General features: G+C 38.2%; 1 protein-coding gene across 1 annotated transcript; it reads right to left on the reverse strand.

Annotated features, from left to right (window-relative positions):
* Positions 1–32,409: 32,409 nt before the first annotated feature.
* On the reverse strand, positions 32,410–113,515 carry SCIN (scinderin). The gene is made up of 16 exons (XM_068549968.1): positions 113,317–113,515; positions 106,599–106,753; positions 101,745–101,906; positions 86,498–86,647; positions 67,647–67,739; positions 65,312–65,444; positions 64,821–64,909; positions 63,781–63,996; positions 61,485–61,606; positions 55,665–55,755; positions 50,508–50,678; positions 46,729–46,906; positions 46,305–46,426; positions 43,344–43,421; positions 41,589–41,649; positions 32,410–32,649 (listed from the first exon to the last, which is right to left on the reverse strand). The coding sequence occupies exons 1-16, from the start codon at positions 113,513–113,515 to the stop codon at positions 32,522–32,524; spliced, it is 2,148 nt and encodes a 715-aa protein (XP_068406069.1). The 3' UTR covers positions 32,410–32,521.
* Between the last annotated feature and the right edge of the window lie 16,126 nt (positions 113,516–129,641).

A 129,641-nucleotide genomic window follows, 5' to 3' on the forward strand; every position in this document is an offset into this window, starting at 1 on the left:
ACCATCATGTTACTGGCATTATTCTTCCCTGCACCACTTGCTTATTTTTCTCAGATATATCATTCTTAAGATGTTAGTATATATAAAACAGATCAATGAGATTTAAAAGTGCTAAGTATTTTGAAGAAATGAATGCCTAGCATAAAGATCAGGATTAAAGAATATATCAGGTAATCAATCAAAGGAGAGATTTTAATATTTCTCTCACCTTGACAATGAAAGCTCTCTAGTTGGAACATAATAGTTTTATTACCACTTTATGAAGTCTTACTCATGTTTTAAGCTATCAACATCAACTTTCAAATGTTATTACACATCCTCTCCCAATTTCCAGTGTCTTAGCACTTAGCAGATAGTAAGTAAATATTTGTTGGATAAAATATGTGCCAGGAAAGTGGCTGAATATGTCATTATTCCGCATATTAGGGGAAAAACGGTGGAGATTGGTAAAACATAGCTTTGAAATTCTTGTCTAGGAATTTCCATATTGTATTTTTCAGAAGACTAAGACTCCATGCAGGTTTCTCAGGTCTAATTTTTCATGGTGCAAAATTCTGTAGTTCTTTGCTAAGCATTCTCTTATGACATGTACTGATAAGTTAACACAAAAATCCTCACTCTTAGATAAACAGGGGCTCAAAAATCTAGATTATTTAAGAATTAATGCTTTCTGAAAATTAAAGAAAATTTGAAATATAAGCTAAAAATTAAGATTCAGGAAGAGTTAATGTTTGCTAACCTCATTCCAAGTGGGACAGCCATCAGAGAATATGCTTTGGGAAAACAAGCCATATCTCCGAATGAAATATACAATTTCACTTCCAAGTTTCACTAATATGAATAATGTAAAACACTAAGCGATGACATCATCTGTGGTGAAGCATTTATATTTTCAGTGAGCTAGCATAAGATGAAAACATTTAAATAAAGAGTAACTTCAAGGTATAAGTGAAGTTAAAAGTCTACTTGTAAATAAACCATTACTTAAGCATTCTCTATATCTTCATCCAAATTCATCACCTGCTGTGATAGAAGGGAGGTCTCTATTGGCCAAATATTTGCTCCTAAACTTAGAACCAATATTTTTCTTTTTTTCTCCCTCTTATTTTATTTTTTCCCCAGATTTACTGGGAGATAATTGACATATAACATCGTATAAGTTTAAAGTGTGCAGCATGTTGATTTGATATATTTACATATGGCAAAATGACAGCACTATAGCCCTAGCTAACACTCCCACCCCATCACATTATTACCATTTCTTTTTTGTAGTGAGAACATTTAAGATCTACTCTGTCCACAACTCTCAAGTGTATAATGCAGTATAATTACTATAATCACCATGCTCTATGTCAGACCCCCAGGACTTGATAATCTTATGACTGGAAGTTTGTATACTTTGACTACTATCTCCCCATTTCCCCCACCCAGACCCTGGTAACCATCACTCTACTCTGTTTCTCTGAGTTCTACTCTTTTTTTTTTTTTTTTTTTAGCTTGCACATATAAGAGCAATCAAACAGTATTTGCCCTTCTTTTTCTGACTTATTTCACTTCACATAATGCTCTCAAAATAGAACCAATATTTCTTAAGAAATCATTTTTTGCGTTCTCTGGGGAATAACCTCCATTTCATAACTTCAGTGGATTTCCCCAAAGAATGATGAGGAAAGCAGCTTTTCTGATTCACACAAGGCTAATACATTCTGTTTAATATCTGTATTTGATTTATCAGAAATTGTTTGGATGAGTGTCCAAAAAAATTGGGGGAAAGTAAATTCCTACATAATAGATAGTTGCCAAAGAGAAGTTTACATGATTTAAAAAAAAGAAAGCAAGAGGGAAGGAAGGAAAGAAGGGAGGGAGGAAGGGAGAAAGAGGGGGAGGGGAGGGGGAGAGGGAGAGAAAGAGAGAAAGAGGGAGGAAGGGAGGGAGGGAGGCGGGGAGGGAGGGAGGAAGGGAGGAAGGAAGTTGCTGCCCAACTGCCACCAGTTTTCCATCAGGGGATGAAGAGCTTTAGTGTTTGTTTCCCCATCGTCACACCATCATACTGCTTCTACAAAAGGGAGCAGAGGCTAGCAGGACATTGCTCCACATACGTTAACAGGAGACCAAGCTACTGGTAAAGGCTCACTTTTTTCCTCTCACTATCCAAAATGCTTTACTTCTTCCAGTCCAAACACATTACTCTTCTTGTAAACGATTCTCCCTCAAAATAATGTGCTCACTGATAACACACAAGAGCCTCCATTCTTCACCGTAAACGTTCTTGCATCACAACACATCACCCAGGTAGAGCAAAGTGTAACTGCCCCTCCATCCAGGCTGACTCCTGGTTAACCACACCCCTGGCCTCCCAGAAGCACCAAGCCATACATTTAGGGAGACACAACCACCAACGCTCTGAGGGATGCTGAGCCATTTTCATGCCTCACCCTGTCACAGTCTCCTTTCTTAGAAGGTTTCAAGGACATTTCTTCACGTTGAACTGTCACAAGGTCACAATCTTCCGAACTCCCGAGAGATCAACACATAAATGCTGCATTGCTCACGTGCTCAAGATTTCTGAAGGTGCCCAAGCAATTCCCCTCCTCTCCTGACAAAGACAGGGAAGCGGGGTGCTACCATCTTAGTCCTGGCAGATTGAAACTGTCTTGATATAGGAAGACCCTTCCAGTTTTCAACCCCCGCTCTGAACCATATTCTGTATTTCAACTATGGAAAAGCTGTTCTAAGTTGTAGCGCAGGTCTGGGTAGCAGGGGTTTTCATTACCAAGTGGAGGAACTTATACACTCAGGAGCATTGGCTCCTGAGTGTATAAGTGGGGCACAGAGGTTAGCATTATAGGCTGTGGAGCCAAGCTACCTACGTCCACATCACAGCTCAGCTAATTTTACCAGCTTGCACTCTTGACTATATCAGAGAACATAACAAGGGAAGATATATATATATATATCTCTCTCTCTTTAGGCTTTAACTCTGTGCATAATTATACAAAGAAATTTGAGTTGTAGTGTGAATTTATACCTGGGAATGTGAACTTATTTAGAAAAAGGATGTTTGCAGATGTAATTAAGGACCTTGAGATTAGATCATCCCGGATTAACTGAGTGGACCCTAAATCCAATGACAAGTCTCCTTACAAGGAGACCCAGTGAAAGAGGCCCTGTGAAAGGAGGAGTCAGAGATTGCAGTTATGCTGCCAAAAGCCAAGGAACGCCTGGAGCCACCAGAATCTGACAGAGGCAGGGAGAGACTCCCTAGAGCCTTCCTAGTGAGCACTGACCTGAGAACACCTTGATTTTGAATTTCTGATCTCCAGAGCTGCAAGAGAATAAATTTCTGTTGCTTTAAGCCACCGAGTTCGTGGTAATTTATCACAGCGACATAAGATCTGCCACTCTTCCACCCCTTCTTCCCTTCTAGGGAAGAAAGCACCTTTGGTCAGCTCAGCCAGCTACCCTCTGTTTATTTTGGGGCTGGATCATGTTGAGAGGCAGAAAGGAGAGTAACACGAAGAGCAGGAAGCTGAGGACAGTGAGTGTGGGAAGCGAAGGAGAAAAAGTAGGAAAAATGAGCAGCTTCTGTGAAGAGTAGAAGATTCGGGGTAAGACTTGCTCTGTGTTCTAAAATATTAATCCTCCTTCTGTTGCCTTCTCAAGAGAACCTCATAAACACTGGAACGACTTCAGAGGCTCTCTGGAGCTGATGTTTGTTTTTTTACGATGTATTATCACGCTGGGATCAGAGGGCTGCTAAATTTAAATTAAGTGACATTTTTATAATCCGAAAATAAAGGTAATTTCTCTGACAAAACAGGATGTGTGCATATGAACACCAGGCTACTCTTGATATCTCGTATTCAGGGAGGGTTACAGATGTTCAAGAAAAGAAAAGATTTCTTCTGCCCCAACCAGGGGCACCCCGAATCCATCCAGACTTGCACCATCAGGGCTTTTGATTCCAGTTGGACAACCACTGTCCTCTCCTAGTCTTCAGAATTTCTAACCTTGCACAATTTGCCTGGGAAACTGAGCCAAGAAGTATTACTTTCTCACCTGGAAGTGAAAGTTGCTTGTCAAATCTGCCTTCTGGGCTGTGTGGCACTAATCCGGTTATAATCCACAGCCTGGAGCAACTGCAGATAAGCCTGGAACTCTCGCTCCTCTTGCCCCAAAGCCTGCATATTTTAGCACAAGTGTAGCATATGTTTTGGGTACCACCCAAAACAACAATAGAAGCAGCAGCAACAGTAACAGCAATATTGTGAAACCTTCTGGAACCTCAGCAGCCAGTTTACCAGTGAGTCGTAGATGCGGCCCAAACAGGACAATACGTGCGCTCTGAAAATTTTGCTTCTGTTGAGTCCCGTGTGATACTGAATGAGTGAGCATCCTCAGCATGATGGTGTTCATGAGCACCAGCTAGGCACGAGCAGCAGTCTATGTGTATGAAAATCCCAAGGCTGCTGGCGGAATGCTCTGTGCAAACTGGGGACTACATATTTTGCATGGAACAGCCTCTGGCCAAGATCTGCCACTGTGCCATTTCAGCCAGCGGCTGTGGCTCTAGCAACATATTAAATCTGGCTTAGAAGAGGGACAGTGATTTGTAATACGTTTGCTTGTGATATCTGTCTCCAGGTTAAATAGTAGTATAATGCCTTATTTAATCCACTTTCTTCCCCTGGATGACCATGGAGACACTTTTTCTGGATTTTACCTCCTTCTTAATGCATGGTGGTGTTATGTATCCACACCAAAATGGCACACAATCTCTAGCACACCTCTGGTCTTACCGCCACTCCAGACGTCACCAGTTCAGGGAATCTCCTGACCCTGTGGACAGGTTCAGCTCCCCGATTTATGGCTTCTAATTTTTAAAGGTGGTGTTAAAATACAGCTAAGTCTGTATTTACCTTTCTATTGTGCTTACTGTCAATAGAGAAGTGGATTAATCCATAGACAAAGGGGTGATCAAATCTGCTCTCAAAAAGCATATGCAGTGGTGTCATTGCCTATGTTCACACAACGGAATTAAAAAATTCAACAGCTCCACCCAGAACACCTCAGAGAAAGAGATCATACAAGGGAGTCTCAGCATCATGATCTTTTTTTTTTTTTTTTTGATGTGGACCATTTTTAAAGTCTTTATTGAATTTGTTACAACATTGCTTCTGTTTTTTTATGTTTTGGATTTTGGGCCGCGAGGAGTGTGCCATCTTAGCTCCCCAACCACGGATCGAACCCGCACCCCCTGCATTGGAAGGCGAAGTCTCAACCACTGGACCGCCAGGCAAGTCCCCTCAGCATCACCTTTTATCACAATCACTCTTTCCAATCCCGTGGCTCCTCTAAAATGATGGAGACAATCAATCTTACTTCAGCTGCCTCCCTTCCTTGTTTTATCTTACCCTCTAAGCTCTATCCACCATGAGCTCCATCATGCCTAACAAGAACCTAAAATGTGGAGCAAGACTTTCTAAAAGGTACCGTGTTACTGACGACTCCATAAGCAGCTGCTATTTCCAGTTCACTGGAAAGGCAATATGTCAGGAGACATTTTTACCTCCATAGCACCTTTGGTGGGTCAATGCTCCAGTAAAAACTTGTCCACTTTCATCTCTTCATCTGACCTTTCTAAGGAGTTAAGGCCATTCCCTGTCGTTCTTAGTCCATTCCAGCCAGGGCTCATCAGTCCCGTGGGGAAAAAAAGATCTGACAAAATATATTCCAGCTATAGATCTAGCACAAGCTAATGCCAATATCAGATAATTAGAAAAACTGAAATTAGTTCATTCTTGTTTACTTGTTTACCGAGGAGTTGGCATTAGCCAGAATGATTGGGATAACATCAACATTAATCTTAACTCATGAATTATTAAAACCTTAGACTGAGTCATAGTAAATTTTCAGGAATAATAATTTAATTTGGTACTGTTTGCAGTCAGTGCAGAAAAGATAGAAAAGCATTTTATGATCAAGCATTGGTAATGAAGGTGTCATTTTTATTATAATAACATTAAAAATAATCCCTCTAAATAAGATGAACTTTGTCATATTAACTAAATTAAAAAGCCCGTTTTTCACAGGCAACAGAAAACATTATGGCTACTGAATTCTTATTCTTGCACTAGGAGAAAAATATATTAGAAATCATCATTCTGAATAGCTGGAGACCTGATGAAATACATGCAAGTATCATAGCCAATTATATAGTGAGAATGACATCTTAAGAGGAGACTTATGTTGTCAAAGAACAGTCAGCTGCTTTTCATATCAGTATGAAAAAGAGAAACACAACAACGGACACAGGGGACAACAATAATACCTCTGATTTGTCTTCTACTGATTGCAGTATACAAGAAAATTGCCGATCAGTATCTTCATTTCTTTGCCAATGCAAGAGAGAAATTTATCACTTAGAAATTCAATTACATCCTTTGGTGCACTTCTGTATGCATTTCTGTTGGGTATATTCCATGGAGTGGGATTTCTGGGTCATTGCATATGTGTATGTTCATTTTAATAGAAAGTGAAAGCTTTTCAAAACCCACACATCAATTCACACTTTCTCCAGCCTTGGATGAGAGTTCCAGTTATACCACATCCTCGCCAGTATTTTTACTTGGTATTGCTATGTGACACATTTGATTTTAGCCACTCCCTAATGAATACTTGGTTTAAATCACTTTTCATAGGTCTAATGGCTTTTTTATATCATTCTTTATGAAGTGCATTTATAAGCCTCGGGTTGTTTGTCTTAACCAGGGGCGACAGCAAACTGGAATGAATGGTCATTCTGCATATTTTTGACATATGCAGTCTTTAAAATTCAAACCCAGTTCAAATGCATAATAAATACTTACCATGTTTTTTTTTAATTCTCAAAAATAAGTCTCAGCTTATTATTTTAGTAGAAAGGCTGGTTTCTTTATACAACGATATATGTTTACAGCGTGTAGCTTTGGAAAATGACCGATATGAAAACTGCTGTATGACTGAGTGATAAGCCCAGGGGACAGATGCTTAATGTGTAAAGCTACAGTGGGTTCCTAACCATTACTAGAGTCGAAGCATTACTACAGATACAACGTGGAGGCAATTCTCTTTACCAGGACTGTTAGAAACAGGCGGTGTGAAAATTTATCTGAAGCTACTTGAGATAGGAGATGAGATACCAAGAATTATGCTTGTATAAATATTGATGATCTCAGTAAATGACTCTCTAAGGTCAAGGGTAACTGCACACCTCTGATTGATGGAGTAGAGTATGTACTTTGGGGATCAGAGCGGAAAAAAATGGGAGTGATCTCTGCTAACAGTAGATCTGGATCCCTGTTGGATCCAGGAAAAGGATATTTCTTTCCTTGCCTCTGATTATATATTAGATTAATATGCCAAAATATCAATTTGCAGGGACGTCAACCTATTAGCTTACTTGAGAACACACACATCTCTCTCTCTTCCACAGGCACCCAGTCAAATGTCTTCGATCTTAGATTCGTGCATATAGTCGATAAATATAAAATGTTTCAGGTGTATTTTTTTACAAAAATATTACTGCACAATAGATCAAAAGTTTTGAGCAATTTGCATAGTCATTAACAGTGTATTTATGAACCTGTGTCCCTATACTCTGATGACCACTAATATTTGGATGTTTTAACATTTGCCAGTTTGGTAGATAGACAAAAATATGTTTCTGATGTTTTATTTTGAATTTCTTCAATTATAAGTGTCATAGAACATCTTTTCCATATTTACTGGTCATTTTCATTCCTTTCTGTGGACTGTCTCTTCATGTCTTTTGACCATTTCTCTATTGGGCTGTTGACTATTGATTTGTAAGGGTTCCTTTTCAATGACGGAAATTAGTATTTGTGTAGCGATAATGTTAGCTATATGTATTATACATTATTTTCTAAGTTTTCCAGTGTTTGGTACTATTACGGCATATTTTCATCTAGTAAAATGTACCATATTTTTCTTTTATGCCTTCTGAGTGCATATGTGTTTGCTGTGATGCATTCAGAAATTGTCTAGCTGTGTTTTCTTCTCTCTCCTTCTTTTGGGCTGGTTAAAACTCTCTGTGACAGGACTGAATAATCATTTTAGGCTCTCAAAACATTCTACTTTATTATCTCGCCACGTATCCCATTTTTGAGATTGCCATTCAATGAATATTAACTGAGACCCAACTATTTGGGTAGACCTATGCTGAAATTGGGTATGAGAAAAGCCACTAGCTAAACTACAGAAACGTGGTCAAATACAAATTACACTGAACCAGTAACCTTGCTCTTTACTAATTTCATGAAAAAGTCCTCTTTAGACATTTCCTTCTCACTAGCCTTAAACAAGTATAGAATTAAGCTTGCCTCATATGGTACTTATGAATATATATTTTGATTATTTTGCACTCCACTATTATTCCTGGAAATAAATGCCTTCCTATATCATTCTTGTTGAATGCAGGGGAAGTGCTATCTTTATTAGTGTACATGGTAAGCTGCTGTAGCAAGATTACTTTTCAGGCAAACATCTCATTGGGTAAATGTCAGCACTGAGTCACATGGCCACAGTCTGCTCCAAGTGAGGCTGAGAAATTTCATTCTACTTAGACAGCCACATACTTGCTAAAATTTTGGTGGGTTCTATGATTAGAAGGAATTAAGAGATATTGGATACTAGGAGACACTTAGCAGCTTTTACCATAACCCATTTGTATGGTAACTCAACTATCTCTTGTTTCTTTCACCCTACATGAAGGACGCACCTCTTTTCCAAAGGTGAACAATGTAGAGTCCAACCCAGTTTAGCTCAAAATCTAGAATCTCTATGTGATGCAAAGTTCTTTCCATGAGTCCTGAGGAGGTTTCATCTGGTTCTGTGACTGACAAACTGGCAGATAATTTCCCTGCCACTCCCCCCAGCTCCCACGTCCCCACACACAAACACCCAAATACACTGATATACAGCAGTGGAACAGAACCAGAATAACCACAGTAAAAATTCCCACTTGGAGGAGAAGAATGGAAATTACACAGAGATGCTTGTCTCTAGCAAGGCTGAAATCTTGCTGGGCAGAAATCAATAAGACTCCCCTCACTAGCACTGGAGTAAGTTCCTTGATGAAATCCTGGCTCTGCCCTCTGGGAAACTCCCTTGTCCATTGTCCTTTTGGTCTCCTGGCTTTGTCCTTTGGGAAATTCTTCTCTGTCCATCATCCCCTAGGACACATCTATGGCGCACATTGGAAAGCATACCCTCTTGTCACTTTAGATGTGATGATGGACAAGAAGTTCTAGGGTTTAAACTGAATGCAGCACGAGTTTCTCAACTCTCTGCAGATGCAGGGTTAGAATCTCAGCAGGTGCCTTACCGTGAAACAATCCCAAACTTTTGTAGACTAGACTTGCAAGTTCTTTGGCAATATTATTTGCTCAAAAACATAGTTGATTCTTTGTCTATCTGGTTCCAGGTAGTTGTTTGTGAAAGAAATTATGGCCAAGGGCTTTATCTGGATATAACCCTGAAGATTCTATCATCTCTCTCTCCCTTGAATTAACAGCAGTTACACTGAGTATGAAAACAACACCCTTAATCTGATTTCGGATTGGCTCACACTGGCTCACCCTTAATCTGATTTTGGATTGGGTTCGGGTTGAGAACCCTTAAGGGAAGGCTCTTGAGCAAGGTCCTGGGTGACAACTTTATCTACTGTTATTTTGTTTACAGAAACAGTTGGCTTTTCCAAGTTACTAATCCGTCAGTCAATTTAGATTAAAGGCCACCTGCTGAGAATAGAGCAGAGTTATACTCCCCTTTCAGCTCTGCTTTACACTGATTAATTCTTGCCTGAGTCGTCTCTCTCTTTTATTGCATTGCTAAAAGCTGCAAGGAACAGCCAACGCACATTAATATTCTGAAATTTCCTGACCCCTTTTCCAGGAGATACAGGCTTGGTAGGCACATGATCTGCCTTCTTAGTTACCATGGGTAACAGTTTTATTTAATGTTTACCATAAAAAGGATTACTGGCTTCCCAGCCTGCAATATCTATTTACTCACACTCAGCAAGTCTATCATTAAGGCAGGGCCACATATGTTAGAACAGTTTTACAGTGTAAAACTCCACTTCTCATACGAATGTTTGTATTAATTAGGGTAGAGGGTGAACTGCTCTAAAAAGAGACTCCAATGGCTCTAATAAGAAGAAAATTCTTTCTTTTTATCTATTCATCTTAAACAAGCAGATCCAGTCATAATAGGCAACTCTGCCAGCTGCTACATGTGGCTTCCATCTCTGAGTCCAAGGTGGCTATTCAAGCTCTTGCTGTTTCGCAGCCAGTGGAAAAGGGAATAGAAATGTGGAGGACAAAGAGCTTCCTTTTCAAGGAAGTGACTAGACACCTGCCTTTATAATTCAAAGAACTTTTGCTCACGTCATTGGCCTGAATTTAGTCAGATGACCTTGCTGCTGGGAACACGAAGAATGTGACCTGCAAGTTATGCAGGTGGGTTTCTGTTATTAATACTAACATGAAAAAGGGAAGAATGGATAATACAGAATGATCAGCAGATACAGATAACACATGAACATATTTTGCTATTCCCTTGCTTGTTTTTTTTCTTAGGAGTGCCCTTAACAGCTTTATTTGTAACAGACAATGCAATCATATGTCATCAACAGGTAAATGGATAAACAAATTACAATATATCCATGCAGTGAAATACTACTCAGCAGGACTGGGATTAGAACGAAGCAAGTGAGGTGCCTAGGGTGCAAAATACAAGGAGGTGCCCACTCCCAGGGTCTTGGAAGTCCCAGTGCTGCCTTTGCAGGATCCTGAGGGTGAGCACCTGCTTGCACTTTGCACCCCAGGCACCTCCCTTACCTCACCCTAGTCCCACCTCTGCTACTCAGTAATAAAAAAGAATGCTCTATTGATACATGCTACAACACAGATAAATTTCAAAATAATTGTGCTGAGGGAAAGAAGAGTACGAACCAGGCAAAAAGAGTATATACCGTATGCTTCCATTTATATTGTATATTATACAATTCTAGAAAATGAAAACAAGTCAATCTACAGTGACAGAACCTTGCTTGTTTTTTTGACATCAGTTTGGGGAAATAGCATGCATATTTAGAAACACTATTTGTAGTTCTGAAGTTACATACAAAATTACATATTTTTAATCTAGATTTCATGTCTTTTGAATTCAGGCTGTTTATCAACACCAAGTCACTAATCAATAAAAATATTTTTTATCTGTGATACTTTCTGCTTTTTTATTGTTCTTTGTCCTTTAAATTACACTCAGTTTTTTTCAAAGCTCTCTAAGCTTCTACCCTCTACTTTCTGAAATGTTCGATAAAATCAAAACTTCTTACTGATGTGTTTGATGGTACGAGACTACATATGCTAAATGCAAAAGGTGAGTGAATATATAAAACAGTTGATGATATTCTTATAAGAAGTGGGTTTTTTCCTTCCAAAAAAAAATTCCTTCCAAATTCCAAAAAAAGAGGAATTCTCTCTGCTTTCTCCATAGGTATTGCTCATCTTATTTTTTACTTCTCGCCTCTGCATATATAACCCATCTCATTGAGCACAAAGTACTGCAAACTAGTAATAGTTTTTGGCATTCAGTTTTGTTCCCCATCACCCCGCCCTCACCACCATTATTGTTTTATTCATTCTACTCAATCCTTGAGCTTTTCCCAATATCCCCTCCTTTCCCATCAAGGTTTCCATAAGTAGTTGGACAATTAGGTTTATAATTCCCTTCCTCAGCATAGCCACTTTCTGACATATCTGCTAATTTTGGTTGTGTTCAGATAGTCTTTCTTCACAATATTCTGCATGTCCTGAGACTGTGCCATGCTCTCCTCTCTCCTCCTTCTCTTCTCATTTGGCTTAACCTGGGGTAGCAGCTAAACAACCTCCCCCGACTTCCGGCAGCTATGCTGGGTTTTTTTTCCCAGCACCCACGCTAACCACTGAAGACCATCCAATATGTGGATTGTAAGGAGAGTAGGCAGGCAGAGGCATGCTTAACCTTTATAGAAACTGAGGTTAAAAAACAATTAAGTGATTTGCCTAATGTACTTGGCTCAACTAGTAATGGTGGAGCCAGGATTCTTCCCAAGAAACCTGACATCCTCTTAATTAGAGGATTAATTAAAAGACCTAACAGGACACCATACAGTGTTCTTTAGCATTGCACTGTTAATATAACCAACCACACTGCTTTCAGACAAAGCAAAGGAAGTCCAACAGCATCAGTTGGACTGTCAGTTATATTTAACTATTAGATGTCGTCCTGGGGATCTGGTTCTGTCAAGGCTGAATAGTTTACTTTCTGGGAGAAAAACCATGCGCAGAAAATTGAATGAAACTATACTCTTTTCTTTTCGGTCTCACTTAATAATTACCTTAAAAGCCAACAAGTACAAAATACATTTTAAAAACCTATAAAGCTGGATATTTTAGGATCTTAGAATATTTTAACAAACTACAGTGTACCTGTAATCCTTATTGGGAAACAGAACATAATTTCCATACTTTTCATTAATTCCTTTTTCATTAAAAATTGGGGAATCATTATCCTGTGGCTATTTTTCCCTACAAGTTCTTCTGAGTTTGTGTTAGTTTTGGTGCTGGAATACGGAATGATTTGCTCCAATGTATCATTTATGAAATTCCATGAGAATATATTGTGTTTGGCAGTGACCTCTTCTCTTAAGGAGTATCATCATGGGAACATAAAGAAGGGGGTTATGTGGATCCTACAGCAAATATAGGCATTATATAAATTTCCTGCTTTGAGTAACTGATGACCTCTTGGGGCTTGAAACATTACAGAAAGAAAGAATAAAATGTAGACTCAAATGAGCAGCTGATTCAACTACTGTTTAAAAAAAAAAAAAAGAACAAAGATGTTATCTCTGGTGTCCTCAATAAAAGTGCATGTAAAATAATACTTGACCTTATAAAAATATGACCTGTTTTGAAACACTTTTATATTCAGAAGTTATAATCTCAAATAAAGATTCTTCTCATTCAAACCTCGGCTGAATATTATGCACCATTAGAATGCTGTTGGCTAACCTCACTGATGACCCACTGAGAATACTGTCATTCTAGCAGTGTTCCTCCTGGCTCTTCAAATACATAAAATTCACAGATATCCCATGACTAAGAATAGAAAAACACTACTCTCAAACACCAAAGCTTGGGGATTGGTTCAAGATGGCGGAGTAGAAGGACGTGTGCTCACTCCCTCTTGCGAGAGCACCAGAATCACAACTGAACAATCATCAACAGGAAGACACTGGAACTCGCCAAAAAGGATACCCCACATCCAAAGACAAAGGAGAAGCCACAATGAGACAGTAGGAGGGGCGCAATCACAATAAAATCAAATCCCATAACTGTTGGGTGGGTGGCTCACAAACTGGAGAACAATTACACCACACAAGTCCAGCCACTGGAGTGAAGGTTCTGAGGCCCACGTCAGGCTTCCCAACCTGGGAGTCTGGCAACAGAAGGAGGAATCCCCAGATAATCAGACTTTGAAGGATAGTGGGATTTGACTGCACGACTTTGACAGGTATGGGGGAAACAGAGACTCCACTCTTGGAGGGCACACACAAAGGAGTGTGCGCATCAGGACCCAGGGGAAAGGAGCAGTGACCCCACAGGAGACTGAACCAGACCTTCCTGCTGGTGTTGGAGGGTCTCCTGTAGAGGTGGGGGGCAGCTGTGGCTCAGTGCAGGGACAAGGACACTGGCAGAAGAAGTTCTGGGAAGTACTCCTTGGTGTGAGCCCTCCTGGAGTCCACCATCAGCCCCACCAAAGGGTCTGTAAGCTCCAGTGCTGGGTAGCCTCAGGCCAAACAACCAACAGGGAGGGAACTCAGCCCCACCCATCAGCAGACAAGCGGATTAAACTTTTACTAAGCTCTGTAATTAGCAGAGCAACGCCCAGCTCTACCACCACCAGTACCTCCCATCAGGAAACTTGCACAAGCCTTTTAGATACCCTCATCCACCAGAGGGCAGACAGCAGAAGCAAGAAGAACTACAATCCTGCAGCCTGTGGAACAAAAACTGCATTCAAAGAAAGAGAGACAAAATGAAAAGGCAGAGGACTATGTACCAGATGAAGGAACAAGATAAAACCCCAGAAAAACAACTAAATGAAGTGGAGATAGGCAACCTTCCAGAAAAAGAATTCAGAATAATGATAGTGAAGATGATCCAGGACCTCGGAAAAACAATGGAGGCAAAGATCGAGAAGATGCAAGAAATGTTTAACAAGGACCTAGAAGAGTTAAAGAACAAACACCTAGAAGAACTAAAGAATAAACAAACAGATGAACAATACAATAACTGAAGTGACAAATACACTAGAAGGAATCAATAGCAGAATAACTGAGGCAGAAGAATGGATAAGTGACCTGGAAGACAGAATGGTGGAATTTACTGCCACAGAACAGAATAAAGAAAAAAGAATGAAAAGAAATGAAGACAGCATAAGAGACCTCTGGGGCAATATTAAATGCAACAACATTCAAATTATAAGGGTCCCAGAAGGAGAAGAGAGAGAGAAAGGACCCGAGAAAAGATCTGAAGAGATTATAGTCGAAACTTCCCTAACATGGGAAAGGAAATAGCCACCCAAGTCCAGGAAGTGCAGAGAGTCCTAGGCAGGATAAACCCAAGGAGAAACATGCTGAGACACATAGTAATCAAACTGACAAAACTGAAAGACAAAGCAAAATTATTAAAAGCAACAAGGGAAAAATGACAAATGACATACAAGGGAACCCCCATAATGTTAACAGCTGATTTCTCAGCAGAAGCTCTACAAGCCAGAAGGGAGTGACATGATATATTTAAAGTGAAGAAAGGGAAGAACCTACAACCAAGATTACTCTACCCAGCAAGGATCTCATTCAGATTACACTGAGAAATCAAAAGCTTTACAGACAAGCAAAAGCTAAGAATTCAGCACCACCAAACCAGCTCTACAACAAATGCTAAAGGAACTTCTCTAAGTGGGAAACACAAGAGAAGAAAAGGACCTACAAAAACAAACCCAAACCAATTAAGAAAACGGTAATAGGAACATACATATGGATAGCTACCTTAAACGTGAATGGATTAAATGCTCCAACCAAAAGACACAGGCTCGCTGAATGGAGACAAAAACAAGACCCATCTATATGCTGTCTACAAGAGACCCACTTCAGACCTAGGGACACATACAGACTGAAAGTGGGGGATGGAAAAAGATACTCCATGCAAATGGAAATCTAAAGAAAACTGGAGTAGCAATACTCATATCAGATAAAATAAACTTTAAAATAAAGACTGTTACAAGAACCAAGGAAGGACACTACATAATGATCAAGGGATCAATCCAAGAGGAAGATATAAAAATTATAAATATATATGCACCCAACATAGGAGCACCTCAATACATAAGGCAACTTCTAACAGCTATAAAAGAGGAAAATGACAGTAACACAATAATAGTGGGGGACATTAACACCTCACTTACACCAATGGACAGATCATCCAGACAGAAAATTAATGAGGAAACACAAGCTTTAAATGACACAGCAGACCAGATAGATTTAATTGATATTTATAGGACACTCCATCTGAAAACAGCAGATTACACTTTCTTCTCAAGTGCAAACAGAACATTCTCCAGGATAGATCACATCTTCGGTCACAAATCAAGCCTCAGTAAATTTTAAAAAATTGAAATCATATCAAGCATCTTTTCTGACCACAACACTACGAGATTAGAAACCAATTACAGGGAAAAAATGCAAAAAACACAAACATATGGAGGCTAAACATTACGTTACTAATTCACCAAGAGATCACTGAAGAAATCAAAGAGGAAATCAAAAAATACCTAGAGACAAATGACAACAAAAACACGATGATCCAAAACCCATGGGATGCCACCAAAGCAGTTCTAAGAGGGAAGTTTATAGCAATACAATCGTACCTCAACAAACAAGAAAAATCTCAAACAATCTAACCTTACACCTAAAGAAACCAGAGACAGAAGAACAAACAAAACCCTAAGTTGGTAGAAGGAAAGAAATCATAAATATCAGAGCAGAAATAAACGAAATAGAAACAAAGTAAAGGAGAGCAAAGATTGATAAAACTAAAAGCTGGTTCTTTGAGAAGATAAACAAAATTGATAAACCTTTAGCCAGACTCATCATGACAAAGAGGGAGAGGACTCAAATCAATAAAAAGGAGAAGTTACAACAGACCCCACAAAAATACAAAGCATCATAAGAGACTACTACAAGCAGCTTTATGCCAAAAAAATGGACAATCTAGAAGAAAGGAACAAATTCTTAGAAAGGTATAACCTTCCAAGACTGAACCAGGAAGAAAGACAAAATATGAACAGACCAATCACAAGTAATGAAATTGAAACTGTGATTAAAAAATGTTCCAGCAGGGCTTCCCTGGTGGCGCAGTGGTTGGGAGTCCACCTGCCAGTGCAGGGGACACGGGTTCGAGCCCTGGTCCGGGAAGATCCCACATGCCGCGCAGCAGCTGGGCCCATGAGCCACGATTGCTGAGCCTGCGCGTCTGGAGCCTGTGCTCCGCAACGGGAGAGGCTGCGATGGTGAGAGGCCCGCGCACTGCGATGAAGAGTGGCCCCCGCTTGCCGCAACTGGAGAGAGCCCTCGCACAGAAACGAAGACCCAACACAGCCATAAATAAATAAATAAATAAATAAAATTTAAAAGAATAAGGCTTTAAAAAAAAAAATGTTCCAACAAACAAAAGTCCTGGACCAGATGGCTTCACAGGTGAATTCTATCAAACATTTAGAGAAGAGCTAACACCCATCCTTCTCAAACTCTTCCAAAAAATTGCAGAGGAAGGAACACTCCCAAACTCATTCTATGAGGCCACCATCACTCTGATACCAAAAGCAGACAAACATACTACAAAAAAGGAAAATTACAGACCAATATCACTGATGAATATAGATGCAAAAATCCTCAACAAAATACTAGCAAACAGAATACAACAACACATTAAAAGAATCATACACCATGATCAAGTGGGATTTATCCCAGGGATGCAAGGATTCTTCAATATATGCAAATCAGTCAATGTGACACACCATATTAACAAACTGAAGAATAAAAACCATATGATCTAAAGGAACTTCTCTAGGCAGGAAACACAAGACAAGGAAAAGACCTACAATGACAAACCCAAAACAATTAATAAAATGGTAATAGGAACATACATATCGATAATTACCTTAAATGTAAATGGATTAAATGCTCCAGCCAAAAGACATAGACTGGCTGAATGGATACAAATACAAGACCCGTATATATGCTGTCTACAAGAGACCCAGCTCAGAGCTAGGGACACATACAGACTGAAAGTGAGGGCATGGAAAAAGATATTCCCTGCAAATGGAAATAAAAACAAAGCTGGAGTAGCAATTCTCATATCAGACAAAATAGACTTTAAAACAAAGACTATTACAAGAGACAAAGAAGGACACTACATAATGATCAAGGGATAAATCCAAGAAAAAGATATAACAATTGTAAATATTTATGCACCCAACATAGGGGCACCTCAATATATAAGGCAAATACTAACAGCCATAAAAGGGGAAATCCACAGTAACACAATCATAGTAGGGGACTTTAACACCCCACTTTCACCAATGGACAGATCATCCAAAATGAAAATAAATAAGGAAACACAAGCTCTAAATGATACATTAAACAAGATGGACACAATTGATATTTATAGGACATTCCATCCAAAAACAGCAGAATACACTTTCTTCCCAAGTGCTCATGGAACATTCTCCAGGATAGATCATATCTTGGGTCACAAGTCAAGCCTTGGTAAATTTAAGAAAATTTAAATCATATCAAGTATCTTTTCTGACCACAATGCTATGAGACTAGATATCAATTACAGGAAAATAATCTGTAAAAAATACAAACACACGGAGGTTAAACAATACACTACTTAATAACCAAGAGATCACTGAAGAAATCAAAGAGGAAATCAAAAAATACCTAGAAACAAATGACAATAAAAACACGACGACCCAAAACCTATGGGATGCAGCAAAAGGAGTTCTAAGAGGGAAGTTCATAGCAATACAATCCTACCTTAAGAAACAAGAAACATCTCAAATAAAAAACCTAACCTTACACCTAAAGCAATTAGAGAAAGAAGAACAAAAAACTCCCAAAGTTAGCAGAAGGAAATAAATCATACAGATGAGATCAGAAATAAATCAAAAAGAAATGAAGGAAACGATAGCAAAGATCAATAAGACTAAAAGCTGGTTCTTTGAAAAGATAAACAAAATTGATAAACCATTAGCCAGAAACATCAAGAAATAAAGGGAGAAGACTCAAATTAATAGAATTAGAAATGAAAAAGGGGAAGTAACAACTGACACTGAAGAAATACAAAGGATCATGAGAGATTACTGCAAGCAACTATATGCCAATAAAATGGACAACCTGGAAGAAATGAACAAATTCTTAGAAATGCACAACCTTCTGAGACTGAACCAGGATGAAATAGAAAATACGAACAGACCAATCACAAGCACTAAAATTGAAACTGTGATTAAAAATCTTCCAACAAACAGAAGCCCAGGACCAGATGGCTTCATAGGCGAATTCTATCAAACATTTAGAGAAGAGCTAACACCTATCCTTCTCAAACGCTTCCAAACTATAGCAGAGGGAGGAACACTCCCAAATTCTTTCTACAAGGCCACCAGCACGCTGATATCAAAAACAGAAAAATATACTACAAAAAAAGAAAATTACAGACCAATATCACTGATGAATATAGATGCAAATATCCTCAAACAGAATCCAACAGCACATTAAAAGGATCATACACCATGATCAAGTGGGGTTTATCCCAGGAATGCAAGGATTCTTCAATATATGCCAATCAATCAATGTGATACACCATATTAACAAATTGAAGGAGAAAAACCATATGATCATCTCAATAGATGCAGAGAAAGCTTTTGACAAAATTCAACACCCATTTATGATAAAAAACCCTCCAGAAAGTAGGCATAGAGGGACCTTTCCTAAACATAATAAAGGCCATATATGACAAACCCACAGTCAACATTGTCCTCAATGGTGAAAAACTGAAACGATTTCCACTAAGATCAGGAACAAGACAAGGTTGCCTACTCTCACCACTATTATTCAACATAGTTTTGAAAGTTTTACCCACTGCAATTCGAGAAGAAAAAGAAATAAAAGGAATCCAAATCAGAAAAGAAGAAGTAAAGCTATCACTGTTTGCAGATGACATCATACTATACATAGAGACTCCTAAAGATGCTACCAGAAAACTACTAGAGCTAATCAATGAATTTGGTTAAGTTGCAGGATACAAAATTAATGCACAGAAATCTCTTGCATTCCTATACACTAATGATGAAAATTCTGAAAGTGAAATTAAGAAAACACTCCCATTTACCACTGCAACAAAAAGAATAAAATACCTAGGAATAAACCTACCTAAGGAGACAAAAGACCTGTATGCAGGAAATTATAAGACACTGATGAAAGAAATCAAAGATGACACAAACAGATGGAGACATATACCATGTTCTTGGATTGGTAGAATCAATATCGTGAAAATGACTATACTACCCAAAGCAATCTACAGATTCAATGCAGTCCCTACAAATTACCAATGGCATTTTCTACAGAACTAGAACAAAACATTCTTAAAATTTGTATGGAAACACAGAAGACCCCGAATAGCCAAAGCAATCTTGAGAAAGAAAAACGGAGCTGGAGGAATCAGGCTCCCTGACTTCAGACTATACTGCAAAGCTACAGTAATCAAGACAGTATGATACTGGCACAAAAACAGAAATATAGATCAATGGAACAGAATAGAAAGCCCAGAGATAAACCCACGCACATATGGTCACCTTATCTTTGATAAAGGAGGCAAGAATATACAATGGAGAAAAGACAGCCTCTTCAATAAGTGGTGCTGGGAAAACTGGACAGCTACATATAAAATAATGAAATTAGAACACTCCCTAACACCATACACAAAAATAAACTCAAAATGGATTAAAGACCTAAATGTAAGGGCAGACACTTATCAAACTCTTAGAGGAAAACTTAGGCAGAACACTCTATGACATAAATCACAGGAAGATCCTTTTTGACCCACCTCCTAGAGAAATGGAAATAAAAACAAAAATAAACAAATGGGATCTAATGAAACTTAAAAGCTTTTGCACAGCAAAGCAAACCACAAACAAGACGAAAAGACAACCCTCAGAATGGGAGAAAACATTTGCAAATGAAGCAACTGACAAAGGATTAATCTCCAAAATTTACAAGCAGCTCATGCAGCTCAATATCAAAAAAACAAACAACCCAATCCAAAAATGGGCAGAAGACCTAAACAGACATTTCTCCAAAGAAGATATACAGATTGCCAACAAACACATGAAAGAATGCTCAACATCATTAATCATTAGAGAAATGCAAATCAAAACTACAATGCGATATCATCTCACACCTGTCAGAATGGCCATCATCAAAAGATCTACAAACAATAAATGCTGGAGAGGGTGTGGAGAAAAGGGAATCCTCCTGCACTGTTGGTGGGAATGTAAATTGATGTAGCCACTATGGAGAACAGTATGCAGGGTCCTTAAAAAACTAAAAATAGAACTACCATATGACCCAGCAGTCCCACTACTGGGAATATACCCTGAGAAAACTGTAATTCAAAAAGTCATGTACCACAATATTCACTGCAGCATGATTTACAATATCCTGGTCACGGAAGCAACCTAAATGTCCTTCAACAGAGGAATGGATAAAGAAGAAGTGGTACATATATACAATGGAATATTACTCAGCCATAAAAAGGAACAAAATTGGGTCATTTGTAGAGACGTGGATGGACCTAGAGACTGTCATACAGAGTGAAGTAAGTCAGAAAGAGAAAAACAAATACCATATATTAACACATATATATGGAATCTAGAAAAATGGTACAGATGAACCGGTTTTCAAGGCAGAAATAGAGACACAGATGCAGAGAACAAACGTATGGACACCAAGGGGGGAAAGTGGGAGGGGGGGTGGGATGAACTGGGAGATTGCGATTGACATATATACACTAATATGTATAAAATGGATAACTAATAAGAACCTGCTGTACAAAAAAATAAAATAAAATTCAACCATTACCAAAAAAATAAAAAACAAAAGCTCAAAAATTATCTTAGTAAGTTAGATGTTTAATTGTTCTAACTCTTTTGTTTTTGTTTAAACGCAAATGAAATATCATACCCACTCTCTTGTCTCCAAAGTGTCTCACAAAAGGATATGTAGTAGTGTTACTGTAATTGTGAAAACAGCAAATGCCTTATGTGAACATAGTATGGGAAATTTCTCTCTGCCTCTGTTTATAAGATGGTCAGGTTGGAACTACAACAGCCCCTTGCAAGGAATAGGAAAGAGATGAAATGCTGACTAGATTTTCCCCCAGCTACAATGATATTTATTTTCTATTTTAGAAATTGGAGTCTAATTGGTGGAGTGGATAGAAGAGAGTGGGAAAATCTACCAGCTTCCCAGGTTATCAACTTTTATCCACTATGCAAACCGACTACAATACTGGTTTCATTGTATACCTTTCTACCCAGTGTGGTAGGTGAAATAACAACCCCCCAAAGACGACCACATCCGGCCCTGAACCTGTAAATGTATTACCTTACAAGGCAAAGGGACTTTACAAATGTGATTAAATGAAGGATCTTGAGAAGGGGAGGTTATCCAAGATTATTCAGGCGAGTCCAAGATAATCACAAGGGTCCTTATAAGGGAAGGAGGGAGGCAAGAAAGTCAGAGTTGCAGAAGGAGATGTGACTGATGGTCACATAGCAGAGGTCATATAGAGAAAGAGAGAGAGAGCTTTGAAGATGCTACACTGCTAGTTTTAAAGACAGAAGAAGTAGCCACAAGCCAAGGAATGCAGGAGGGAGGCCACTAGAACCTGAGCTCCAGAACCAGAAGACAATATATTTGTGCTGTTTTATACCACTGAATTTGGGATAATTTGTTATAGCAGCAATAGGAAATAAATATACTATGATTCAACAATACCAATTTTAAATATAGAATATCAAAATTGTACTGTTTTAAAAAAATTGTTTTAATATCAACTTATACCTGTATCCGTATACTTTATTTTGGGTTTTTTTTGTTTTTTTTTTTTAAAGAGGGGGCGCCTCAGGGAGCAGTTTTGTTTTGTTTTTTTAAGAATTTTAAGTCATTACAACAGTCGCCTCTTTTTTTTTAAAATTTATTTATTTATTTATTTATTTTTGGCTGTGTTGGGTGTTCGTTTCTGTGCGGGGGCTTTCTCCAGTTGCGGCAAGCGGGGGCCACTCTTCATTGCGGTGCGCGGGCCTCTCGCTGTCGCGGCCTCTCTTGTTGCGGAGCGCAGGCTCCAGACGCGCAGGCTCAGCAGTTGTGGCTCACGGGTCTAGTTGCTCCGCGGCATGTGGGATCTTCCCAGACCAGGGCTCGAATCTGTGTCCCCTGCACTGGCAGGTGGACTCCCAACCACTGCGCCACCAGGGAAGCCCCTTTATTTTGTTTTGTTTTGTTTGTTTATTTATTTATTTATTGGCTGTGCCAGCGTGGCTTGTGAGATCTTAGTTCCCTAACCAGGGATCGAACCCTGGCCCTCAGCAGTAAAAGCACAGAGTCCTAACCACTGGAACGCCAGGGATTCCCTATCCATATATTTTATATTTTTAAAGTAATTAGGTCTTAGGTATAGGGTCTCTATGTCATGATGACAAGTAGTTAATTAATTAAGAGCTCTTATTTGGTCCTTCATGTGAAACATCATGTAAAAAAAGGAAGCAGCTGTCCTACTGCATGGTGTTACCTCATTTTAGCTTGTTTCCTTAAAATTTCTCTGAAGAAACAATAGCTTTCCATTTTGAAATGTAATGATTCTAGGTTAGGGATTCTCAGCCTTGGCACTATTGACATTTTGGACTAGATAGGCTTTTGTTGTGAGGGGCCCTCCTGTGCACTGTACAATGTTCAGCAGCAACCCTGGCTTCTACCCACTAGATGCCAGTAGCACTAGATGTCCCCCAGTTTTGACAACCATAAATGTCATCAGACATTGCCAAATATCCCCAGGGGAGCAAAATGGAACCTGGTTGAAAAAATCACCGCTTTAAGAGTGAAGTAAGGGCTTTCCTGGTGGCGCAATGGTTAAGAATCCGCCTGCCGATGCAGGGGACACGGGTTCGAGCCCTGGTCCGGGAAGATCCCACATGCTGCAGAGCAACTAAGCGCATATGCCACAACTACTGAGCTTGCGAGCCACAACTACTGAGCCTGTGCTCTGGAGCCCACGAGCCACAACTACTGAGCCCGTGCACCACAACTACTGAGGCCCGCGTGCCTAGAGCCCGTGCTCCACAACGAGAGGCCACCGCAATGAGAAGCCCACGCACTGCAACAAAGAGTGGCCCCCACTCGCTACAACTGGAGAAGGCCCACGCACAGCAACAAAGACCCAACACAGCCAAAAATAAATAAATAAAAAATTAAAAATAAATATATATTTTAAAAAAAGAGTGAAGTAAGTCAGAAAGAAAAATAAATATTGTATGTTAACACATATATGTGGAATCTAGAAAAATGGTACAGATGAACCAGTTTGCAAGGCAGAAATGGAGACACAGATGTATAGAACAAACGTATGGACACCAAGGGGGGAAAGGGGGGGGTGGGATGAATTGGGAGATTGGGATTGATATATATACACTAATATGTATAAAAGAGATAACTAATGAGAATCTACTGTATAGCACAGGGAACTCCACTTCACTGTACAGTAGAAACTAACACAACATTGTAAAACAACTATACCCCAATTTAAAAAAAAAAAAGAAAAGAAAAATCACTGCTTTAGTTCATGTACAATCTGGGGAGAAATACCCCATAAGCATCCACTAGAATATTCACAAGAATATTTGGTTATATTATTAGGAAATCATCAGAAAGAACAGGTTGTTGTTTCCTTAAAATACCTTCAGTCTGTAACTAACAACTTCAAGAAAGCATTCTCTCATGGACTCCCTTCGTTTCCTTCTTGCCTCACTGGGATCTTCTCATCCTCTTTGCTGGCTCTCCCTCACCTCCCACACCTCTACATGGTGGAACATCCCAGAACTCACTTATCCTCTTAGACATCTTCTTTATCGACACTCACACCCTAGGTCATCACATCTACTCTTAAGTCTTTAAATGTATCTATACACTGACTCATAGCAAATATATGTCCTTGGCCATGAATTCTCTATTGAACTAGAATAGCTGCTCAACAACTTCGATTAAAACTGTCCAATAGGATAAGCATCTCAAAAATGAACATGTTCAACTCCTGTTTCCCCACTCAAACCTTCTCCTTCCACAGTTTCCCAGCTCAGTAAATGGCAACTCCTCTGATACTTGATTTCTCTCATTTTCTCACACCCTCTATCAAATCAACTATCCTCCCATTGGCTCCATATTCAGAACATTTTGGAATCCAATCCCTCTTTGCCACCAGCACCATCAGCTCTGTCCTGGATTAGAATCATCGCCTCCTAACTGGCCTCTCTTTTCAGGCTTGTCATCCTGAAGTCTCTTCTCAACTCAGCAGCCAGAGTGATCCTTACAAAATGTCAGACAAATCATGCCATTCCAGTAAATCCCATCCAGAGGGAAAATGAAAATGCCACAAGTTCTATATGATCTATGCTTCTACTACCTTTCTGATCTCATCTCCCAAACTTCTCCACCTCTCTCGATCACTCCAACCACATTGGCTTCCTCACAATTCCTTGAGCAAACCAAGCAGCTTCTTATGCCTCTGCACAGAAAGGCTCTGCTGGTCTCCACCCAGAGATGTGCCCAAGGCTCTGTGTTAGTCACTAGTCATGCTTCTCCACAGAACAAAACCAAAAGGATAGATAGATAGACAGACAGACATACAGATCTTGGTATCTATCTATATCTATCTACACAAAATAAGATTTATTATAAGAAGTTGACTCACGTGATTATGAAGGCTGAGAAGTCCCACAACATGCCACCTGCAAGCTGGAGACCCAGGAAAGCCAGTGGTATAAATTCCAGTCTGAGTCCAAAGGCCTGAGAACAGGAGACCTCATGGTGTAAGTCAGCCCAAGGGCAGGAGAAGACTGATATCTCAGCTCAAGCAGTCAGGCAGAGAGAGCCAATTCAACCTTCCCCCATCTTTTTGTTCCACTCAGGCCCGTAGCAGATTGAATGATGCCCACTCATATTGGGGAGGGCCATCTGCTTTACCCAGTCTACCAATTCAAGTACTAATCTCTCCAGGAAACACCTTCACAGACACATCCAGAAGTGATGTTTAACCAGGTATCTGGGCATCCCTTGGCCCAGTCAAGGTGACACATACCATTAACCGTCACAGACTCATTCCCTCACTTCCTTCAGGTCTCTGTCCAAATACCACCTCAGACAGGGCTTCCCTGTTCACTCTATCTAAACTAGAATCCCTCATCTCACAATCCCTGGCCTTATTTTTCTCTTCCTGTCCTATTTTCCTTCATAACACTTATTGCTATATGGTAGAATATGTATTTTAGTGTTCGCATCTTCTCTTCTCCACCCACTAGGCTGTAGCTCCACTGAGGGAGGGCATCCTTAACTATCTGCTTTCTGTTGTATCGCCAGCACTAGGCTATATACCAGGATATATAGAAGGAGATAGATAGATACATATAAGTATGTATCTATCTCAGAAAGATATATACTGTATATATACATATCAGGATATACATGACAGGATAGCCTAGCAGGTAGCAAATACATTATAAAAGCAATATATGATTGCACTTTACTGAACCCCCAAATTGGAAGAGTATAAAATACTTCCACAGCCACATTTGACCTGCCTAGAAGCACTATTCATGTCCAATCTAAAATAAAAGTAAACATGACTGTATTTTTCAGTGTTTTCAGGACCATGTTTATTAACATGGACAAGGAGTGCCCTCTACTGTGCTGTTTGGATGTATACATCTCTGAAGGTACATATATTTTTTAATTTCTTAATTTTTGCTTTAATCAGGCAGAACACTGTTTTAATGTACTTGAAGAGGTTTACAAATAGATAATTTTCACCCTTAATGCTATTCCTATTTTTAGAGTAAACAGAAAGTAAACTTTATGCTGCTGGGGTGTAGATTTTTCTTTAAAAGAGTATTCACTACCTCAACTTTGATTTGAGGCAAGAGTAGAACATGAACAGGGTTTTTAAGTCAAAGGGAGGTTTTGCTGGTTATCAAATACTGTGAAGGATAAATAGTTACAGTTTTGGCTGTTCCTACAACTGAAAATAATCGAAGAAGTCTCCCTGGATGGTGAGGCCAGGCCTAGAGTCAGAGCGAGCTGTATTTCATTTGCAGAAGACTCTAGTAGGTATTTATCCTGGCTGCATATTATATTCACCTGAGAGCAGTTAAAGACTATTAACACCCAGATGACTTTCACCAAGAGTACTCACATCTCCCTTTCCAATCTATGAACCTTTTAGTTCTTTCTCTTGCCTCCTTGAAGTGGTTCTCCATTGGGGGCAATTTTGCTTCCCTCTCCCCCCAAGGACATTTGTAATGTCTGGAGACAGTTTTGATCGGTACACTGGAGGTAGGGGTGGGAGAGATGGGGGTTACGGTTTTCTGTTAAGCAGAGGCCAGAGATGATCCTAGTCATCCTCTAATGCCCGGACAGCCCGAAGAGCAAAGAATTGTCAAAATATCAGTAGTACCAAGACTGAGAAACCCTGCCTTCTCCGCCTGGCTAGGACCTCCAGTAAAACACAGAAGAGATGAAAACAAACTTCTGTATCATGTTCCAGATCCTAGTGGGAAAAATTTGGTCTTCAGCTCTTAAATATGTCAGCTGTACATTTTTTCATAGATACCCATTTTAAGATTGAGGAACTTCCATTTTATACATTTGCTGAGAGTTTTCATTATCAGTGGTTCCTGAATTTTATCAAATGCTGTTCTGTACCTATTCAGACGTTCATATGGTTTTTCCCTTTTAGTCTGTTAATATGGAGAATTCTTAATTTTTAAATGTTAACATGGATTCCTGGAATAAAACCCATTGAATTTGGATTCAATTTGATAAACTTTAAAGATTTTTACCTCTATGTATTGAGGAATACGGGTATACAGTATTCCTTTCTTATAATCACTTTGTGTAGTTCTGGTATCAGGGTAATACTGGCCTCATCTTCTATTATTGGGAACAGTTTGTATAGCATTGGTTTAATTGCTTTTTCAAATGTTGACAGAAGTCACCAGTGAAGCCTAATTAGGCCTAGGCTTTTCTCTGCCCGAGGGGTTTACCTATGAATTCAATTTGTTTAATGTGTATGTGTTGCTACTTAAGTTCTGTTTCTTCCTGAGTTAATTTTAGTAGTTTGTGTCTCCCAAAGAATTTGCCCATTTCATCAATGTCAGATTTATAAGCATAAAATTATGTTTCTTATTTTCTCTTCAGTGTCCATAGGTTCTGTGGTGATACCCCTCTTTTATTCCTGATTTTAGTAATTGATATTTTCCCCCATTTTCTGTATTAGTCATTTTCTTCTCTCTGCTTTCTTTAGGTTTAATTTACTCTTCTTTTAGTTTCTTAAGGTGGAAGCTTACATCATTGATTTGAGGCCTTTCTATTCATCTAATGTTAGCATTTAATGCTATAAAATTTCTTTTAAGCCCTGAGTTAGCTGTATCCCACACATTTTAATAGGCTGTATTTCAATTTTCATTGAAATAAAAATATTTTCTTATTTCCCTTGTGATTTTTCCATTTATCCAAATATGTGCAAATTAGCAAGATATCTGCCTGTTATGAATTTCTACTTTAATTCCATTGTAGTTAGAGAACATAGTTTGTATGATTTCAATACTTCAAATTTGTGGAAATTTGTTTTATGGCCCAGAATATTTTCTCTCTTGGCAAACAATTTAAGTGCCCTTAAAAAACAGCTATGCTGCCATTATTGGTGGAGTGTTCAGTACACATCGACTGGGTTAAATTGGCTGAGAATGCTGTTCGAGACCTCTGGGTCCTTACTGATTTTCTTCTTCTGTCAGTTCTTGAGAGATGATTTCCCCATTACAGTGGAATTCCATGTTTTCATCTATTATTTTCAGTTTCATTTTCACATCCAAATTTTTGAATCATATGGAATTTATCCAGGCATATACAATAAAATGTGGATCCAATCTTTAAAATATCTCATCATTAATATTTTAGGTAGCACAATAAGGATGGTTTTCAGAGAGAGAACTATTTTAGAGAATATATAAAATACATAACATACTTTTAAAATACCTAACATAACTCTTTAAAACTAAAAAGGGAGAAATCATAATGGAGAAAAAAATCTGAAGATACAGCAAGAAAAAACGTTTTGAAAATATATTTTTTTGAACAATATACCCATCCTGTATATATAATGAATACTAATATTCTTTTATTTTGACTAAAATTTAATCTCTGTGAGTAATCTGTCCAATATAGAAGTTATTTTGAAGCCAATTCTCTGATGGTCTTGCAAAACGAACAAACAATGCTAAGACGACAAAACGATAGTTCACTTTACACAGGTTCCTTGTTTCCTGCTCTTTTGCTCAAAGTTAATGTCATAATCTAACCTTATTTGAAATTCCTGAAATATGCTACTTCTGACTAGAATACTGATTTCTGATTAGCACTTGGTTTTCCTAGATTCACGAATTTTTTTTTCCTGTCACAAATTTCACAGAAAAGCCAGTGTGCTATATTATTTGAAGCAAAGAAAGGTCTGTAAAGCACTAGTAGCTGAGGGCTAAATTTGTTATGATTTTTCATCCCAAAAATCTTTCAGGAAAATCAGAGGCAAGAAAGCTATCTAATGTTTCATGTTAAAAATTAGCAAGCAATAGTTCTATTCAAGAAAAATAGAAAATAAATTATGAAACTTTTATACTTATTAATTAGGCTATATGAAACTGCTTTTCAAATCCAAGAGACTGATTTCTATGTGGGTTTACATATAACTGGAGGGTTTTTTTGTTTTTGTTTTCTTGTTTTTTAACATCTTTATTGGAGTATAATCGCTTTACAATGGTGTGTTAGTTTCTGCTTTATAACAAAGTGAATCAGCTATACATACACATATATCCCCATATCCCCTCCCTCTTGTGTCTCCCTCCCACCCTCTCTATCCCACCCCTCTAGGTGGTCTCCCTGTGCTATGCAGCTGCTTCCCACTAGCTATCTATTTTACATTTGGTAGTGTATATATGTCAATGCCACTCTCTCATTTCGTCCCAGCTTACCCTTCCCCCTCCCCATGTCCTCAAGTCCATTTTCTACGTCTGTGTCTTTATTCCTCTCCTGCCCCTATGTTCAACAGAACCTTTTTTTTTTTTTTTTTAGATTCCAAATATATGTGTTAGCATATAGTATTTTTCTCTTTCTGACTTACTTCACTCTGTGTGACAGTCTCTAGGTCCATCCACCTCACTGCAAATAACTCAATTTCGTTTCTTTTTATGGCTGAGTAATATTCCATTGTATATACGTGCCACATCTTTATCCATTCATCTGTTGATGGACACTTAGGTTGCTTCCATGTCCTGGCTATTGTAAATAGAGCTGCAACGAACATTGTGGTACAAGACTCTTTTTGAATTATGGTTTTCTCAGGGTATATGCCCCGCAGTGGGATTGCTGAGTCATATGGCAGTTTTATTTTTCTAACTGGAGTTTTAAGACTACACAATATCATAGAACAACGGCCCTTCTATAATCCACCAAATTCGCCTTTTTAGAAGAGATTGGTTCCCCTCCCCGAGACTGACTTCACACGTGTTGTAGGTGTTTTTTCCAGCCACATCAGTTTTAGGTGTGAAATGAAAACAGCAACTCCCTAGCTCACCCTTTCCAGGTAATTTTTACAAATGCTCTTCATCCCCTCTCTCCACCAGCAGCCCTTCAGTTCACTAACACAGGACGCATGAGCCTTCCTGATACAGCAGCTCTTGTTGCTGGTAATTTCTGTGACCACCCCCCATGGCTACATCCTCCCCACACTGCTTGTGCTGATGCCACGCCTGCCTCGTCGGGCATCACCACCCCTGCCTCTGAGTGCTTGGGTTTGGGATTTGGGAAAGCAACCTTTTCACAACTCAGGCTTATACAGCAGGTCTGCTGAAGATGAATGTTTTGTAGCCCAGGGGTGACAGGAGAGAACCCCAAGGAATCTCCCCGCTTCTTGAGACGTCAGCCCCATTATATGGGGCTTGCTCCCACCTCCAGGCCTTAGTACTTGGCATTTCTTCTGCTCAGGTGTGATCACAAGGTTCGCTCCTGCCTAAGCACCCTATGAAATCTGTACCCCACCTCACTCTTATCCAAGTATTTCCTATCCTCCTTCCTTATCTTTTTCCCTCCACGGAACTTATCTTCTAATATATTTTTATAATATATCACTTATTGATTTTGTTTTTCTTAGCCTCTTCCCTGGAATATAAACTCCATGACCGTTGGGATTTTGTCAGTTTCATTCACGTTGGCCCCTAGAGCGCCTGACACCAAGCAGATGCCTAATAAATATTTATTAAATGAACGAACAGTCCCTGGAAGTACAGCTTCTCGCTGCTTCCCTACTACCCACCTAAGCCCCAGGTCCCCACAAGACCATCCATCCACCTTCAGGCCGTAATGGACGCGGGTCCACGTTCTCAGGCCAGGACTCAGGCCAGGACCAAATCTGAGACACACAGCCCTTCATTTCCCCAGCGAGAGGGTGAGAATTCCTCAGACGCCGTCTCTGTTCTGGTTCCCCTTCCCATGGAAGTATAGCTTCCCCTCCCCACCCAGCCACCCCGTAGCTTACCACCAAAGCCGGTTTCTGTTTTCCTGGAGCGCCGCCTTCCGCCCCAAAGCCTGTTTTCTGTTTAGTTAAGCGAGGAGGCATTAGACTGCGGCGGCTCCAACGCCGTGGCAGCCGACGTATGCAAATCAAAATCTAAGCCTGTAAATGCCTCACGGTTACGAAATCCAAACCTACGCACAACCAGTCACAGTCAACTAGGCTTCAAGCTGTAGCCAATCAGTAGTAATTTCCTTGCTTTGTTTCCACCTTTTCTCCACGAAAGTCTCCCTGGAGTGTTCGGTTTGGCGCTGCCCGATCCAAATCGATTTTTGCTCAAAAAAAACTCTTAAAACTGTTAATATGCTTCTGTGTATTTTTTAACAGGACCCAGGTTTCATTTGCACTGTGGTATTTAAAGTTGAAAATTATATAACCATGGAAAAGTTTAATTTTGACTACGTAATGAGAATGAATTTTTTAAAATTAAATTCATATTTATTTATGCACAAAAGTATTTGTAACCTTAAGGTTAACTGTGTAATTAACTGACACATCACACTTGAATAAAATGTCACAACAACCTTTTCAAAAAGATGTATTTTAATGAGGAAAGACAGGATTAGTGAGATATTTTTGTACATATCTTTTGTGATATTAAACATGTACTGTCAAATATATAGATATATATAAAAGTGGATATGAATACAAATTATTTTGTCATGAAAGAGCTGTGCTTTCAAAGGCTTTTTAAAAGGCCAAAAAGGTAAAGTTTCTCCTAGAAAATGACACTTGGGACTTCCCCGGTGGTCCAGTGGTTAAGACTCTGCCTTCCAATGCAGGAGGCGTGGGTTCAATCCCTGGTTGGGGAACTAAGATCCCACATGCCGTGGGGTGCGGCCAAAAACTTAAAAAAAAAAAAAAAAGAAAATGACACTTAAGAGTTAATGGTATCAAAGTCACATTGGCTAACGAAGGAAAACAACAAACTTTTAAAGCTATCTTAATGGAAACCTTACTGCAACTATGCGATTCTTCTGAACACAACACACAGAAAGGAGAATAACCTCAAAGGCATTTATAACTTTCTTCTCTGATATATTAAAGTACAAGTTTGGCTAATCACTCCTGAATTGTAAAATTTCCTGACAAACTCCCCTAGACTGCACATAGCTTTTCTCCTTTAAAAGGTCATATAAAAGATATAAGCCAGCATCCAGCAGAGCTAATACTGGTCCATAACAAAAGTTTACTTTAAGTTATTTAAAAACATTAACGTAAGAAAATTCCAGTTTAAAAGAAATTTCAAACCAGTACTAAGCATTAAAAAATAGCCACATGGCTGAGGTTAATTTTCTAAAGTCAAACAAACAAACAACTCCCCCTTTCTCCCCACCAAACAGCAATGGGACAGCTGCCCCATAATGTTTGTTTGCTTGCTTTTTCCTACAAAACTCAGTTTACCACCTGCTGGAATCCCAGCCCAGGAACCAGCCTGTGAACGTAGATGGCTCATGGCCCTGTTTTATGATGACAATTGGCGTCCCCTTGTCTCTTCCAGAAGGGTCTGTCTCAAGGTATATTTTGGCTAAAAAGAGTTTAAAAGACAAAGTTAGTTAGTTTCAATTAAAGTAAAATAACTATAGAATGAAAAGCCTGCCAATAAAAGTAATAAATCAAATTTTCATTGCCCTAAAGTAGCCAATGCTAGTCCATATGAACAATTCCTTATTGTCTTCTCTCATCTGCCATGGAATGTGCACGAGAGTCTCATTATTGCCTGAAAAAATTCCAAATTTTATGGAATTATTCTTACAGCATAATTATTCTTTACTTTGCAATAATACCAAAAAAAAAAAAAAAAAAAAAAAACCACAAACACACACAAAAAAACTGTGCCAGAAAAAACAGCATTCCTCAAAAGGAATTTATAAAAATCTAAGTTGGAGGAGCTTCAAGATGGCGGAAGAGTAAGACGCGGAGATCACCTTCCTCTCCACAAATACATCAGAAATACATCTACACGTGGAACAACTCCTACAGAACACCTACTGAACGCTGGCATAAGACCTCAGACCTCCCAAAAGGCAAGAAACTCCCCAAGTACCTGGGTAGGGCAAAAGAAAAAAGAAACAACAGAGACAAAAGAATAGGGACGGGACCGGCACCAGTGGGAGGCAGCGTGAAGGAGGAAAGGTTTCCACACACTAGGAAGCCCCTTCGCGGGCGGAGACTGCGGGTGGCGGAGGGGGAGAGCTTTGGAGCCACGGAGGAGAGCGCAGCAACAGGGGTGCGAAGAGCAAAGCGGACAGATTCCCGCACAGAGGATAGGTGACGACCAACACTCACCAGCCCGAGAGGCTTGCCTGCTCACCCACCAGGGCGGGCGGGGGTTGGGAGCCGAGGCTTGGGCTTCAGTTGGATCCCAGGGAGAGGACTGGGGTTGGCTGCGTGAACACAGCCTGAAAGGGGCTAATATGCCACAGCTAGCCGGGAGGGAGTCCAGGAAAAAGTCTGGAGCTGCCGAAGAGGCAAGAGACTTTTTCTTGCCTCTTTGTTTCTTGGTGCGCAAGGAGAGGGGATTAAGAGCGCCCCTTAAAGGAGCTCCATAGACGGGCGCGAGCCGCGGCTCTCAGCGCGGACCCCAGAGACAGGCGTGAGACGCTAAGGCTGCTGCTGCCGCCACCAAGAAGCCTGTGTGCAAGCACAGGTCACTATCCACACCTCCCCTCCTGGAGCCTGTGCAGCCCGCCACGGCCAGGGTCCCGTGATCCAGGGACAACTTCCCCGGGAGAACGCACGGCGCGCCTCAGGCTGGTGCAACGTCATGCCGGCCTCTGCCGCCGCAGGCTCGCCCCGCATCCGTACCCCTCCCTCCCACCGTCCTGAGTAAGCCAGAGCCCCCGAATCAGCTGCTCCTCTAACCCCGTCCTGTCTGAGTGAAGAACAGACGCCCCCAGGCGACCTACATGCAGAGGCGGGTCCAAATCCAAAGCTGAACCCCAGGAGCTGTGCCAACAAAGAAGAGAAAGGGAAATCTCTCCCAGCAGCCTCAGGAGCAGCTAATTAAATCTCCACAATCAACTTGATGTACCCTGCATCTGTGGAATACCTGAATAGACAACGAATCATCCCAAATTGAGGAGGTGGGATTTGGGAGCAAAGATATATATATTTTTTCTCCCTTTTTCTCTTTTTGTGAGTGTGTATGTGTATGCTACTGTGTGTGATTTTGTCTGTATAGCTTTGCTTTTACCATTTGTCCTAGGGTTCTATCCATCCATTGTTTTTTTTTTTACTTTTAAAAATACTTTTCTTAAAAATTATTTTTTATCTTTTATTTTAATAACTATTTTATTTTATTTTACTTTATTTTATTGTATCTTCTTTCTTTCTATTTTTTTCTCCCTTTTATTCTGAGCCACATGGATGAAAGGCTCTTGGTGCTCCAGCCAGGCATCAGGGCTGTGCCTCTGAGGTGGGAGAGCCAACTTCAGGACACTGATCCACAAGAGACCTCCCAGCTCCATGTAATATCAAATGGCGAAAATCTCCCAGAGATCTCCATCTCAACACCAAGACCCAGCTTCACTCAATGACCAGCAAGCTATAGGGCTGGACACCCTATGCCAAACAACTAGCAAGACAGGAACACAGCCCCATCCATTAGCAGAGAGGCTGCCTAAAATCATAATAAGCCCACAGACACCCCAAAACACACCACCAGACATGGACCTGCCCACCAGAAAGACAAGATCCAGCCTCATCCACCAGAACACAGGCACTAGTCCCCTCCACCAGGAAGCCTACACAACCCACTGAACCAACCTTAGCCACTGGGGACAGACACCAAAAACAATGGGAACTACGAACCTGCAGCCTGCAAACACAGTAAGTTAAGCAAAATGAGAAGACAGAAAAACACACAGCAGATGAAAGAGCAAGGCAAAAACCCACCAGACCTAACAAATGAAGAGGAAATAGGTAGTCTACCTGAAAAAGAATTCAGAAAAATGATAGTAAAGGTGATCCAAAATCTTGGAAATAGAATAGAGAAAATACAAGAAACGTTTAACAAGGACCTAGAAGAACTAAAGAGCAAACAAACAATGATGAACAACACAATAAATGAAATTTAAAATTCTCTAGAAGGGATCAATAGCAGAATAACTGAGGCAGAAGAACGGATAAGTGACCTGGAAGATAAAATAGTGGAAATAACTACTGCAGAGCAGAATAAAGAAAAAAGAATGAAAAGAACTGAGGACAGTCTCAGAGACCTCTGGAACAACATTAAACGCACAAACATTCGAATTATAGGGGTCCCAGAAGAAGATGAGAAAAAGAAAGGGACTGAGAAAATATTTGAAGAGATTATAGTTGAAAACTTCCCTAATATGGGAAAGGAAATAGTTAATCAAGTCCAGGAAGCGCAGAGAGTCACATACAGGATAAATCCAAGGAGAAACACACCAAGACACATATTAATCAAACTATCAAAAATTAAATACAAAGACAAAATATTAAAAGCAGCAAGGGAAAAACAACAAATAACAAATACGGGAATCCCCATAAGGTTAACAGCTGATCTTTCAGCAGAAACTCTGCAAGCCAGAAGGGAGTGGCAGGACATATTTAAAGTGATGAAGGAGAAAAACCTACAACCAAGATTACTCTACCCAGCAAGGATCTCATTCAGATTTGATGGAGAAATTAAAACCTTTACAAACAAGCAAAAGCTGAGAGAATTCAGCACTACCAAACCAGCTTTACAAAAAATGCTAAAGGAACTTCTCTAGGCAGGAAACACAAGAGAAGGAAAAGACCTACAATAACAAACCCAAAACAATTAATAAAATGGTAATAGGAACATACATAGTGATAACTACCTTAAATGTAAATGGATTAAATGCTCCAACCAAAAGACATAGACTGGTTGAATGGATACAAAAGCAAGACCTGTATATATGCTGTCTACAACAGACCCACTTCAGACCTAGGGACACATACAGACTGAAAGTGAGGGGATGGAAAAAGATATTCCATTCCATGCAAATGGAAATCAAAAGAAAGCTGGAGTAGCAATTCTCATATAAGACACAATAGACTTTAAAATAAAGACTATTACAAGAGACAAAGAAGGACACTACATAGTGATCAAGGGATCGAGCCAAGAAGATATAACAATTGTAAATATTTATGCACCCAACATAGGAGCACCTCACTACATAAGGCAAATACTAACAGCCATAAAAGGGGAAATCGACAGTAACACAATCATAGTAGGGGACTTTAACACCCCACTTTCACCAATGGACAGATCATCCAAAATGAAAATAAATAAGGAAACACAAGCTTTAAATGATACATTAAACAAGATGGACTTAATTGATATTTATAGGACATTCCATCCAAAAACAACAGAATACACATTCTTCTCAAGTGCTCATGGAACATTCTCCAGGATAGATCATATCTTGGGTCACAAATCAAGCCTTGGTAAATTTAAGAAAATTGAAATTGTATCAAGTATCTTTTCCGACCACAACGCTATGAGACTAGATATCAATTACAGGAAAAAATCTGTAAGAAATACAGACACGTGGAGGCTAAACAACACACTACTTAATAACCAAGAGATCACTGGAGAAATCAAAGAGGAAATCAAAAAATACCTAGAAACAAATGATAATGAAAACACAACGACCCAAAACCTATGGGATGCAGCAAAAGCAGTTCTAAGAGGGAAGTTTATAGCAATACAATCCTACCTTAAGAAACAAGAAACAACAGCAAAGGAAACCATAAACAAGACCAAAAGACAACCCTCAGAATGGGAGAAAATATTTGCAAATGAAGCAACTGACAAAGGATTAATCTCCAAGATTTACAAGCAGCTCATGCAGCTCAATAACAAAAAAACAAACAACCCAATCCAAAAATGGGCAGAAGACCTAAACAGACATTTCTCCAAAGAAGATATACAGATCGCCAACAGACACATGAAAGAATGCTCAACATCCTTAATCATTAGAGAAATGCAAATCAAAACTACAGTGAGGTATCATCTCACACTGGTCAGAATGGCCATCATCAAAAAATCTAGAAACAATAAATGTTGGAGAGGGTGTGGAGAAAAGGGAACACTCTTGCACTGTTGGTGGGAATGTAAATTGATACAGCCACTATGGAGAACAGTATGGAGGTTCCTTAAAAAACTAAAAATAGAACTACCATACGACCCAGCAATCCCACTCCTGGGCATATACCCTGAGAAGACCATAATTCAAAAAGAGTCATGTACCAAAATGTTCATTGCAGCTCTATTTACAATAGCCAGGACATGGAAGCAACCAAAGTGTCCATCATCGGATGAATGGATAAAGAAGATGTGGCACATATATACAGTGGAATATTACTCAGCCATAAAAAGAAATGAAATGGAGGTATTTGTAATGAGCTGGATGGAGTTAGAGTCTGTCATACAGAGTGAAGTAAGTCAGAAAGAGAAAAACAAATACAGTATGCTAACACATATATATGGAATCTAAGGAAAAAAAAAAAAAAAGGACATGAAGAACCTAGTGGCAAGATGGGAATAAAGACACAGACCTACTAAAGAATGGACTTGAGGACCTGGGGAGGGGGAGGGGTGAGATGTGACAGGGTGAGAGAGTGTCATGGACATGTATACACTACCAAATGTAAAATAGATAGCTAGTGGGAAGCAGCCGCATAGCATAGGGAGATCAGCTCGGTGCTTTGTGACCACCTAGCGGGGTGGGATAGGGAGGGTGGGAGGGAGGGAGATGCAAGAGGGAAGAGATATGGGAACATATGTATATGTATAACTGATTCACTTTGTTTTAAAGCAGAAACTAACACACCATTGTAAAGCAATTATACTTCAATAAAGATGTTAAAAAAAAAAAAAAGAAACAAGAAACCTCTCAAATAAACAACCTAACCTTACACCTAAAGCAATTAGAGAAAGAAGAACAAAAAACACCGCAAGTTAGCAGAAGGAAAGAAATCATAATGATCAGATCAGAAATAAATGAAAAAGAAATTAAGGAAACGATAGCAAAGATCAATAAAACTAAAAGCTGCTTCTTTGAGAAGATAAACAAAATTGATAAACCATTAGCCAGACTCATCCAGAAAAAAAGGTAGAAGACTCAAATCAATAGAATTAGAAATGAAAAAGGAGAAGTAACAACTGACACTGCAGAAATACCAAGGATCATGAGAGATTACTACAAGCAACTCTATGCCAATAAAATGGACAACCGGGAAGAAATGAACAAATTCTTAGAAATGCACAACCTTCCAAGACTGAACCAGGAAGAAATAGAAAATATGAACAGACCAATCACAAGCACTGAAATTGAAACTGTGATTTAAAAATTTCCAACAAACAAAAGCCCAGGACCAGATGGCTTCACAGGCGAATTCTATCAAACATTTAGAGAAGAGCTAACACCTATCCTTCTCAAACTCTTCCAAAATATAGCAGAGGGAGGAACACTCCCAAACTCATTCTACGAGGCCACCATCACCCTTATACCAAAACGAGACAAACATGTCACAAAGAAAGAAAACTACAGGCCAATACCACTGATGAACATAGATGCAAACATCCTCAACAAAACACTAGCAAACAGAATCCAACAGCACATTAAAAGGATCATACACCATGAGCAAGTGGGGTTTATCCCAGGAATGCAAGGATTCTTCTATATACGCAAATCAATCAACGTGATACACCATATTGACAAATTGAAGGAGAAAAACCATATGATCATCTCAATCGATGCAGAGAAAGCTTTCAACAAAATTCAACACCCATTTATGATAAAAGCCCTGCAGAAAGTAGGCATAGAGGGAACTTTCCTCAACATAATAAAGGCCATATATGACAAACCCACAGCCAACATCATCCTCAATGGTGAAAAACTGAAACCATTTCCACTAAGATCAGGAACAAGACAAGTTTGCCCACTCTCACCACTATTATTCAACATAGTTTTGGAAGTTTTAGCCACAGCAATCAGAGAAGAAAAAGAAATAAAAGGAATCCAAATCGGAAAAGAAGAAGTAGAGCTGTCACTGTCTGCAGATGTCATGACACTATACATAGAGAATCCTAAAGATGCTACCAGAAAACTCCTAGAGCTAATCAATGAATTTGGGAAAGTAGCAGGATACAAAATTAATGCACAGAAATCTCTTGCATTCCTATACACTAATGATGAAAAATCTGAAAGTGAAATTAAGAAAACACTCCCATTTACCACTGCAACAAAAAGAATAAAATATCTAGGAATAAACCTACCTAAGGAGACAAAAGACCTGTATGCAGAAAATTATAAGACACTGATGAAAGAAATTAAAGATGATACAAATAGATGGAGAGATATACCATGTTCTTGGATTGGAAGAATCAACATTGTGAAAATGACTCTACTACCCAAAGCAATCTACAGATTCAATGCAATCCCTATCAAACTACCACTGGCATTTTTCACAGAACTAGAAAAAAAAATTTCACAATTTGTATGGAAACACAAAAGACCCCGAATAGCCAAAGCAATCTTGAGAAAGAAAAACGGAGCTGGAGGAATCAGGCTCCCTGACTTCAGACTATACTGCAAAGCTACAGTAATCAAGACAGTATGATACTGGCACAAAAACAGAAATATAGATCAGTGGAACAGGATAGAAAGCCCAGAGATAAACCCACGCACATATGGTCACCTTATCTTTGATAAAGGAGGCAAGAATATACAGTGGAGAAAAGACAGCCTGTTCAATAAGTGGTGCTGGGAAAACTGGACAGCTACGTATAAAAGTATGAAATTAGAACACTCCCTAACACCATACACAAAAATAAACTCAGAATGGATTAAAGACCTAAATGTAAGGGCAGACACTATGAAACTCCTAGAGGAAAACATAGGCAGAACACTCTATGACATAAATGACAGCAAGATCCTTTTTGACCTACCTCGTAGAGAAATGGAAATAAAAACAAAAATAAACAAATGGGACCTAATGAAGCTTAAAAGCTTTTGCACAGCAAAGGAAACCATAAACAAGGCGAAAAGACAACCCTCACAATGGGAGAAAATATTTGCAAATGAAACAACTGACAAAGGGTTAATCTCCAAAATTTACAAGCAGCTCATGCAGCTCAATATCAAAAAAACAAACAATCCAATCCAAAAATGGGCAGGAGACCTAAATAGACATTTCTCCAAAGAAAACATACAGATGGCCAACAAACACATGAAAGAATGCTCAACATCATTAATCATTAGAGAAATGCAATTCAAAACTACAATGAGATATCATCTCACACCTGTCAGAATGGCCATCATCAAAAGATCTACAAACAATAAATGCTGGAGAGGGTGTGGAGAAAAGGGAACCCTCTTGCACTGTTGGTGGGAATGTAAATTGATAAAGCCACTATGGAGAACAGTATGGAGGTTCCTTAAAAAACTAAAAATAGAACTGCCATATGACCCAGCAATCCCACTACTGGGCATATACCCTGAGAAAACCATAATTCAAAAAGAGTCATGTACCAAAATGTTCATTGCAGCTCTATTTACAATAGCCAGGACATGGAAGCAACCTAAGTGTCCGTCGACAGATGAATGGACAAAGAAGATGTGGCACATATATACAATGGAGTATTACTCAGCCATAAAAATAAACGAAATTGAGTTATTTGCAGTGAGGTGGATGGACCTAGAGTCTGTCATACAGAGTGAAGTAAGTCAGAAAGAGAAAAACATATACCGTAAGCTAACACATATATATGGAATCTAAGAAAGAAAAAAAAAAAGGTCACGAAGAACCTAGGGGCAAGACAGGAATAAAGACACAGACCTACTAGAGAATGGACTTAAGGACACGGGGAGGGGGAAGGGTAAGCTGGGACAAAGTGAGAGAGTGGCATGGACATATATACACTATCAAACATAAAATAGATAGCTAGTGGGAAGCAGCCGCATAGCACAGGGAGATCAGCTCCGTGCTTTGTGACCACCTAGAGTGGTGGGATAGGGAGGGTGGGAGGGAGGGAGATGCAAGAGGGAAGAGATATGGGAACATATGTATATGTATAACTGATTCACTTTGTCATAAAGCAGAAACTAACACACCATTGTAAAGCAATTATACTCCAATAATGATGTTAAAAAAAAAATCTAAGTTACCACAGTTACGGAGGTTTTACTATTTCCATAATAAAAAAAAAGTGTTTAAGTGAATTAAAAATTTTCAGATTAAATTGATATAATTACATCCTAAATTAGATAACAAAATATTTTTCTTGTTCCTTTTCTGAAATTCTTCAGTTTAAAAAAAATTCCATTACTCTTTAGTTCTGAAGATGAAAGCTAAGATTCTTCTTGGTTTTGACACGTGGTTTTGGAGGACGTGGTAAAAAGAGAAGTCAGGAACTTGGTAACACCTGTTCAGAATTACTGTCATAATTGCCCATGGGATCTAGCTTACCAGACTTCAGAGATTCTGATCTCTCAACTTCATTGGCGTCTTTTCCAATCCAAATAAAAATCTGAAAAATGAAGCAATAATAATACACATTGTTTTGGGAGTGTAGATGTGGTGCAAGCCTTATGCAAAGAGCTTCTCATACAATCCCACTTAATCTTCACAACAACCCCAAAGTCAGGGGTGTGGAGATGGAGGTGCAGAGAGGTTCAATCATTTTCCTAATGTATACACTTACTAAGAGACGTCTAAATTTATATCCAGCCAGTTTGACTCCAGATTTCACATTCACATATGTTTATATAGTATTTTCTAGTTATTAAGTGAGCTTTCCTTAAAACCACACATTGGCTGGTTTTTTGCACTCAACCGTGGGGTGTGTAAGGCAGTCAGTATACCCATACTATTACCCTGGGGAAATCATATGTAGCTTGTTTGTGGGCACCACAGACTCCCTTTAGGATCCCCTAACTTAGCCCTAGCGTTCTTGTCCTATAGTGTTGTATCCTGTCACACTTTGGTAAAAGGGCTATAACGTTTAATATTTAAATACTGATTCTTAAAAACAGATATATGTTCTGTATGTATCCTTCTTGTCAAATGTGTAGGTTTTCTGCTTCAATGATGAAAAATTCTCCTGAATTCCCTTATATTTAAATCACTTTAAAATCACTTGTTGGCAGAGAAATTTTGGTCAAATTAGTTTTGATTACATTCTAATGCATACTGAAAGTGCTAGAATATTTGCTTGCAGGCACAGAACAAACCATGACAGCATGGCCACGTAAATGAAAAGTATGATTGAAAAACAAATGAAATGTAGTACAGGAAATATTCTGAAGTATCCATGATTATGGAAGCAACAGAGCTGACTACAAATGGAAAAGATTAAATTCTTCTGAATAAGGAAACATTCTTATAATTCTTAAATACACAAAGGTGTTTTATTGACATAAGGTTTTAAATTTCACATCTAGAAATAAGTGATCCATTCACTTAGGGAGAATCTGTGACTAGATCCCAAACTCAAATATGGTAATTCTAAACCAAGAAGCTAAGTTGTAATATAACTGAATGACTTAGCAAGTAAGAACAAACCTAAAAGTAACAAGTCTCTGTGGTTGGCTCTAAGACTAGGCCTAATTCAGATAAGTGTTTTATAATTGTTCTATATGATTTAGCTCCTAACATATTTATTTTTCCCTTTCACAGGAGAAAACAACTAACAGATGTGACATATAAAATCGCCATTAATTTTCTATCAAATAAAGATATATACATAACAGTAATATATTTTACTGTGTAGATTCAAAACTATTCTGTGTCTATTCCTTCCCCAGGGAAGGGGTCTCCTCGGACTTTTTGTCAAATTTCAAGAGAAATTCTGAATATTTTGGTCTTCCTGAAGCATCGTGCCCCCCCATGCATTGCAACCAACTAATGCATTTATTACTTAAATGAGTGGCTGAATGAATGTATGAATAAATTATGAATGAGTGAATTTTACAAATAAATGAAAAGTAAGGGATTTTTGGCCAAAACTATACAGCCAAAGATGGTGGCCGTGGAATTATTTCCATATTAAGAAACCAACTTGCCACACTGGTTTTATTTTTTGCCAAACTCTGGAGAGTTTCTTTTAAATACAGCCTAAATCCACGGGTCCGTTTATTAGTAGACTTGCTATTTCTCAAAGCAGGTTGTGTCAGGTCCCAACTATAAGTACACTCTCTTGCTATGAACAAAATACAGCTTTACCTGTTCCCAAGCATCTAGTAACATGACATCATCTTCTGCTAAATCATCCTGGGTGAACTCTCCTGGAACCTCTTCAACCTGAAATGTATAAAAAAGCTTGATGACCAAACAGTCAAGCAGTGATTTTTCTAATATACGGGATACAAACGCCTTGTATTATTTGGAGCATAGCAAAAAAAAAGTTTGGTAGCCATTTTTTTCTTCCTTTTGGGCAGTTAAAGATTTAAATAATTGTTTATCTGTTTAATCAGGTATCACAAACTCAGGGTATCTTATTTGGGGAGGACAGTGCTTAACATAAACATTGCATATGGCCTTAGAGAGACCATGTACAGTCAATCTGGCCACATTTGTCTCTAATTCTACTTCCTTATGACAAGTTGCTTCACAGATTTCTAGATTTCTGTTGCCTTCCTAGTTCCTAAAGACATTTAAGTTTATGATCTGGGTATTAAATCGTCTTTCATTTTGTAGGTCAAGATTATTTTAATAAAATCAGTAAGTCTGGTCATTTTTATGAATCAATCATTTTCCATAAGATGATATTATAACAATATTCCATATGCAAAGCTTCATTATTTTTATTTTAAATGAGTTAAATTGTGTTCTCCGTAGTTAACGTTAAAGGGTAATGGGGAGGGTTAGTTTAATGCACCCATTACCAGCAGGCATGCATTAATCTAAAGTTCAAATTTTTAAAAGAATTCTGGATGAAACCCCCCCTGATCCTTAGGAAGGTATGGTAAATTGGATTATGGTTTGCTCCTTCCCTCTACTGTGTGACTCTGCAGGTGAAGTTGACTGTGGCCTTGCCCTTGTCATACTAGCAAATGCGACTCAGGGGCCCTCCTGTGCTCCTGGGCTCTGTCCTGGGAAGAACAGGCATGACCCCAACCTGAAGCCCCCTGAGCATGACAATACCTGTTTGTTGTAATCTGATGACATTTTGAGATTGTTACACAAAAAACAAACACTAACCATTTACAGAGGGCAAATTTGTTTATATTTTCTTTTTACAGAATAATTACCAATTACATAATGCTTAAAAAAAGCAAAAACCTTAAATATCACTTACTCCATGCCTGGCACTGTTGTATATATGCAACAACTAATTTAATATTCACAACAACCCTATGAAGTAGGTACTAGGATTATCCCCATTTTTCAGATGAGAAAATTATAGCACAGAGAGGGTAAGTAACCAGCCTAGGGTCACACAGCCAGTAAATAATATCACCAAGTAAGTGATATCAAACAGGCAGAATGGTTCTAAAAGCTGTGCTTTTAACCAATAGGCTCTGCTGTATTGTATGAATCTACATGTCTAAAGCCTGCTTTCTGATGATGAGATCAAACACTTGTTAGTAACACTCCTTTTCCTTAAAATGTGAAGGGATTAGCGTTCCAAATATCAAACAAGAAACTGAGTAGGTGTAAAGGAAAAGTATATTTCTCTTAAATATGTGAATGACAAAAACCAAAAACTAATAGATTTTTTTAACCTAAGAACAAAGCCTAGGTGTTATTTTTGTAACATATATCTCCACTGGAAACAAACATGTTATTTACAGCATTATTCGTAGATAATACTAATAAGAAATTATAGGAGCATATGCTGAAAAAGCCATTGTTTGGATGCAATTAAATCAACAGTCAAAAGAGTAAAACAACAGATTTTTCTGACAGCAAGTTTATAAAATATATGGATTTCCTGCAAAGTAGGTGAACAACTGTGGTGCCCAGCCACATAATACTTATCACAATCCACCATTTAAATCTTTAATTTTTAGGTCAAATCACATGTAAGCTTCAAGTGTGGTTCACACATGAGCAGTTTCTTCTTCAAAGCATTTTATTTCAAGCATGCCATGTACCTGGGAAAATACTTACTAAATTTTCATGTGTGTGTTGAAAAGTAAAGCTTGTATTTACCAAGACTTGGTGACCAAATATTTAGTTCAGATTTTATAGGCAAGGAATTTGTTCTTTAAATGAAAGATTTACACAAAAATTTAGTAAGTCAAACAGAGAAAGCAGAATTTTTGTGATTAAACTGAGATGAGGGGCCACAGCCCAGGATATTTTAGAGACCCATAGACAATCACTCTTGTACACAAATACTTTTACTTTGAATTGCCTAGAATTCAAAGCTTGTGAATGGGACTATGACTATGACATAAAATATTCCTGCTGGGGCTTCCCTGGTGGCGCAGTGGTTGAGAATCTGCCTGCCAATGCAGGGGACACGGGTTCGAGCCCTGGTCTGGGAAGATCCCACATGCCCGTGAGCCACAACTACTGAGCCTGCGCGTCTGGAGCCTGTGCTCCGCAGCAAGAGAGGCCGCGACAGTGAGAGGCCCACGCACCGCGATGAAGACTGGCCCCCGCTTGCCACAACTAGAGAAAGCCCTCGCACAGAAACGAAGACCCAACACAGCGAAAAATAAATAAATTAATTAATTAATTTAAAAAAAATTCCTGCTGATTTCAGTTAATTTGCAGGTGTGTATGTAGCTTTCTGTGATTTTGCCCAAGGATCATATTTTTTATTCCATCAACATGGTGAAACTTTTTATTCCCGTGGGAAACTGCAGTGTAAAATTTACATAGTTTGATGAAAGAAACCACTATTGTTGCGTACAGAAAGCATCAAATCATTAAATTAGCAAATCCAACCACACGCACATTCGTACCGAAATGACCACATGCTGACACAGGTGCAAAGCAGCTGATATATTTAAGAGCAGCTTGATTAATATAGTACATTACAGTATTCCGATGCTTTCATATCCATTACGTCACTGGCTCTTAAACCAACCCTGCGTGGAGCAAAGAATGTCACCTGTGGTTTGCAGGTAAAGTAAAACTGAGAATCAGGGCAGGAACGCGTTAGAGCAACACCAGAATGCTTCTCTCTCCCACGGCTGCTGGTTCTACCCCAGGGTTTCACGGGACACTTACAAAGAATCTTCCAGTTTTGTTGGAGCAGGCGTAAAGCCGAGGTGGATGGTCTTCAGCCTGGGTTTCTAGCAGGGGAGAGGTCTGGTAGTCTTTTTTCCCTCCAAGGGAATTCCAAAACTCCTCTGTGGAAAACACAACAAGTTAGCCAGTGCATTTTCAGAAGCATATGGTCGGTACTGCTTTACCTTAACAAATAATCGTATCTCACCTCAACTTCACTGTTAAGAAGTTACTTAAATAGAGCAGGAGAAGCTACTTAAATATAGTAGGTACCATCACCCACTTTTGCAACTAGTGAATGGGTTGTTAATGTCCTACAACCATTACAAAGTTCCTATTTACGACAAAAATAAATAAATTACATGATTAGCAAGTATGCCAAATATACGTTCTGGCTAGTGTCCTTGGCCTCACTTATACACACCTGGTTCCTCGCCTTCCTGAATCCTCGTGGTTTTACATTTGAGGACACTTGCCACATACTCTGCTCCCTTCTCCTCCTCCTGGCTGGCCCCTTTTCCTCTCCAGATGTAGCCATTATTTTGTCGTAGTTTCAGGACAAAAGCATCATTGGAATTCAATGACTTTGCATCAACATCTACCTAGAGTATGAAGAAAAATAACACAATGATGTAAATTCACTGTTGCTCCCTCAATAAACATGTCCAAGAAGCTGCGACAGTGCCAAACCACCTACAGACTTCTGTCCTGACCCAGGATATTAATTCAGGGGGCACCAGGACACCCCTAGGGGGTTAGAAACATTAGGAGCACATTGCGCCGTGTCACTTTAACGCTCACCCCGCCCGAAGACAGTAGCACAAGGCTCTGAGAATAAAATAAGGCAAACTTAAGTGATACATAACAAGGATAATATTCAAAGAGACCGCAAGAAGGAGGATGGGCTATAATTGACGTCTGGAAAGAGGCTGTAATATTCACAAATGATAAACGTAAAGCAGAGTGTTCAGTTTTTCTCTCTCCCCACTAAAGAGGTTTGTCAAATAATCAAAGGGACACAGAAAAATCATAAAACAGGGACTGGGATCTAATACAGGCAAAGAGATAATAACATAGATTCACTAAAAGGTTCTCCAGGCTCAGATAAATTATAGCTCAAATTATAAGAGACTGTTTATAGGGGGTTAAAAACACAGCACTGACATACCCCCTTCCTTTCAACTGAGAAGCTGTGGACACCGTCTGGGATGAGCCAGACGAGCACAGCTCCAGTCAGTGTGGCTGCAGAGTGAGTGAGAGGCACCTGGCTGAGACCAGACTCCAGCCTGAGGGTGAGGCTGACAGTGGAGCCTCGGGGCAGGGACGAGGCATGTGCGGAGTCTCAGGCTTGGGAGTGAGTCTGAGGTCCTAGGATGGGCTTGTGCCTTTGACTGCGTCTATGACCTTGTCATTTTGTGTCTCTGCACTGGCCTCTGTGAGACCCTCTGTATGACTATAGGATTGTATGACTGTGACAGTATGTATATGACTCTCTGTGGGACTATGGGACTCCATGTGAGGTGTGCTAACAGGGAGATGAAGAAGAACCAGGAAACAAGACTGTGATAGAGCAGCCATGAGAGAGGAAGAAATCAAGAGTGTGGTGTCCTGAGGTCAAGTGAAGAGAGTGCCTCAAGAAGGAGCTGGTGGGGATTCCCTGGTGGCGCAGTGGTTGACAGTCTGCCTGCCAATGCAGGGGACACGGGTTCAAGCCCTGGTCTGGGAGGATCCCACATGCCGCAGAGCGGCTGGGCCCGTGAGCCACAACTACCGAGCCTGCGCGTCTGGAGCCTGTGCTCCGCAACAAGAGAGGCCGCGATAGTGAGAGGCCCGCGCACCGCGATGAAGAGTGGCCCCCGCTCGCCGCAACTAAAGAAAGCCCTCGTGCAGAAACGAAGACCCAACACAGCCAAAATAAGTAAATTAATTAATTAAAAAAAAACAACAACAACAGGAAGGAGAAAAAAATGGGTAAGATCTCAAAAAAAATTTTTTTTTAAAAAAAAGAAGGAGCTGGTGATCGGCTGTCCAAATGATGCCGTTTGACCAACTGTGTCGAGCTGCCAGAGGAAGGCATCAACCACGTGGAGAGTTGGGTTTCACCGGGTTCGTCAGGACCCTGTCCCCAGAGAGAGCACTAGAGGAGCAACGAACAGCTGCTGGAGGTTTTAAAGATGTGTCCCAGGTGTTGGTAACACTCAGAGAAGTGGTCATCATCCTCTTTCAGTAGGAAGGAGGCTCCATGGACCAAGCTCAAAAGAATCTATCAGATCTGATGATGGAGATTTATAGGAACTATGACTTCCAATTTCTAATCCAAATGTCTCCTTACTGGTACAGAGGAAAGAGACAGGTGACAAGAGGCCCATGCCCAGACTGGTGTGGGATCCTGGCGGTAGTTCCAAAATAGAACATAAGAAAGCTTTAGCCTCCCAGGAGATGAAAACAGAAAGCCTTATAAACAATGTTTCGACTAGTGCATTTCAGAGAGGCTAGGAATGCATAGGCTGGTTTGGGAGGCTGCAAGAAAATAAAGAATCTGCATCGCAAGCAGCTCACGATGCCTCCTAAAGAAGTACCCACTGGGAAGAGAGCAGGACCATAACGATTCTCCTTGACTCTTGCATCTGAAATCAACTGAGAGGGCCTGTAGGTGAAGGCTTCACCGTCAATTTGATAGATTAAAAAAAGTAGTCATAATTGAACACATGAGAATCCATGCACAGAAGGTTCTGGATGAGATCAATACCCAACGGCGTTTAAATTATATGACTAAATGAGGTCACTCTGAAGAGGGCCAAGACTGAGCTTCGGAGGGTTCCAGAGCTTAGAGGACGAGCAGAGGAGGAGAACCCAGAAGAGCTGGATGGGAGTGCAAATACTCTTCAGAAGAGTGGCCCTCAAGTGTGGAAGAAATCCTGCTAAGTGAGGGGTTCCAGAAGCCTCGTAAAAAGATAGCGTTTTGAGAAGACAGAAAAGGGTGGCTCTGGCAAATGCTAGCAGGAGGCTGAGAAAAGCGGGGTCAGACAAGAGGCTTTTGACGGCAAAAGGCAGGGCTTTGGCAAACTAGATAAAGCCCATCCGGCTGGAGGGGCAGGAGGGGATGGTGGAGTGGAGTCCAGTACAGGACCACAAGTGTGACATGAAATGGAGTCAAGACACAACTGTTGGATGAGAGGAGCCAGACTGATGGAGACAGTGAGACAACGACTGAAGCCACCAAACAATAAGAGGGGAAGGACCGGGAGCTCAGACAGCACAGGGGGATGGGGGAGGGAGACGGATAAGAAGAAGTCAAAAGGGCAAGGGTCGAGCAAGGAGGGGACCCCACCACCGGTCCCTGGTCAGCAGGCACTGGGGGAAAGCACAACTTCCACTTGAGACGGCTGTATGGCAATCTGTGTCCTCAGAACACAGCCACGGAGCAAGAAGGCGGGGTGGCTTAGAGAAGAGGTTGAGCGGGGAGGGATGCTATGACCCACCTGGTTTTAAGGGCTCAGCTGAACAACTTGGCAAATGGTCCAGGTTTGGGGATATACAGAGAGTGCAGGGCAGTTAGGGGTGACTTGGGAGACCTGGGTTTCAACGGTGACTAAGGTGACTGGGTTATGAAGGGTGATGAATCCTCCCTGAAGTCAAAGCACTCAGCCATTTAAAAACTTGGGCCCAGTGGCCTTGCCCATACCTGGTGGTCTTGTGGTCTGACACTGTGATCTGGGGTTTGACTTCTTTCACAGCTGCTGTCAGAGACAGCTTGTGTGGCCTTAACAGCTGAGTTATGGTCCCGGCCCAGTGTGGTGAAGCTTGCTTTCCACGGTCCTTACACTTGTACAAATAAGGGCCCTCCCTCTTGAATTTCCCTAGTGTGGTCACCTGACCATCACCCTCAATCCATCTTCCCCCAGGCCTTTCAAGACAGAGCTTAAGCTGCCTCACGCCTTTGACAGCTTGATTTGTTACATTACTCTTAAAATTCATTTGTTTTGTTATAAGCTGGTTGAAAAATATGAGAGGCCTGGTATCTGAAGTTAACTTTTTACTTGATTCTCTGGCTTTTAATACTTTTTATGGTGAACGCTGGATTAATTATAGAAATGAAGGGGGTTTACTTGCCAATTTTTTTAAAGACTAGTATTTGTTGATGGCTCAGGTCCACTGGGAAGCCCATGAGCAGGGCAGGTTTTATTGAATGCGTGATGTTACCTCCACAATTCTGGTGATCGATGCCAGGTTTCTTCGGACTTGAAAGAGGCGTGTAGGGGGGGCCGGCACCTGACCTCCTTTCTTTGATGTTCCGTTCTTGTAAATAATGAGTGGTTTGTCTTTGAACAAACTCAGCAGGTGAGCAGGTTCTTTGCCTTGGGAGACTCGGATCTGGGGGCGGTGGGGATAAAAGAAATTAATAAAGAGTGCAATGAAAGAAGACCGTATTTCCAAAGGCATCCTTATTTTTCTCTTTGAAAACAAAATTAAAAATATATAAAAAGTCAAGAGCAGGAGGAACGATGAATCAACAGAAAATATAGGTTAATGATAATCAAGCAGAGCTTCCTCACTGACTTAGGAACCATTCGTTACTCCAGACACAGCACCTTCTCGGGGGACACACCACCACACTGCACCACTTTCTGCTTCCAGAAAGCATAAAGTTTCAAGTCTGTTCATCTACAACTCCAAAAGGGGAAAAACAACGAAGTGCTGATGTATGCTGTCTTTTATGAAAATTACTCTTTTTTTTACAAGGGCACCAAGCTTTCCAGATGTTTAGGGGTATACCTGTCTCTCACGTGTTTTGGATCTCGTTCAGTAGGTTAGGAGATGTGCATTCATTCAGATTCTTCCAAAAATAAGACAAAAGTGTACTCATTCTTTTTACATCCCTACCACTGTGAGATGAAAAAAATCATCATAATCTGGGGATGAATAAAGATTTCAATCCAAACATCAAAAACTGGCAGAAATAAACAGAATAGACTTTCTACTTTTTAGCTTACCTATGGAAATGGTAATAGTAGATTTGCTTAATATAAGCTCTTTTTAAAATACAATATAAGGACTTTTCAGGATAAGGAAATGGAAGAAAATAAATGGCAAGTTATTTAATTTCACCTATTAGTTTAACAACAGATACTGGATCAGATCCGATATCTCTTGCATAACCTATTGATGCATGTATTTACATAAAGAGTTCAAATTTTGTGTCACTCTCCTGTTTTTTTCAATTATTTGCCCTATGCTAAAATTGAAATATCTCCCCTACCCTGGTCTGTCTTTTTCTAGAAGACAAGTGAATGGGAATGCTGATGCACATACCATCATAGGGAAGCCTAGGGAGCACTGAAAGTAACTAACTCCACAAATATCTTTCAACTAGTAGACATTCAAATAAGCGAGTAACAAATTAAAACGTCTTTTGAGTCACACCCCAAAGCTTGGGGTGAGGTTAGCTAAGAGCTCCTAAAACTGCCGTTGGCTTGGCATTTCCCATGACACTGAGAAAACCTCAAGTGCCAACATGAAAGAAAGAGGGCTACTGATTAAGACCCATTCTCCACTGTGAAATGAAAATAAGAGATAGAAAGGTAAATTGAAAATTTTTCAGTACTGTTAATACAGTCTACGAAGGAATGTTTAAAACAGCAATTCAGGACTTTATTTATGCATTGTTGTAAACCACCGCCATCTCGTGGTTAAACTAAGCATTACCATTTCATTGTCAATTTAGGATTCAACTGGCTGCCACTGGAAATTCATTCATTGGGTATATCAAATATTTAACTGTGAAATATAGCATTCATAAGGCACAGGGCCTTATCTTCAAAGTTTTTGCATGATTTGGTAAGCACTACTTGAAAGGTCAACTAAATGACATAGATGATGTCAGTTCTTATAAATATTTCATTCAAGAAATGAATATAAACTCTATGCCAATAAAATGGACAACCTGGAAGAAATGGACAAATTCTTAGAAAGGTATAGCCTTCCAAGACTGAACCAGGAAGAAACAGAAAATATGAACAGATCAATCACAAGTAATGAAATTGAAACTGCGATTAAAAATCTTCCAACAAACAAAAGTCCAGGACCAGATGGCTTCACAGGCGAATTCTATCAAACATTTAGAGAAGAGCTTACACCCATCCTTCTCAAACTCTTCCAAAAAATTGCAGAGGAAGGAACACTCCCAAACTCATTCTACGAGGCCACCATCACCCTGATGCTAAAATCAGACAAAGATACTACAAAAAAAGAAAATTATAGACCAATATCACTGATGAATATAGATGCAAAAATCCTCAACAAAATACTAGCAAACAGAATCTAACAACACATTAAAAGGATCATACAACCATGATCAAGTGGGATTTATCCCAGGGATGCAAGGATTCTTCAATATATGCAAATCAATCAATGTGAAACACCACATTAACAAATTGAAGAATAAAAACCATATTATCACCTCAATAGATGCAGAAAAAGCTTTTGACAAAATTGAACACCCATTTATGATAAAAACTCTCCAGAAAGTGGGCAGAGAGGGAACCTACCTCAACATAATAAAGGCCATATACGACAAACACACAGCAAACATCATTCTCAATGGTGAAGAACTGAAACCATTTCTTCTAAGATCAGGAACAAGACAAGCATGTCCACTCTCACCACTATTATTCAACATAGTTTTGGAAGTCCTAGCCACGGCAATCAGAGAAGAAAAAGAAATAAAAGGAATACAAATTGGAAAAGAAGAAGTAAAACTGTCACGGTTAGCAGATGACATGATACTATACATAGAGAATCCTAAAGATGCCACCCAAAAACTACTAGAGCTAATCAATGAATTTGGTAAAGTTGCAGGATACAAAATTAATGCACAGAAATGTCTTGCATTCCTATACACTAATGATGAAAAATCTGAAAGAGAAATTAAGGAAACACTCCCATTTACCACTGCAACAAAAAGAATAAAATACCTAGGAATAAACCTACCTAGGGAGACAAAAGACCTGTATGCAGAAAACTATAAGACACTGATGAAGAAATCAAAGATGACACAAACAGATGGAGACATATACCATGTTCTTGGATTGGTAGAATCAATATCGTGAAAATGACTATACTACCCAAAGCAATCTACAGATTCAATGCAGTCCCTACAAATTACCAAAGGCATTTTCTACAGAACTAGAACAAAACATTCTTAAAATTTGTATGGAAACACAAAAGACCCCGAATAGCCAAAGCAATCTTGAGGGAAAAAAACGGAGCTGGAGGAATCAGACTCCCTGACTTCAGACTATACTACAAAGCGACAGTAATCAAGACAATATGGTTCTGGCACGAAAACAGAAATATAGATCAACGGAACAGGATAGAAAGACCAGAGATAAACCCACACACCTATAGTCAACTAATCTAAGACAACGGAGGCAAGGATATACAATGGAGAAAAGACAGTCTCTTCAATAAGTGGTGCTGGGAAAACTGGACAGCTACATGTTAAAGAATGAAATTAGAACACTCCCTAACACCATACACAAAAATAAACTCAAAATGGATTAAAGACCTAAATGTCAGACCAGACACTATAAAACTCTTAGAGGAAAACATAGGCAGAACACTCTTTGACATAAATCACAGCAAGATCTTTTTTGACCCACCTCCTAGAGTAATGGAAATAAAAACAAAAATAAACAAATGGGACCTAATGAAACCTAAAAGCTTTTGCACAGCAAAGGAAACTATAAACAAGACAAAAAGACAACCCTCAGAATGGGAGAAAATATTTGCAAACGAATCAATGGACAAAGGATTAATCTCTAAAATATATAAACAGCTCATGCAGTTCAATATTAAAAAAAACAAACAACCCAATCAAAAAATAGGCAGAAGACCTAAATAGACATTTCTCCAAAGAAGACATACAGATGGCCAAGAGGCACATGAAAAGCTGCTCAACATCACTAATCATTAGAGAAATGCAAATCAAAACTACAATGAGCTATCACCTCACGCTGGTTAGAATGGCCATCATCAGAAAATCTACAAACAACAAATGCTGGAGCAGGTATGGAGAAAAGGGAACCCTCTTGCACTGTTGGTGGGAATGTAAATTTATACAGCCACTATGGAGAACAGTATGGAGGTTCCTTAAAAAACTAAAAATAGAATTACCATATGACCCAGCAATCCCACTACTGGGCATATACCCAGAGAAAACCATAATTCAAAAAGACACATGCACCCCACTGTTCACTGCAGCACTATTTACAATAGCCAGGTCATGGAAGCAACCTAAATGCCCATCGAGAGATGAATGGATAAAGAAGATATGGTACATATATACAATGGAATATTACTCAGCCATAAAAAGGAATGAAATTGGGTCATTTGTAGAGACATGGATGGACCTAGAGACTGTCATACAGAGTGAAGTAAGTCAGAAAGAGATAAACAAATATCGTATATTAACACATGTATGTGGAATCTAGAAAAATGGTGCAGACAAACTGGTTTGTAGGGCAGAAATAGAGACACAGATGTAGAGAACAAACGTATGGACATCAAGCGGGGAAAGCGGGGGTGGTGGTGGTGGTGGGATGAACTGGGAGATTGGGATTGACATGTATACACTAATATATACAAAACAGATAACTAATAAGAACCTGCTGTATAAAAAAATAAATAAAATAAAATTCAAAAAAAAGAAATGAATGTAATAGTTCATGGGGAACTTCATGGGGAGTTACTGCATTTACAGAATTCAATCATCTTGTTAATTTGTTAATTAACAATTAACAAAGTTAGTTTATTTTTTAAAAGTTAATATGCACCTTTAAATTTAGGTCTAACTTGCTTTATTTAGGAACTAAAATCCAGGATGGAAAGAAAACCAGCTGGAAGACCGAATTCACTCTCCACATCTCAGTTTTTATGTACTAAAGTATCGGACTTCCTTTTCTAATTACTTTCTACCTTTGAAGAAGCCATTACACATTTATAAAGATTTGAAAACTGGAAAGTGATCACCTGAAAGTGATAACTCAGGTAGAACAGTTTTAATAACAAGTGGCTATCATTGATCTGATATGATTCTAAAGGAATGATTCTTTGGGGCTCTTAAATCTGTGAATAGTTTATTTTTGTTTCTGTTTTTTAAATTTTGTTTGCTCCCTCTTTTCCAGAATCTGAGAGAACGAGTATGGCATGAGAATAGGAATATTTAAATTCTAAAATGAAAAAAAAGATAATATTTAGAAAGTGTCAAATTCCCATCCCAGCTTGGGAAAAGGGTTTTAACTAGACACTGGGCTAAGAAAACTTTAACTTGTATAAGTTTTGGGGTAAAAATATCCCAACCTGCACAGCCTGTCCTCCAAGGGATCTATCCAACTGAACGGTCAGGAAGGCGGAGGTCGTCAGCTCATCCCTCGTGGCATTTGCTCCTTGCCTGGAGGAACCAAAGTAAAATAAATTAGCTTGTATGTAAGTTTTAAGATCTTCTAATGTAGGCATTTCAAGCAGAAACTTAAGTTATTATGAAAGATCAAGAAGAAACCAGATGTTTTGACATGATAAAGCCATAGAAGCTATTGTTTTTTTAAAGTACTTAACTAACATTGAGCCATGAACTATCCCATGTATTGTTTAGAACTACATATGATAGGTATCTTTAATCTCCATTTCATAGGCCCATTTTTAGTTCCATAATTACTTTGCTAAGTAGTCAATTCAGTCTGATTTCAAGTTGGAGGTGCCTATTTTGGGAAACCACCTTCACAGTGAAAATAATCCATTTGAGTAGAATACGAGCCAAATCTATTAGACTGGATGTTAGAAGTACTTTATCTTTCCATGAATATTTGGTGATCTTAGTAACAAATGTGTGGACCCAGAAAAATCAAGAAAATAATCATCAGAAGTAGGCAATGGTGAAGCCCCATTTTGTCATTCTAGCAATTCTTTAAAGGAATTTTTAATAAAACCGTACAAGAAGCTAAACTACCAGTGACCCAGACAAGGATTAATGAATCGGGTCTTCCCTAGTGGTCCAGTGGTAAAGAATCCGCCTTCCAATGCAGGGGACACAGGTGCGATCCCTGGTTGGGGAACTGGGATCCCACATGCCACGGGACAACTAAGCCAGTGTGCTACAACTACTGAGCTCACGCCTCAACGAGAGAGCCCGCATGCCACAAACTACAGAGCTCATGCGCCCTGGAGCCAGCGCGCCACAACTAGAGAGAGAAATCCTGCACACCGCAACTAGAGAGAAGCCTACGTGCTGAAACGAAGACCCAACACAGCCAAAAAAAAAAGAGTCAATGAATCAATTCATCCAGTTCATCTGCAACTTCTCTTTCTAGGGTAGCTTGTGGCTATAACTCCAATCACTGGCTTAACTTATATAGCAACCCCTGGGAGATCTGCTTGTTTGATGACTTTGTGGGAGGGAAAAGCCAGTGAAAGCACTGAGCATTGTTTGGAGCCAATCCTCCTATCTTTGTGTGACTAGGGGTTAGCGGGAAGAACACTAATCCTGGAACTGGATTTTGAAAATTAATTATATCCTTTCTTCTGAAGGTCTGAGAGTGCGCTACCTGTTCCATACCCAGAACAGATTAACAATAGCCTCCCAACCTGGGCAACACACACAGACACACACCCCAAAACACAGAATTCAGGGAGCACGTCTCATTTATCTCAGAATATTTCATTGCACCAACAGAGTCAAGTGATTGATATAAAAATGTTCTACAGTGGGGTGCAAAAAAAAAAGGAACGATATGCTCATGTCAGGCATACGTTTAAAAAAATAAAAAATGCTTTTCATAACAAAGGCACGCATAAAGATACAGTCTTTTAATGCTAATTGCCTAAATTTTCCATGAGCTTATCATGCTAGCAAACACTTCCGGGAGCCACTGGGAGCACCGGCTGGGGAGTAACACAGAGCTGAGGAAACAGCAGGCTCTGTTATCACCTGTCTTTCCTTCCTCACATCTGCAACTTCTTGGATGTTTCTTCATTTCCTTTTTTTTCTGCAGGAAAAAAATTCAACTAACTAATAGACTACATCACCAAACTTTTGTCACCATTTTACTATTTTTTTTCCTGGAGTATTTCAACCAGTAAAACTGAAAACCCTCACCAAACTTTTGCCGTCTGACACTCTTAATAAATATTTCACTGTTCATCTCGAGCCCTTCTTCCTCTTCCTGTCAAAGTGACTCATGCTTCCATCCACACAGATTCAAACCAATTTGCTTTATTGAGCTATGACCCAGGAGGTCAAGGACTCCACTGCAATCAAGATATAATAAAGTTGCTCTTTGCCTCTAATTTTGAAATCCTGTGCCTAGGGGGAAAAAAAGCAATCTACTTTGATATGATTCCTTCTTTATAAATCTGTGGTGCTTGTTACTCATTAAAAATAAATGCTGCATGAAAATGGAATTTACTGCTTCAAGAGACTCATCATCGCCACTGTTCAAAGTTTGTTCAATTTCAACTACTTGACATTTCAGAGAAAAGATCACTGCTGAAATTATTTTTCTCCTATCATTTTAGAATATAAATGGTTTCAGAAATAAAGAGACAAAGTGATTTAATTCTAGTTTGTCACCTTCAACTCTGCTTCTTGGATTTAACCTATTTACATCCCTGCATTGAAATTATCACATAAACTGGAAACCTGTTTAATTTGAAAGCTAGTCTTCAAGAGGCATTTTCTAAATGCCTCTTTGCTACCTTTATGGAAGTTTTTGAAGTTCTGCAAACCATACAATATTAACAAACTGACATATTTAACATCCATGATATTAAACGACAAAAACTCACAAGAGGACACAAGCATCTAACTTATATTCTTGATATCTCAAAAAGTCATACATTCTCATCACAGAAACCTTGAACACATCAAAATGAAAAAAGAAAACTAAATGACCCCCTCCCCCAGCCCCAGTCCTAGCCCAAAGGTCATGACTATTAAATATGTGACATGTTTTCATCTTCTCTTTCTCTTTGATTTCTTTACAGTGAGGACCAAACTTGTCCTCCTCCTGAGTTCCTTATCTCAGCGAATAAAACACTACACACCTGTGCACAGACCAGAAATCTGGGGCCACCCTTGACTCAGTCATCTTCTCCGTTCCCCGTAACCAGTCATTCAGATGTCAACTCCTTAATACTTTGCACACTTGCTCATCCTTTCCCTCCCTTACACTGAGCTCTGGCCATATTATCATTCAGTTGGATTATTGCAATAAATTCCAAATGGCCTCTCTGCCAACAATCTCCCACCGGTCCATTCTTTAGGTGTTAACCAGAATAATTTCTCTAAGATGGAAACCAATCATGTCACTCCCCTGTGCGAACTCTTTGACTGGCTCCCAATGCCCTGAAAATAAAGTTCATCTTCCCCAGGATAGTTACAAAGTCATTCACCATTTGGCTCCTTCTAATTTCTCTGGTTTTATCTTTTGCTCCTTAACTTTGCTCTTGCCATACATCATTACTAACCAAGGAGAGCACGATTTTCCCTGCATTGCTTGGAACAACTTCCCTATTTGCTTGCTTCCATCGCTCCCATTTTTGCTCCCACTTCGATGTCACTTCTAAGAGCCCTTCACCAATAGCCTAGGAGTGAGCTTGAGTGTCTGTCCCTAATTCCCCACAGATCACTCAGCTTGGTTTTATCTTAAACCCTTCATATTTCATTGAAATGCCTGATAATCATCTTTCTCTCTTTAAAGTATAAATTCTTGGGCAAGGTTTTTTTTTTTTTTTTCACCACTGTATCTTTAGTATCTAGCTCAGTGCTTGGCACATAGAAAGTGCTCTATGAATACTTTCGTAGGATTGAAGGAATAGCTACTGCGTTTAAAATATACGACCTGATTTAATCTGTTTTAGTTATATCCACATAGTTATTGATATGGATTACAAACTGCTAATTCCTCAAAACATTCTCTTGAGTTACTTATTTAGTCTTTCTTCTTTGATCTGAGTGCTACAATTAATTATATTTTTTACATACCAAAAAGAATTAAGAGGAAGACCAAGAAACAGAATGTGAAAGAAAAGCTGACTCGCAACAATAAATTTATCCCTACAAATGCCATGCTTTGCACACACTCTTCTGAATTAAAATTTTAGAAAAGGAAATTGCAAAATAAGGACACAGCTTCTACCGAGGTATAGCTGCACACAGGCCTTAAAGAGAGCTGCAGATCAAGGTGTGAAATGTTGCTTCACCAGTTACAAAAGTTGTGACCTTGGGTTAAATTACTTAATCTGCCTAAGTCCTCCTTCCTTTTTTATCTTTACCTTTCACTTGAAAATAATCTGGTTGTGAGGAAGAAAGATAATATATGGAAACATCTAGCACTTTGCTGGCACAAACATGCTGCTCAAAAAAATGGTTACTAAGAAGACGGCATCTTAAACATAGAGTTAAATAGCTAAATACATTCATCTTTGACAGGATATGATGTGACTGTGGAGTCAGAAATGTCCCTGGACACAGTGGTTCTCATTAACGCCACGATGTACATTAGAATCTCAGCAGTCCTACCACCACCTTTATTTGGTATAAAGTGGGGGCCAGGCGTTTGGATTTGTGAAAAACTGTCCAGGTTAGTATGTGCAGCTAGTATTGAGAACCACTGCCTAAGCAGTGCCTGTCAATCATTAAAGTGCATATGAATCATCCTGAGATCTTGTTAAAATGCAGGTTCTGCTTTAGTGGGTCAAAGATGGGGCCTGACATTTTTCTAACCAGCTCCCTAGTGATGCCCATGCTTTTGGTTCACAGACCACCCTTTGGGTACCAAGAACTATGGGATAGGGATAATCATCTCATCTCCTTTACTTGGTTAAGCTCAAGGCACTGGCCAGTATAAGTGTTAAGTGGTCACACGGTGTGGACAGATGTCTCTGTCATCTGGTGGGACGCTGACCAGAGAGAAATGTCACGATATCAGCAGACACCTGAGTCTGCATACATTCAATATGTTCCCTGAAGATTGCCATCACCATGTAGGCAAAGGCAGGATCCTGCTTCACCCTTGCGCCTTTGGCCTACACCCCTCAGCTTTAAGATTTTTTTTTTTAAGTATTTATTTATTTATTTATGGTTGTGTTGGGTCTTCATTTCTGTGAGAGGGCTTTCTCTAGTTGTGGCAAGCGGGGGCCACTCTTCATTGCGGTGCGCGGGCCTCTCACTATCGCGGCCTCTCTTGTTGCAGAGCACAGGCTCCAGACGCGCAGGCTCAGTAATTGTGGCTCACGGGCCCAGCTGCTCCGCGGCACGTGGGATCTTCCCAGACCAGGGCTCCAACCCGTGTCCCCTGCATTGGCAGGCAGATTCTCAACCACTGCGCCACCAGGGAAGCCCCTTTAAGATCTTTTTTGAAAATTCTTTTCTTTTTCTCAGTCTTCTCAGAAATATTCTACTTTTCCTGATCTCACTTAATAAAAAGTTTGAGAATCCCACATTGCATGATTTGTTGCAGAATCTCTGTCCCTTTGGAATAGTCCAGCATGCTATGTGTACTTCACTTACTTGGTTGGACACTCCCCATGGGCACTGACTCTCTCTAAGTGAAATTAACCTTCAATTAACTCAAGTCATTATGCGAAAACCATACGAGATATGGATGCAATGGCATTTTTCTTCATTACTGCTATGAATTTCATGAGGACAAAGAATAAGGATGCATCAATTTGAGGTCTCTGGAGTATGAAATAGAATCATAAATTATATACATGCCTTAGAGGATTTGCATCATTGAAATGCTGCAGCTCCAATCAAGATGGGCTCTGTGAATTTTAACAATAAGAAGACATGGTACCTGATGCCAGTTGGAGTGTTAGCTTGCATAGGAGATGAGTTATTCAACTGCATATCCACTAAAGGAACACTACCCTTGGGCTATCAGAACCTTTCTCCTAGATTAGAAAGGATGACACTTATCTAACCCCTTCTGCTTGTGGACAGCAGCTGCAGAATACAGTCAAAATCATATCGAAAGAATACTACTTGCATGCTATACAAACCTCACGGGCGTATTTATAGGATAATTCTACCCCCTACTGCATGGAATTTAATGAAATTTAACTTTGGAGCAAAATGTGGCCTCTACGGAACTTGAGATCTTATGAAAGAGGGAGACTTACCAGGTGTAGATAATCTGTCCTCTGGGATAAGTGTAGAGTATAATGTAGCAGTCACCACCATGGAATTCACCATACGAGTTTCGGTCAATTTCGATCCTACCATTGTTTTCTACACGCCAAATCTAAAAGTAATGAAATATGTGTACCAAAATCAACATTTTCTTGATCTAATGATACTTCTCAGAGGTTTAAAAAACATTTTGGTTTAGATCTGTCATTAAGCAACTTTTAAATTACTTTTCTAACTAGTTTACAAATTAAGCAACAGGAAGAAATTTTTATCAATTTGGCAATTTGGTTATTGACTTTTTAAGCACTTATAGTTCTTTGGTACCCTTCACAGTACTTAGCTCAGTTCTGAGCCTGTTGATTAATAAGTACATATTGTTTGATCGATTAGTGAAAATAACATGACACTCTAGTGGAATAACAAACTGAAATATTCCGCTCAGAAATACATCTCTTAACTTACATAAAATTTTTCACCAGTTGGGAAGTAATTTTGTTTTAATTTCTTTTTCCCTGTGTTTTAAGCCATGAGACTATTGTTTTCCCAGGTAAGAGTGGCAGATTGTGACCAAATAATAAAAATACCAATTGCATGACTTCTATTTTCAAAAGCCACCATCTAGGCATGAGACTGATTAAGATAAAAGCAGGCAGAACTAGTTATTTTCTATTTCCTTATCCTCGTCACAGATTAAAGACACTTTTAATTAAGGATTAAAAGTTGGAGAGATGAGAGTTGTAAATGAAACGGGAAAGTAACACTTGAGTGAGAGACTGCAGGCACTGTGCGCGAGCACCGTCCCGCCTGGGTCCTGGGGAGGCTCAGGATGGTCCCTTTGCTTTGAAATAAGGAGATGAGCAAGTGCAGAAGAGCAGTGCAGAGTTTTCAGAGAGCAGCCTTCCCACGCCATCCCAGAGGAACAATGGCAGCATGGCCTGGCTAAACCCAAAAACCTAGAGAAAGCCCTGGATGTTAATATCCCTGGGATGGCATGGGAGGGCATCTCAGAGATGCTGTGCCCTAACGTGGAGACTGCAGCTGGGACACACTTGGTGCTGGGAGCCACGTTTGCCATGTTTGTGTTGAGCTCCAGAAAAGGATGTCTGAGCAGGAGACAGACCCAGCCCCAGAAGCTAATACCCCTCTGACAGCGATCATGGCCGGGGGTGGTGGGGGGGCACTTCTCCCTTTGCAGTTCCCACAACCCCTGCACAGCTTAGATTCACACTTCATGTCTTTGAAAAGAGAAAAAACTCTTAAATCTTTTTACTGTATACTTTGGTCCAAGCATTGTGATAAGCCCTGGGAATAGAGCGATAAATTATTCAATTCCCTCCCTCAAGGAACTGACAAGAGGTCTGGGAGGAGAAACCTGTAAGTAAGTGAACAATTCTGTGGTACTTATATGATAAATTCTATGAAGAATATTACTTATGGCTTAAGCACAGAGAAAGGTCATTTCAGTGTGGAGGGAAGGCTTCTCAGAAGAGGTGCAGCTTGTGACTTAATGGAGTTACAAAGGAGGAATGGGAATGTTAGCCAGATGGCAGAGGGGAAGAGTGCTCAAGGCTGTGGAAGGCTGAGGTGCAGACAGCAAGGGTCAATCATGGAGGTCTGGGAGGCCCACCTGAGGATGGACGTTCCCAGGAAGACTGTGGAGAGCCACCAACATTATTCTAGAATGGAAGTGACATTATCCAGTGTCCCTTAAGTTAGATGACCCAACAGCAGATTAAATGTCAAGAGATTTTAGTTAGGGAGAATTCTTAGGAGGGTTTTAACAATTTTTGTCCAAAAATAGCAATAGCCAACAAACTCAATTTGAATGCTCTAAAAATATCTGTGATTTTTGGCACATGACACATGCCCAATTTGCCTTTGTGAATGCCTCTACGGTGCAAGGGAAGGACAGACTTATGTAGTGGGTGCTTTTGGAGCAATGCGCCCTCACTGGACAATCCCGGTTCCAAGGGCAGGAGCATTTCTGGACCAGGAAACAAGATGGAGATGGCTGGGTTGCACGGAGGCCTCTAAGGTGATAATCAGGTGATCTTGCACAAATCGCCTAACTTCTCAGAATCTCAGCACACACACCGTAAACTAGGCCTGAAGGCCAGACAACAGCTCTTCCAGCTTTGAACTCCCTGGTTTAATATACAGTCTTGAACCATTTTTATTAATAATAAAAATTCACAATTTACAAAGTTTCCTGAAGTTATATTTCCACATATCTTGGCATAAATGGGCTTGACAAGGACAAACAAATGAACAAAAACATGTAAATACCTCCACTTTGCCAGAACCATCATCCACCATATTATGCTGGGCTGCCATTTGTGGAGAACTGTGTAATTTTGAGGCGTCAAATGGAATTTGTTTTATTTGAGCCACTTTCTCAGTGACATATACTTTCCCAAAGCCATCACTCTGATCTTTATCTCTCCAGTCCTTAAAGAACTGTTTGAAGATTGGTGTTTCACCTCCTTCTGGAAGAACTTGAATCTGAAATTTAAAAAATAATAATAATTATAAACAGAAAAATAAGAGACCAAGGAGAAACATTAATCTAGTAGTGGAGGACAAAAACTGAGGAAATGCAAAGATGATCCTCTTTTTTGTGATGACAGATGTAAACTTAGAAGCTGGGATTCTGAATTGAGTGCAAAAGGGAAGGTTATCAAATACGAAGCTAAAACAATGCAACCTGGCTTTTTTTTTTCTTACGGCTAAAGTAATTGCCACTGAATCTGGATGTTTGAGAGAAGAATAAAGTTATTTCGTATGTTACCATTACAGTCAAATAAGTTTGACTGTTTTCCTACACTAGGTTCATAAGATGTCTGTGACCTGAAAGAAATGATCTCATTGTGTTACTTGTGCCAGGATATAAAAATGAAGAGAAAAGATGAGGCTGAGTGATTCAGAAAAGAAGAGCAACTATCCAGTGTCTATGTTGATCTCCATGAAGGCAACTATTCTCTGGGCATTAGTCCATGTCCATACAAATTGCCCTAAGGAATAACTGATACATGCTCTCGGTTAATTCAACTGTGGTTGATCATCTTGACTTAAAGGCTGTGGAGGAAGTGGATGTGTTCTTATTCTCATCACAAAGTCCCGTGGAAGGTCTGATCTCCAATTTCTGCAAAATCCCATCCTCCACACAGATATAGTTCTAGGGACACATGATACAGCATGGCACACATGTGAGAATGACTTCCGTGCATACGTTATTTTGAACCAAATTCTTTCATGAGTTTTGTGGCGATGTCATGAGCTCCCATGTTTAAAAACATTTTTTCTAGCCAGTTCATTTCCACACACACCTGAGTATTAGTAGAATAATGCATTTGTTCTAGGAATTCTTCAGCTGTCTTCATGGCAGCCTTTCTCTCCTGGGGATTAGCATCTCTACCTAACATGCAAGATATATGAAAGAGACAGAATTTCAGAGAAGCAAGGTATTATATGATTAAGAAATACTTGTGCACCAAAAAGTAAACATAATAATAATTGAATTTAACTACAACCCTGAAAGAATAGCAGAATTTTCCTAGTATACTAAATATATTTAATAATATTGTAATGAACACTCTGTATAAAAAAGATTCTTTTTATAGTGCCCAAAGGCTTTCTTTCACCCCATCATCCCTGGTAAATAATGCTGGTAGGAAGAAAATATGGTTTTGATGTCTGCATTTTACAGATCACGCAGAAAGGTAAGGTTTCTTTAAGTCAGAAAAGCTGTTTTATTTACCTTTCCGAAGAAATATGTATAAATCTGAAGTACATCAACAATACCAATGGCATTTTTTACCTTTCCATACAAAAATCTGTTTTGCAGCACCGTGGTCCAAAATGAAGCATTCTTCAGAAAGCAGCATCGCCGTGGAGAAGGGGTTTTCTTCTGCCACCATGCTCACTTTCATGGAGCCACTGGCATCTGAAACCTAACATGAAAACCATGAGCTTGCTTGGGGATGATCAATATGTTCTAAACTCTTTGATCATGGTGATGATTGCACGACTCTGTACATGTAATAAAAGCCACTGAGTTGTACACTTTAAATGGATAAACTTTATAATCTGTAAATTATATCTCAACAAAGCTATTTCAAAGAAAACAAACAAACAAAAAACCCCATGAGCCCAGTTATACCCTTAGAAAGGCTTTTTAAAAATCCTCTGGGGTAAAAGTATTGCTAATAAAAAGTTAAGCTTCAACACAGAAAATAATAATGATAATAATAATGGATAAGGTTTGTTGTGACTTCATATATACTAGGCACCACACAATGAACTTTAACAAGATTATTTCTTAATTTTTATTAATACAACAATCTTTTTTTTTCAACAATCTTTTAAATAGGTAATAAACTTACACTCATTGCACACACACAAAAAGCTGAAGCTTAAACATTCATTCATTCAACATTTACTGAGTACTATCATATGCCAGACACTGTGCTAAGGAAGGCATTGATACATTACAGTTTATGCTTACAGATTTTTTTCAATATGGGGCCTGTAATTTACCTCATTTAAATACTTTTGTGTAAATTATCAAAATAAATATCATCTGTCACAAATAAAACTGTGTCACAAGTAAACTTACCTAGACTCTTGAAGTTTGTAAATGACTACAGAATTTTTTTTTTTTTTAAGTTGCAGGTGATCTTACAAAATTTGCTACGTTAGAATTCACTGTTTTTCAAAGGCCTGGTAGGCTGCAAGGTAATCCACCCGGGCACTTGTTAAATATGCTGATTTGAGGGCCCTACCTAGATCAGTGGTGGGGTTTTGCAGCACTGTGGTAGGGCTTGAACTCTGTATTTTTAGAAATCACCCTAGGTGACTCTGCTTCCCAGCTCTGTTCAGCAATCCCAAATTAAATATTTTCAAAAGGACTTTAGAGTTGGATGTATGCAATACATTACAGATCCACTAGAGGGAGCATTATTTCAGGATTAACATGTTCACATTTAAAACTATTTCCCTTCTCCCATAATGCTGTCCAAGAGGGAGAACAGGTTTGTTTGATGATGTGGCATAAAAGATATTTGTTAAACTGTTGCACTTGGGTTTTAGAAACAGTAATAAAAAAATAAGCTGCCACAAAGTCTTTAGAATAACAATTTCTGTGTGGCTTATATTAAAATTATCAGTATGTAGGAGTGGTAACCACATTTTCCTTTGCCATCTAGGAGGAAAAGAATCTACTTCCCCTTCCGTTCTACAAAAAGGAAGTTCTTCTATACAAGTTAGTAACTTGATCTTCATTTAAAATCACAGCGTGTCTGAGCCAGAAGATCCCTTTAACGAGCAGCAAATGTAATTCTTTCTCGTAAGAGCTGAGAAAACTATTCAGTTCTGCAGGGAGATTAAGGTCTGCTCCAAATCACATGCTTAGAAAGTTACAAGGGGAGGGAATGCTTGAAGGATCCCATCTGAACCGTCTCCTCAACTGGTACATCTTGTGGATTTTGTTACCCTCACCAGCAATAAAATCATAAAATTGTGGAGTTGGAAGGAACCTGAGTAATTTTCTAATTTAATTTCTTTTTTTTTTTTTTTTTTTCAGATAAGAAAACTAAGACCCAGAATGGCCATGTCTTGCCCAAGGTCACCCAGGCAGTCCTTTCCACAGAGCTGACATGGAATTAAGTCTGCCAATGCCCAGGACAGTTTTTACCCTGTTTCCTTCCAGCTGTTTGATTTGATAGCCTTGCGCTTATAACAAAGAAAGCCTCCATGATGGCTAAACAGGATATTTTAAATAAGGGGATGATTTTATAGCTTATTAAGATCTTATAAGAAAAAGCTTACAAAGTTTTTGTACTTCATGAAGGAAACATTTTGTTGAATGTAATGTATCAAAACATATTGTTGCAAATGAATACGGCAACAATGTATAATTTTATTTAAATCACAGCAAATTATTATTTGCTGTTTTTAATAAAAATTTTAAAAGTAATAGAAAGAGGAATTTAAATAACTATGCTAGAGCAAAGAACGGATTCTGCCCACACATTTCTCTTTGAGGGCAATGAGGAGACTTGCCATCTGCAGCAAAGAGTCCCTCCCAGTACAGGCCCCCCCGCAGCAGCTTGCAGTCCAGTAAAAACAACAGAACTCCCTCACAGTGAACCCACCATGTAGAGTTTAGCCATTTTCCTGTTAGTTATGTCTGCTATAATGTCGTCATCCTCTTCTCCATCCCTAAGCTCCGGCTTTTCCCCTAAAACCTGGAAAAAAAAAGTGCACAAATAAAAGATAAAGACCACTCATTAATGGTGCACAGTTAAAAAAAAAAAAAAAGTAAAACAGCTTACATTTCTAAAGTCATAGATTATAAAATATTGGCAATCAAAATGACCAGGCTCAGACATGTCTCACCAGTTATATTAAATTGTCCTTTTACCATGGGTCAAATCAATCAATGGCATTTAGTAAACACTGAGTTTGCTGGTGATGTGAAGGAGAAAGTGAAATCCCAAACTTGAAAGTGTAGGTCTCCGTATTATTGAAAACTAGTAGGAATTAATTAAAATTTGAGTTCTACGTTCAGTTCTACACATGGAATTTCTTCCATGGCCTCTGCCTCTAGAAGCAATCTATAGGTTTTATTAATTTATTATCACAAAGACTTGGTCAAAATTACTATCTGAGGGTAGGGTACTATTATCATTATTGATTTAGACTAGATAAAGTGCAAGTTAACCACACCATGCTTTGTTTCCTGCTGTATTTTTGGCACAGAACAAATGAATGTCGAATGAATGAATGCACTTATTTGTTCTTTGCATATCTGATGCAATCCAAAAGTTCAAGTAAAGCATTTGGTAGAAAATACATTTGAATCTGCTTTGAATTTCTGTACACCAAAATCACAAAAAAAGTCTATAAAGCACCTTAATTAATTCATTTAATTAATTGACATAAATATCATAGGATGTTAAGGACGGGAATCAAATATAAATTTATTGAAAACAATGTGATTTTTATAACAATACGTAGATATAATTTCAAGTTTAGAAAATACAAAGAAGCTATTCACTTGGATTCAATAAATATTTAATATACAATGAGATTCCTTGCATAATGCATTTTATAGTCAGTATTCCTTACAATATATTGTGTGAAAATATATACTGCTGAATACCAGACAACAATAAAAATGTATATAAATTCTAATCCTTGCATGAGCATGCCACAGCCTCGAGTTTAGAAATACATTAAAGACTTATTTCCTCTCAGAATATGCCCATCTTTTTGTTTATACAGTGATCAATAAAACCCTTTAACTACTGACCACACTAAATGATTATAATATAGTTTTTCTTTTTTTACTAAAAGTAGGATCAAGACAAAAATTAAAATACAACCAAAAGTGCTTTTTTAAAAAACAGTTTTACCTTGGTAGAAATATGTGTAACTTACAAGAGCAGTGAAAGGTCTCATATACCCTTTAGAAATTGTACTTCAACCAAGACAGTCGTTTGGAATCAACAGTTTGGGTTAAGGACATATTTAATCCTGGGAAGTCTCCCAGTGGACTAAGTAAGTCTGAGATTTGGGGCATACTCGAACTTTTAATTTTCAGACAACAATTCCCATATTAGCTAGGGATCTTAATTAGCCTCTCAAAGGACTGTAGCATAGTTGGAAATTGAACCCAGGGAATTTACCAGAAACAGGCTTAACTCCAGAGGTACAGGGAGGCTGTATATTGCCAGGTACCATTTTAAAATTCAGTTCAACAACTAAGCATTCACCAAACACCTCACTGGGATATACAAGAGAGTTTCCAACCACCCTGCACAACGCTTAAAAACTTTACATCCTTCCTAGAAAGAGGAAAATAGTTTAATACGTTCACCTTATCAACTATGCCATACATTTTGATCTTTGAAATAAACTGTAAATACAGCTTTTCTTTTTCTCTACAGGTAGGATAATGCCTAAATTTAAAACATCCATTTTAGGTTTCTCAAGTGATGAGCATTTAGCTCATGTAACCCTTTGTGTATGAAATAACATATACTTTGACAATCTAAAAAGGAAGGCGAAGAGAGAAGCCTTATCTCAGGATGTTCCATGAAAGTTTCATCTATTGTTCTAGCCAATACCTGCCACTCCAGCTTGGAGCCCCCCCTTTCCTTCAATTATTTTCTATAAATTTCTACTTAAAAGTACCACCATCCTCCAACATGCTCCAAACTTACCTTATCTTTCCACAAAACTGACCATTCTCAATTCTCTGTTTGTGTCAGGGAATCTCTATTCCTCTATTCACCTGGACTTAAAATCATGTCGTCAGTTTTGAATACTTCCTGTCCTCTACTTTGAGTCTCCTAGCCTCTTAGTCATTAAATTCTCCTTCTTTATGATGATGCTTAGAGTCACTGTTTCCTGTCTACATTCATCCCCACCCTAATGAAGTTCTTCATCACCCAAGTCACGGCGTGTGCCTACTCCTGTCAATTCCCTCCTGCCTTCAGTCCCCCCTCATCTTTTCATCCAGAAAGTTATCCTGTGCAATGGCTGGAAGGCCCATCTTATTTCACTTTACTCCAATGCTTCAAGAATATGACTCCAGAAAAAGATTTATATCTTTTATCTGCAGCAGTGATTCTTAAGGTTCAATGTGCTCAAGCGACATCTGAGTAACTTGATAAAATACAGATTCCCAACTGCCAGCTATTAAGTCAGTGGATCTGGGGTGAAGCCCAGGATTCTGCACTCCAGATGATTCTGAATTGGATGCTTACTGACAGAGCCCCAACTCTTCTCTCTGGATTCCAAGGCTCCTCAAGAGGCTGGATGTGACCTACTTGGCATTATTTCCCAGCATCTAGCAAGTAGCCTTCTCTAATCAAGCTCATGTTTCCCATGTCCCCTGGGAGCCATGCACTTTCCTTCCCCAGGGCTGTACCTAATGCTCTATGTAACTGCTACCTAGGTTGACTGGCTGTGGCAGAAGCAAAACTGAACAATTATTCTTTGGTTGATTCAGTTAATTATAATTAGCACAGTAATAGTTACCACTCATTGGATGTCTACTATGAGTCACACACTGGATCAGGAGCTTTAGACACATGTAATTTAAATCTTATAAGAGCTCCCATTAACCAGATACTGTTATCAATCATCATTTTACAGAAAAGGTCACTGATGCTCAAAGAGGCAAAGCAATTGTTTCACAAAGCTGCTAAGTGTTGAGACTGAGATTCTGGTATAGGTTCCTTTAATGCCATTTCTGTAACTTTCAGAATAATTGGTTGCAAACTTTCCTAAATCAAGAGAAACTAGGCAAGTCTTTGAAATGGACAAAAAGATTCTTTCTATGGATGGTGTCTAAAGGACCCTTCTGGTGATCTGATGTTACAGAGGTCTGCACCTTTCCTTCTCTTTGAGTTATTTTTTAATCCAGTAGAAGACTGATAGCAGCAAATTATTTTGCCCACAGAGATGCACAGGAATGTTGTCTGGTGGAGATGAAACTAATTTCTGCCGTGTGGAAGAGGCCAGTCTTGCAGTTACTAGCAAATTCATTTCAACACTGATTGCCCATACCTTTGTCTGTTCTTTGGGTCCTCCTTGAACTCATTATAATATCTTAGTTGTTTTATTAGTGAATGACTTAAATAACATCTTTGACATGGTTATTTTATATTTGTCTGAGATTCATGAGTTTACTTCTTTGAAAACTATCCTTTAACACATAGTACCCCACTTGTCTAAACCACAGATACTGGAATCTGTTTATATATTTATTGCCTTTTACTTTGTTACATGTATTCAGCTAACACTTTTCAAGTCCATTATGTGCCACACTAAGTACTTTAAAAATTTGATGTAACTGATGCTTACATGTTACTATGTACCAGACACCATTCTAAGCACTTTACATTTATTAAGTCATTTCATCTTCATAACAAGCCTATGAGGTGGCACTGTTATTATCCTATTTTACGCCTTAAGAAACAGACTAAGTAACTTGACCAAGGTCACGCAGCCAGTAAGTGACAAAGTCGGGATTTGAGCTCTGGCTCCAGAGTGTGTGTTCTCAACTAACAGGCTGTGCTGCCTCTTGTAGATACTTCAAAAGATCTTCACTTAACTGTTTAGGCCTTGTCTCTGGAGATAAAGCAGAAGTTTTTTCATAGCAGAGACTGTACAGGGGCCACGTTTATTTCTCCCATTCGGATCAGAACAATGCCAGCTAATACCACAGATGGCACGCGTCCCATACACTATGGTTACGGTGCTCTGCCTTCCTCTCCACGTAGCTTTCATCTTTCTCCAGATCCTGTCTACTCCCCTTTCCTCTTGGTTCTGCCTATGCTGTGGGCATTAAAGATCAAAAGAGAGAAGTTCTCTCATCATTATCAGAGTGTTGTGGGAGCAGGCAGCCCTTAAAGAGAAGATACAACAGGGTGCAACAAACATGAAAGAGCTACCAAAAAATGTAAAATAACAGAGCAACAATACTTCTTTACCCACAAAACTGTCAAAGGTCAGGAGAAAACTGACCGTATCTAGTGTTGGGAAAGATTCAGTATTCTACCAGGCACCCTGGTGAGAAGGAAAATTCTTAAAAGTGATGACCAGTAGGTAACAGAAACCTTAAAAGCATGCCTATCATTTAATCTAATTATTCTATTCTAGTAGTTTATTCTAAAGAAATAATTTAAATGTATGCAAAAAATTAACTTAATGAATTCACCACAGCATTATATAATATTAAAAAATGCAAACCACCTAAATGTCCAACATGGAAGGAAGTGATTAAATAAATTAGGCTACATCCAAACAATGGAAAACTATACAGTCATTATAATATCAAAAATTAGTTGATTATCAGGAAAATCTTCATAACATTTCAAATAAAAATCTAGATTTCAAAGCATTATCTACGGTATGAACTCTTTCTTGTAAAAGCACAGAGCTGCATATGTGAAAACAAAGATTAGAAAAAATTTGGTCACTCTTTTTTCAAAGGTGGGACTTGGGGTGATATTTTCCTCTACTACAACTATATTTTGTAAAATTTCAACGAGAAACATGTATTTTTCTTTAATAAATAAAACTGTAAAAATTTTATTAGGAAAAACGCTGACCTCTTGAATTTGTTTTGCTCCCAGTAGAATAAACTGCAGTATTTTATTACTTCAAATAGAGTTAATATCACTTCATTTTAACTTACAGTCTACCTTAGGCTTCTGCCTCAGCCTTATCCACTCGGTTCATCAAAGGATAGTAAATATTACTGGATTCCTAACTGCTCTAAGGCATTTTGATCAGAGAAGCATTTGTTAATGTAAAGACCTAGAAGGAGCCAGCAGGGGCCCAGGGTTCTTAAGTTTTTAGCTAGGAAATTACATGGCTCCAAAGATCGCACGGGCTATTTTGTTACAGATGGGATGTGAATACAAAAATGGGAGCATCTATATCTTTTCCTCTCTGTTTTGTCAGTAACATAATGGAAACGCGTAACAACATTAAGACACTATTCCAAGTACGTTAAAGAGGTTGGAAATTTGCGGAAATACAATTTTGTTCTCTGCCTAAATAGACCTTCTTTCCTGCTGTTTACTCTTTGCCTTCAACAGGAGTTCAACTCAAAATAACTCAGAAGATATTTATATTAAATCATTAAAGCAAATACACAATCCAACTTTAGATTCACAATCCTCTAGCTTCAGAATTTCCAGGTTTTCATGACCTGTGCCAAGACCGTCCTCAGCGTCTTGTATGTTTCTTCTATACGACCCACTGTGGCTTTGTTTTAAAACATAAGTTGGCCTATGTGTAAATTTGTTTTCTCAGAAAGAAGGACGAAGCAGTTAAAAACTTTGCCGTATTTCCATAATCCTTACTGAATTTTCACATTTGCAATTGTTTTTATTTTGAATCTTTTAGCCAGCCCCACATATTTTGGATACAAAATTCCAACATTTGCAATCTTGCTCACACAAGATGCATTTTCCCTCCTTCTGATGTCTGACAGAAAAGTCGAGATGCTTGGGCGCTCTACAGTAAGTAATTAAAGTGAACAATAAGAAAAGAGGGGATAATACGTGGCCTGGAGGAAGAACAGTACATAACTCAAAACTCCAGGTCACCTGGGATCAAAATGATCTACCCCGGTGTCAAGTCCTACAGACATTTAACATAGAGGGTCTTATGTACTTCCCAACCCGAGTTCATCTTGACAGATGAGGAAAATGAGGCTGAAAGAGGTTAGGAGTTTGCCTTAGGCCCAAATCTTATACACACGGAAGCGAGGATGTAAACCCCAGGGCTTCCAACTCCTACTGCAGTGCTTTATATAGATAATGAGACATGGCACTGTTCTTACCTTAATTATTTTACTGTAAACGGCTCTGCTTCTTTTTTCACTAAAAAGAGTAAGCTTCCAGGTTCTAAGAGATAAAATTTTAATTACTCAGTAGTTTTTGTGTCTTATTTCCTTTCCCTAACTGGTAAAAAAATCAGTACATTTCAAGCATATGGAAAGAAATTGTTAAAGTGACGTACAGCTTCATAGTTATGGTGTATTTACTTACTTCAACGCATTTTATGCCTTTGGTAAGACTACTACTATTTGATAATAGGGAAGAAACACATATAAAATGATAGGCAATTCTGAGAAGAGCCGTGAACTCCTTTAGCCAGCTCCACCTAATCTGGGTATGGTTCCAACATTTGCTCTCCTGCTTTCTCTCAGTGGTGTGCTTCCCCGCCTTTAAAATACCTTTATCTCTTTATTGATATGTCAAATAAAGGGTAATTTAACATATCAAATAGTGGATAAGGTATTTTAGACTGAGAGAAAGTGTGTGAAATACATATTTGGATAAAAGGACAAAGTGAACCAAGCGTCTGCAAAAGAGGGTCCGCTTCATTATCTAGCTCAGGGCTGTCCAGTAGAGTTTTCTGTGACTGCAATATTCCATATCGGTGTGTCCAATACAGTAGTAACTAGCTACCTGTAGCTACTGAGCACCTGAAATGCGACTTATGCGACCAAGTAACTAAATTTTAAATTTTATTTAATTTTAGCAAATTTAAATCAAAACCTAAATAGCCACACGTCTCACAGAGGCTGTATTTGACAGTGTAGCTCAGGAGGACTCAGAGAATGCTGTGGCCTTGGGAAACTCATCATGATGCAGGTCTGAACCTCAACATTACTGTAACATCAACGTATCAGAGATTAGATTTAGAGGGTCAAACTCATGAGAAAGTTTACTCATAAATTATTATAATATGGAAAGCTAATCCACAGGTTACTATTACAGAAAGCTAACTTACAAGTTTCTTTAACATGGAAATCCAACTCACAAGTTATTAAAATATGTAAGCCAGAATGTCAACTTTTTAAACTACAGCAGCTGTTTTTCACTGGTTGCATATTAGAACCACCTAGGAGTTATGATAAAGAACACTCAAGTTTGAATCCCATCCGCAGAGATCCTGAATGAAGCCCTGGCACTGTGTATTTGAAGAGCCCCTGGGGCCTGGTTTGGTGATATGATTTAAACCTTTAGTGGCTTCAGCTCTGTTAGCCTGGCTCACTCATCTTAACTATCAGGACAGGTCTGCCAAGTCTTTCTGATTTTCACGTACCTTCACATAAAGAATTTCTCTCCTGGACAAATTAGCAGGTCTGGTAGTCTGGAGGCTGCCCTGGGTCAACTCTTAGGTAAAGATTTTAGGCCCTCTGCTCCTTCTGGGGATTATTAAACCCTTTTATTGTAAGATCTCAAAGCCATTTGGACATTTCTACCCGATCAGTGCTTGAATGGACACTTTCATCATTGGCCTTAGGGGTTCCTAATCTCTATGCTTCACAATGGGCAACCCCACCTTTGTCTTTTTGACAATCCCTTCATTTGCTAAAATCAGACAACCTGAGCTGGATGGACCCACAACTAAGTGACTCTGTGACCTTATTCTCATATTTAAAATAGTATGACAAGTAATACCACTCACAATGATTATGATGATTAAGTGAGGTAAATAAACCTGATTCACATATAACATTTAATGAGATTAGGTGGAGTTTTATGGCAAGAGAGTTTTGAGTTTCCTCTTTATCTACATAATTAAGAAAATTTCCAAGCACCAAAATTTAATTGAGCAAACTCAAAATGGCTTTCATGTACTCTGAGGTTCTTGAAAAATATTTGCATACCTTTTATAGTCACATTAAAAGAATGTATTTTCTTTCAAAGAAGATGTCTACCCCAATTACCCTGCACCTAATGCCTCCATAGTATGGATGAAAGGTTGAATGCTGACACTAAGAGATATGAAGGGTCAAGCCAGCCCACTGAGCGCAAAAATTGTGCTACAAAAGCTATTACTTATGATATGTAATAAAATAGGTATGATTGTCAAAAGTGTGTAGCAAAGTTTTGGAAGTTATAAAATAACTTCACAGCAGATGAGATTCCCATCTCTCTGCACATTTAAGATTTGCATGCTCTGGAATGAAGATCTGCCATGATCTGTGAACCACAGGTCTCCCATTCCCATTCCTACATGGGCAAGTTACATAGTCTCTCTACGACTTACTTTCTTCATAAAGTGAGGATGTAGAGATGCTACTGATGCCCTGCCCATCTCACCTTGGTCTACCTCAGAGGCCATCGCCAGATAATTTCTTAAAGGCCAAAGCCTTCTGCTGTCTGTCTGATGGCATTATCTGGCCACCAGGCTGTACTGTATCTACATACAAGGCAGGCTAGAGGTTCTGGGGAGTTAAAACCCAAGGAGTGACCCTCAACAAATGAGGGATGGGAGTTACCAGCTAAATCCTGCAGCCACCTCAGCCTTCAGGGGGCCAGTTCTGAAGTGTTCTCCATACAGTTTCTCAGAGGGCCCCTCAGGGACTAAGTCCCAGTTGTCTGCAGCAGTAAATAACTTATTAACAAACTATTGCCTCATTTTACTCCTACTCCGCGCTTCCAGTATCATCTTCCAAATAACAATCTGCTCCCAAGTCCTTGTCTCCAAGCTGGCTTTTGGAGGAACACAGACCAAGACAGGGGATAATAACTGTATCCACTTCACAGGGCTGTTGTAAGAATTAAATTAGCTCGTCCATGTACAGCCCACAGAAGAATGCCAGTCGTATGGTAAACACTGAATGTTTGTCCTGGTGGTGCTCCTGGTGGACCTCCTCTGCAGCAAATAAAATCCATGACAAATTTGTTTCTTAGATTATGGAATTTCTGTGTCAATGATAAGAAGCACTTGCATCATATAAAGAAAAATGCAGCTAGAAAGAGTAAAAAGTGAACAGAAAATTCAACTGACCAGTGAGCCATCTGCCCTTACCCTTGTAAGGCATGACAAGATGAAATTATGCCATCGCCTAGCAATGGAGCACCACGACAGTGAATAGCACAGCAAATGATATTCAATTGTGGGGCATTTGTTACTTGCTTTGGAACAGTTCTTAGTCAACATATTTGTCTTGTCGACATGTCCTCTATCAGATTTCATCAAAATTTATTTTTAGTTTTGGTTAGCTTTTTTAGTTACCAGCCTTCATTGAAATAGAGCATTGATATTTAATTTCACAGTTACACATGGTATAGGACTTCATTTCCCAGTATATTTGTATGGCTTTTTTGTGTACAGATACTAACAGATTTTCTGTTTAATAGTATGTTAGTACCTCTTTTCTGATTAGTAAAATGTTATGGAATATCCAGAACTGAGGATTTCCTATTGAGAGTTTCCACTGAGAGGATACTGTATTGACAAGAACAAACCATGCTTTCCTGACAAATCCTTCTTACATATAAATATATATATATATATGTATATATGTATATATATACATATATACATATAAATATATATACATACACATACACACACACACACACACATCCAAAACAAAGTAATTGTAAAATTGTGATGCACTGGATACCCTTGCAAACATAACAGCAATTCTAATAGCAATAACAACAGTTTTGCATTTGCAGAAGTACTGTCAATATAACCCAGTTCCATCACAGTGCGATCCTTGGCTCTGGATAAACATGACTTAAAATCACAATCTAAATGGTCTCTAACTTAGGGAGTTCTTTCCAATACGTGAACACTTTTCCTCATGATATTAAACAATAATTACAAAATAAATACTAAGGAGTTGTGAATCATTGACTCTTGAAAAGTCAACCTTCTAATATCCGGGCTTGGCTAATTCTTAGCACAAGATGTTAACAGGAAACATATACAATTGATATTACAGTTAACTATTATTAGATATTTTAACTATTTAATTTACAAAATGAATGTCAAGGAGTTGTGAATCACTGAATCTTAGAGATCTGACCCTTTGATATTTGAGTTTGGCTAATTCTTAGCATAGGAATAAGAAGAAATTGACCTAAAATTGCTGAAAGAAAACGTAGTCTTACTGTAAGTTTTTTTTTACTATATATATATAAAATCACTAATATTATAACAAACATGAGGAGAAATATAAATAATAGCGAGACTAGAAACCTGCCATTCTAGTTTAATATTTGTGTTAGTTTATCATTTCAAATATAGAAAAGATCCACCCTTCCATACAACCCATCTGTCTTTGAATTGCATTATCCTGTTGATATGTTCTATCACTGTTCCCTTACTTCAGCTGCAAACTAAAGGAGAAATGACCTCATTCAGAAATGCTTGCCAAGTAGTATGAGTTTGGACTGATTATATAAAAGTAACATCTTATCAGTAAGGTCACAAGTCTTCAATGTTGAACTTGGCGTGACAAAGTGGAAGATTATTTGAAAAATTATTATCTTATTGCTGTATATGGTTAACTATACTTTTACTCTATTTCTTTTTTTTTTTTTTAATGCATTTATTTATTTATTTATTTATTTATTTATTTTTGGCTGTGTTGGGTCTTCGTTTCTGTGCGAGGGCTTTCTCCAGTTGCGGTGAGCGGGGGCCACTCTTCATCGCGGTGCGCGGGCCTCTCACTGTCGCGGCCTCTCTTGTTGCGGAGCACAGGATCCAGACGCGCAGGCTCAGTAGTTGTGGCTCACGGGCTTAGTTGCTCCGCAGCATGTGGGATCCTCCCAGACCAGGGCTCGAACCCGTGTCCCCTGCATTGGCAGGCAGATTCTCAACCACTGCGCTACCAGGGAAGCCCCTTACTCTATTTCTTATCTTTGTTCAGAATATTTCAACTTCCCCCACTGGATGAATTGGTGAGGAACAAAATGGATATCTGAATTAAATACTAGACATCCAAATAAAAGATTCATTAAAATAAATGACAATAAATGAATGGTGCCCTGAACAGTGCCTGGCACATAAAGTAAGCTATCAATAAATGGTAGATACAAATAGCTACAGCAACTATTGTGCTCTTGGAAGCATCTTAACTTTGCAGCATGCACGACTCATCACCATAATCTTTGGATTTGGGGTGTGTACTAAGTATCATTGCTGTAAAGCAAAACGGGGGAAATGATTTAATTACAATGCAACAGATATAAGAAAAGGAAAGATTTCTATTTTCTGGTACCTCTGATACTTCCTCTCTATACGTAATGTGAGGACTAATCTAGAGACAGTGGCAAATATTTTGGATCCCTTTACCTTAAAATTCTTTGAATGGTAAACCCATAAATGGACCTTCTCTCTCCACTTGGCTCTCATAATAATGTTATTTCAATCAGACAACAAATTCTGGTGAACGTCTCTGATGTGCCAGACACCATGCGATATAAATAGGAAATTCCAAAATACGTCTCAGACATTGTTCAATTTCCCAAAAACTTACAAAAGGAGGTTGGAAAATAAAGGAGGGATAAACAAGGAAGCTAAAACTACTTGGATAGCACACAAAGAGAAGTGTACCTCTTTCACAAAACGTTTTCTGTTGTCTCTTAGTGTTAAAGTGTTTACTGTGCCTATTGACCAAATTAGTATCTCAGGCAACTCAAATTTCCATCGTCACAAAGTACAGAGTTGTGACTAACAGCGAAGTAAGAGGACAACAGAAAATAATTTAATGAGTGGTGTGTGTGCGTTACAAACCCACAAAATAACTATGTTTCACATTTAAGGGGCTCAAAACACCCATGTTTATTCCCTGATGCTAAAAAGCTGTGATTTTGATTCTTATTTATACTATTTTCCTATAAATCTTTAGACCCTTTAAAAATACTCTATACTCACTGTTCCAAAATGATCATGAAGGGGGTTTTCAAAACAGCTCCCCCACTTCTATTTATTGGTGCTTCTTTGGTTCATTTGATACTATTTTACACAGATAAATGGGGATTGATTTATCTAATCAAACATCATCCCCAGAAAATAAAGTTTCTCCCATTCTCTATGGCATCATTTTCAAAATGATTAAGCAGGATTCAAATAGACAATGTTATTTTAGTTCAAAGATTAAAATATAATGCCATGTAAATCCAGTAAACTCAGGGTTATGCTATGAAAGCAAACGTTTCCACAGAGAAGCTTCATGGAATGTTGACAAAACTCTAAATTCCCAAATTCCAGCTTGCTTTGTCTTCATCTTTTGCTTTACATGCTGAAACTGTAGTACTCTTCCAGTGCTTCGAGGATTAAATGTTCAAAATCACTCCTGCTTTGACTTTCTGTAAATTTAAATTGTACAGCCTTGGGAAGCGGTAGCGCCACCGCCTTTGATGTTAAGGATAAGACAAATATATTGGGTGATTTCAAAACCAAAGCTCTACATCTGTGTAGTTCCTTGGAGTGCACGGTGCACATTCACTTTTAACCCAGTGGTGAGGAGAGGCAGCACCGAGACTCTAGGCAGCGGCCACGCACAGCGGTCGAGGCCAGTGGACGGCAGTGATGTGTACTAAACAGCAAGAGGAGTGGACAAAGTGGACACCAAGTGGACGAAAACAGAAATAGTGTCCAAGTTTGCTGAACACTAAATGGGGAGGTGACCTGACCTGGGAAGGAAGATTTTACAGATGGCAGAATCCAACTGCAGCTCCTGGGGACATGCTTTTTTATTCACAGAATGAACAGTTTTAGACACCTGCTGTCTTATTTCTTACTGTGCTAGGTACTCTCACCTGGAGTGTATGCAATCTACCTAATACGTGGGAAGGTAGAGAAGCTCAAGACTCAGTTACCACTTTCCAGGAGATGAGTTTTAACTATCAATCTGTAGAAAGAAGACTAGCAGACTCTACGGATTATCCTTATCTAAACACTAACTGCTCCTATATAAATGCAGTTGGTTTTAAAACTTAATCCACCATATGGCTTTGTTCATATCTTCACCAACACTATCATCTAAAACACAGAAAATTTTTTAAAGCAATACTATCCTCTAGAAAACAGGAAGACAAATGTAATTGGTTTTCTAGAACCACAAAGTTCACAGCTAATTGTATTAATTTTCTAAATATTAATGAGCAATGAGTTAGATCTGTGAGCTTCCACAGATATAAAGGCAATGTCTTGTCTTCAAGGAATTTAGAGTAGCACTGTTAAGATATAAATTTCATTGGGCAAAGTACTTTGGGGAAGTATAACTAAAATTTTACTCTTTGCCTAAATAGACATCTAAAGGATAATTTAAGAAATATCTGCACAATTCAACTCTAGATTTTATTTACAAGATAACCAGATGAGCACATCATAAATATCTGATCAACTTCTCAAAAGAACGATTGAATAAATTTTCTTATTTTCAAGTAGTCAATTATGACTTATAGTAACAAGATGAACATAATTCCTGTACTGGAAGATCCTCTGGAGATTAATCTATTTTATATGCTATTGTCATATAGTCTAAAATACATAATTTTGGGAGAGATGAATTGGGAGTTTGGGATTAGCAGATGCAAACTATTATGTACAGAATGGATAAACTATAAGGTCCTACTGTACAGCACAGGAAACTATGTTCCATATCCCGTGATAAACCATAATGGAAAAGAATATGAAAAAGAATGTGTGTATGTATATATATATGTGTATAACTGAATCACTTTGCTGTACAGCAGAAATGAACACAACATTGTAAATCAACTATACTTCAATAAAATAAATTTAAAAAAATAATAAAATAAAATACATAAGTTTTATCATGAGAAGTCTTTCAACCACTGGTGGTATCATTCTGACCGTGTTTTCTCTGGCATTTGAGGACCCTCACAACCTGTTACCACTCTAGGACTATGTTTTAGATCGGGCACATGCTTATCTTCTCAATCAGACAAAAAATTACAGTCTGAACTTTACTGGGAACCAACCCAGTGATCAAAAAACACTTATTGGCTCCTCCTCATTAGGGAGGATGCCTACACCCTTGCTCTCCGGGTGTGCATCTCTGCCTTGCTTCTGTCTTAACTAAGCAAACTGTTCCTCTGCGTGCTCTCCCACTTGTTGTTGTGCTATGTCTCTAATAATAAACTTTGTACATGCTTCTACAAAAAGAAAAAAACACTTACTAACTGAGACATCATATGACATTCTAATTTTTCTTTCCAATTTTCTTCTTTTACCCAAAATCTAAAATAATGATTGTGCATATGACTTTCCAGGGAGCCTCAGTGTTTTTATAGAAGCAAGAAATCTAACAGTTCAACAACGTAGCATCTGCTAACAATCTCCCTGTAGTATTTTTACTGCCAGGATTCCTTCACTACCATTTACAATGATTATAGACTTAACAAGTTTATTAAACTACATTGAAAAAAACTCTTTCCAGGTTAGAAGAATTAGTTGTTTTGTTGTTGTTTCAAACAACTTGCTCCTTCTTTATCCTCTTTTTGATATCTACCCAATGCTATCTTTTTAAAAATGAAAGTCTATAAAACATACTGATAAGTGATTCACCTTAGCCATTTTTCCTCAAGGGACTTTTAGCCTCCCTCCTAATGTTTCGAGAATGAGTAGAATCAACAAAGAAAGTTTGAGACCTTCGGGCTAGTGAGATATTTAATTTTCCTTCACATTCATTGATTATTTATTTTAAATATGAAAAGAAAAAAGACCAAGAAAAAAGCTTTACATAATTTACATGCAGCTTTTCATGGTAAATATGTTTACAGTTAGGAGAAAACAAGCACTGAGTATACATGACTTTAATTACACGCTTTAGTTAGTTCTGCTTATAGGATTACTTTCATACTTAGGCATACAAGCTTTTAAAAGTGCTGAAGATACAAATAAGAGGCTGACCACACATCCTGTTTCCCCAGACGGTTCTTGTTAATGCATGTTGTGTCCTGTCTGGTTAGTGCCCACTATTACTCTCCAGAGTGTTTTGTTTGAAGGATAAATTTATGATCATCCTAGAGATAAGCCATATTAAAATTGTGTGAAAATAATATTGTGATCAAAAGATAGCTGAACTACCTCTAAATAAAGATCAATTTTTCAAAAGACTCTCCGAAAAAATTTTTTTCAATATTTTCAGTGTTGATCACTTGAATGTGTTACAAAGACACGTTCCAAAAATTCAGCATTGAATATGGAGTCATGACAATTGCATCATTTAACTGGTTGAAAAGTCCTTGATTTCAAGCCATTACCAACCTTTATATATACACTTTCAAAGTTTTTGGAAACAAATAATTTTTTTAAATTCTCATTAAAAATGAGTCATTTAACAGGTCAATTTTATAAGATATTTTGAAAGATTTTTAGATTTTTGGAATCCTCTAGCAAAGTCAACAGTTCCATTAGAGTCTCAGAAAAAGAAGTAGTGTTCCATTATCTTAAACGAGGTAACCTTTTTTGTCTGTGTGCTATGGATCATTTTGGACCATTTTCGAAGCCTATGAACCCCTACTGATAAATGTATTTTTTAAACGTATAAAATAAAATACTTAGTATTACAATGGAAATCAATTATATTAGAATACAACTATCAAAAAATCAAAATATATTTTAAAAAGCAAACATAAAGTAATAAATAAGCTTCTTCATTTGCTCATTAAATAATATTATTGAAAAGCAGGTCTAATAACTGCCATAATTACCAAGCAGTGATGAGCATAAATGATACTTTGAGGTTACCTGCAATACCTATAGTGTGATCTGAAAAGTCACAAGTTCTGCTCATGCTACTGTGGTTTATCAACTACATTCACAATTGGAGAAAATTTTCACAAAGAAACTGGTGAAAATGAAGCTGTAATTTTTTTCCCAACCAAGTTCATGAGCTCTTTGAATTCTATTGTTACAGTACAACATTAAGAAAGCCTAGAAGTCAAACTTGTTTATCATAAGTCCATAGTTAATTCATCAAACAACTACCTACCCTTGTAATCAGGCCACAAAAGAACATTTCTGAAAACAAAACTTTCCACTGAACGCTTTTTAACCAAAAAAAAAAAGGCTTTCACTCAAAATTCAGTTCAGATCAATTGTGAGTGACAGCTGTCAATCATAATGCAGTATAAATTGAATGTACTGAATGGAAACAAAGTCAGTGTTTTCTAGGATTTTTAGAAACCAAAAAACAAAGAGCCCCTAAAACACAGACATAGCATTTTATATTAAACAGTATGTCCCTTATCCCTATCACTGATATTTTAAAATCAAAGTTACATTTTTACAAATTTTTTTCTTCAGGTTTGCATTTTCTCATTTTAAGTTAACAGCATAATATAGTCATCGACTATTTAAGCTTTTCTTTCTCAGAACTCTGAATGAAATCCAATAAGCAAAGACATCAAAAATACACATGCACAGTTAAGGCCCTAGGTCTCTGTGGTTTCGTTTCCTAGAACAGACTACAAATGACTGGTAATTAAACACAGCCATTGCCTGAGATCATTGGAATCTAAAGGGACCAAGAAGCCATTTTGTCTAACCCTCACTTTACAAATGAGGAACCAGAGACAATGAGAGTTTAAGGGACTTTCCAAGATGACCATGGAGAAGCTAGCCTGACAGTTAATGCAACACTCCCTCTAGCTCCCTACAAGGGCAGACTGTGTCCTTGGCTCCACTTCTATTGAAGTATAGTTATTGAGACAAGAGGTTATAATCAATTAGAAATATATCTTATTTATAGATTTTTGCTCCCAAATATGAGAATTAGATGACTTAAATGGTGATCACATCTGCAGAACACAGGTCTTTAAAAAATATTAAAAGATCAAGAATGTGCTCTAAATAGTTTCAAGGTCTAATGTATTAGTAATGTTAGTCTGACTATTGAAAACTCAGGTTTCAATAGTCATCCCTTATTTTATTTTTTCAGATGGCCTTTTTTTTTCTAATTATAAAAGGAATACACATCCATTACAATAAATTTTGAAAACACAAAGACAAATGAAGAAGAAAATAACAAGAAGCCATATCCCCAGAGTCAAAGCCATATATTGGTAGTGTTGGTAATATTTCAGCGTATTTCTTTCCAGATATAAATGTATATATGAATATATAGCTACATAATGTAAACTTACATATTAAGATCATATTGTACCTAAAATTTTATAGCCTGCCTTTTCTCTTAGCATTGTACCGTGATCATCTTCCCACTGAATTAAAATTATTTCTAAAACATCATTAATGTGAAAGTCTGTGTTTGGTGGTTATTAAAGTAATAAAGTTTAAAGACATTATAATCAATAAAATGATCTCATTATATAATTTTCGATTGCTGGATTATGTAGGCTAGCATCGGATCAGGTAACTCTAATGCATTAAATTGCTCTAAATAAAAAATATTAAAAACATATGTTTACAGGATTGTCTTTAGAAAAATTTAAGTGCCCAATGGCTAAAATCATTGGGGGAAAATGCATAATATCCCAGGAAATTAGAGAAGGGAAAACTCAAAGAGATACCTCCTGCTACTATTACATGTGGGAAGATTCAAAAAGGTACTACAGGGCTTCCCTGGTGGCCCAGTGGTTGAGAATCTGCCTACCAATGCAGGGGGCACGGGTTCGAGCCCTGGTCTGGGAGGATCCCACATGCCGCGGAGCAACTGGGCCCGTGAGCCACAATTACTGAGCCTGCGCGTCTGGAGCCTGTGCTCCGCCAACAAGAGAGGCCACGATAATGAGAGGCCCGCGCACCGCGATGAAGAGTGGCCCCCGCTTGCCGCAACTAGAGAAAGCCCTCGCACAGAAACAAAGACCCAACACAGCCAAAAATAAGTAAATAATTAATTTTAAAAACTTGAGAAAAAAAAAAAGGTACTACAACAGGAAATCCTGACAGTGCTCTGTAAAGTCATGAAGGAACACAGTGCTTGGGCAAGGAAGCAGCAATTGGTACAAACATTTAGTGCCTGGCTCATGTAGGAATTCAATAAACATTTGTTGCATGAATAAATGGGAATCAATTTACCAACATGTCTCTAGACACCTGAATATGATTATACCCTTTGACTGATAATCTTACTTAAGGGAATATATACCATATATACACTTGGTCACAACTAAATGTCCAGGACTTGGACGTTGATTAAGTAAATGACAGAGGTATAAAGAGCCATACAGACAATTCATACTGATTTAACAACTATACTAAAATTATGTGTCTTGCCTATACTGTAATTCTTAGTTTAAAATGGCTGAAATATTTAAAATATTGGTGTATTTAATCTCTTGGTATAAGATTTTATTTCATTCTTTTAATGAAATAATTGTTAACTTTAAAATTGAAGAAAATCACTGTGTTAAAAAAAATTTGAGAAGCCCAGATGAAAAAACTATTATGTTTCTTCCAAAATATTTTCTATAGTCGATCTCAAAGGTCTTGTCCACCTATTTGTCCTTGAATATCACAGAAGACAGGCACAAGACTTCCTTTGATAGTCATCCCAATGGTGGGAGAAAACAGTTGTGATGTTCTATTTTCCTAGTACCATGACTTAGAAAACTGATATCTCCTCTTACCTAACCTTAGCCTAAGTATTAGAGAAGTTGTTAAATCTAACACACACACTAACACACACAAAACTTAGAGTGGCAAGCTTTTAAAAACCAACACAACTCAATACCGTTATAAGCTCTGATGGTTCATGCCCTTCTTCCACCACAATTAGTTGAGATCTTCCTTTCCTTTCATTGTCCCGAATGCCAATGGCAACCTGGCTGGCCTTCAGACGCTCATATTTGTTGCAAGAGGATCCACACCACTGGTAAATTTCCTAAAAGAAAAAGACAGATCTTTTGACCCCAGGAATATGTGGAGGATATTCAGCCCTGGTGTAATACACACTGTGATTAATTAGGAGGAAAAAAGGTCTAAACAATTAAATTAAATTGATCTATTGTTGAGGTATATATAATCTTATATATTTAATTTATACCTCATTCTGCATCCTGTTGCTTTCAGTTAGCATTATAAAGTAAGCATTTTTAAACATGGAAAATATAAATATATACCTCAGCATTCTCTGTGCATATAATCCACTAAGTACAATTTATAAAAGTAAATTTATATAAATTATTTAAATTTAGAATAATAAATCTAACATATTTCAGATAATCAAGAATCTGTTATAGTAGGAATATGCTCTTGATGATCATAAAACATGACCTATCTCTTTTGTAAAGCAATTTAGCAATTCTTATCAAGAATCATAAAAAGAGTTAAAACTTTGACCCAGTAATATCACTATCTGGAATTTACTTTAATAAATTATTCATAAAGAAGGGAAAACAACACATGTACAAGGGTTTTCACTGATGTGATTATATTAGTGAGGCATTGGAAACACATTAAATGTTCAACAATAGGATTACAGTTATATAAATTATGATATATAGAAAAAATACTTAAACATCAAAATTATACTTTAACAGAAATTTAGAAAAATAGAAACAGCAGTTTGATATATTGTAAATTATACACATTAGTTGCCACTTAGATTAAAATATATATTTTAGACTTAGGTACAGTGTTCAGAAAGTATACAGTAACAAATGTAAGATAACAATAAAATGTCATTTTCTCCATTAAATGTGGTTTAACAAAAGAAAGAAAGAAATTTAATGGTACCCAGGCCTGGTAGGATGTGGGAGTGGGTATTATCACACACTATTTGGGTGGTAGATACTGACACAGGCTTTTTTTGAGGGCACTTTGGTGTCATACCAAAAAATTATATATGCTTTTAAAATCAGGAAATTCCATTTCTAGGAATCTATTTTATTAGATTCTAGAGCTATTCAAACTACTAGAATCTAGAACTATTCAAACATGGGGTGCAAAAACAAAGAAACAAACAAAACAAACACAAATGCCCATCAATAGGGAGATGGCCATATAAATGTCATTATGTGGATACTACAGACTATTCTTCAGTGGTTAGAAATTGAGGGCAATGTTTAAACACCGATGTTAAAAATATTCAGGTATATCATAAAATAAAGCCACAGAATAATATAGCTCCATTAAAGTACAAAAACAAAAATATAAGCTCTGTTTCTGCCTTTGCAGAAAAATATTTTTAAAGATACACAGTATCTTTAATACATGGGAAGGGGCATGTATTTGCAGAAAGAAAGCCTTCAGTGTTTGCTGTATCTAAATCAGTGTTTTTTCCTTTTCTTTTTTAAATGTCACGCACATTTATTAGCTGCCTATTAGGAGCTAGATGTTGGGAACAAAGAGATGAATGAGCGAAAACTAGCAAGGAGAGACTGACATGTAGACAACTCATGCTAATAATATGTTTGCACTACACTTAGTTTTCAAAACGTTTCCACACATACTTCCTCTAGTCAATCCGGAGAGAGGGTTGCTTTGTGGTTAAGTACAATATAAAGGAGACAGACTTCAGCAGCCACTTTCTATGTGACTTTGTTTGCAATTTTTAAAAGAGGAAATAAATTAATAACAGCAAATAAAAGGGCACCCCAAAATTCAGAGAGACAGGCTCTTTTCTCTAATCACAAGACATTTCCAGTCCAGAGTCATTTCTCCATTCAAAAATAGTTCACTGATTACCTGAAATTGGGTAGGACCCCTCTCCCTGGGGCACAACCTGAAAGCACACAGGCCGGCGACAGTCTCTCTGTCCCCTTAAACCAGCCCCCCACTCCCATGATCCTGCTTCGCCTCTTCCACACTCCTCTTCAAGAATAAAATATAAGTCTTAGGAATTCAAGCCTTTATAAGAAGTAAAAGAAAAAGAGACTGTGCTTTGCAATTCCTTTCATTTTAGAATCTAACTTAGTTATTCAACATTGTTAAGGGGTGTTTCTTTTCCGTTTTTCAGAGGATTGCGTGCCGCTATTGTTTCCGCTCTAACCTCTTTTCTATACCTGGGCATCTGAACATGAGACTCACATTTGAATACCAGGCCCAGATGAACAGTTACAAAGAGTGAAAATAAATGGTTCCCAACGATCAGCCGACGCCTAATCACTGAGCATTAAAATCAGGTGGTGGAGTAAGATGGTGATTTTTTTTTTTTTTTTTTTTTTTTTTTTTAATGGATACCTGAGCCTACCCTTAGGGACTCTCAGGTGTGTTCTGGGCAGCCGCGTTTATTGAATGCTCCCCAGATGATTCTAAGCGTTAAACCAAGGCTGAGAACCTCTGCTGGTTCCCGGGAGCACGTTGCACCAGGCAGGTGTTACAGGGAATCTGTAATTTCTAATTACCCAATGCAGCCAAGCAGGCTACTCGGCCAGTACACTTAGGCTCTTACCTTAGGTTCCTTGTCTACCTTATTTTGCAAATGATTCTTTTCTTAGTAGACCTGAGAAAGCAAACTTCCAATTTTTACATAACAGTGAAATATAGGAAGTGGATCAGAAGTTAGCTCTCTAGATATCTCAGGCTTGTAAAGAACTTTCATTATTTATTTGCTCTGTATTTTTATATTCATCTAATAGATGTTTATATTCTCCCTACCTTAGCTGTATAAATGGCCTCTCATCTTCTTCAAAGAGATTATATAAAATCATACTAAATTTTTTTTAACATCTTTATTGGGGTATAATTGCTTTACAATGGTGTGTTAGTTTCTGCTTTATAACAAAGTGAATCAGCTATACATCTACATATATCCCCATATCCCCTCCCTCTTGAGCCTCCCTCCCACCCTCTCTATCTCACCCATCCAGGTGGTCAAAAAGCACTGAGCTGATCTCCCTGTGCTATGCAGCTGCTTCCCACTAGCTATCTATTTTGCAATTGGTAGTGTATATATGTCCTTGCCACTCTCTCACTTCGTCCCAGCTTACCCTTCCCCCTCCCCATGTCCTCAAGTCCATTCTCTATGTCTGCGTCTCTATTCCTGTCCTGCTCCTAGGTTCTTCAGAACCTTTTCTTTTTTTTTTTAGATTCCATATATATGTGTTAGCATACGGTATTTGTTTTTCTCTTTCTGACTTACTTCACTCTGTATGATAGACTCTAGGTCCATCCACCTCACTACAAATAACTCAATTTCCTTTCTTTTCATGGCTGACTAATATTCCATTGTATATATGTGCCACATCTTCTTTATCCATTCATCTGTTGATGGACACTTAGGTTGCTTCCATGTCCTGGCTATTGTAAATAGAGCTGCAATGAACATTGTGGTACATGACTCTTTTTGAATTATGGTTTTCTCAGGGTATATGCCCAGTAGTGGGATTGCTGGGTCGTATGGTAGTTCTAGTTTTAGTTTTTTTAAGGAACCTCCATACTGTTCTCCATCGTGGCCGTATCAACTTACATTCCCACCAACAGTGCAAGAGGGTTCCTTTTTCTCCACACCCTCTCCAGCATTTATTGTTCGTAGATTTTTTGATGATGGCCATTCTGACTGGTGTGAGGTGATACCTCATTGTAGTTTTGATTTGCATTTCTCTAATGATTAGTGAAAATCACACTAAATTTTATTAGTATCTGTAAAGCATTAAGGAAGCCTGGTAAAATGTGTTTAAAAAGCATTATAGCTAATGATAATTTTCTAAATATAATTATTATTTAACATAGAATTTTACAATATTCTTTGGATCCCAAAATATTTTCCATGATATTACTTTGGCTTGGGAGTTTTTATGTGCAGTATCAATTCACAGATAAATTTAATTGTAGAAAATATTCCTCACCATTGCTTAGAGACCAGTTTCAACCTTTAAAATAGCAAAAACATATCTAGGAAATACTCATAAAAATAATAAAACTTTTAGGGGCTTCCCTGGTGGCGCAGTGGTTAAGAGTCTGCCTGCCAATGAAGGAGACACGGGTTCGAGCCCTGGTCCAGGAGGATCCCACGTGCCACGGAGCAACTAAGCCCATGTACCACGACTACTGAGCCCGCGTGCCACAACTACTGAGGCCCGTGACCCTAGAGCCCATGCTCCGCAACAAGAAAAGTCACCACAATAAGCACGCGCACCGCAACGAAGAGTAGCCCACGCTCTCCACAACTAGAGAAGGCCCGCATGCACCAACGAAGACCCAACGCAGCCAAAAATAAATAAAATAAATAAATTATTAAAAAAATAATAATAATAATAAAACTTTTAATAGTGAAGTTTACCTTTTAACTCAAAGATGACTAAATCACTAAAGAAAGTGTTACCAAAAAAAATTTCTTACTGAGCATGAAAATGAATGTTTTGTGTTATGCTTACTCTTTCATTATTTTCACCTTATTTTGTGCTATTTCTATAAGTGACATATTATCTTATTTACTAGACTTAATTTTCAGTGGTTAACTCAGACAAGAAATGCAATAAAATGTGGACTTTAATTTTAAATTGCTAAAAGCCAGAACTGTTTAAAAAATTAATTAAAAAACCCTTTTCAGACTCTACAGAGTGAAGTGAGTCAGAAAGAGAAAAACAAATACAGTATGCTAACACATATATATGGAATCTAAGGAAAAAAAAAAAAAAAGGTCATGAAGAACCTAGTGGCAAGACGGGAATAAAGACACAGACTTACTAGAGAATGGACTTGAGGACCTGGGGAGGGGGAGGGGTAAGATGTGACAGGGTGAGAGAGTGGCATGGACATATATACACTACCAAATGTAAAATAGATAGCTAGTGGGAAGCAGCCGCATAGCACAGGGAGATCAGCTCGGTGCTTTGTGACCACCTAGAGGGGTGGGATAGGGAGGGTGGGAGGGAGGGAGATGCAAGAGGGAAGAGATATGGGAACATATGTATATGTATAACTGATTCACTTTGTTATAAAGCAGAAACTAACACACCATTGTAAAGCAATTATACTCCAATAAAGATGTTTAAAAAAAAAAACCCTTTTCATTCAATGTTAATTAATTTTTTATACAAATATAGTTTGTTCAATAATGGTAGCAGTACATTAAAACATGTTTTAAATTTTAAACAGAATTTGAGCAATTCATTAAATTTGAGCAATTTCCATTCCACTACGTGTAGATGATGTGTTTAAGACATCTTATTTTAACACAGCTGTACAGTGGTGAGATGAATGTGTGTAGTACTATTAATAAACTGTGTTAGCCCAACACCTACTCTATTCAGAGGTAGTTGGTTAAGACTATTCACCACTCTGTGCACAAGGAAACTTTGTACTCAATCGGCCCCATGTTTGAAAAACTCTCCTATAATGTAACTTAACCTTTTTTTTAGAGGGCATGAGCTGAAAAAAAGAAATTTTGCAGAGAGCTAAAAAATGTCTGAATTGATATGATAGGTTGATATGTATTATTACAACCAGAAAAAGTTTTCATTATAATTTAAATTGCTTTATTTGTAATACTTTAATGGGATTTAGATGAAAAACCTTTTGTAAATCTTATTTAAGTGTACTAGACACTGAAAATTGTAGAGCAAACATGGTTTCAGAGGCAACTATTTTACCTTCTAAGATCCTAAGGGATTTAACAACTCAACACTAAATGTTATATTTGGGGAGGGAGGGAAGGATATAAAAACTCCCTGTAAATATGGAAATATCCATTCAATTTAGAATGAAGTCCACTTAAATTTTGGCTGAAATTTGCTGACGTACACGTTGCCCACGAACAACCTCTAGTAGAAGTTTGTGAAACTATAATTAACTCAATGTACAAACTATTAAAGGAAAACAAAATCACACTGGATAGTTCAAAAAGGAAAAAATAAGGGAGTAAAGAGAAACTGTTACTGGCAATTAGTTCGGACCACCAGTAACAAGAAATAAAAGCAAGTGAGTGATATTCATAGGAACAACCACACTGGGGGCAGACCTAGAGGTTTCTAAAATTTCCTTTAAACTACATGGTCAGAGTTAACAAGTCAAACAACAAAGTGCAGCCAAACCTCATTTGGGGACAGGAAATAAGAGCAGAAATAAAACAATGGTCAATGATGCCCTTGAAGGGAGGCAAGGTTAAAGGAGACCCCCAAACAGCCATGTGATGGTGACTCATAACATGGGCAAAGAATTCAGATGGAATTGCTACTCTTTTGTCCTTTTCTAAGTTTTTTATTCTAAATACATCTAAAAGTTTATAAAACGGGCGGGGGCAGATTTCTTCCTCTCCCTTGCTTCTATTGGCTTTATTTTTCCTGTGTTTAGTTTTCCCTTAGATCTAGTTAACCAAATATAGAAGTTCATTCAGATACCCCTCTAGGCTGGAGAGTCTCCAAGAACTGCTTAACAGCCACTATGCAGAACAGTATGGAAGTTCCTTAAAAAACTAAAAATAGAACTACCATACGACCCAGCAGTCCCACTACTGGGCATATACCCTGAGAAAACCATAATTCAAAAAGAGTCATGTACCACAATGTTCATTGCAGCTCTATTTACAATAGCCAGGACATGGAAGCAACCTAAGTGTCCATCGACAGATGAATGAATAAAGAAGATGTGGCACATATATACAATGGAACATTACTCAGCCATAAAAGGAAAGGAAATTGAGTTATTTGTAGTGAGGTGGATGGACCTAGCATCTGTCATACAGAGTGAAGTAAGTCAGAAAGAGAAAAACAAATACCGTATGCTAACACATATATATGGCATCTAAAAAAAAAAAAAGGTTCTGAAGAACCTAGGGGCAGGACAGGAATAAAGACGCACATGTAGAGAATGAATTTGAGGACATGGGGAGGGGGAAGGGTAAGCTGGGACGAAGTGAGAGAGTGGTATTGACATATATACACTACCAATTGTAAAATAGATAGCTAGTGGGAAGCAGCTGCATAGCACAGGGAGATCAGCTCAGTGCTTTGTGACCACCTAGAGGGGTGGGATAGGGAGGATGGGAGGGAGATGCAAGAGGGAGGAGATATGGGGATATATGTATATGTATAGCTGATTCACTTTGTTATAAAGCAGAAACTAACACACCATTGTAAAGCAATTATACTCCAATAATGGGGTGTGTGTATATGTATGGCTGATTTGCTTTGTTGTAGGGCGGAGGATAGCACACCACTGTGGAGCAATTGTACTCCAATAAAGATGTTAAAAAAAAAAAAAGATGTTAAAAAAAAATGATAATGTCTTCTGCAATACTTCTAGGACCTACCTTTTTCTTTTTAACTTTAAAACATGACTTTTTTTACCTTTTGATAAACAAATGCTTATTTATATTCTATTTTGTTGTTGTTTAAAGCCAAGCCAACTCAATATCCTTCAATGACATGTATACGTGTTCTAAAAAACATCTCTGACTGAAGGATGTAAGTTGGATGCAGAGAGTGTGGATGGTCACTGAAGGCAGGGCGACCAGAAAGGAAGGAGTTATATGTGAGGTAGGACAAAGCAGTGGTGATGGAGAAGAGGAGAAGAATACAGGGATTTATAAGGTTAAAGCCTACAGGGTCGGTCAGCCATGCCTTTGGATGGGTACTAGAGGACCGGGAATGGGGGAAATGACTTGGACAATTCTAGCTTGGCTGCGGCAGTGATGCCACTTACTGGGAAAAGGTGACAGCTTTTGGAGCATTCTTTTTGTAGCAAGAGAAGGTGAAATTGCGTTCTCTGTACTAGTCAAAGTATTTGGCAAATCATATATATTTATTTATCAAAAATAATTTCTTCCAGCCACAGAAGTAGGTGACTCAACTATTTTTAACTGACTTATTGGTTCTTTGAACATATGATTGTGAATTTCCCAGCACCATTAGACATTTCCCATATTGAAATGGGGACGTTCACTGTACAGTATAATAATCTGGGGGTGGAGCTTAAAAAGAACCTACACCAGGACTTCCCTGGTGGTCCAGTGGTTAAGACTCCACACTTCCAATGCAGGGGGCATGGGTTCAATCCCTGGTTGGGGAACTAAGATCCTACATGCCTCGCAGCCCAGTCAAAAAAAAAAAAAACACCCTACACCAAAGGCCCGTCCTAAAACCTTAAAATCAGAATCTTCAGGAGTCAAATCACAGGCATCAGTATTTTTAAAACCTCTTCTAAATGATGCCAGTGTGACACCATGATTGAGAATTAAAATATAACTCCTAATACCTTGACAGCCGTCTTTCCTAGGGCCCTCATCCATTCTCCAGTTACAGCCTGTGTGTAGCTCCATTCCAGCACTTCTCACATTCTACCTGGTCATACTCTTGACTTGTGTATGTGTTTGTGTCTCTCACCACTTCATGGCACCTGGAGGCCAAAGGCTATCTGGTTTTCATCTTTACACTCCAAGCACCCAGCATACACTAAGCACACACTAAATGCCATTCATCCATACTTTTATTGCAGGGTAAATTTCAGAGATTTAAAATTAGGTTTATCTTTCCCATTATCTTTTTTTGTGGCCTGAAGGCTCTCCCCAGTAAATCTAGTGGGATGCATTACTTTGGAGTAAGGACAAATTTATCCAGAACACAGAAGATATTGCTCAGCTTTCAGTTTTAAAATAAGCCTTCTTAAGTCATAGTAGAGGCAAAAGTCTGAAAGCCAACATAGTTTTAACTTAAAAGAACCTTGATTTTCCTAGAGTTAAGTGTTCTGCAGGGGAGGAGTGAGGACGTGGTCTAGAAAGTTGGTTTTGCATATGGAGAGCCACAGTCTTGGCCTCAGGGGCCAGAGTGTATTGCAGAAACCACGGAGAAGGCAACAGTGTGAAATGGTATAAGACTAGTTTGTCTGGTCCAAGAAAAGTAGGTGATTACAGGGGAACCAGGAAACTTGATCAGGTGCAATCAGTTTTTGAGAAGAGCTCGGTAAACGTCTACTCCTACTTATCTGTCATACATTCATCCATGATCCCAAGCATTAGAGCAGAAACAACTCTGGGCAGTGTCCAGGCAGTTGGACCAATGGGTACTGGTAACCATTTGGATACACTGTCCCCACAACTCCAGTGTGGCATGGGAAAAACTAAGTAGAGTTCCTGAGGGCAGATGCAGTAGTGGCTGATAGAACCAGAAAGGGTCTTGCAGTGGATATGTGGGCATCTCAGAAGACCAAAGTGAGGCCATGAATATTTTCCAGCAAGTGTCTTAGGACAGAGGCCAAAGCCTAGAGCTCAAGATTCAATGAAATGGTGATGCCTCAATTAAGCTTAGAGAGGAGGGAGGCTGAAGACTGCAAACCAGACTCATGCTTCCATTCTCAACCCTGTCCCCTATCCCAGGCAATAATATTACATATGCATCCTCTGGGATGGGGAAGGGGGTGGGTGGGATAATCTGATTTTCTTTAATGACAAACATAATTCACCTTAATAAGGCAAGACACTTTTAACCTACCTGTGGAAATAGAAGGTTGACAATAAAGCAAGGTTGAGTTATAGATTGAAAAAAAATTGCATCTCTATACACATGACTGCATTTGAGACTGTGTGGCTTTAAGTTGGACAGACAGACATTTGTTGAAATGTTTGTTGAGTGACTGTAAGTTCTGGGCCATAGACTAGGAACAAAGAGAGTGAGTGAGGCTAATAAATGTATGGGCAGGCAGTGTGGAAAGTGCTGAGAGGCAAGTCTCCGCATGGTGATAGGAAAGTTAAGAGCGTGCCCAACTCTACAAGGTGTGACATGGGACAGGGCAAGGGGGAGAGGGGGATTAGTGAACACATTATAAAGAAGGCACATCTGAGTTGAATTTGAGGGTGAGATGATATTAGATGCTTGGCAGAGAAAGGTGAGTAGAAGAGGAGAGTATTCTAAGCAAGGGAAACCTGCAAAAAAGCAAAAGCATGGCGACTTGAGGGAAAGTGTAAGGCACAGGGTCCTGAGACAGTATTTTGATGATGAAGAGGACGGGAAGCATTCAAGGGACACTTAGAAGGAAAAACAGACTGAATGTGATTGATCTCATGTGCAGCACTTGGGAGAAGTTGTCAGGATGTCTCCTGGATCTGGGGTTTGAGGGCCTGAGTGAGCAGTGGTTCTATTCACAAGAAAAGGACAATAAGAGGAGGAATCATTTTGGAATGAGAGGGTGAAACTGATGAGTTCTGTTTTTAGATTTATCGAGTCTGAGGTTCTCATGATATACACAAGATGAAATATCTCGGAGGCAATCTGAAATACTGACAGAGAGCTCACTCAAGAGGTCTGAGCTGGACTATAATGCTGAGATTTACTATTTATCGAGTCTGAGGTTCTCATGATATACACAAGATGAAATATCTCGGAGGCAATCTGAAATACTGACAGAGAGCTCACTCAAGAGGTCTGAGCTGGACTATAATGCTGAGATTTACTAGGGGGTGAGCAGTTGAAGCTCTGGGGAAGGATGAGTTTGCTCAGGAAGAATGTATAAAGAAAAGACAATGATCAAAAGTAGAATCCTTAAAAAAGCAACAACTTGTGGCAGTGGGCAGACCATGTGAAGAATGAGAAAGAGTGGCTTGAAAGGGAGGAGAAACAGGAAGCCAGGGAAGAAGTGAGACTGAAGGAAAAAGGAATAATCAAGTGTCAACTGAGCACAGGGGCAAGTGGGAAATGATCAGCGTCCACTGGATTTAGCAGAAGGCACTGATGCTCATAGGAAGAACAGTTTCAAAGAAATAGTGGTAGTGAAAGTCAGAAGACGTGGGTTGAAGGCCAACTGGTCAATGAGGAAGTGTAGGCTGCTTTTTCAAAGCAGCATGACTGACTATGAGAGAGGGCGGGATAGATTACAAATAGCAAAGGCAGTAGGGCAATGTTGCATAACTGACCAAACAAGTTAACAAGGAAACAGAACATGCAGAACACCACGATTAAAAACTCACCACAGGTTCCTACTCCTGTGAAACCTAGTTCTCCACTAGTGGCTGGCTCTGACATGTATTTCTAAAAGAGTTAACTCCAGATACCAACCTCTAAGAATATGGGCTTTTTTCATTATCATTCACTTTCTGGGGTTACTGATGCTTTGTTGCAATATTGAGATGTAATTTTATTAATTTCTACAAATTCCTCATATCTTTAAAAATAGTGGGAAAGTAATGATTTATAAATTCACCAACATTAAAATATATATTTCAAAAGCATTTTCCAACAATTCAGTAAATTCCAATTTGCTGAAGTCTAGCCACATCCCATATTATTTTCTGAAAATACACTAAATACAGGACAAATTATCCAAATCATCCTCCAAAATGTTGATGTTGTAATTAAATGAAAAATTTTACAATCTCATGCTTTAGGTTGAAAAGGTTATGCTGTCATGTCTAGAGAATATTTACTGTGGTCTAAAATCCTATCACAGTAAATGTTTCTAAGGTATATGGCACATCACCTTAATACTAGTGATTGTTTATCAAAAAAGGCTCACTTCCCTCAAACACAATCAAGATATGGGATTTAGGTTATATCCATAACCTTAGCATTGGCCAGCTGGCTTTAGTTTGGTGACAGCTCTGGATGTTCAACCTATCTTTTTCATACCTGGGTAATAAAACAAGATTGAAGAGATGGCATTGGCTTCCCTTTGTGCCCACTAAAGCAGAAAGTGGTCATGAAATAATTAACTAGTAACTGTTATAAAAATACTATGATAGAGAAAATTTTGATTCCCTTCTTCTTGGTTTACTGTGACACACCCTAAAAATAAAGTCCCCAAGGTAACTGCAAGATCTTATCACCTTTTAGAAACTTTTGGCGACATAACAACTGGTTAAAGGTTAATAACACAAACGCAGATCATGTGGGTATTTGTTCTAAAGTACTTAGGAATCCAGGGCTTGATTCTTACTAGGATATCCCTGTGAGGTGTGGGAAAGTTCCACAACATAAGAGAAAATCAGCTTCAAGTATCTCTGCAACAAAATCATTCCAAATGTCTCTAACCAACCATGAGAGCAGGAGGTAACTTGAAATTCATTAAAGAAAATTAACTACATAAAATAAAGAAAATTTACTATTAAACAGGTGAATGTCCTCGAATCTTATTATAGAGACTCTGTCCCTATTACATGAGGCTGGATTTGTGGGGACTACTTCTATGTGCAGATACTACCTATGGGAAGAGAGCATATGTTACTAGAGCTAGAATTGGTCTATCACAGCATTCAACTATCTAGCCCATTGTGGAAACTCAATACTTGTTCAACAAAATAATAAATAATTTCATTAATAATACTACTTTCAGTAGATTCTAAGCTGTATTAGACATAATCAATTCTGAATTCAACAGATTCTGAAACTATTGCAAGACACTCTGTTATAGAGCCACATCATCTTCTATACTACCAAGTTCACTTAGTGGAATGAAAAGGATGTGACAGGAATAGAAAAACCCAGGTCCTATCCCAGATCACCACTCAACCTGCATTAACGCAAGTGACTTGCTCACACCTTCTAAGGCGTTTCTTCCTCTTGTGAAACTGGGATGGTAACTGCCATTTCCAGATATGACTGTGTGTCAGATGGGACTGAATCAGAGTCAGCTAAGGTCAGTAGTGTCATTAGAAACCACAGTTAAGATGAAAAAAAAAGAAGGAAAAAGAAATAAGGAAGTTAAGTCTCCAAGAGGTTAATGACTTGCTCAAGATCAAAGAGCAGAGAGTTGGAAAGCTCAATTGGACATTATTCATGACAAAGAGATTATTGCATTTGTAGAGCAATTACATTACACATAAAATACTTTTTTAGAAAAGAAACATTTTCAAGTAATGGCAGTGATGAATTACATTATCAGTGGGAAGTAGATAGGGGCCTCAAAGCTCATCTAATCAAATACCCGACTTTTATAGATGAGAACCTGCGATTACACTAAACTCGGATGAAAACTGAGGTCCACTTTCTCCATGAACAATACCACCTTATATGTAAAAATACTTTATAAATTATAAAGGGATAAAGGGCTATAAAATGTAAGTAGTTGAGGGAGACAATTATTGTGCATTGGCTTTGAGAGATTCTGAGTGCTGTTTTTGGAACTGCATAGCCTAATATACCTGATCATCTATTCGTATAAGTTGTGGTTTTGGTTGCAGAGGAATGGAGGGAGAGACTAGTATCTGTTTTCTGCCTACCTGAAGGTTAGGACTTAAGCCTGGTTAGGGGAACAGGTTAGCATCTAAGGTTGAAAAGGATATTTCCATGAAATTCACTGTGAGATACAGGGCAAGAGTACTGCCATTTTGGGTGCAGATGTCTAAGTGTGACACTGGGAATTGTACTTTGGGCATTAATATCATAATTTCAACTGTGCACCCAGCTGGTATAATCCAAGACAGTCGAATTATACATTAGCAGTAATAAAACTAGAGGTGTATCCTAACTTAGAGAACCCAAAGAAGTTTATAATTTGTGTCATTTTCCAAACTATTTATAACCTTAGCATATTTAATCTCTATGCTGTTGCCAGATTAATATTGCTCAAACCAAACTTTGTGTAGCTGCATTTTTAAAATCCTCAGTGTCCCCTCTCTATATATATGAAATAAACTTTTTTGGCCTCTGTCTGATGCTCTTCCCCAAAATACTGCCCAAGGAGAGGCAGTAAAGCAAAAGGCTTAGGTGGGAATCAGACATATGTAGGGTCTAATCCTGGCTTCATTATTTACTGGCTGTGCCACCTTGAGCAAGTTCTATAGACAGTCCAAGCCTCATGCTAACTGAAGCAATAAGTCCCTGAACATTGCTTGACCTAGAAATGTTATGGATGATGATTGGAATGCTGATGTATGTGGTGTGATGAGAATTATGATCCCTAGAAGAAAAAGGACAACATAAACATGCTCTGTGCTTCTTGCCTTCTTTGCCGTTGCACATGGGTTTTCAGTGGCAGGGAATACTTTTTTAGGTTTTTTAAAACCTTACAAAGTTTTAAAGACACAACTCAAATCCTACCTACTAGAGTCTAGCACAAGACCTTGCAATAATACTTCTTTGTCATGATAATAATGATAAGTATTCCTGACATTAAAGAGGCCTCTTTTCCTGGAAGAAAAGTCAGATGTTGCCCATCCGACTAAGATGATACTTGACATTTGTACTTGTGCCTTTTCTTCTAATAATTCTGAGAAAATTAAAAAGTGTGAAATAGGGACTCCCCTGGTGGCGCAGTGGATAAGAATCCACCTGCCAATGCAGGGGACATGGGTTCCATCCCTGGTCGGGGAACAAAGATCCCACATGCTGCAGGGCAACTAAGCCTGTGCGCCACAACTACTGAGCCTGCGCTCTAGAGCCCGAGTGCCACAACTACTGAAGCCTGCGTGTCTAGAGCCCGCGAGCCACAACTACTGAAGCCCGTGCACCTAGAGCCCATGCTCCGCAACAAGAGAAGCCACCTCAGTGAGAAGCCCGCACACCGCAACGAAGAGTAGCCCTGGCTGGCTGCAACTAGAGAAAGCCTGTGCGCAGCAACGAAGACCCAACACAGCCAAAAATAAATAAAATTAAATCTTTTAAAAAAAAAAGTGTGAAATAGTATTATGTGTGTGGATGTAAGGGATATACTAATATTTGTTAAAATATTTTCCCAAAACTCTTCAGGCAGGCGGTTTAGACTCATCCTACGTCCATTTTAAATTCTAGAATCTTTGCTTCCTGGGGGAATCAATTTCCCCCTCAAGCAATGTTTTCCCACACACACTTAGGGACAAAAATAATTAGAGGAAGCTCTGTTCAAGGAGAAGGGGAAATATATTAAAATTTTCAATTTCTGTTCTATGGTAGGAAGAACTAAATCACTACTCCATTCTAAACCTATCAAAGAAAATAAAAACTTTGAAGTCCCGCTTTATGTGTCATTTAAATACTTGCCAATTAGTCATATGATATAATTGCACCTCACATAAACATGACCTTTTTCTAAGTGTGTAGAAAAAGTGATTATCTTCCATGACACATACATCTGATTTGATCTGAAGACAATTTACTTTCCTCTAGACATCTCCATGTGTGTATAAAACTTACAGTGCCAAGGTCAATGATGAAGCAGTCACCCTTGTTGAAACTGTCCCAGCTTAGAGGAACTTCTGTGGCCCTGACCACTCTCCGACCTTTCACATGCAGGAGCCTCTGGGCAGTCAAGTCATTTGTGAGAACATGATTGAGTCCAGACGCCACACCTCCAGCCTGATCAGTGGAAGGAAGATAGAAGACAAACAAACAGAAAAGGATGAGGCTTCGAACTAGACACAGCAGCTTAGAAAACCACAGGCGTTGGTGCCAAGCTGCCTGGTAGGCCAAGATAAAATACCCACTTAAGTGCGTGTGAAAAATTAAATATGCAGAAGAGAATTTCCTGGCAAATCAACAGGTTTTTGTTTTGTTTTGTTTTAGGCTCTTTATCCTTCCTATTTTAACCATTCGATTTAATACTGCAAATATTTACTGAAAACCTTCCATGTATAAAACCTGCTACGTAAACTGAAAAGAGCTGTAGCTCTTGTCCTCTGGGAACTAACGATTCTCAAACCATTGAGTGAGAAGGCAGACAAGGATTTCAGAAAAAATGGTGACAGGAGGTTAACGGAGAGGCAGAGGTCAGAAGTACAGACGAGGAGAGCCTAGAGGACCAGGCAGCCCAAAACTCCCATGGTCACAGCCTCAGGTCAGAGAAGGGAGCTGAGTGCTGGCCAGGTATGGGCTGCTCCTAATTTTGGTCCTTGTTTTTTAACATTAAAAAATCACCTGTTGGGGCTTCCCTGGCGGCGCAGTGGTTGAGAATCTGCCTGCCAATGCAGGGGATACGGGTTCGAGCCCTGGTCTGGGAAGATCCCACATGCCTCAGAACAGCTGGGCCCGTGAGCCACAACTACTGAGCCTGCGCGTCTGGAGCCTGTGCTTGTAACAAGAGAGGCCGCAATAGTGAGAGGCCCGCGCACCACGTTGAAGAGTGGCCCCCGCTCACCACAACTAGAGAAAGCTCTCGCACAGAAACGAAGACCCAACACAGCCAAAAATAAAAAATAAATTAATTAATAAAAAAAAAATCACCTGTCTTATTTATTTAGGTAAAAAGAGTTTACAAAATATGCCAGGCTTAAGTATTTATACTCTAAATCTGGTTGCACATCCCCAACCAAAACAAAATGAAAATCAAAGTACAACCACACTGAATTAAGAAATGCTGAAGAAAAACAGATTAACTGTATCAAGCACATCTTCTTGAATCATTTGAAATCAGCTTTTCCCTTTTTCATTCTTTTCCCGAATTAAGTGTTAAGGACAATAATCTTTATTTACTTCCATAATTAACTATGAGGTAATGTGCAGAATAAAGGTGCAGTGTAAATAAAACTGTTACTTATTGATCAAAAGCCTCCCTGATAATATGGTAAGAAAACTAGCAGTATAAGAAGCCTATAAAATAATCCAACTTTCAAATTTATTACATCAACATTATACAGTAAATCCAAAGAAAGAAGTGAAGGTTCATATGTAATCAATAGCACATTCTTTAAGTTTCCATTGACTTTAGACTTCTCCCCTTCTCCAAAAGGCCCTCATGAATAAAAAGGTTTTGTTAGTATATGCTAAATGTTGACTTCCAGACAATTACAACTGCAAGCTTTTACAAATATATAATAATTTCCCACTTCATAATTTTGAAAAGATTGTCATATTTCTTGACTGCACAAAGTATTATACAATAAAAATAAATTCAAGTTTTTCACCGATATATTACTATGTTTGGCCGCCTTAATTTTTTTAAATAAGAGGTACACTGCAATCTGATAAAAAATAGCATAAGAACACTGTGTTCTGTAAAAGAGTTATAAAATATAGAGTTGACTTAGACTGAGAATACATATATAACATTTAGGATAATTTCATATGGTGAACTATCAGAGTATATATAGTCTGTGAACATTTAATGGTATTTTAAAAATTAATTTTGTCTCTGATATTTGATGCCAAAAATGCACAAAAGAAAAACTTTTGTTTCATATATGTCTGTATCAGACAGTAATTCTTCTATGAATACTGTTTGAATGTACCCTGGAAACTCCCAGCCTCTTTCTACCTATTCCACAGAATGAAAGCAAGATGGATGATCCCCTAAATCAAGGGCACCATAAATACAGTTTTACTGGCTGACAGATGTCTGATCGTTGCTATTTACAATCATGATTGGGGCTGGGTCTTGTTCAGCTTGGGAAAGGTGCTTAGCCAGAGATTTAATATAAGGAAGTAGTAGTAAGTAATTATTTATTTATTTATTTATTTATTTTATTATTTACTTTTGGCCACACTGGGTCTTCGTTGCTGCGCGCAGTCTTTCTCTAGCTGCGGCGAGCGGGGGCTGCTCTTCGTTGTGGTGCGCGGGCTTCTCATCGCAGTGGCTTCTCTTGTTGCGGAGCACGGGCTCTAGGCGCACGGGCTTCAGTAGTTATGGCTCACGGGGTCGGTAGTTGTGGCTCGCAGGCTCTAGAGCTCAGGCTCAGTAATTGTGGCGCACGGGCTTAGTTGCTCCGTGGCATGTGGGATCTTCCCAGACCAGGGCTTGAACCCCTGTCCCCTGCATTGGCAGGCAGATGCCTAACCACTGCACCACCAGGGAAGCCCAGTAGTAAGTAATTAGTCCTCTGTAACCCCTCCCCAACTCCCTCACAGAGGAAAAAAAAAAAACTCAAGTCGATTAAATGACATGGGAAGATGATCTTAATGTTTCCTAGCTGCATCTTTATCTTATATATAGCAACTAAATGTGGTTGTTGCTGACTTGGGAATGGTAGACTTGGCCAAGTTTTACGCATTTCAAATAGACACAATATCCTTTCCATAGAGTATTCTTAAATAAAAAAATTCATCTGGGCATTTGAACGATTTACTTATGTTGAGAGCATCATAGCATCATGGTTACCAGCTTAGGCACTGAAGTCAGATAATCACCCAGTCACATAGCAGCTGTGAGAGCTTGGCAAGTTACATAGTCTCCCTAAGTTTCCATTTACTTATCTTAATAGGATGATAATGATAGAAACTGCACCACAGAGCTGTTTTTCAGATTAAATGCGATAATACATGTGAAGTGCTTAGTATATTCCTAGAAGCATGAAATTAAGTATAACGTAATAATCTTTGCTGTTCTGGGTAGTAAATGAGCTCTGCTTCCACGTTTCCTATCACATATTGTTGCAACTACACACGTTATCATCTGCTCAATGTCACTAGTGATAAGACAGTAAAATGATTTTTTTTGCTGATAAATTTGACCTCCATTTGCAAACATCCTCTTTCTAAAAACTGCTGATTTGTGGTGGTTTTAATGTTGATGATTAGGAGATAATTATCCAATAATTGTAAAATTACTTTTATCATGTCCACTTTTAAGTATGTAACCAGAAGTTTGATTTCAGAAGTCCCGCTAATAGGCAGAAGGATTAATAATAGCATAAAATCCGAATGATGGCATATGTATTATAACATACGTATTTTTATTATTTAATTTAATCCTTAATCCTTACAACACCTACACAAGAAAGCTGTTGTTACACCCATTGCACATTTGAGGAAACTGAACACAGAAAGCTTATGTAATTGCCCTGAGGCAAACAAGCCATATGTGGCAGAAATGGGTTCATAACCAGGATGATGGCACAGTACATGCTTCTAGTAACTACAAGCCCCAGCTTATTCAAAATCTTGGGTTCATTGACATACGAGATGTTTCAGGATCATTTCACATAAAATAACTCGTGAATTAAATAAAATAAGAGGTAATAGTTTCATATTTAATAGTTTCTAGCTTAGAGTAAAAAAATGATTTCAAGAGAGAGAAGAGAACTTTTAAGTGTTTTGTCCTGATCCCAATGGCATCACAAAATATTCAACTAAGACTCTGATCAGGAAAAAGAAGAAATAAACTCGGGCCTCATAGTAGGCAAATTTAGTATATATTCAGAATTCTAGTTTAGTTCTGAGGTTTTAGGTCTTCACTGGGCTAATATGGTAGACGGGTGGGGTGGTACGGTCTGCAGAACACCTGTTGGAAACGTTTGATTTTGAGAAAGATTGTTGCCGGAGTGTTTGTCTAGAGAAGGTGTTCCTCACACTTTAACTGAACACTCTTGGAGGCAGGGGGGATAGTGAAGGATGGCCAGTCTGCAAGCGCCACTGAGAGAATTCCAGGAAAAGCTATCCTTTGCTGAAGGTCGCCTTAAAGGCACAGACTATTTAATTATTTGGGATTTTGTTTGTTTGTTTCAGAAGTAAAGCCATTTGATGATTATTGTTTCAGGCCAAAACACATAAATTCTATGTGTGTGTATGGGGGGGGCGTATGCCAGTGTATGCGTAGGAGTTTGTGAGACTCAACCACTCATATGTTCAACTCAGTGGTTTCATTTGTATCATTTCCAAGATCAAACTACACTATTTGGGAAATGCGTGTATAGTTCTTTGTATTAACTGAAGTTATAGTTGTTATAAATACTGTACTAATATATTCCAGAACAACTGAAATTCCCAAGTTGTGGATTATTTGCAGCAAATTAAGTGATTCTTTCGAATAGCAAAAATGAAAACTATTAATGCCCAAGTTGCCCATATTTACTTAGCATCATTAAAAATTAACCTATCAAACGAAATTAAGTCAGAATATTTCACACATTATACCACATATTCCACAAACATTTATCAAGCATCTATTATGGGTCTTGAGAGTACTGGGGATATATCAGTGAACAAAACAGATTAAAACAAAAACAAAACAAAACAAAAAACCCTGCCCTCAATGAACTTTCATTCTATGAAGATATGAGGCATGGATGGATAGGAAAAGAAAAGGGGGTCATAAAACAGTTTGAGAGAGCTGCTCACCTTGTATTTCAGACCTCCTTTGAAGTAGCCAACAAAATCCATAGACTCATAGCCTTGAAGTTCTCTATTCTGCACAGGCTTGCCACCCAAATAGTCATCCATCTGAACAGTAAAGATGGCAGCTGCTGCGCTTTCATCCTGAGTACACTCCTTTCCTGAAACGGCCAATGACAGCACCTCATTTATCAAGCAAGAAACAGGATTAAGGCAGAATTTCTGATAAGAAAACACTCAGAAATTTTCTTTGAATTATATGCCAATACAATAAATTTATGCATAAATTGTTCATCTTCAACAGAACAATCAGCAGAAATGGTATAATATAAAATACTATTTTAATAACTAAAAGAATTGTTTTGTTCCCACTTTCCAATTCTTTTTTTTTTTTAATTTTAAAAGAAACGCCACTGTCAGACTATGTTCAGGAAGATATAATAATATATTCCAGTAGGATTCACATTCATTTGGTATAGTCAATGATAAGGCTATGAAAACATTTTTCAATTGTTTTAGCCTTTCTCAGAATTAATCTCCAGGCTTCCAAAATGTCAATATGTTAATATTTGTAAGGAATACAAACATCATGGGCCAGAGCTAAACAACACTTTGAGAATGGGAAAATGGATGTAACTTGACTTTACCACTGTTTTTGAGTCCAATTGTCCCCACTTCACTATCTTATTGGCATAACATAATATTCTCGGAAGGAAAAGGGAGGGTAAAGGAACCAGAATGCTAACATCTTTTGAATGTTAATGTACGCAGCATTACCCCGGGAATTTAACACACAACACACAGTTAATTTTCATAATTCTAATGCAGATCCCATCCAGGCAACCTCACTGAGGTCCAAACACCAATTCTTAAACCCAGTGTCTTCGACGTACACAAAGATCAGAGCCAGGATAGCCCTGATGGGACCTCAAAATTTATAAAAGACATTTTAAAACTTCCACTACTTAAGCTGTGTGAAAATCATTAATGATTCTAGAAATAATAATAATAGCTAACATTTATACCTTTATAGCACCCTTGCTATGGGCTAGGCACTACGCTAGTGTTTTACACGGATAATCTGATTTAATCTTCAAGTGACCCAATGTAGCAGAAACCATTCTCTACCATGTTACAGCAGAGGACGTGGAGGCTTAGAGAGACCACGTAATTTCTCTGAGGTCATAATGTTGACCTTTGATAGAACATGACCCAGAGGCAGGTGTCTGTGACTCTGAAGCACAGGCTCTTAGAAATTACAATACTAGTAGATATTTTTTATACTCAGACTCTCATTACCAGTAACATTTTGAGGTGATTGGGGAATGTTATTTTCCTCCATGGATAATTGATGCATAAATGTTCAGAAGCTGTAACAATACTATAGTTCAACTGGAACCCCAATTAAGAGTATTCACTAAAGTTGGAGAAAGGAAGTCAGTCAGGTATATTAAATAAAGAATTGGATTTATTTACAACTCCTCTCACTCTCAGAGGGGACCTGTGTAGTAAGTGTCTTCTCAGAAAAAAAATTTAGTAGCTAGAAGAGTATCTGACATGATATCAATTTTGTGAACTTGTGGTCAAAGAAAATTATTTAACACATAAAAAACACATGCAATTTTGCAGTCTGAAAGGGCCTAGTGTCATTCTTCTGTCCACTTTCCCATCCATAAATTAGATTACTAATAAGGGCATAGATGTAGATTTGTACAGAGAGGCTTTAAGAAGGACACTTAAATCAAGGTTAATATGAAAGGTGTTGAGGATGATGTATTTGATATAAATATTCTTACTTGAGTACAAGTTGAAACCCTAATCTCTTTAGGTAGGTGAAAATGGGCAGGCATGCGACTAATGAATGAACTAGAAGTAAGTTAGTTAAATTATGCTATCATTTGTTGATGCTTATGCACTGTGCAAGGCCAGGGAATGTCAGTATGAATAAACCAGAGTCTTCTAAAGAGGTTGAAAGGTCTTAATGAAGCCAATACTAGCCTTTGAAAATGAAAACTAAAATCAAATTCAGTTATATTACGATGAAATTCTAATAAGTGTTCAAAAACTTACAAATGTTCTGAATGAGTTATGCTTATGACTTCATTTATTTTCCCTATGCTAATTTTCCCAATGCCTTCCATGTTATGTTGTTTTGTGTTATGTTATTTTATACTATGTTATGTTATATTATATTTGTAAATATGCTGTAAACTTCCTAAAATTGTTTTGGGGATGTGATTTTATATATAAAACATAAATAAAAAGACAAGTTTAATGACTAAGTTAACTGAACAACCATTCATGATAAAAAAAACTCTCGCCATGTTAGGAACACAGGGGAAAATCCTCAACTTGATTAACAGCATCTTCAAAACACATACAACTAACATAAATTCTTAATGATCAAAGACTGAATCCTTTCTCCCAAAGATGGGGAACAAGGCAAGTACTCCTACTCAACATAACACAGGAAGTTTTAACGACTGCAAAAAGGTAGGAAAAAGAAATAAAAAACATACAGATTGGAAAGGAAGAAAAAAATGTGTCTATTTAGAGATGACAGGATGGCCTACATAGAAAATTCTATGGGATCTACCAAAATAAACCTCTTCAGAAAAAGTGCATTCAGCAAAATAGCATGATGAAGATTAATCAATAACAAAAAGCAGTCTCATTTTTATATAGAAACAATGAACATGCAAAAGTTGAAATTAAAAGCACAATACCATTTACAGTCACTTCAATGAAACTGAAATACTCAGATACATATTTAACAAAACAGGTACATGATCTACATGCTAAAAACTACAAAATGGTAATAAAAAATCAGACCTTAATAAATATAAAGACAGTATTCATGGAATGTGAGACTTGCAATACAATAAATATGTCAATTTTCCCCAAATTGATCTATAGCCTTAATTCTATTCCTATCAAAATCATATTGAGGTTTATTACAGATTATATGAGTTAGTTTGTTATAAAATTAATGTGAAAAGGCACAGGCCCTAGAATAGCTAAAACAACCTTGACAAAGAAAAATAAGGTAAGAATACTAATTCTATCTGATATTAAGGTTTACTATACAGCCACAGTAATTAAGTAAGACAGTGTGGTATTGGTGGAAGACACCAATTGGTATAGACACACAGATCAATAGATCAAGTTTCCTCCAATGTAAAATTTTGTAAAACTTTAGTATGTACAGTTTAGTATACTACAGTATATTAAAGTATAAGTATATAAGTACAGTACAGCACAAAATGCCACAACCAGGATATTGACATTGATACAATCCACTTATCTTTTTTATATTTTCCCAATTTTACTTGAACTCATCTGTGTGTATTTGTACATTTAGTTATATACAATTTTATCACATATGTAAATTTATATATCCACCATCATAGTCAAGATACTGCATAGTTCCATCACCAAAAAATCCCTTATGTTGCCTTTTTATAACTACACTCACCTCCCACCTGAATCCCCCTCCACTACGTCATCTCTAACCTCTGGTGACAATAAATCTAAAATTTAGTCATTTCCAAAATGTTATATAAATGGAATCATATAGCATGAGACCTTTTGGCATTGTTTTTTTTTTCACACCGCATAATTCCCTAAGGGATTCACCTGAGTTGTGTTTATCAATAGTTTGTTCCTTTTTGTTGCTGAGTAGTCTTCCTTGGTATAGATGTGCCACTTGTTCAACCAGTCACCTGTTGACAGATATCTGGGCTGATTCAAGTTTTTGTCTATTCAAATAAAGCTGCTATGACATGCATGTACATGTTGTTGCATGAATATAAAATTTCATTTCTCTGGATTAAATGCCCATGAATGTGACTGCTGGGTCACATGGTACTGGCATGTACAGTTTTGTAAGAAACTGCCAAACTCTTTTCCATAATGGTTGTACATTTTATATTCTCCTCTACCTCAAGCAATGTTTAAAACTCCAGTTTCTCAGCAACCTCTCCAGCCCTTGTATATTATAAGCTCCTTGTATTGTACCTTGTATATTGTAACCCAACTTTTTGGATCCCCCGTGCCTTACAAAGAGCCCGGCACGGATAGATGCATTTAAACTGCTAGGTACAAAGCTGAAATGTTTTTTCAGGAAGGACCGATGCAACAACTTCTAAGTTACATGCAACAAATTCCTACTTTGTAGAGGAAACAAAAAATAAATTTAAAAAATGAAATAATCTGAGATATGCAAGGGTACTATGGAAAGACACTGAGGGAGAGACCAGGAAAGATGACTCTTCCTCTGTTCTCCCGTTTTGTGTCCCACTTCTTCCTGTTTCCCCTTTCTTCCTCTTACTTGGCCTGTTTCTTCATTTCTACACCAGCCATCTTTTTTATCCCAGGCTGATTTTAACTCTACTCTCTTTCATCTTCCTTCCAACTGACTTCCTTTAGTCAGACTTTCTCTTCCCTTGAACCTTCAGCTCTCCCACTTGGAGCTTTCTCTCAATCTGTCCCTCTGCATAATCCTCATGAATTCACCCGAATTTAGGTCTTAGAGTAGAATACATTGGATGAAATCCAGCTTGCTTCAGGGAACTGAAGTAGGAAGAGCTGCTGAACAGTTCCACCTACAGGTCCTGCTGACTATCGTGCGCTAAACTTTCCACAGTTCCCGTGATTTTCTCTTGGCACAAGATCCCTCCCAATTCCCCTCATTTTCCTTTTTTCCATCAAGGCTTCTCTGCTTCCCCATAACCGCAGACACGTGGTGTCTCTTTCACAGTGCTCGTCACATTTTACCTGGGTTATATCACTTTTTGTTTTATTGCACCTTTGAGATTGTAAAGTTTCAGGGAAGGTTCATAAATCATTCATATGCAAAAATGCTGGGCACACAATGCTGGGCACGTTGAAAGTTACTGAATTAACCTGTTAATTAACACACTATTAAGTTCAGTTTTAGTAGACCTTTAAGACCATAAAATGTTTCTGCCCAAAGCATTTTCTATTACATTTTTTGAAACTGGTGAGCACTAAATGAATGAGTTAATTCGCATCTGTAAACCCTACGAAACACAGTTCTTGAAGAACTTACCTGGATAAGAAAGAACCTATAGAATTAAAACAATTGTGTTTAAAGCCCCCTTGGAATCCTCTGACAAAGTCAAACTCCACTGCTGTCTACAGCATGATATGAAGTTCTTTCACATTTTAATTCACCAAAATGACAGATGTGGTATTTCAGATACTTTTACTCATTCCAGATCCAAGTTCTAAACAGAAAAACCAAGGTAAGGACATTATTATTCTATGTGGCATCATTCATTCATGAACATAAGTTATACATTAAGGTTTCAGTGGGGAGTTTCTTTTGGAGGGTATAAAATATAAACAGATCACTGTCTGTGATAATAGGAACAATGACATTACACTAGGAAACCAAAATGAGTTTAGATCTCAGCCTCAGCCTCCTCAAGCAAGCACAAAATTTTAATATCAAGTGCTATAATGAAACAGTGCTGTCTCCCTCTATGGATTTCTCATTTGGAGTGTTGGCTCCAGGTGTTCGCTAATATTGAGAACATCACTTCATGTTCTCTACCATTTTGTTTCTTAAAATCTTCAAATGTTAGGGGAAAAAATGACTTTCAGGGACTTCAAAATGTGTATGTGTGTGTGGTTTTGTGTGTTTTCCCCATAAACCCATGAATAAAACTAAAAATAAACACAGTCTAGGGGAGGCAAGCTGATTTTAAAAGAAGGCAATAAGGCTCAGACAATCCGTGCGTTGTTAGACGGGGTGTGCCCACTGGCACAGGATCTCACAGGGAGAGGTTAGACATTCAGGATGTTTACGAGTAAAAGTAGAAGGTGGGAAAAGTAGAACACTCAAGGCCCGGTGTCCTGAGAGCCTGGCGTGGGTGAAGCCCAAAATAATTACTACTGATGAAGGAGCTGTTTTGTTCCAAATTGTCTTCTTGTTGAGATACATAAATAATAAATTTAAAAATAATCATATTATTATTATTATAAAGCAACTCATCTAAATACAAACTCTGCCATATAAAGCTATTTACTCAGCCAGCATCCTAATCAACAGGAATTTCTCTTAGCCAAACCTGCGAGCAGTGCGTGGCAGGCTGGAATCTGATTTAAAGCGGCCCAGAACATTAATCGCCGCAAATAATAGAGAACTCTAAGCTGACGCCCAAGGGCAAAAAATAAAACTAAATAATTTTCTTAAAGGAATTCTCGCCGTCTGCGGCGAATGCCCACAAACTTGTTTGACTTCATCTCCTCGCTGACAGGGGAACCAGGACTGAACCTGTCGGAAGGTGAGCCGAACTTGGCCAGCGCCACGGTGCATCGGGCGGTCGCCCAGGGCGGGAGGTGGGTTTGGAGACTGGAAAGTGAAAGGGGGAGAAGCGAGAGGAAGCAGCGCCAAAACCCGGGAGATGGACACGACAAAGGTCAAAGCTAGTGAGGTAAGGCTGCTCCCGACTTCGCTGCGCCCCGCGTTCGCAGCCGCGTTTGCAGGAGCGGACGCCGGCGGGGAAAAGGTGCCCAGGCCCAAAGTGGGGCGGGGGGGGCGGGGGGGGAGGCCCACGGGGGCTCAACCGGCGCGAAGGGTCTCCAGGCCCGTCCGGCTAGCGCTGCCCCGCCCCCCAGCCCGCAAACCTCAACCCCCAGCGGCCTCGCCCCTCCCCGACCTGGGCGCGCCCGGGCCCCGCCGCCCGCCGTCTCTCACCGAGCCAGAAGTGCAGGCGGTACGTGAAGCCCCGCCTGGCCTGGGTCGTGTGTAGCACCAGGTACGCATCCCCGACGTAGAAGTCACCGTAAGCGCCCTCGGGCACGGCCACCAGCTCCAGTTTCTCGATCCTCCAGACCTGCAGCCCCGCCTGCTTGCCCGCCCGGGCGAACTCCTCGTGGTACAGCCCCTGGGCCATGGCTCGGGCACGCGATGCTCCGGGAAGTTGGCGGGGTACCTCGCTCACCCTGAAGTCGGACTGAACCCAGACCGGCAGGAAGAACCCTGGTCGCAGCGGTTTTATAGGGTTTGCTCTGCGGGGGCGGAGCCCCGGGACCCCCAAACGGGAGGGGCTAAGTGCTCAGGCCGGAGTTGCTTTGGAGTAGGCGATCGGTTCTCCTCCGAAGCGTAGCGCCTGGTATCAACCTCCTACGTCCTTCCCCCGCAGCCCGAAGGAAATCGAATCTCAGAAATCATAAGATCCTAAGGAAACTTGCTGAAACTCCTGGAAATGCCTCCTCCAAGGAAGGACATTTTCCCAGGCAATAGCTGGAGGAGATCAACAATTAAAACTCAGGTTGGCGCATCGTTTAAAAAAAAAAACTGGCTATCCAGGTAACAGTTAATCATCAACTCCATCATTTTATCAGCCTGTCTCGCCATTCCCGATGGGCAAAGTTTTTCCGTCCTGATCTTCCCAATTTGAAAATGCCATGAGAAACAGCATGTCAGGTTTCTTGGAAAGAGTGAAAACCTGGAAGGATAGTGGTCTTACGCGGGGGACAGCGCTCTCTAAGTCCCCAGGGGTTTAGGGAGCTGTGGTTAAGCTCTTTGTCACCTGCCTCCTTTGGGCAAGAGAGTTTTGTTTTTAAAAAAACAACAACAACAACAACAGCAGTCCTCCTGGGGTGTTCTCAGGCTGGGCTGTTTGTGAGTGTGATATTATGCTTAGCCTGCCTTCTGAGTTAACTGTTACCTGGCTTCAAGGTGCTAATTTTCTCATTGTTTTCCCTACAGCTTTTGCTTTTGCAGCATGGGCAAAGCACTGTAAAATACAGACGGAAGTTTACTCCTTATTTTGCATTCATTTAACTGAAGCTGATATGGCAAAGGATTTTACTGTTATTGAGAAAGCAAATCGCTCATGACATAGAGTAAGAAAGCTGGTTTTTATGCATGTACATTTTCTGTCACTGTTTTCCAAATTACAGAAGTCCCCAGAAGGTAACTAATAACATACAATTTGATTTTTTCCTTAATTAATTTATGTTTTAAAATAGGTATTACATGACCATGGTAAAAAAAACTCAAAAGTACAGGTGTGCAATAAAAATGTATCTCTATTTCACCTGCCATCCGGTTGCTTTCCCCAAAGGCAACTGAGTTACCAGTTTCTTAAGTATTTTTCCAGACATATTTGATATTCTTTCAACTACAAGAATACAGATAACAGAGTAATTTTTATTTTCTAACAGAAATGGTAACATACACACTGTTCTGAGCCAATATATCAAAATATCAATAGCCAGTACTCATAGAGCTGCTTCTTTTTACTGACCACAAGGTATCAAGGTATTCCATCTTTTAAATGTACTATAACTTATTTAATCTGTTCAAGTTCATAGGCATTTAAATTTTGCCTATATTTTGCTAACACAATGTTGCAAACAACATTTCTGAACATACTTTGTTATACTCATGAATTATAGCTATGAGATAAATTCCTGGAAATACAATTGCTAGAGGGGTTGGAATTCAATGGTGTTGATGACAGTGATGATAATTATGAAACTAGTCACTACCATTTACTGTTCTTCTGCAATGATGGGGCATGGCAGAGATAGCTTTCATTCAATTCCCCTGTCCATTCTTGGTTCTGTAGTCACCTAACTACAGCAAGCCTCAGGTTCCTCATCTGTAAAATGGGAAAATAATAGTTTCCACCTTAAAAGATTGTTATTTGGATTAAATGCGCAAGTGTTTTTGTCTGTTACATAGAAAATGCTCAGCAATTATGAGCTCTGTTATGCAGTGGTGAGCTTCCTTTTGCTCCTCTAAACCCCTTCTTCATCCTTCAGCTCCTGGCAGTCTTCCCTTAAGACCAGCCTGCATGGGCTAAAGCAACTGGGCTTCAATGCCCTCTAGGTTAGGGTTTGGTTGGAAATCAGAGGGAGAGAGGAGAGTAAGGTCAGAGTATTTATTTCCTTGGCTTCCTCCACCAAAGGTCACTACTTTTAAAGACAAATAACTCTATCTGACTTTTCTCTCCTTTGGATTCAGGCAACTGTCCCCTCAGATGCATTATCCCTTTAGGTTTCTCTGTCCTTCTACTTATATATATATAAAACCTCTAAAAAAAAAATCTCCTGAATTTTTCTGTTTTGTATGTACCATCTGTCATAGGTCGAGATCCTAATTGATAAATACTATTAGCTACGTTCTCTTTTTTTCTTTCTAACACAAACAATGATAGGTAGGTTTGAGAAGGCTTATTTTATAAATGAGGAAACTAAGGCTTCGGAACTTGTCAAAGATCACCCAGCTAGTGAGTGGCCGAAGGAGAATTCAAGCTCACTGTGTCCAATTCAGAAGCACATATTCTTTACAAAACCTTACTCTTTCGATCCAAATTATTTGGCCTAGATTTGTTCATATAAGTATACTTTATATTTTCATTTTCTTCAAACTTGTCCCTAGAGAAGCTTCTAATATGGTGTGTCGCATTCAGCACCAGGAAGCTTAGCTTTAACTTTGTGACTGAGCCGTTACATGTCTTGGTTTTCTTATCTATAAAGTGATAATCATTTGTTCTCTTCTTTCTTCTAGGGAAAAAATATGAAAACTGGTGATCTGGACTTAAGATAATTTAAAAGTCAGAGTTATCACTTAAGTTCAGTTTCAGTTTTAGTCATAATTCCATTCCTTCTGGTGAAGGAATTCCTTTAATGATTAAATAAAAATAAAAGGAAATAATTTCTTTTTATTAAAGAAATAAAACGGGACTTTGATGTATAAGTGAAATTCCCTCTTACTTAGGCCGGCAATAGGGTGAGGCAAGTGAGGCACCTGCCTGGGATGGAAAATTTACAAGTGCACTAAAAAGTTCAATAATCAAGATCAATACTATTTTAAGGCAGTATTTTTAATAATCAAAATTAATGCAATAAAAATAGCAAAGTTTAAAATAAAGACAGAATTGTTAACAGTGCCAGATGGGGCCATATTGGAAGCTGAGACAAAGGAAAAATACTGATTTTCTTTTACTTAAAATTTTGATATTTTGGTTTATCATTTTTTTGCATTACTGTGTCTCGTTTTTCTTATCTGTGAAATGGGACTACTGACACAAATCCTTGTAAAATTGTCATGAGCATTAAATGGATAAATAAATATAAACCTGGGATAGTGCCTGGTATAAACTCAACTGAGATTGATGAATGGTCAAATCACTTCTCCCAATCCAATCTTGTAAGAATAATGTTTCTAAGTCTAATTCAGATAGGGACTGCCAATTTCCTATACAAAAAAGGTCTCTAAAACCAGATGCCATTTCCTTTCCATGCCTTTATTTTTTCTTTCTGTCTCTCATAACCTAGATTCTTAAAAGTAGATTATTTTCTCCTCTTCATGTTATTGCTGTTCTCCCATTATCTGTCTATTGAAGTTTTACCATTTCTTTAAGGTTTAACTAAAGATACTCATCTTCATCATCATTATTCTCTTGGATCCATTAAATTTCAGCATCCTCTCTGCTTCCAATTCTCTTGATATGCTCTTAAATTATAGCAATTACCACACTCTGAAGTGTGTTTTCTCTCACAACACTGTAGGCTCACTGAGAGACTTCTTTCTCATTATTTTATTCTCTGACCTTATGGTAACACATGCTGAAAAGGTGTGGTTGAATAGATGATTTTGGATTAAATTACTTTTTCTTTTTTTTTTTATAATTTACCAATCCTCTCTCAGCCCAGGTAGAAACAGCCAAGGTGAATAAGGTTTTTTGCTTTTGTTTTTGTTTTTAACAGGAATCTGGAGGTTTGAGGTGTGGAGCCTCATGGTTGAATTCAAGGTAGGTGTTTTTCTAGAATGTTAATGCCCAAGGGGAAATGTTAGTTTAATCCTTGAAATAAATAACAGTGTTAATACTGTAATTAATTCATTTTGGAATGAGTTAGTAAAAAAACAAAACAAAACAAAAAGTTGGCTTCAAGTGGTCTTCATTATCTAAATCATAAAATCTTAGAGTTGAGAGGCATCTCATTTTATTTCCATTATTGTATCATGACCACAGAAACATATGTGAAAGACAGGAAGTACACCTTTTTTCCAAGAGAGGGAAATGCTTCAAGTATTTTATTTATTTGCTTTCCTTTGATTATAAATAATGAAAGAATGTAATTAAAAATACATTTCTTTTACTGGTCATCCTGCTAAATTGTATTAACATGTTTGATTTACCAAATGATTTGAGGGTTTAAGCATGGAACCTGGAGTCAGAAGACTTGAGTGTTGTGAGGATTAAAAAGGGAACGTATGTAGAAGCCCTGTGAACACAGTCAATAAACACAGTTACTAATCAGCAAGGGCCCTTAACCCCAGTACTTATCAAAGGCAGGTGATTATTAAAAGTGAAAATGCACTCTAAGGAAGTGTATTTCCAGCCCTCCTCTCCATACCAGACAAAGAAGAACTTTTAAAAAATTCACCTTTTTAATTTTAGATCAGCCAGGATCTAGGACTTTTTCTTTCACCAATTAGTTAGTTTAAAATTGCATATAATACTATAACTATAAACTCATGGTCATGGCTCAGTACTACAGTGAAGGTTTTATTGGTCTTGGACATCTGCCGTTGTGGTCATTTATTTCCTGTAAACCTATTTACCACAGCAGGTTGATTCAGCACTTTCTTCATAATATTTTTATTATATATAAAATCACCTATTATTATTATTACATAGGAAATAGCTAACCCCTGTGAGATTACTGAGAGAAGACATCATCATTACTTTAGGCGTTTACAAATTAGAGAATGCATATAACCAAGAGAAGGTTTGAGGATACAAGGTCTCAAAGAGATTCATGATCTAAAATGATAGTTTTGCTTTAAGCTTATGTTTATGCAAATAGAGATCTGAAGGTAATCATGGTTTTAAAACTATGATAAAATTGAGGCTAAAGATGCTTGAGACTATAGCAGGGGTTTTTTTGCCTAGTTTTTCTAAATGTATCTATTAACTAATAATCACAATGAACATTTTACTTAGTTTTGCTTGCTTGTAGCCCTGACTTTACCATCTTGTGAGAAATAACCTCAGATTTTCAAGGAATATGTCAACAAGTACTTAGAATGTTTAAATATCAGAACTGTGATCACAGAGAATAATGGAAATCAGGCATGATCAGATCATCATTTTCTTATACAGGTACTTACAAAAATAAGGTTAATTAACTCACCTAAACCAAATAGCAGTTTGTCAAAAAGAGTTAAGGCTTGACTATACCCTTCTCACTGACCAGAAACCACTTCCTTTAGCTAATTCTCTTCTTGACTCAGTATCGCTTTATGTGAGTTTAAATTAAGCAATCTGACCGGTATTCCTTTTACTCTTAGCTTTCCCCTTATTTCAATATTTTGAGGCTTCCCTAAAATCACAGGATTCTGTGAACTATTCAAATTGATTGGAAGGATTTTTGCTAGACATCTTATTTTTTATTTTATATATTTCAGAGAACACTATATTCCAAGCCTGGCAAAGGGAGCCTCACGTCCTCGATGTCTACCTAGTCCCTCTCCTGAAATGACCAAGATTAAAAATAAGCCATTCAATAACTACCCCCTGGATACTTGGTACTCATGCTTCCAGCCGAGGCCCACAGAGGAAAAATGGAAGGCGATTTGCCTCACCAAAGAAATCGTGGGGCACTGGGATACTTGGGAGAATTTTAAAAAGATGGGTGAGAGTTCTTTTATTTTTTTCTACAATTTTTATTTTAATATTTATTGTGCTTTTTCTGAAGACAATTTTGCAAGTTCCAATTACGAATGAGATTAAAAGTATCCCTGATCACACAACCTACAGATAGGTTCTGATAATATTTTAAACAAAAGTAAGGTCATGATATGAAACTCTACACTTTGATATGTTGTTTGTTTTATCATCTATAATACATAGATCTTTTCACTGGGTGGGTGGAGCTGAAAACAATGTAGAATTTTCAAAAGTCCCATCCTCACCTTTGAGAAACCCTGATCTGTTAGGCATGAACAAATCCTGTGTCATTTTAGAATCTTTGAAAGCATAATTTTAACTTTTATTTTTATTTGAAAAATTATAAAGGAATCACACTAACCCATAATCACATCATTCTTACTCTCTCTATTTTAACAAACATTATATTATTTAAGAAGTGAATGCCCATCTTTGGCCCACTGAAGTCCACCTCTTAGAGGACACATTTTAACAATTTGATGCATATCCTTTTCAAGTTTTTGCATTGACATATTAATTTTTTTTTTTTAGAAGTTATCTTTTTTTTTTTTTAATTAATTAATTTATTTATTTATTTTTGGCTGTGTTGGGTCTTCGTTTCTGTGCCAGGGCTTTCTCTAGTTGCGGCGAGCGGGGGCCACTCTTCATCGTGGTGCGCGGGCCTCTCACTATCGCAGCCTCTCTTGTTGCGGAGCATAGGCTCCAGACGCGCAGGCTCAGCAATTGTGGTTCACGGGCCCAGCTGTTCTGAGGCATGTGGGATCTTCCCAGACCAGGGCTCGAACCCGTGTCCCCTGCATTGGCAGGCGGATTCTCAACCACTGCACCACCAGGGAAGCCCTTGACATATTATTGACATATTGACATATCCATGCATCATCCTTCTGACATTCTATCTGTCCATCTCTGTTCATCCATTCATCCACCCATATCTATCCATGTTAGTGGTTAAAAGAATAGGCTTTGGAGCCAACTGTCCTGGGTTCAGTTCCCTGCTCTGCCAATTCCAGCTGTGTAACCTGTGGCAGGTACTCTGCACCTCACTTTTCTCACCTCTAAAAAGGAGTACCACATGTTAGGATTGTTGTGTGGATTAAATGAATTAATATAGATGAACTTGAAAAAATTCTTGGCAGATAGTAAGCTCTCAATAAATGCATATTATTATTCACACATAAACACATATATACACATCCTCACATATTTCAACCAAAACGGAGTGTATATTCATATGTAGCTTGCTTTAAAAAATTATTAATAGATTATGAATGTCCTTTCAGGTAAAGATATATAGAACCTCATTAAAAATAATAAAAGCTTTTGGGACTTCCCTGGTGGCGCAGTGGTTGAGAATCCGCCTGCCAATGCAGGGGACACGGGTTCGAGCCCTGGTCCGGGAAGATCCCACATGCCGTGGAACAACTAAATCCGTGCGCCACAACTACTGAGCCTGTGCTCTAGAGCCCGCGAGCCACAACTACTGAGCCCACATGCCACAACTACTGCAGCCCGCGCACCTAGAGCCCGTGCTCCGCAGCAAGAGAAGCCACTGCAATGAGAAGCCTGTGTGCCGCAACAAAGAGTAGCCCCTGCTCGCCGCAACTAGAGAAAGCCTGCGCGCAGCAACAAAGACCCAATGCAGCCAAAAATAAATAAATAAATTTTTAAAAATAAATATAATAACAGCTTTGTAATCCACTGTATTAATATACCATTTTCCTAATTATGTACTTTTAGTTACTTCCAGAAGCACCAATTCAAGTAATATGTCAATAAACAACCTTCCATATGTTTTATCCTTTATATATATGTGTCACTGTTTCTGTAGAATAGATTTCAAAAGTGCAATTTTTGGGTCAAATGATGTCTACCTATGTCTATTATTGATTTGAAATATCATATTTATCATACATAAAATTCTTATTTCTTAGCTTTCTATTCAACCTATGGCTTCTTTTATCACAATGATTATATTTTCCTTTAATTTCTGCTGTGGCAGGTCCTCACTATTTTCTTCAAACTTTCTTATCAACTCTTATATATTTTCCATGTAAAATTAAGAATCACTTAAACATTAAACTTTTTGAATGACATTTATTGTTTTCTTTCTGATGTTACAAGAAATACATAAATGCATAAAGTTTAAGAATCACCCATAATCCCCACCCCATAGAGATAACCATCATTAGCATTTTGCTGCATTTCCTCCCAGTGTCTACATATTTTTTAAATGAAGTATAATTGAGCTATATCATTATGTTAGTTCCAGATGTACAACATAGTGATTCAATATTTCTACAAATGATCACCATGATATGTCTAGTTACTATCTGTCACCATACAAAGATATTACAATAGAATTGACTATATTCCCCATGCTGTACATTTCATCCCCATAACTCATTTTTCTGTACTCTTAATCTCCCTCACATTTTTCACTAGTCCACCCGAACCCTATCCCCTCTGGCAACCACCTGTTTGTTCTCTGTATTTATGAATTTGTTCTGTTCATTTTTTTTTAAGATTCTACATATAAGTGAAATCATACAGTATTTGTCTTTCTCTATTTGACTTATTTCACTTAACATAATACCCTCTAGGTCCATACATACTGTTGCAAGTGACAAGATTTCATTCTTTTTTATGGCTGAGCAATATTCCATTGTGTGTGTGTATATATATATATATATATATATACACACACACACACACACACACACCACATTTCTTTTTTATTTTTAATTTATTATTATTTTTTTTAATTTATTTACTTTTGGCTGTGTTGGGTCGTCGTTTCTGTGTGAGGGCTTTCTCTAGTTGTGGCAAGTAGGGGCCACTCTTCATCGCGGTGCGCGGGCCTCTCACTATTGCAGCCTCTCTTGTTGTGGAGCACAGGCTCCAGACGCGCAGGCTCAGTAGTTGTGGCGCACGGGCCTAGTTGCTCCGCAGCATGTGGGATCTTCCCAGACCAGTGCTCGAACCCGTGTCCCCTGCATTGGCAGGCAGATTCTCAACCACTGCGCCACCAGGGAAGCCCCACACCACATTTCTTTATCCATTCATCTATCGACAGACACTTAGGTTGCTTCCATAGCTTGGCTATGATTCTTCAGTGAACATAAGCGTACATATATTGTTTTGAATCAGTATTTTTTCTTTTCTTTGGAAAAATACCCAGAAGTGGAATTGCTGGATTTTATGGTAGTTCTATTTTTAATTTTTTGAGGAACCTCCATACTGTTTTCCCACAGTGGCTGTACAAATTTCCATTTCCACTAACAGTACACGAGGGTTCTCCTTTCTCCATCTTTACCACTGCTTGTTATTTGTTGTCCTCCTGATAATATCCATTCTGACAGGTATGAGATGATGTCTCATTGTGGTTTTTATTTGCATTTTCTTGATGATTAGTGATGTTGAGCATCTTTTCATGTGTCTGTTGGCCATCTATATGTCTTCTTTGGAAACATGTCTATTAATTTTAACATTAATTTAATCTACTATTTTGGGGACACAGCATAATCTTGGCGTTTGGTCATGTCTTGGTTTATAAAAGTCAATATTATTTCAGAATTTAAAAAAATTCTTATTCCTAGATTTTGTATAATTGAATATATGATACATTTGTGTCATATATATACACATATACATATATACATATGAAACTAAATATATATATTTAGCTTTTATTTATGTTTGTTGCTATTCCAATAATAGGCTTATCTTCAAAATTAAAGGAGTAAAAATTATATAAGTACATCCATAGATGATATGAAAGGATTTGATAATGATTAAAAGTTACGAAAAGTTATATTTAGAATAATATGGAGCAACTGGAAAGTTTTTCATAAAAAGTGAATGAAAGAAAAGTAAAACAAGATACACATTGGTATGTTCAGATTTGGCTTTAAATTGTAAATAAACATATATTACTTTGGGTATTTTGTGTGTGCCATGTACTGTTTAAGTGTTTTTACAAGCATTGCCAACCTAATCATACAACAATCATATCAGGTGGGTGCTACTATTATCATCTCCCTTTTCATAAAGGAAAAACTGAGATAGAGATGGGATAGGAAATTTGTCCAAAGTGATATTTGTACTCAGTGCTGAGTTGGCACCTGAACCCAGGCAATCAGAGCGTTGAACTCACCATTTAAACCACAGGGATCTTCTCAACATCTACAAGTGTCAATACTAACATATCTAGGCCCTAACCAGGTGAGATAGCTTAATTCATGAAGAATAGTAAATTGAATTGACATGTATTTAGATTTACCTCAGTAAGACTATGGTTTTTTTAATCTTAGAATCAGAGATAGAGATTGAGAGTTGATAGGACCTTGGGGAATATATAGTTCTTGGTTCCAGGAAATGACATAATTTGTAAAAGTAATCTAACTACAGAATAACATGAATATTTTAAAAATCAAAAAATATTCTAAACTAATGTCAAGAAATTTGAAATTCAAAGCAAAATGGGTATATTTCTAGAAACTGTAAAATGCCAAAATTAACAAAAGAAGAAATAGAAAATCTTAACTGACCAATATATGCTAAATAAACAATGCCGCTTAAAAAGCATAAACTTTTCTTCTATAAAGTACCAGGTCCAAGAAGTTTTATATGTGAGTTTTCCCATGTATATCCTCTATTGTATACTAATATATCTGGAAAACAGGAAAAAAGAAAAGCTGCTAAAATTATTTTCATGAAGCAATTACAGCACATAAACCCCAATGAGGGCAGTTTAAGAAAATAAAATTACAGTTTAGTTTCATTTATGAACATTGACACCAATATCAGATCTAAAATTTTATCCAACCAAGTAAAAAGTGAGTTTTATTTAAAGGAAAAAATAAGATAATCTCAATATATTAAAAATAAATAAAATCCCTTTATGTCAACATTTTTAGAAAACTAGATATCTAGGAAGAAGGGAACTTTCTTAACCTAATGACATAATAATAAATTACAGCAATAACATATCAAATGGGAACATTTTAGAATGATTTCATTTAAGATTGGAAAAAACTAATAAGAAAAGACAACAGGAACCCCAGTATCTCAGTAATTTTCAAGAGGGTACAGGAAGGTGTGGACAATGCAAGACCAGAAAAAGAAATAGAAGATATTAGGAATTGCTAGAAAGAAACAAAACTCATTATCTGCAGATGATAATCTGAAAATTAAAAGTCTAAGAATCCTACCGACAAACTGATAGAACAAGAAAGTTCAACAAGATTATCAAATGATTAGAATAATGTGATATAAAATAAGATACAAACTCAAAAAGTTTAAAATATATAAAATTGGATGTGTCTATGATTTCAGAGAAGAAAAAGATTTCTTAAACAATACCAAAAATAGCATGAAATATAAAGGGAAAAACTGATAGCTTTGACTACATGGAACTAAAGATATAGCTTTAAAATTGGACAACAAAGACAAAATTAAATGATGGGGGTAGACTGAGTGAAAAATCTTTTCAACTTCTATAAATAACTAAGGATATCAAGAATATATACAAAAAAAGGAAAGCAGAAAGAATAAAGTCAAGGAACTTTATGAAAAAGTAATGTAAAGATATGGAGTCATGTGGCCACTAAATATACAAAGAGTGTCCATTGATTTGGGCCTTGCTATTAATTGAAGGAACTACATAAACAGCCAATATTTGAGTGCTTACAAAGGTCAGCCGTTATTCTATGTGCTTTTAAAGTGTAACTGTTCTGTTCTGATCCTTACAGCAACTCTATGAACTAGGCATCATTATTGTCTCATTTTACAAATTAGGAAACCAGGAACAGAAAGTTCCACAAGTATTAAGCGGGAGAGCTGGAATTTGAGGCGACACCCCTCACCTTTACAACCACTACAACTTTACTGCTCTGCTACACCATTTCATAGCCAGCAGGTTGTTAAAAATTAGAAAGATAACATGAAAGGCTGGCAAGGATGTGGGGAAATAAGAAATCTCATATAATATTGAGAGGGGCAGCTCTAACATGATGTAGCCATCTCGACAGCAATCTGGCAGTATTCAGTGAAAACTGTAGGCATATCCTTTGTGCACCCAAATTCCACTCTTGGATGTGTACTCCAGTGATATTCCTCACAGATGCACAAGGAGGCATGTACAGTGATGCCCACCAAAGCATATTGTGCTAGAAAGAAGCTGAAGGCAACCTAGAAGTTCAAAAACAGGCAAATATTTTTTAGGCATAAGTAACGTGTGGTATATGAATATGCAAGAGAGGAATACTAGTGCCAGAGGCAATGATCAGCATGGAAAAGATAGCAGTGTAAGCAGATTTCAAAACTATAAAGTTGAATAGAATAGTAAGAAACAGAATGTGATGCCATTTGTGCCATTAAAAGCATATCTACATTAATAAAAATGAATTTCATGAATGCACACATTGCAAATGACCATGAACCCTGTGGAATGTGGACTGGAAAAGCATACATTAACTGCGTGTGAGTGGGAGCCTGGTGGGGGTAGGAAGGGAACTGATGATGCAGGAAAGAATGAGAAAAATCATGAAATAAAACATAAAAGAGAGAAGGTGCACTGGTTGACAACAAAAACTTGCCAGGAACCAAGGAGTATAATCAATTCAATTCTGTGCACCTGAGATCCAAAATCCCAAAGCAAACAACATTAAAAAGAGCAACAAAATTTTAAAAATCTACCTGTCCATCTATCTATCCATCCACCCATCCCTCCATTCATCCATCTATGTGACAGAGTTTTTTAAAACGTCGGCATGTCAATATATAAAATTTAGACCTATTATAATAAAAATTATGTAGGGATTTAAAGAATTTCGGAGGCCTAAAGAATAGCACAGAGAGGATTACTGAAGTTGAATGTAGTGATTCTAATTCCATTTTTTTCCTGTATGTTCTTTTAGTTTGTGTGACAGAAAGAAACATCTCTAACCCAGGAAGTGTTTCACATGAATTTTAAAACCTGGGTTACTAATTTACTATTTTATTACTGTCTGGTTTAAGAATGTGTAGAAAAATACTTGTTTCTATGACAAGAAATCTTGCACCCTTATAATAACCTATCATTACAAAAACGTTCAAATAATTAAGGATAATAATGCTTTATATTGCATTTATGTTGGCCTTTCTTTTTTTCTAGTTTCAAAGCTTATAATGACCCAGAAAACATATTTACTTAATGAATCAAGGAAACTGCAAGAAGGAAACAGCATGGTGAGTACTTAAAGGCAGAAAAATGGGGAAAAAATTCCCTCCCTTTCAACTACATTCTTTCCAATGGTCTTAATTTCTATCCTCTTGCATTTATGGCCTTTATTAAGTATTGCAATATCTAATTATTTAAATAATGGCAAAAATGCAATGTATATATTCCTTAACAATAAGAGGTTAAAAGATAAAAGCATCTCATTCTCATTTAGAGATATAGTAAAATACTTATGAGTAAAACAACACAGAGTCTGGGATTTACCTTTAAGTACACCAGGAAGAAAGTTGGGGAGGGATAGATGAAATGAAATTGGCAAAGTGGTAACAGTTGTTGTTGTTGAGTGACGGGAGTATAGGGGTCCACTACTCTCTTAAGCCAACTTTTGTATAAGATTTAAATTCTTCATCATAAAAAATTTTCCTTAATATAATTATAAGTTCTGGCTCTGTGTGATTTTAAAAATCATTTTGCTATAATTGCATTCTGAAATATTTACGAAGCGAATAAATTTCCTAGAGCTGCATGGCTGGACACATTTGGGAAAGCTTATGATGCCAGTCCAAAAGTCCAGCCACATTCAGGATGAAGCACGGCCTGACACACGTCTCCCATTTCCAAAACAACTGGTAGGTGTGGGCTGCTTTTCCACGTGTGCAATAAGCATTAGCAAGATTTCTTCCTCTCCGAGTTTATGTGGGGCAGCTCCTGTCTACAAACGTTGCTTTCCCTTTCATTGAGCAATTTCAAAATTAAACTGTCAAGTAATGAGTATTTATTATAATCAAATAACTCCGCAATGGAAGTTTCATTTTTTTGTTTGTTTGCAATTTCCAAAAGACAGTACAGAGAACAGTTGCCCAAAAAGATTGGTGAGTGAAATTGGTTAATGTTATTGACACGGTTTAGACTGATGAGTATTTTGTTTCAGGGAGAATTTTCTACATTAAAATACCTGTTGAAAATTAGTGACATTTATTTTAAAGTTCATACTTTAAACATTTTAAATTATGAGTACTAAAATCTGAAGGAGAATGTTGAGAGGCTGATGAGAACTCTGGAAGTTTCTGACAAGCAGTCTTTCTGATATGACAATATAACTAGCTGGCTTCTTTCCCTTGTCATATCAAGTAAATTAAGCTAATTTTTTAGAGAAGGGTGACATCTTTCAAAAGGTCACCAGGAGGTTAACTTTCTTTTGTCATTTGGATGACCAGGACAGATTTTCAATTTACATAGCCTTCAACTTTCCCACGTGGGATTATGAGACTAAAAGTGAATCATTTCTGCAGAAAGTGCTCTGCCCATCTGCTAAGAAAGTTTTAAAGTTTCATGATGAAACAGAAATAGAAAAAAAAAGTTTAAAGTTCTACCTCAATAAAAGAAAAATAGTTTCAAATTTGAATATTTTAACTGTTTCAACTAGTGAAAAAATTGAATGTTCTCCTACAGTCATTAAAAAATATGGCAGTTATATTTGTTTTTTCTTCTGTCCTAGAAAACATAGAAAAGGCTTTCTTCAAGTTAAAGAGAAGAATGAAAAACCGTTTTGTGCATCAAATTTTGTAGACAAATGAATATATCAAATACTTGGTAGTTTAGGAGATATAGTTTAGTGTGGTTTTTAGAGTTGGTTTTCCAGTGATAAAATTAGAGAGGAAAAAATGCTTGAAACCTGTTTCCTGCCCTTTGCATGCCTGTAGCTCTTATGGGCACTGAGTATAGTAGTTAGGAATCTGTACTTTGCATTTAAAAAAAAAAACAAAAACCCAACTACCTGGCTTTGATTTCCAGACGCTCCATTTATAAGCCATACGGCCTTTGTCAAATTAGTAACCTCCTCAACCTCCCCAACTATAAAATGGTGATGATGAATATATACTGAACACACACACACACACACACACACACACACACCACACACACACACACACACACACACACAGAGATATATGAAAACAGGCACATTGTTGTAAAGGTTAAATTAGATTGTGCATAAAATATACATAACAAGGAACTAGAACATTTATAGCATATGCTCAATAAACATTCAGTTATTATTTGCACTAGGATAGATAGCATTTACATTTAATTGAAAATATATAGCAATGTAGAGGGTATTATGCTAACTAAGTGAAATAAGTCAGACAGAAAAAGACAAATACTATATGATTTCACTTATACATGGAACCTAAAAAACAAAACAAATGAACAAACATAACCAAACAGAAACAAGACTCATAGACACAGAGAATAAACAGGTGGTTGCCAGCGGGGGTGGGAGGAGGGGGAACTGGATGCAAGTAGTCAAAAGGTACAAACTTCCAGTTATAAGATAAATAAGTACTCGGGATGTAATATACAGCATGATAAATATAATTAACCCTGCTGTATGTTACATATGAAAGTTAAGAGAGTAAACCCTAAGAGTTCTCATCACAAGGAAAAAATTTTTTTCTATTTATTTATTTTGTATCTATATGAGATGATAGATGTTCACTGAACTTATTGTGTAATCATTTCATGATGTATGTAAGTCAAATCATTATGTTGTACACCTTAAACTTATACAGTGCTGTACGTCAATTATATCTCAATAAAACTGGAAGAAAAAAATAAAAATAAATAAATAAACTATATATAGCAATGAATATGTATAACTGGCAAAATAATTGTTTTGAAAAGATGTTTTAGAAACATATTTTTTGTACAGAATGAGATAAAAATGCAGCACGGTTGAATGATTCTAAAAGTTGTCCTAAAATTCCCTGAAAGAGACAAAATTTTTCTCATTGGAAAACTATTTTACTTGAGTTTTAAACTGCATCTGGTTTGAATTAGCTTTGGAAATCACTGCTCTGTTTTTCTAAAGTAAGTGCTGGATAATCTCCACATAATCCTGATGATGGCATCACTTTATTTTTTTTTTTGATAGTCACTTCATTTTTCAAAACTTTCACAAAGAGGAATATACACAGCAGTTTATACCTGGGTCTTTACCGATTGTTAATGCAATTGTTTGACCTTTGACAGTAAGCGTGTGACTAGGTCCATCGCTAGCTCACCCCTGTTGTACAACTGTATGCAAATATTGAACATTTCTTCTCACTG

The sequence above is a fragment of the Eschrichtius robustus genome, chromosome 8, assembly GCF_028021215.1.
Source record: "Eschrichtius robustus isolate mEscRob2 chromosome 8, mEscRob2.pri, whole genome shotgun sequence".
Lineage (NCBI taxonomy): Eukaryota > Metazoa > Chordata > Mammalia > Artiodactyla > Eschrichtiidae > Eschrichtius > Eschrichtius robustus.

Bases quoted from the DNA above. Each gene is read 5' to 3' on its own strand.
- SCIN (XM_068549968.1), bottom strand. From the start codon at position 113,515: ATGGCCCAGGGGCTGTACCACGAGGAGTTCGCCCGGGCGGGCAAGCAG. The intron at 67,740-86,497 runs GTATTGAGTTGT...TTTTTTTTCCAG, and splicing joins AACCATCAGAGCTTATAACG to GTTTTAGGGGAAAAGCCGGA. The intron at 41,650-43,343 runs GTAAAGCTGTAT...TTCATTTTTCAG, and splicing joins TACTAGATGCTTGGGAACAG to ATTTTTATTTGGATTGGAAA.